We start from the raw sequence: 139,357 nt of genomic DNA on the forward strand, positions 1-139,357 counted from the left end.
CACGTGCCAACCGTCTTACTGCTTCGTTCTTCCTCCATCTTTGCTCGTATCTCATCCTGTACTAGTTGACGCTTCTCATTTCCTTAGGTTCATATCTGGAGAAACTGACTGATTTTTTTTCCTAGAGCCTCCACTGTTGTCATTGGTACATTGTACACTATGAGAAGCCAAAGTAGTCTTGGCAGGACTGTGTTGATCAAATCATGCTTTGAACTTTCCTGGAGGCCTCAACTTGTCAGAAGAAGTCAGCCAGGTGCATAGGTCATGCTTGGCTTGCAGGAGTGTGGCCGTGTCTCTCAAAGAACAGTCAAAAAACATGCCTAGGCTCTTGACCAGTTTTTCTTTCAATGTCAGAATCAAAGACTCTCCCAGGGTAAAGTGGAACTGGTTGGCCACTCTTCCCTTCTTTCGGACCAGAGACCTGGACTTGGCTGGCTTAAAACTCATTCTTGTCCATGAGATGAGCTTTCCCAGGCTTTCAAAGGAGTTATTTGCACCTGGAAACAGACATGGCTGTCATCATTAGGTCATACATGAATGTTCTTGTACCAGATCTAGACCTCCACATTCCATCTCTGCTGACTCGACTATCAAGTTAGTGACCTTGAAGTGACTCTCAACCTGAAGTCTCTGTAATAATCCAGGATCATGTTTCTGACTGTCTCTGGAACATGATACCTTGTCATTTGCCCTCCTAAGATGCCCCTTAGCACGCCTAAGTGTAATCAGCCTCCTCCTTGTGTCTTTTAGGTATGAAAGGGCAGTTTTCTCCTCCTTCATTACAGCCAACTTGAATTGACACTTCAGGAATCTAAATTCTTTTCTCAACTGAATATGAAGGAATTTTTTTACAAATTTTTCACAGATGTTTTCTGTGTATTTTAATTAAGATTTACATTGCATTGTGCTTTAGGGTATGGAAATGTTTGCAAACTTAACTGATAATGTCATGGCAGTAAATTGCCAGTGCCTTTTCTGTTTTTTTTTTTTCTTAGTTCATTTTAGTTAATGTAAGAATGGTGTAAAATGAGAAGAGTTTTTGCAAACTCTCAACTAGCTGTGTAAGTTCATAGAGTAGACAAAGAAATATGTATTTTGTCCATTTCCAAAGAATGTTTAAAGTATTAACATTACTTACCTGTATTTGTGATCTTGTGAACACACAGGCAGACACAAACAATAGTGATGCATTGTGGCTAAAATGCTTATGTTATGACCTAAAATCAATAAATGTCTGATATTATAAATCTACTACTGTGGAAAAACACAGTAAAATGAACATAAACAACAAAAACAAACAAAAAAATGTTACAAGAAATTATGAAAAAAATTTTTTTTATATATATATATATATATATATATATATATATATATATATATATATATATATATATGTAAGGGATAATCAACGGTTTGCCGTCAGGGGCGGAGCCAGAGGGGTGCCTTGGGGTGGCCCACGCCACCCCTGAGAATTGATTGGCCACCCCAGGTGCCACCCCAAAATCCTACTCTACGATTGGCCATTAACGTGCTCAAAGGCGGAACCGTTGTTGGCGCAGGGGCTTGGACAGTCAAGACACCAGAACTCAGAAATGTAAGTAGCAAATGTTTGATGTAAGCTAACCAACAATACATGGCTTACTGTTTTTTAGCATGTGAGTTTACAGCACTACTACTTGTGCTAGCACGCAAAGATATCTATTTACCTGTCACATCTGCCTTGATATCTAATCGCACACACAGCCCAGTATTAAGTCTGTTGAATCACGTCATGTATGCTAGGCTAATTTATCTACTGTACCTGCCTTTTTTCTGCTTTTCTGCCTACTCAGTCGACATTTGCTAGGTCATTAACTGTTAACTGTAGGCTACTTTTGTAAAAAGGATTTAACGATTTATCATTAGCAGATTAGCAGACGCAATTTTATGCAAAAAAACGTAGCCTACATTATATTTTAACCAAGGAACCAAATAAAACACGCCAGCAAGGTAACGTTAGCTCGCCGGCCCCTACCTTCAGTAAGTTAGGTTTAGGCTATATTCCCAGATAAATTCCACGCACGGTTTCGTTTTTGTTTGTTCTAACGTTATATATACAGTCAATGTTTTCAAGCCCTGTGTTGCTAACATACCTAGGCTGTGAAATTAAGGTCTAGCCTACTGGTGGGTTTAATTGAATTTGAGCAATAGGAAACCAATTTACATCTGGAGATAGTTCTTTGTGCTCGCCAAAATCATAGAAATTATCATTACAAGACACTTACAGTAGCTCCTGTAATCCAAGACAGATTTCTTTGAGTTGTTAGGCTTTAGAGTATTTAGTTTAACAAATGACATGGAAACAAACATAATTCATTTCATCCACATATCCTTATGCACAATGCACAACAGTTTAGCTTAAACCGTGAGAGTCAAGCAAACCTTACGGCCTTCAGCAGGGCCTTAAAGTGACAGGCACTGAATTCGACTTGCACATCACCAATGCAATAATGACATGAAAGAGTAGTCTATATAGTTTAAACTTTATAAATACTAATAGTTTAGCTCACAGGACAGATGTGGCCTTTGATTAAGCTTTAATTTTGTGTAATTAATTGTAAATAATACGTTCTTTGTTGTTCATTGTGCCATTTCTTGTTCGTTTCATTTCAATTTCTAATAATAATGTAAGTAATAATTACTAATAATGTAAATGGAAGGAAATCTGACTTCATTGCACTGCAGTATGATAAGTTTGTTTATTTATATTTGATTTTATTCAAATAAAAAGAAATTTGATGTAAGAGTACGGTCTTTGTCCTTCAATTTATGAGTATGGTGTTTGATGCATGATTTTATGATGGCACCCTTGAATTAATCAGTGCTCCACTAAGGCCACCCCTGTTAAAAAAGTCTAGAATCGACACTGTTTGCCGTGCATTAAAGGATTTTAAATGCACGACGTGGAGGCTAATAACCGTCGACGCGAAGCGGAGGGTGGTTGCCTCCGCGAAGTGCATTTTAAATCCTTTAATGCACGGCAAGCCGTTGATTATCCCGCTTATTCCATGGTCATTTGCCAAGTTATAGACAAGTTAAAACTTGAATTGATATTTGCAGCACAATATTTGACCGAATAGGTAAAAAAGACGGTTATTTTCGTCAGTTATGACACGCAGCTCTAGCATTCTGCCCGCTTCAAATCAGACACAGAGATGAAATAGTGCGGTAAGATCACATTTATTTGAATGAATTATAGCATTTATTTCAGTAAATTATCGATCGACCGAGAGAGAGCGAGAAGGCGAGGTAGAGATGACAGTTTTGTGTGTGTGTGTGTGTGTGTGTGTGTGTGTGTGTGTGTGTGTGTGTGTGTACCTGGTATTCACCACGTTGTGGGGACCAAATGTCCCCACAAGGATAGGAATACCAGTAAAATTTGACCTTGTGGGGACATTTCTCAGGTCCCCATGAGGAAACAGGCTTATAAATCATGCACAATGAGTTTTTTTGAGGAAGTAAAAGTTTGCACAATCTCCTGTGAGGGCTAGGTTTAGGTGTAGGGTAGGGTTAGGGCGATAGAAAATACGGTTTGTACAGTATAAAAACCATTACGCCTATGGAATGTCCCCATAAAACATGTAAACCAGTGTGTGTGTGTGTGTGTGTGTGTGTGTGTGTGTGTGTGTGTGTGTGTGTGTGTGTGTGTGTGTGTGTGTGTGTGTGTGTGTGTGTGTGTGTGTGTGTGTGTGTGTGTGTGTTTGTGTTTGTGTGTTTATATGTGCGTACCTGCCTGCATTGCTGTGCGTCTGCGCGTCTCTCTCTACAAACAACGAATTCATTCAAAAACAGCAGTTTTACCACTTCGCTGATGAGGAATATAATGTAGCGATCTAGTATCTAGGATATTTTACCAATAAAAATCGCGGGGAAGTGCTGACAAGAAGTTTATGTATGTGCGCAGCACAATCCGATCTCCGACCTCTCTCTCTCTCTCTCTCTCTCTGCCTTTGCGTGCATCAATTAAAGCAGCGCATTAATATAGAACGGTGATTAAACTGACTTGGAACTACCTGTGCATTAAACGGTTTTACTGCACACCTGCCAGCCAATCAGAATCCAGTATCCAGACATTCCATGGAATATATATATATATATATATATATACACATTATACAAAATAGTTTTAATACTGAAGGATTGTTGTACTTTCTCAAGGAATGAACGTAACTTCATGCTTCGTGCTATGAAAAAAAAAACAAAAAAACAATGACAGTGAATAGAACATCCTGAAAACATCATACGTTCCAGTGAGTCTTACGTCACAGACAGAGAAATCAACAAAATACAAAAACATGACATAACATTGAATGCATCATTTAAACTTATATAAATCCACTGTAAGCATTAGAGAAATTAGAACACGTTAGAACACGTCTGGCGTTGTTCGCTCTAATTATGTACATAATTTATAATTTATTTTCACTTTTCATATTCTTTTCACTATGCAGTAAAGGAACATCAGTTACAACGAAAAATACATAATATAAGCAAAAAGACAATGAGGGTTATACAATAATCCAAAGCATATTATATTAGCTTATAAAATTTACACCATGAAAGAGTCTTACAAGCAATGGAATTTTTAGAGTTCTTAAAGACTTCACATAAACATCAAAATCTTTCCTGAAAATATGTAAAAAAAAAATTATGTTCTTTTATTTATTTATTTATTTATTTATTTTTTATTATTATGCAAACGTTTAACATATGTACATAAATTCGCGTTGAGTTGCTCATTGACACTACACTACACTCACAGGAACAATTCGAGCAATTTGATTGGCTGATGAATCTGTCAATCTGAAACGAGAGCTCTGAAGGATGCTTGGAGATCGCAGTCAAGCTTTACTTCAATAACTTTTTGGCGTTATTTGCTTACACTAAGCATGCACAGCATCTGTATCATTGCAAATCAAATGAGTACATATACAAATACATATAAGTAAATGAGAATAAGGAAAATATATATTTTTAGACTCCTGTTAAGCCAGCAGGTGGATTCCTCACAAATTTCACACCATAGAAAACGTGTTTTGAAACGACAGGCCTACCTGCCATGCATGTGCTTCGATATCTCTGTATAGGCCTCTTCTATATCTTGGAGATGAGGCTGCAGTCATATTACATCCGCAGTATAAAAGGAATTCAGAAATAAGGTAAAAGTAATTTCTTGTTTTTCTCCAGTGTTCTGATGTTAGCTTTTTTTTTTTTTTTTTTTTTTTTTAGATTTGTAGAGTTCACAGATGACCAATATTATGAATAGTAAAATCGTGATAATTGTATGAGTAAATTGCATTTGTTTGCTAACGTTTGTTGTCTGTTGTAACGTTTGGAAAAAAAATGACCTTGGATTTGTAAAATATGCAGGTTTATTAATAACGAAAATCTAGCAAATTTGTTGCAATCAATGGAGAACACTTAAGTAGTTTTGTCAGTATGTTTTTTTAATTAAATGTGTTAGATGAAATATTTTGAGAAATTGCATATTTGATTAATAAAAAGTCTCTTTGGATTTAAATTGTCATTGAGACCGAATTAGGTACAAAAAGAAAAAGACATGCAGCAGTAAATAAAAAATACAGAAACTGTACAGTATAAAGCAGACTTCATGTTTGGTTATTTACAGAAATGAATAGCCACTCGTACAATATACTGTTAAATTCTTTTAGATGGAAAATTAAAAACATGTATGTAGATATCACAAATCATGCATCGTCATTTTATATTTAATGTACATTATGCAAAATGACTTTGTAAATTATGTCTTACATTTCTACTGAGAGTATACAAATGAATTTGTGGCATGCGCTCTAAGACTAATCATCTGATTTTGAATACACTCAAGTGTAAAGACAGTAAATAGAGTTAAACATACAGATAATCATCTGTGGTTGGATTTTTGTTCTTTATGGATGGCCATATGTACATGCAACCAACTATATCTAAAACTCAAATAACATGTTGAAAATTAAATTGCATATTACAGAGTATATCAAAAACACCATTGAACATTAATCACTGCAAATCTCATTGTTACAATGCAGTACTGAAAATGTAAGCATGTTTTATTCCATAAACGTATGCAGCATTTAGCCTTGAACTGAGAATTGTTTTTATATGACCTTTAGCGTTTTTTAGTATACATGCTGTATGTTACAAGAGAGAGTTCTTCAGTAATCTTTACTTTGAGTTCATTTGCGGTGAAAGAACTTTTTGCTGCGTAACTCAGAATGTCTTCACCCTACAATAATGAGGAAAAGGAAACAAAGATCAGGGAATATTTAAAATTAATGTAAAGTTGAGTCTTAAGAAAACACATCAGCATAATCATTTGCACTTAAGACTGACCGTATAATTCTAATGAATAATTATTAGATTTGAACCTTTTGAAATTGCAAACATAAAAGTAAGAACTTACTTGACTCTCTTGAGATTTGTGGACTGTGGGTGAATAAAGAAATGTCATTAAAAATCAAATAAGTATAGTGTTTGTAGTAGCAATTGTTGCATTTCTATAAACAAGTATATAAAGATAGTATGTAGTATATAAATGTAATTATATTAATACATTATTATCAGTATGTGTGGTAAAAAGAAACCTTACTTTTATTTGGATCCTGACATAGTTTTAAGGCCAGAAATACAGCTAAAGTCAAAAACATGATGTTTGAAACTCCAAGAACAAGCAGGATTGGATTCACATTCTCTGAAATGACCAACAATTCAAGACATTATTCAGAATGCTAATATTACTTAATTGGCATTATTTTCCCCTGATATTTGAACCAAATTGTCCTCCTGTGTGAAAACACCAAATATTTTTCCAACAACTTTACCTCTTAAATGTAGTTCTGTTCCTTTTCCAAACAGTATCTCTCCACATGCAGCCACAGCGCAGTAGTACATCCCAGCATCGGACTGACTGATGTTGCTCTTGAAGAGATTGTAGACACAGCTCTGCATTTTAGACTCAGTTGTGTTCTCACACTGACCATCTCTCTGTCCTTTGGTGTAAATGATTCCTTGAGATTCTTCTGAGCTTTGCCTGAACCAGTAGACACTGTGTTCTCCTGCACAACTCTCACTGAAGATACTGCACTGCAAACTCACAGAATCCCCTGGATGAAGCGTGTCTATCAAAGACTGCTGAAGAGTTGTACGTCTATCTATGGCTCCATCTTGAAAAGGGACATAAGAGGCACATAGTAGAAATAGTAAAGGGAAAAAAAATCAATTGCCTCAAACCAAACAGTAAAACATACCTCTGACAAGTAATGTAGTGCCTGCACCCATTTCAATGGTGTAGTATGATGAGACCACACAGTAATATGTTGCTGAGTCTGAAGGCTTTGTCTTTAAAATGGTCAGATTAAAATGATCATCTCCAATGATAACATTAAAACGATTTGTTTTCTTAAAGTTCTCATTCCATGTGGGTTGTTGATTTAAATATAAGGATACAATTTGTAAGGATTTTTCTTCATTTGTCTGTTTAAACCATGCTGTTGTTGATTGCAGAAGCCTTGAAAAAGTGCAAGTAAGGTTCACATCCTCTTCAGCTCTAACTATTTTTACTTTATCCTCCTGAACAACATTAACATCAGAGGAGCAGACTGCAAAATGAAACAAACAACAGATACATTTTGAGTTGAATGTGTTATGTAGTGTTAAGTATATTGTAAGTGAAAAGAGTTTAATATTTGAAAATATATTTAGATACATTTACCTATTGTTGAGGAGAGCAAAACAATGAAGTAATATCTCATGATCAGTTGTCTCAGAAAATGATTCTTGTGCTTTGAATTCCCCTGAAAAAGAGAACGAATGAGCACACTATCAATCCATTAACACATGCTAAAGAACATTGTGGCTAACCGTGACTTACCATGTGTCCATCAAGCGCTGCTTCAGACGACTGACGCACATATACACTTTCACCTTAACTTTTATGCTTTCACACCCCTTGCCACATCAAAATGGTAGAAAAAAATTCTTACCCAACCATTTTTCCATCGCTCCAAACAACCTCTCATTTATTAAGACACATTGTAAAAAGTACTGTTTAGTTACCAGTTTATAGTTAACAAAAGCTGGCTCCTCTTAAAACTGTCTTGTTAATATGTTGTTTCATTGCTACTTAAAATACATCATGTGGTTTGACAGAGGAAAAAAGCAGGAAATAAGATGTTCCTAAGCATGCAACCAGAAAACAAACCCTTAAAGGGCCCCATATAAAAATTTATTTCTATAGTAGTAGCGATGATGAGCATCCAATATATAACCAAGTTTAACTATTCTGTGATTCTGTTGATGAATGCATAGTTTATTCATGCATTCCAAATTTACACACTCTTAAAAAAAGTCTATAGTGTATAGACATACATCTTGAGATGTTACTTGGACAAATATTCGGTCATGAAGTCTGGTTCATAGGGTGACCCTCACACAGGTGAGCCAGCTGCGAGTGATCAGACTCGTTTAGAAGTAGCACACTAGGCCCAGATCCCCTCTATGGATCCACAGCCATCTTGAGGCCTTCTCAGCAGCCTTCTGGTTTTTCTTGATCGTTTTTTTTTTTCACTGCAGTCCATTCAAACCAAGGCTCTCCATTCATTGTTCCAGCAATCTGTGATGATTGGCTTCCTCAATTCTGTCTTCCCAGGGGAAAGTCAGTTCTAGCAAGATCACTTGTTTTGAAGTCTCTGATGTTGACATCATGTCTGGGTGAAGCAGTGTTTGTTATGTTTTCGGGGAACTTGAGCTGCCTTCCTTCACACCAATAGTGTGCTTTTTCCCCAGCTCTAATGAAAGAAATGTATTTTTTGGGGGGCATGCTGCTTCCTGCTCTTCTGGATTGCTGTGCTGATAGTGTCCCCCAAACACATTCAGAACTTGATCATGGCACCAGTGATATCTCCCTTCCTCCAATGCCTTTGAACAGCAACTAAAGATATGCTCCAAGGTGCCCTTCTTCTGGCACAGTTGACATGCAGGTGTGTCCACCACTGATTGAATGAGAAGACCTCTGACCAGGTAAGCTTGAGAGGTTCTGCATGCTGCCATCTAGTCCAGGCTTCTTGTTTGCACGTGCCAACTGTCTTACTGCATCATTCTTCCTCCATCTTTGCTCGTATCTCATCCTGTACTAGTTGACGCTTCTCATTTCCTTAGGTTTTATCTTAGCATGATTTGGAAAAACTGCCTAGTCCTGCCCACCCAATGCCCACCAAGATCCTGTGCTGCAGCCATGCCTCCACTCTATTGTCAGCTTCCTGGTCTTGCCACTTCCTTCCGGTCTTTACGAGGATTCCTGTGGTTGTAACTTTAAAGTCAGAGGGGTCATGCTATCATAACCTCCCTGGCTCAAGTGACTTTGAACTCCTCCACTTGGCAACTGATGAGGTGCTACAGCTTGGTGGAGTTCCCATACAGAACAATGCTGCTCAAAGACTAAAGGGGCCCCAACCACCTCCAGAGAAACTGACTGATTTTTTTTCCTAGAGCCTCCACTGTTGTCATTGGTACATTGTACACTATGAGAAGCCAAAGTAGTCTTGGCAGGACTGTGTTTATCAAATCATGCTTTGAACTTTCCTGGAGGCCTCAACTTGTCAGAAGAAGTCAACCAGGTGCATAGGTCATGCTTGGCTTGCAGGAGTGTGGCCGTGTCTCTCAAAGAACTGTCAAAAACATGCCTAGGCTTTTGACCAGTTTTTCTTTCAACGTCAGAATCAAAGCCTCTACAAGGGTAAAGTGGAACTGGTAGGCCCTCTTCCCTTCTTTCGGACCAGAGACTTGGACTTGGCTGGCTTAAAAGTCATTCTTGTCCATGAGATGAGCTTTCCCAGCCTTCGGAGGAGTTATTTGCACCTGGAAACAGACATGGCTGTCACCATTAGGTCATACATGAATGCTCTTGTACCAGATCTAGACCTCCACATTCCATCTCTGCTGACTCGACTATCATGTCTTGGCCAACAAGCAGAGTGGCACCAAGATGCTAGGCAAAAGTTAGTGACCTTGAAGTGACTCTCAACCTGAAGTCTCTTTAATAATCCAGGATCATGTTTCTGACTGTCTCTGGAACATGATACCTTGTCAGTTGCCCTTCCTTAGATGCCCCTTAGCACGCCTAAGTGTAATCAGCCTCCTCCTTGTGTCTTTTAGGTATGAAAGGGCAGTTTTTCTCCTCCTTCATTACAGCCAACTTGAATTGACACTTCAGGAATCTAAATTCTTTTCTCAGCTGAATATGAAGGATTTTTTTCACAAATTTTTCACAGATGTTTTCTGTGTATGTTAATTAAGATTTACATTGCATTGTGCTTTAGGGTATGGAAATGTTTGCAAACTTAACTGATAATGTCATGGCAGAAAATTGCCAGTGCCTTTTCTGTTATTTTTTTTTTTTTGTTACAGATTTTCTTAGTTCATTTTAGTTAATGTTAGAATGGTGTAAAATGAGAAGAGTTTTTGCAAACTCTCAACTAGCTGTGTAATTTCATAGAGTAGACAAAGAAATTTTGTCCATTTCCAAAGAATGTTTAAAGTATTAACATTACTTACCTGTATTTGTGATCCATTTGTTTTTAAACACACAGGCAGACACAAACAACAGTGATGCATTGTGGCTAAAATGCTTATGACCTAAATCCAATAAATGTCTGATATTATAAATCTACTACTGTGAAAAAACACGGTAAAATGAACATAAACAACAAAAACAAACAAAAAAATGTTACAAGAAATTATGAAAAAATATATATATATACATTATACAAAATAGTTTTAATACTGAATGATTGTTGTACTTTCTCAAGGAATGAACATAACTTCATGCTTCATGCTATGGAAAAAAAAACAAAAAAACAATGACAGTGAATAGAACATCCTGAAAACATCAAACGTTCCAGTGCGTCTTACGTCACAGACAAAGAAATCAACAAAATACAAAAACATGACATAACATTGAATGCATCATTTAAACCTATATAAATCCACTCTAAGCATTAGAGAAATTAGAACACGTTAGAACACGTCAGGCATTGTTCGCTCTAATTATGTATGTTAATTTTTTTCACTATGCAGTAAAGGAACATCAGTTACAATGAAAAATACATAATATGAGCAAAAAGGCATGAGGGTTACATACAAAAATCCAAAGCATATTATATTAGCTTATAAAATTTACACCAAGAAAGAGTCTTACAAGCAATTGAATTATTAGAGTTCTTAAAGACTTCACATAAACATCAAAATCTTTCCTGAAAATATGTAAATTTTTAATGTTCTTTTATTTTTGTATTATGCAAACGTTTAACATATGTACATAAATTTGCGTTGAGTTGCTCATTGACACTACACTACACTCACAGGAACAATTCGAGCAATTTGATTGGCTGATGAATCTGTCAATCTGAAACGAGAGCTCTGAAGGATGCGTGGAGATCACAGTCAAGCTTTACTTCAATAACTTTTTGGCGTTATTTGCTTACACCAAGCATGCACAGCATCTGTATCATTGAAAATCAAATGATTACATATACAAATACATATAAGTAAATGAGAATAAGGAAAATATATATATATTTTTAGACTCCTGTTAAGCCAGCAGGTGGCAATTTCCTCACAAATTTCACACCATAGACAACTCGATAGGCCTCTTCTATATCTTGGAGATGAGGCTGCAGTCATATTACATCCACAGTATAAAAGGAATTCAGGAATAAGGTAAAAGTAATTTCTTTTTTTTCTCCAGTGTTCTGATTATTTGTTAGCGTTTTTTTTTTAAATTTATTTATTTATTTATTTTTTTAAGATTTGTAGAGTTCACAGATGACCAATATTATGTATAGTAAAATCGTGATAATTGTATGAGTAAATTGCATTTGTTTACTAACGTTTGTTGTCTGTTGTAACATTTGGGAAAAAAATAACCTTGGATTTGTAAAATATGCAAGTTTATTAATAACGAAAATCTAGCAAATTTGTTGCAATCAATAGAGAATGCTTAAGTAGTTTTTTTTAATTAAATGTATTAGATGAAATATTTTGAGTGAAATTGCATATTTGATTAATAAAAAGTCTCTTTGGATTTAAATTGTCATTGAGACCGAATATGTATTAGGTACAAAAAGAAAAAGACATGCAGCAGTAAATAAAAAATACAGAAACTGTACAGTATAAAGCAGACTTCATGTTTGGTTATTTACAGAAATGAATAGCCACTCGTACAATATACTGTTAAATTCTTTTAGATGGAAAATTAAAAACATGTATGTAGATATCACAAATCATGCATCATCATTTTATATGTAATGTACATTATGCAAAATGACTTTGTAAATTATGTCTTACATTTCTACTGAGAGTATACAAATGAATTTGTGGCATGCACTCTAAGACTAATCATCTGATTTTGAATACACTCAAGTGTAAAGACAGTAAATAGAGTTAAACATACAGATAATCATCTGTGGTTGGATTTCTGTTCTTTATGGATGGCCATATGTACATGCAACCAACTATATCTAAAACTCAAATAACATGTTGAAAATTAAATTGCATATTACAGAGTATATCAAAAAGACCATTGAACATTAATCACTGCAAATCTCATTGTTACAATGCAGTACTGAAAATGTAAGCATGTTTTATTCCATAAACTTATGCAGCATTTAGCCTTGAACTGAGAATTGTTTTTATATGACCTTTAGCGTTTTTTAGTATACATGCTGTATGTTACAAGAGAGAGTTCTTCGGTAATCTTTACTTTGAGTTAATTTGCGATGAAAGAACTTTTTGCTGCGTAACTCAGAATGTCTTCACCCTACAATAATAAGGAAAAAGAAACAAAGATCAGAGAATATTTAAAATTAATGTAAAGTTGAGTCTTAAAACACATCAGCATAATCATTTGCACTTAAGACTGACCGTATAATTCTAATGAATAATTATTAGATTTGAACCTATTGAAATTGCAAACATAAAAGTAAGAACTTACTTGACTCTCTTGAGATTTGTGGACTGTGGGTGAATAAAGAAATGTCATTAAAAATCAAACAAGTATAGTATTTGTAGTAGCAATTGTTGCATTTCTATAAACAAGTATGTAAAGATAGTATGTATATAAATGTGATTATATTAATACATTATTATCAGTATGTGTGGTAAAAAGAAACCTTACTTTTATTTGGATCCTGACATAATTTTAAGGCCAGAAAAACAGCTAAAGTCAAAAACATTATGTTTGAAACTCCAAGAACGAGCAGGATTGGATTCACATGGACATTCTCTGAAATGACCAAAAATTCAAGACGTAATTCAGAATGCTAATATTAGTTCATTGGTATTATTTCCCCTGTTATTTGAATCAAATTGTCCTCCTTTGTGAAAACAACCAAATATTTTTCCACCAACCTTACCTGTAAGATGTAGTTCCGTTCCAAATAATATCTCTCCACATGTGGCCACAGCACAGTAGTAAATCCCAGCTTCGGACTGACTGATGTTGCTCTTGAAGAGATTGTAGACACAGCTCTGCGTTTGAGACTTAGTGCTGTTCTCACACTGACCATTTCTCTCTCCATTTGTGTAAAGGACTCCTTGAGATTCTCCTGAGGTTTGCCTGAACCAGTAGACACAGTGTTCTCCTGCACAACTCTCAGTGAAGATGCTGCACTGCAAACTTACAGTTTAGAGTCCCCTGGATAATGCATGTCTATCAAAGACTGCTGAAGAGTTTTGTGTTTGTCCACGGCTGCATCTTGAATGAGTTACAGAAATGGAAAGGTCACGAAAAAATCAGACACTTCAAACCAAACAGAGCTACAATAACAAGATGTAAAAATTACCTCTGACAAGTAATGTAGTGCCTGCACCCATTTCAATGGTGTAGTATGATGAGACCACACAGTAATATGTTGCTATGAGTCTGAAGGCTTTGTCTTTAAAATGGTCAGATTAAAATGATCATCTCCATTAATAACATTAAAACGGTTTGTTTTCGTAAAGTCCTCATTCCACTTGGGTTGTTGATTTAAATATAAAGACACAATTTGTATGGATTTGTCTTCATTTGCCTGTTTAAACCATGCTGTTGTTGATTGCAGAAGCCTTGGAAAAGTGCAAGTGAAGTTCACATCCTCTTCAGCTTGAACTATTTTTACATTATCCTCCTGAACATCGTTCAGATCAGAGGAGCAGACTGCAAAATTAAAAAGGTACATTTAGTGTTATGTTGTGAGATGTTGAAAGTTGATAGACAGTTAAAAAGTATAAAAAATTACTTTTACCTATTGTTGAGCAGAACAATATAATTAAATATCTTCTGATCATTGCTCTTCCAAGATTGCCCTGAATAAATAAGTGAATAAATCATTTAATCATGAATGGGGAAAACAAAACAAAACCTTTTACACCAGATAGCTAATAGAGGTACATCAGTAGACTGTCCATACCATGTGTCTTCAAACAAGTGACACATGCACATTTTTGTCTTATTCATTCAGTCCTTTAAGAGCTGATTGGTCACTTCTGCTGGGGTTTGCACTGAGCCGAAACCACTTGTGTGATAGCAGCCAATCAGCTGATGTCATGAAAGTTGCAATGTTGCACTTTTGTTTCTTTAAAAAGTCAATTAAAATAAATGACGAAAAAAGAATATTTTAATTAAAATATTAACAGTAATTTATTTGTTTTGCTATTTGTTTTTACAAGGTAAACAATTGTTCCTGATACATACTTTGTTTTAAATCAGATTTACTGAAAATCACAGACCGAAGGTATACTGTAACTAAATACCATAAATGCTATTTTTAAAAATGTCCACTTTTTGAATTTAAGGGAAATATGATATTGCTGTTGTAGTTGCATTATAAAGTTGTCGGATGAGTTTATGTCAGTGTGTTGTTTTCACCGAGACTGGTTCTGTTTTCACACCTCTTGCTGCATCAAAAGCACTATACCAGAAAAATAAGCGTTATTTACTATACACAGCTGACATCTGATAAACAGCCTATTTCAAAACTTAAGGTATACATAACACTGTTTGGCATCTGTACATATGTGGTTAATGCTTTATTATTTGGTTTGTATAAGAACAAAAAATTAAGAAAGAAATTAGTCTATTCTATGTAGTGACAACAACAACAAAACTGCACAGCATTGGCCTGATGTAGCAGATCATTTCTGTGGGTGCAGTAGCAGTGAACGTGATACGTTTTTATTAATTTTAAAATTCTTATTAAAAAAAATGTCTCTCTTGTCTTCATACATTTCATACAATAATTTATTAACCATGAGAACCAGTGTTGTGTTCTTTTGTTTAGGCCTTAAAGTCATTAAAGTTGGACGTTTATAAGACAAAGATTTGTAATTTCAGCACCAGGGACAGAGACATAATGAAAAATTTTACACTGCAATACAACAAAATCTTTTCATTTTCAATCAGAAATCATAGGTGGACACTGGACATGCAATTTCTGTGCAAGCATAATTTTGACTGTAAGAAATGGCTGAAAATTCTTTCAGAAGTGCAGCACTTTAAAAAACATGCAAACTAATTGAACAAATCTTCCATAAAGCAGTGAACCAGGAAAGCTATGAAACGCATTTAATGTTTCACAAACATTTTATATGCCACTTTTGAAAAGATATACTTCCATTGTACATTTTCTCAATCGGCTCATTTTAGGAGCATAAACTATATCTTGTGTTTAGATATTACTTAAATCTAAGTTGCAAAGTTAATGTTTTGATCAGTGGCATACAGTAAGTTTTGCTTTCTAACTAATCTAATATGAGGAGGACATCTGAGTTGAATTTAACCACAAAAGTACTCAAATCATCACAACATAAAAGACACACACCCTAGTTACCAGGTCAAAGAGATAAAAGCACCTCAGTTATACTGTGTTCACAAACATAATGTTTTCCTACTCACTGACAGTCTCATGATTTGGTTTATTCACAAAACAGATGAATCTTTGGCCTTGTTTATGCCACTAACAAAGCTTAAACCACAGACTCAGACTCTGTCCATATGTGGAGAGGATGTGATTGTGGCTGTCACTGAAGTCAGACAGCAAAGACGAGATGCATTATTTCCTGTTTAATGAAAGGCAGGAAGAAACTGCTCATTACAGAGTGAGAGGTGCTGAGGGTGAATGTCAGCAGATACACTTTCAGCTTTCGAAGTGTCGCAGCATATTATTTTAATTGATGTATCTAAAGTTGCTTCATTTAGGCCAGGGGTGCCCAAACTCGGCCATGGAGGGACGGTTTCCTGCAGAGTTTAGCTCCAACCCTAATTAAACACACCTTAATGTATGTAACAATTACTTTCAAAAGAGATAAAAAAAAAGTTGTTAAATTCACAGCCAAATCCAATTGATAAATATTCTGATTCATGAAGGTCATTGTATGTTTCTATTTGCATGCACATGTATGCCTGACGCGCACATGGCTGAGGCCACTTCCTACCCACAAGACAGGCCTCTGGTTTTTTTATTTTTTTTTGCACCACATTTTGAATTTAACCCACTGAAACAACTTTCAAACGCTTACCTACAGCACTTTGCTTTCCATTCAGTTGTTTTCAACTGCCTTAGAAAAAAAATATGGTTTAGGTATAACAAAATAATGAGGTAAAATATACAGTCTTAGAAATTGAAATATTTATCCATTAAATATGTAAAGAATAATTGATAACAGGCCAATCAATTCTTAGAAAATAATGCACAATTGCTAATAATTCAACAGACAGGAGTCAATTATTCTACGTATACTATGGTTACCATACCTTAGGAAATTTAGATGTTGTATTTCAAGACATTTATCAGAGATTTTGCATTTCAATTACCTCAGTGATTCTATGCATCTCTCAACAGTGTTCGGCAGCAGCATTTCTTCTGAAAGCAAAACTGTTGCTTCATCGATTTTAAGAACAGTGCCATTACCTTGCTGGTGGGGAAACGTTCTGTAGTTTTTAAGTTGCTAAATCAATTTTTGTTAGAGCAACACTGCAAAGTCTTTTTGTGCGGGTGTGTCTGTTTTTAAGGGAGAGACAGCAGGAGAAGGAGAGTTTGTGCTTTCCATAGATAATAAAACATAATTCTGTGGCAAAAACTGTGAAATAATTAGTAATTTTTATCATATTGTTTACTGTATTTATTTGCTTGGTCAGTGTCATTCTGGGTTTGGTTCTTTTGCCATTGTTAGCTGTTCTTTACAGTTAAGATTAGAAATGTGTAGTAGAACAAATAAAGAAGACAAAAGAAAGCTCAGGAAATAAAGAGTAACAAAAGAAAGTCTGAGAATATTGCTGGGCCCATGGCAGATTTTGTTCCAGACTTTGTTGGAATACTTAAGTGTACTGTTTGACCATTCTGAAAAATGACACTACATGCCTTTGGTTAGGAATAGACAAGTTCAGCCCTAGAGAGTTGCTGTCCTGCGGAATTCAGCTCCAACTCTAATCAAACACACCAGAACAAGCTAATCAATGTCTTAAGGATTAATAAGGTTATTGGCAGTTGAGTTTTGAGACTTAGAGCTAAACATGAGTGTTTAATTAAATTACAAAAATCACATAATTAGCTTAAGACAAAAAGCTGAATTTTTTATTTATAAACAAAAAACAAATATTTAATTTTAAAAAGTTATAAGTCATCCACATTGGCATGTTTGTTTTTGTCAAGTCAAGATTATTTATGCAGCGCTTTTTACAATACAAGTTGTGTCAAAGCAACCTTACACTATTAAAATATTAAAATAGGACAATAGTGTGTCAATAATGCAAAAGTTGTGTGTTGCATCAAAGTCAAATTGCAGAGGGCTCATCTGGTTGCCATGGCCTTGCGCTAGCAGCCGTTTAGGTTAGTTCTTTACTGATGATCTGTCTCTGGGGCTCATCTAGTTGACCTGTTATCATAGTATCGTATTTTTGTAAGAGAAATCATTTGAAAGCAATATTTTAGGTTTTATAAAAAGGAGCGGATGTATACTGTGACCAAGTATGGTGTTCCATACTCGGAATTTGTGCTCTGCATTTAACCCATCCAAGTGCACACACAGCAGTGTGTGTGTGTGTGTGTGTGTGTGTGTGTGTGTGTGTGTGTGTGTGTGTGTGTGTGTGTGTGTGTGTGTGTGTGTGTGTGTGTGTGTGTGTGTGTGTGTGTGTGTGTGTGTGTGTGTGTGTGTGTGTGTTTGTTCACAACCCACACAGGTTTGTTTTTGTGAATTGTGGGGACTTCCCATAGACTTCTATTGATTTTATACTGTACAAACCATATTTGCTATCACCCTACACTGACCCTACACCTAAACCTAGCCCTCACAGGAGACTGTGCATATCTTTACATTCTCAAAAAAAAACTTATTCTGTATGATTTATAAGCCTTTTGAAAAGTGGGGACATGGGGCAATGTCCTCATAAGTCACCCTCTCCTTGTAATACCTATGTTACACCCATGTCATTACACAAATTTGTGTCCTGATATGTCTCACACACACACACACACACACACACACACACACACACACACACACACACACACACACACACACACACGGAGCTGTGGGTAGCCATTTATGCTGCGGCAAACGGGGAGCAGTTGGGGGTTCGGTGCCTTGCTCAAGGGTCTCACCTCAGTTGTGGTATTGAGGGTGGAGAAAACGCTGCTTATTCACTCTCCCCGCCCACAATCTGGACCTGAGACTCGGACCTACAACCTTTGGGTTACAAGTCTGTGACTCTTAACCATTAGGCCATGACTGCCCCTCAAAGTACAGTACACAGTACAGCTTAAGAATCTCAACGGCATTTATAGCCTGATGTTGATTTCCATTGTATATTAATTATTATAAATTGACATGTCCATTATTTTGTAAATGTAAAATAAGACGTATTGAAATTAAATGTGGTAATTAATGTGGTAATCTTTGGCATTTAAAATAATAATTAAAAAAAGCTTGTTAAAAAAATAATAGTAAACTTCTAGTACTAAAATGCTAGTCAAAGGAGCACGCACAGGATTTTAACACCAGATCAATGAGGTCCAAGTCAGACTTCTTTGGTTTCACTTGTCATGCCAGTTCAATTCTTTCAGCTTTCTGAAGGTTGAAGACTTTTGTGGGACGTTGTATAATTCAGTGTAGTAGTAACGTCAGTCTGAAACAGAACCACAGTATATAATGATAAATCAAAATTAGAATTAAACTTAATTATATAAATAATAAATATTGACATAAAGCACACTCAACTTTAAACTGAGTCTGAAAGCAAGCAAATAAGGTAAAGCAAAAGTAGGTCTTACCATTGATTGATTGAGCACAATATAGGGGATCCCATCTTAATAAATGATAAGAATTTATGTATTACAACTACACTGAAAATAATAATTGTTAATTTGAATTCTATGATTCTATGACTTGGATACAGCATGTAAATGTTACCCTTTTGTCTGTGTTTGTACAGCAGTGCACCCAGAAGTATGATCACAATCACAGATATATAGTTTAAAGTTATTAAAACCAGGGTAATTGTGCTCCATGGCGTACCTGCAGATACGAAAAAAACATCATCATTTTTCAAAAATATTAGTGATGGAACAACACCGTGAGTGATTTCCCCTTCAGATTCAGTGCACACCTGACCCTGGCAAATACATTTTTGCATCTCCAAACAGTATCTCTCCACACTTTCATCTTTTGCTACAAAAAAAGCGATTATGTTTGTCAAAGTCTTTTTCAAATATGACATATAAACCTTGATATGATGAAGCGATTGGAAGGGGTTTCTCTCCAGATTTTTTTTGACCAAGACAGCAATGGTTCTTCACTCTACTGGAAAAATACAGGCAAAGTTAACACTGTCACCAGCTTCAACGATCTTCAGATGATTCCGAGACACAACGTCTGCATTATCTGATCTGCCTAAAAATAGAAAGAAGTAACAGAACAGTTAGTGTTTCCTGCTGTACATTAGATTTTCTCTGTAAATGTATGATGTCTTTCTTTCTTTCTTTCTTTCTTTCTTTCTTTCTTTCTTTCTTTCTTTCTTTCTTTCTTTCTTTCTTTCTTTCTTTCTTTCTTTTTCTAAGTGCAGGTCTGAGTTTAACAGAATACAAAATAGTAACTTACACTTTAAAATGCAAAGCAAGAACATAAAAAAAGGCTTTCACATTTTGTCGCATCCACTCCAAACAGGTTAAATCATCTAGAGGGAAAATAATAATATATAACAATATTTATTAATATTATTTTTATTATTTTTTTATTATTATATTATATGCATCATTATAAAATTGTACAATAATTCTCTGTCACATAACACTTAGAAAAAACATACGGCTGAACTTTAGTATTTGTGATCATCCTAAAAAAAAATTTGTCTTAAAAAGCTGTTTCACAAAATAAAGCTTTCATTAATTACAGTTCTCACTGTTGTGTCATGTAGTCTTCTTCTTTCTACTGGTTAATTCACTTGAGTTACCTTTCACCTATATATAGGTGAAAGTATACAGAGCTGTTAATAGAATTACTTGATTACAGTGAAAAAAAATGATTTTCAGAGATATTAAAAAAAAAAAAAAAAGAAAGAAAAAACAACCTTCCTAATATGTACCTAAACTAAACCTGCAGGGTTAGAGAATAGTTTTTTTTTTGTTTGTTTTTTTAAGAAACTGACCTACTCAAAAGATTGACGCCAAGATTGGTTTTATATTACCCTGGATTGAATTTCTAATACATCTCCATCAGGGGTAGTGACCTTTTCATAGTTTTTGAAATATGTCAACTTGGTTGAGACAGTAAGCACAAACTTGCAGTGTTAAAAATGCAGATGTATTTTTACTGTGTTCAAAATGGCAAGTGGTTAAAGTGGTAGAGGCCCCAACAAGTATTTTTGCAGTGGGGCCCAAACAACCATAGTTTTGCACTGAAATGCTCTGGGCTTTAATCTATTGATACCACAAAGCACATACTCCTCCACAAAGTTAGCATATGTTCATGTAAGAACACGTGATGTCAAGAGCACCAGTCAGAAGAGAAAAACAGTGTGCATCATTTCCTGTAGAGTGACTGACAGGAAGAAGCTGCTCAGTACAGACTGAGAACTGCTGTGGTGAACATCAGCGGAGAAAAATTGAACTTTCCACATGACTGTCAACACTGAATACACTGCAATTCTAAACCATTCTAAATTAAAAGTTACTTTATATAATATATTCATAGATAGCGTATGTATAATATTTTAAACACTGCATGTATTTTTTTCAAATGTTTAAGATTAACATAAAGATTTTGATCTGTCAATCGGAATTCTCCACATATGTAGATGGCACACTAACTATTTTACATGCAAGAATTTGCCTGTTTATTAAATAACCCACTACTTTGAGATGTTTCGTTTGTGTGCTCAGATGTTTTTGTGCACCTTCGTGCTTCTGTATCTGTACGTTTGCATGCATGATTGTGCACAGTGTGGTTTGAGCTTTTTCCAACCACAGGACTGACCCACTGGTGTGTTTCACGCCTCTCTCTGAATCAAAAACCACAGATGCTCCTTTCTCAAACAGGTGTTACTTTACCTTGCATTAGTAAAAAAATAAATGCCATATTGATTATTTATTCTGGGTGACAAAAACATCTTATAAATAGTAACAGTTTATTTTAAAGCCTTACTTGCTCAGCTGAGCTGACAAGTTACAATGCGTGCATTTCATAAGACACAAATTCGTTTTTGTTTTTTTATTAAAGGAACTTGCTTTATTAACCTTAAAATACAAAGAATTAAAAGTAGGAAAATGGAAGCAATAAAAATAAGTATACAGTAAAATTAAAGAGTAAATTGAAATAGCAGTAACCTTAAACATTTCAGTTTTTAGTTGTGGTCAAAAACACTTTCTTCAACCTTACAGTAAGTATAGAATTTTAGCATGAAGTTAGGATTTTAACATTAGGATTTAACATTTTAGCATAAATGTAGGATTTTCAAATACCTTTAGATTATTGTAGTACAGGCCTCACAGCCTTATATTTTTATGGTCTGATGAGTTTTGCCACATGTTTCCACTAGAGGGTTCTCATGAGCTATTTATCAATAATACTGGACAGCAGCACTTTTTGTAACTCTCTTTAAAAACATGATGCAGACTAATGCTAGCCCAGATATGATTTATTGAGTCTTTATTTCTTTTATTTATCATTAAGTTGAAACATTATCTATTTAGTATTTGATTGATGGACCACAAGGGTCCAATGTATCACTATTGGTCAATAATTATATTTCTGCAACATTCTCTTTAATGCTCAAGTGAAAATATTGCTTACACTACATTCTAGGCACATGAAAAGTATATTGATTTATTAATTAATGTAGCTTTCTTGAGTAAATGTTAACAGTATGTGTTAGTACAGTAGTACAATTTAATCTAAATACCTTATTAAAGCAGCAGCGAGCATGACTAGAAAATAATGCAAAAATGGTCAGAGTTGACACATTTCAGTACCACGGACAGGGATCTCAACGTATCTTGCTCTTCTCAACTTTAAACATTTTCAAGAAATCAGTCAATCTTACAATAATATGCTGTATGTTTAGGCAGAAATCCAACAAACTGGTCACTCGAAATTATATTAAATGTAAATCAGTTCAATTTATTCAACAGAATAATTTAACATTTTTCACAATTAGTTACAAAGAAACAGCAAGTAACACTGAAATAAATGTGAAATTTTAGAGTAGAAATCCTATTGTAGTCTAATAGTACTTCAATAATCTGTCTTATTTACAAAATTTCAAAAAAATATATTTTTGTCACAGTGCAAGTCAATTAGTTGAATGTAATTAAGATGTTAAAATGTCTTTTGTTTTTTGTACAACAGAGATATTTTTTCACAAAATGTATTGATTTCTCATGTCCATATATTGCATTATCTTGAATGTTTTTCTCTGGGTCTTCTAGGAGTGCTGGATCTTTGTTGAAATCTCAAAGCAGCATAATTCAAAGCAGTTCTGTCTTCGTCCTATATCAGCACATATAATACAGTCAGTTAAATATTTTGCCTGTAAAGACTGGACATTAATATTAAATTACATAAGCAACATATGGTATAAAAGCACATGGAATATTAAACTACTTACCATTAAGTGACTAGTCTGAATGTTTTGAGTCCCATCTTGAAAAACAATAAGAATTGTGCATGACTGCACTGTCCTTGAAACATATTGATTTGCTTACACAATGCAGAAATATGTTACGCAACAGTTCCTACCTTTTTTTCGCTGCATGCACAACTGTGTGCCCAGAAATATAATCACGAACACTGATAAACAGTTTAAAGTTCCTAAAACCAGGGCGATTATATTCCAAGGAATCTGAAAACCTTAATTAAAAATGAAAGTAATTAAGAAAAAGTTAGCAATAAATCTGTGAACAGACAAAATTGTGTAACTTAAATGGGCACCTGGCATGTCAGGGTTTCTTGCATCTCCAAACAGTATCTCTCCACATGCGACCACAGCACAGTAGTAAATCCCATCATGAGAGTGAATGAGGTTTCTCTTGGGCAGGTTGTAAATACATTTGTGTGCAGTAGAGTTCACATCAGAGCTCCTCTCACATTGAGCGTTCCTGCGCTCCTGAGTGAAAATAATTCCTGGAGGAGTTTCTCTAGATTCATGTCTGAACCAGTAGACGTTGTGTTCTCCTGCACAACTCTGACTGAGGATAGTGCACTGCCGAGCCACTGCAGAGTTTTCTGGGTCTTCTGGGTATTCTGGGTCCTCTAGATCCATCATATCTCTATCATTGTCAGACTGCATGTTCTGTTGTTTGCCTGAAAAGAAAACAACATGATGATAATTTGACCAGACACAATGTACTACATGTACCACAGTAAAATGTAAGTGAACATTCTGCTTACCTTTTACAATAAGATCAGTGCCTTCCCCAAATTTGAACTGATATACATATTGGACACAATAATATGTTGCAGTGTCTGATTCTTCTGTATTTGTAATGCTTAGATTAAAACTACCATCAGCTTTTGCTACAAAAAAACGATTATGTTTGTCAAAGTCAATTTCAAACCTGACAGCTAAAGCTTGATATGATGACGCGATTAAAAGGGGTTTCTCTCCAGCTTTTTGTTTGACCCAAGCAACGGTGGTTCTTGACTCTTTTAGAAAACCACAAGTGAAGTTAACACTGTCTCCAGCTTGAACAATCTTTAGATGATTTTGGGCCACAGCGTCTGCATTATGTAAGCAAAATAAAATGTCATGGATGAGAAAATGGTTATTATTGCTTGCTGTAGAATTGCTTTATTATGCAGTACAAAAAAAATAATACTTACATTTTGAAAAGTAAAGCAAAAGGATAAAATGTTGATAAATCATTTTTTAGGAGATTCTAAACCAGTTGATTCAGAACCTCTTCGGTGAATCATCTAGAAAAATAAAAATATACACAAGGTAGCTTTATACTTTAAAACTTATTTAAAACATATTTACTCATGTTACAAGTTCTTAGGTTACCTACAAGACAAGTTTACATTGTGTGCATTAGAAACATTTTTTTAAATTACATTTTAATGCAGGACAACATTTATGGATATGTGGTCAAAATTTTGCTTTGGAAAGCCGTTTCAAAAAACGGAAAATAAATATCCAAAAGTTAATAATAACTAAAATTATGAATTCAAAAACAGGCTTTGGTTAAAAGAAAATCTGTACTTACAGACTTCATTAAAGATCAAAGTTGTTTTTTATGTAGAGTCTATGACAGGTTTATCTTCCTTCTCAAGACAGTCCAAAAGAGGAAGACACACAGAGACTCACCTTTATATACTGTACCTCCCTGTACAAAAGAAAAGCACCTTTGCGTGATTCTATTGGCTGATTTACCATATTGTTTATCTTAATGGCATGTTCATGGTGATAGTAACATCAAATCTAAAGTTTTCTAGCAGACTGACACATTTACACCTAAATGCAGTATAAATAAAACTATTAATTGTACTATTAATAGTACAAATATTTATTGACGCAAATAAATTAACACTCAAAGTAGTTAGGTTGATGTAAACATGCATGCCTCTATTATCACCAAACAATATTGGAAAGAGATGTTTGTTTGCTGCTTTTCAGAAGAGGCTGTATCTGTAACAAGCACTGTAATTCATGTGGAAACTTTTTGTTTTAACAGCAGTTGGCTGAGAACACAACTGATGTGTATGTTTTCTTCCTTTCTGCTTTCACGCTTTGACCACAGCTAGAGGATCCTGCACCACTATTATGCAACAATAGAAATTCATGGGCCGGTACCACTGAAATGCCTTAACCTTGAAGCCCTAAAAGTGGTTTGTCTGTGCTTGCCTATGTTTAGCATTATAATTTCATGCATAGAATTATATTTAATAAAGCTAAATTAAGTAGCTGGACCATGAGTCCGCTTAATTATGGAGCAAATAATAAGATGATATAAATGGATAATTACATTTTACATTATTTCCGCCTTTCAGTTAATTATTGTTACTCAAATCTGTTCATATAATATATTATAGATATATTCATATCAGTTAGTTAATATGACTCACAGAAGCATCTTCTAAATATAAAATGTAAGTGCTATTGAAAAAATCTATTTTGTGGCAATTGTTGAACTGTGTCAGAAAAGGAAAAAACATTGCATGTAATGGAAAAGAGCAGTGAAAACCATTTCCGCTCAGAATGGTGTTTGTGGGCTGTGAATGAGTGTGGGAGGTAAATGAAAAAAGATCATGGTGACTAAGAGTACTAAAAATATATAGGTCACATGGCCTACCTGTTAAATAAATCATATCGATTTATACACTGTAATTATGCAATTCAGTAATTATTCTGCCTTTTCTAAGCAGTTAAATTGTTAGTAGTTTACACTGTTGTGGAATAATGTGATTTATTCCTCTGATCCAAAGCAACATTAGCAAAGGAAAACGGCAGTAATAAGACTGGGGATATTTTATGTTGTCCTGAAGCCATTTAGACTGGATTTGTTTTTGCTGAAGTTTGTCTTAGCAAGTCAAAAAGTACATTTAAGATGTGTTGTTTCTTCTTCTTCTTTTTTCTGTGTTCTTGTATTTTGTAGTTGGATAAAACATGTACCACAGTGTATATTGAGGTGTCTCAATGTGAGAAAATTAAAGGAATGGGGGACAAAGGGCCTGTCCACACGGAGACGCGTTTCGCTATATACGCAGTGGCGGTTCTAGACAAATTTGACTAGGGGGGCCAAGAAGGGGCCAGTGTTTAACCAGAGGGGCACATTAAAAAATGACAACAAGTGATATTTAAAGATTATAAACTTTATTTTACTTTAAAATCATACAAACATTTTAGGGATGCTCATATTGACCGTTCACTGTTAATCGACAGTAAGAAGTACTATAAGTTAAACGGTTTAATTATTTTTTACGTTTGCTGCATGGTGAAAGAACTTTCTTTGTTTTAATGAGAGAGTTCTCAGAGGTGTAGAGTTTCAGCAGAACTAAACCGGCACTTGATCATGAACAGGGTGTCTACAGGTTTGACCAAGTTAAATTTAAGACATTTTAAGACTTTTTAATACCATTTTCAAACAAAATTTAAGACAAAATTGAAAGTCCCGCAAAAGTCTAGCACAAAACTATGAATATATTTTAAATTATTATTTTATTTAACTGATTATTCTTGGGAATATTCAACAGAAAACACTATTCCAGAAGAAGAAATTATTTTCTATCCCATGACAAAGTCAAGGCTCTCACACACTTTGAAGCCAATGTAACAGTGTAACAAACACGGATTTTGAGTCATGGATCGGATCATTTTTCGGATCAGCAAAAAAAAAAAAAAAAAAAAAGTTTGTTTTTTCCTAATTACTGAATGCTTACTTTAGGTAGGCTACTTCTCATCCACAGCAAAAACTACTATCTGAACTAAAGTTCAGTAACAAAACAAGAACAATTACACAAATGACAAGTGTAAATGAATACAACATAAAGTTAGTAATAAAATCAATAACACTAGTATTCAGGAGGGGAAATTTAATAATTAATTGTAAAATAACTAGTGTTTCTCACTGCAGGTATTTATAGGACGCTGTCTCTTTAAGGCCAAATGCCCAAACCGAATACTGGCACGCATCTCTTTCTCAGCTGTTTCGGTTCACTGAAGACATAAACGACTGTTAAACAGAATACCAAAACGGGTATCAAGACATGACTTGGTATGTACGTTTCCGTTCAAATAGCAGTTAAAGAGGAATCAATCTGTGTGAATCGCGCCGCGCGCCTCTCTCTCCTCTCTCTCTCTCTAAGCGTGCTCGCGCCAGTTGTGTGCGGCAACGTAAAAACATGTGCTAATTATAAACTTTTACTCTATTATGGTTAAATTTAACTGCTAATCTGCGATTCAAATGCGTGTAGTTGGGCGGAAACCCGCTAAATCTGGCAACGCTGAGGCGTTGTCAAGCAAGCGCGTGTCTAGCAACAGAACAGATTTAGAACCTGCGCAGGAGATTCTCCTCAAAACGATAAACTTTTCCTTTTCAAAGTGTAAAAAAATTAAGACCCTTGGATTTAGATTTAAGACAAATTAAGACATTTAAAGGCCTTATTTTAGGACAACGGAATTTAAGACTTTTTAAGGATCCGCGGCCACCCTGAACAATGAACAGCTGTATATTTTTATTAACTAACGTTAACAAAGATTTTACAAAGCCATTTACAAACTTGATTTAATTATCAGTGTGAAAAACAAAAGTAACACGGTTATGTGCAAGAACAAGTCACTCACGAAATGAAATTGTTTTGCTTACTTTCGACTCTTGCAACAGGAGAAATAAATCGTAGCTCCTCTATCCAAGAGTAGTTCTAATTGTTGCTGCAGTGTTTGTGTGCTCCGCTCTAATTTACCCATTTAAGTAGAACGATGCGTCGCATTAGTTCCGCTTTTGGCGCTCGTGTGTAAAACCATAATTAATTTATTTTATTTTATTTGGTCAGTACGGGGGGCCACAGGGGTGGCCAAGGACACGTCTACAGGGGCACGGGCCTCCCTTGGCCTCCGTGTAGAACCGCCACTGTATATACGTATACATTTTTTATCGTATTGGCGTTTCATCCACGCGGATCCGGCGTTTTAGGAGACTGAAACCGCTATTTTTTGAAACCGGGTCCCAAAGTGGATAAATCTGAAAACGACACCCTCGCGGTTTCGTGTGTAACGTTACAGCCAATCCGTATATTTTGCGAAATGATGATGTCATCACATCACGTGGCGGCTGCGTCACACGTAACAGCTACAACAATATTGGCGGACTACATGATTGCGTTCGTGTTGCTACTAAGCCTGCTAGCTTTATTACAGCAAAATCTATTGCTTCTATGCAACTGTTATGAGCAACAAGCGATAATGTTCTCATCTTTGTCTTCTTCTTCTTAGTTCGTATACAGCGCGCAAGGTTATGCGCATGCTCAAAGTCTTCTTCTCCGTGTATAGTGTACCTCTATGGCAGAATTACAGCACCCCATACTGGTCTGGCATATATACTACACCGTTTTCAGTGGTTTCGTGTGTTCGGAACTTTTTTTAGAACGAGGGGGAAAAAAATGATCGGATAGGGAACGCACCGGCTTCGTGTGGACGGAGCCAAAAAATCAGGGCTCGAGCATATGGTTCTTGGACAGCAGGCCTTATAGGTTATTTTGATGGCCTCAGGATAGTTTTACCCAATTTTTCCACCAGAGGGAGTTTATCTGCAACCTTTGTCCATCATATACTATATCTATGTTCTCCTGTTTTATTTTCTATAGATTTAAGAAATGTAAGTGTTCTAACAAATTTTTGGACCAAGTGTCTCTCACAGATAATCATTGTGTACCATTTAAGATTTGTTGCTACTTATCAAGGCCTTAACGCCTACTGTCATAAATATGCGACAACCCGTTTGACTCAATCAACCAGCCGAGATAGCGTCTGCATTCCCCCAATGCCGGCTAGTGCATATTCGCTACGGACCTAGGAACCTTCGACAAGCACTTGTTTCTATTGGGACCGCAAAGTGACGGACTTGGTCGCGAAGTTATGGAAATGGGTCGGGGAAGTTTGATCCTTATGACCTACTGTCGCTAATATGCTACAAACCTAATTACAATAACTTCAAAAATACTTGTCACACATATTTCACCTCATTATTGTCGAGTGTATAAGCACACAATAAGCAGATAAATATTTGTATCTTAGCACAACTTAACTTATATGAATAAAGAAGTCAAAAAAGGGTGAATAAATAAAACATTGTTTTTTGTCATTATGCCTGTTGTCGCAAATTTGCAACATACCAAAATTTCTATCTATTTGTTGTGCAAAAGTTAAATTGATAATCTCAACATTATTTACCATCTACTTAAAGGCAAAAACACACATAAAACATTTTTTTATATATATAAATTCAGGCATTAAGGGGTTAAGCCAACAGGCAAATACAGCAAAATACATACAGCATAATTATTGCTATTTAATAGTTAGGATATAGAAAGTTACCATTTCGAACAATCTGAGCAAAAACATACATTTTTCAAACATTATTTACTGCAAGAGTTAATTGTATATTAACTATTAACTGTACATATACAATAAACTCAGTCCTCATCTATTAATTGCAGGTAAAAAGACAGACAATATAGTTTTTAAAATTGCAAACAACAAAAAAACATAATTGCTGTAATTTAGTTATCTACAGTGTGTAAAAAAGAAAAGAAAAAAGAGAAGGTTATTTTGAACCACTTGGACAAGGGTCAAAGGTCAAGATAAGCTATTAGTACAGTCTATTACTGAATTAATAAATATATTGCACATGGGTAATGCACATGCTTGTGTCACTCTAAATACATGAACAGTTTATTTAATTTAATGTGCTTAGTCATATATTTAAAAAACAAAACAACAACAACATGTCATCAGTTTCTGTATAGATTCAGTATCTAATGACGTCATGCTACTTCATTAAAAAAGCAAAAATACTCAATGTTATTTCAGCACCACGGACAGGGATTTAACACAATTTTAGCACATTTTACTGATATAATGTGTCACTTGCATAACAGCTTCTAAACTTTAAACCATTACAATAAGACAGAAATGATTGTATCAATATATACCACATGATTTTATATACATATTTATTTATACGTATGCAGCACTTAAAGTAATGGTCAAACATCCACTAAAAGCAAGCACTGATGTTCAAACTTAAATCATGATTTTATTAAATGTATCACAGGTGTTAACCTTATTATAGTCTAATAATAGAGACTTAACAGACTTAACAAAGTAACTGGATTTGTGTCATATTTTACCTCTGAATGGTACACTAATGAAAACCAAACACTGCATTCACTAACGCAATTGTCGGCTGAAAAAAACATTTTGTAATACATTTTGGGCTAAAAGCGAATTAAAACATATTTCAGTTGAACCCAATATTTCATGCACATTTATGGTCAGCTTTATCAAGCGAATATGGCTAACTTAGTAGAGTATAATTTAATTAATTTCTGACAGCTTCTAAAATTTTATGGCTTCTAAATAGAAACCTCTGAATAACTTTTCAAGTTGATTAAACTTTATTGATATCTCACATGTGTATATATTGTATTATCTTGTGAGTTTCTTTCTCTGGGTCTTCTAGATGTGGAGGGGTTTTGTTGAAAGCTCAAAGCTGCGTAATTCAAAGCATCCACGTCACCAACCTGACATAGAACAGTAATTATGAGACATTAAATGTAATATATTGTTAAAAACATAACATTTAGTGTAATCTTTAGATTGATAGCAGTGGTTAAATCCATTGACAAGATATTTGTAGTGCATAGAATAAGGCATTTAGCTTACCATCAATTGACTCTGTTGAGTGTTTTGCATCACACCTTAAAGGAACAATGTGAAATTGCACATATTACATCTGTGCTAACATTGAACATCATATTAAAACTTAAAATTGGCATGTCAACATAAATTGATGCCTACCTTTTTGTCGGTACTTGTACAACTGTGCACCCATAATGGTGATCACAATCACAGATAAAGTAATTGTAATTAATGCTGCTGTAATCCAATGTGTCTGAAAGCATTTGTCTATAGTAATGCAAATAAAAACAAAACACGTTTTTAAAAATATATTACAGCAGTTTCAGGAAATTATTTTTATTGGAACCTAAATGGGCACCTGGTAATTCAACTTTTCTTGCATCTCCAAGCAGTATCTCTCCACATGCGGCCACAGCACAGTAGTAAATCCCAGTATCAGAGTGACTGAGGTTCCTTTTGGGCAGGTTGTAGATACATTTGTGTTCAGTAGAGTTCTCATCAGAGCTCCTCTCACATTGACCGTTCCTGCGCTCCTGAGTGAATATAATTCCTGGAGGAGATTCTCCAGATTCACCTCTGAACCAGTAGATGTTGTGTTCTCCTGCACAGCTCTGAGTGAGAACGGTGCACTGCAGCGCTACTGCAGAGGCTTCTGTATCCTCTGGATCCCTCAGAGTTCTCTCATGGTCAGTCTGCATGTTAAGTTGTGCATCTAAAAAGAAAACAGATAAATAAAATTCAGGTATTAAACAGAATGTACCATATGTAATAAAGCTTGTAAGTGTTCATCTCACCTTTTACAATAAGATCAGTTCCATCCCCAATTGTAAACTTAAAAAAATGTTTAACACAGTAGTATGTTGCAGTGTCCAATTTTTCTGTGTTTGTGATGCTCAAATTAAAAGTGATATCATCTTTTACAATAAAAAAGCGCTTATGTTGGTCAAATTCTTTTTCAAATTTGCCAGCTAAACCTTGATAAGATGAAGCAATTGGAATTGGTTTCTCTCCAACTCTTTGTTTTACCCAAACACTACTGGTTCTTGGCTCTTTTGGAAAAACACAGGTGAAGTTAACACTGTCTCCAGCTTGAACAATCTTTAGACTATTCTGAGCCACAACGTCTGCGTTATCTGAATAGGAAAATCAGAACAGGAATAGGTGAGAGGACACTACATTTTGCTTGCTTTTAAAAACAACAGTTAAGCAAAGTAAAAACAATTATGAATTTAGTCTAAGTGCAATAAAAACTGTTACTTACACTTTGAAACGTTTAGCATTAGGATGAAAAAATGAAGTATTATGCAGAGCTGGCTACAAACAGGTTGAAATAAAAATCTCTAGCATGAGAAAGTGGAGAGAAAGACACACATCCAGATGTATAATAAATACTAATACCAATAATAATAACAAAAATGCTAAATCAATTTGACCAAACATCCCAAAGCTCTACGTTATAGGACTGTTATCAAACTTACTAAAACAACCATTACTGTGATTCATTACTGTGGTTAATAAGCTTTACATTCTAAAAAGTTACTTTACTTAATAAACAAATATGTTTTAAAACTCTATACTTACAAGTGCCATTAAGGATTATAGGGTTGTGGCATGTAAACCATCAGATATGTTTTATGTCCCTCCTTGATAGCGAGACTGAAAGAGAGAAACACAAAGAGGTTTGCCTTTATATAGGCCTACACTTCCCTATGTTCACATACACCTACAAAAGACATACATACATTAGTTCATATATAATTAAAGGGAGTAGTACAGCTGATGGCCATAGAAGTTTTGCGCTAAATTTACAAAAACACATAAAATAAAATCATTTTGCAATGAAATTAAGAGTTTTGTTTTCTTCTGGTAATGCTTATGCTAAATACAAAATGAAATGATCAAATATTAGTTCAACATCCATTGTTAGATCGTTTTCCACTTTTAATGTCTGTTCAATGTCTTGATCATCTGGCACATTAATGTCTTTGAATTACCTTCATTTGGGGGATTTATTTGCTAAACACTCACATGCGATTTATATTTGTCGTCACTTCTAAGTATGTGGATCACATGGTTCCTTCAGAAACAAATAAAAATAGAAACGAATACTAAATAAAACCTTTTTAGAAAGCCTAGATGTCTCTTTGAGTAGCAACCTTCTGTGTAGCACAGCTAGCAGACGGAAAAGAAAAGAAAAAACACCTAGGTGATGGAAAGAGCTGTGAAGATGGTCGCTTGAAAATGGGTCTTGGGTGAAAAGTTTGGGTATGATCAAAGAGTAAGAAGGGAGGTCAAATGTTGTGGTTGGAAAGACTGCTTATTGGTGTACACAATGTATGTTGTTCTGGGAAAGTCACCTTAAGAAGTTAAAAAGGTACCAATGTCAGGCTACTGAGCATGCTTAGTTATATCACTGATGCCAGGTGTGTTTTGTGTACTGTAGGGAAAAATATTTGGATGCCGGGAATGTTAATGTATTGAATAACAGTCAGATTTTGAGACACAAAAGAAAGGTTAAATAATATCTGCTAAATTAATTTTAGGTTTAAAGAAACTTTAAGGTCAGTTTCACAATTGCTGCTATTATTTTTCCATGTTAAGCAATGGGACCCCAGGAGTAACGAATGTACAAAACAAAAAATGTCATTTTACCACATCAGAGGTCTCTGCTAACTGACTGAACTTTCAATCTAAAATTAAAAGGCCATTTGAGCCACATGTTCACCACAAACGTCCACAAGTGATTGCAACATCACAACATCAAAGTGATAAAAGAATAATGATAACAAAATGACAAAACGCTTGTCTGGGCTGATAAGGAATGTGGGCTATGACTGATAAAGACTGTGGTACCCAGTACTATCACAAATCACAGAGTCATGTTTAAACCGAATCATCTTTTGTCCATATAAGGAGAAGATGTGATGCTAAACAGAGTTCCAGTCAGAGGCCACAGTGTACGACGACATTTCCTGTTGAGTGACTGACAGGAAGAAGCTGCTCAGTACACACCGAGAACTGCTGTGGTGAACATCAGCGGAGAAACATTTAACTTCGGCACTGACATAATCTGAATAAAATAAAACTGCATTAACCATATTTTTGTAGGATCAGTATGAGGCATTTTACCTACACAAGAAATAATTTTCCAAATTACAAAGTGCTTATTTTCTTAATCCACCTGTAGTAAGAGTGAGTGTGTATCTATGTGTGTGTGTGTGTGTGTATATATATATATATATATATATATATACACACACACACACACACACACACACACACACACACACACACACACACACACACACACACACACACACACACACACACACACACAATTTGTGCAGGTTATAAATGAGTACACAAGAGTGTTTGTTTGCACCTCTACTTTTGCAAGCATGATTTGCACACATTACTGTTTGATCATTTTCCAACCACAGGACTGACCCACTGGCGTGTTTCACACCTCGCTGAATCAAAACCACACAAGCACCATTCTCAGACTAAAAAAATGACTTGTCTCTGTTATGGAGGTTAAAAATAACCCTTCCATGTGTACATTTTTTTTGCAACTTATTCCTTAGCTTTAACAAACAGCATCTTCTCAATGATTCACAACAATGAAGTGTGAAACTGAAAGGGTTATTTTTTCTCATGGTCATATAGACTTTAGTAATTAGTGGAAAACAATACTGCTAAAATACTTATCAGGCTTAACTTTTACACCTTGAGAGCCCCCTTTACACCTTAAGAGCTGGGGCCAGCCCTGCTGATGCACTTGAGAACATGTGTGGCTCTTATACTGCAACCATCCGTCAGATACACATAATGAACTTGACAAAAGGGAATTTAATTTAGAGATAAATTAGAGATGCGTTTTAATAAGAACATACTACATTTAATGTTACATGCGTCTAAAAAACATGAATTCTGAAACATGAGAAATGAAAAAACAGTGACAGTCGGTCGGGAAAAAAATAGCATAGTTTCTAAGAATTATGAAAACAACATAAATGGACTAGAAGTATGTAACTGAAACAAATATTTAAATAGTATGATCACAAACTTTATTTGAAGCAACTAAAATGTATAAAATAATTAGAACCATGTTATTATACTGTATGTTACATATTCAAAGATTTGGAAATGTGTATTTAAAATTTTTGTAGTTTGCTTATTTATAAAATATTTATACGGCAGAAAGGACACTGAGCCTCTCCATTTGCAATAACATGTGTTTGACCAGCAGATGTCCTTGGTGTGCACCTTTTAAATCAGTTCGAATTATTTTGAATGACTTTGAATAAAATAATTGACTACTTTAAGTGATCAATCAGTTATTGGAATTAATAAAAAGCTTGATGCTACCATCACACCAAGAAACTCATGAAAATTGAGACGGGTGAACAGGTGACTGAGGCTTCCCTGTTCCTGACCACAATTGGACAGTCCTTTTCTTTCAAAGACATGACTGATCTATCCACCTTTTTCTTCCAGTAAGTACAGTAACGGCCATTTGTACATTTTATTGGTTGAGCTTCCTGTCTAATCTGTGTCCAGCTATTTTTAGCTCTACAACACAGCTTGTTTTGCTGTTTATTATTGTAAATTGGTATGTCTTACCATATTATTTTAATGTTTTATCTGATTTATTATATGAATTATGAACATGCTGGTTTAAAGTCTAAACAGTTTTACCTTTTTCTGCATGCTGTTATTCTTCTCATAATTTCCCTATCGTGGATAACGAGCTGGAAGTGTCGCCCATAGGCTTACTTCCGCGTTGCAGAAAAAGGTGGATAACAGAGAAGATTATATAGATCAGTGAAAGACATGCTGGTATTCATATAAAAACCTCACAAAACAAAAACTTAACAACTAATAAGCAGATTATTCTAAATTTATACAAAAAAAAAAAACAATATAATAATGTATCAATGATTAATGAGTGGAGAGCCATCATGAATGAAGTGAAAATATAATAATTTTATGTAATGTAGCTATGCTTATTTCATGAGAAATTATATTTTAAGTAATAAAATTTTTTATTTCTGAATATTTGAAAAAGTGGTAGTTGTGATGTGTTTCTGTGTAAGTTTAAGGGGGTGGGTTACAGGAGTGCACAAAGAGGTCAGGTGCAGGAGTGGCAGTTAGAGGTGAAATATTTGAATTTTATTTTATTTGGATTTTTTCAAAAGTACTTTTCAATTTATTTTTATTTTGACTTAATTTTTAATAAATTTTAGATTTTGACTTTGACCCAACAGACAGATTTTCTCACGACGGGAGAAGGATTTCTTTCTCACGTTTTTGGTCGAGTCTTAAGTTTTGTTGTCAGGCCGAATATTAGTGGAATGGATGTCTGGAGAATTAATTTCCACTGTGTTTGAACCCAGATTAAATATTCCTAGATATGTTGTAGGTGTTAAATTAGCATCCTACTGTCATTGTCCCTTGGAATTAGATCCAGTTCACTGTATCAGTCTATACACTTCTACCCAGCCAGCAATGACATGTGGGGCCCAGATGAGGGCTTCATGGGCGGCAAATGTGGGCCCCATTATGGGCTTGCACCCGGGATTTACATAGGGGCCAGCCGTGGAAGCCCAGACTTACTAAGTGGGACCTGTAAGGGTACTGCATGGGTCTTAATTGGGCAATTCATGCCAAACCCATTTGGGCCCCAACTGCCCAAAGAGTGGGTTTGCACCCGGGATCCACATGGGGGCCAGCCGTGGATGCCCAGATGGGTTTTAAGTGGGATCTGTAAGGGTCTTATGTGGATCTTAACTGGGCAATCCATGTCAGACCCATTTGGGGCCCACCAGTCTGTAGGGGTTTAAAGTGGGCTTGCACCCAGGATCCACATGGGGGCAAGCCATGGATGCCCAGATGGGTTTTAAGTGGGATCTGTAAGGGTCTTATGTGGGTCTTAACTGGGCAATACATGTCAGACCCATTTGGGGCCCACCAGTCTGTAGGGGTTTAAAGTGGGCTTGCACCCGGGATCCACATGGGGGCCAGCCATGGATGCCCAGATGGGTTTTAAGTGGGATCTGTAAGGGTCTTATGTGGGTCTTAACTGGGCAATACATGTCAGACCCATTTGGGGCCCACCAGTCTGTAGGGGTTTAAAGTGGGCTTGCACCCGGGATCCACATGGGGGCCAGCCGTGGATGCCCAGATGGGTTTTAAGTGGGATCTGTAAGGGTCTTATGTGGGTCTTAACTGGGCAATACATGTCAGACCCATTTGGGGCCCACCAGTCTGTAGGGGTTTAAAGTGGGCTTGCACCCGGGATCCACATGGGGGCCAGCCTTGGATGCCCAGATGGGTTTTAAGTGGGATCTGTAAGGGTCTTATGTGGGTCTTAATTGGGCAATTCATGACAGACCCATTTGGTCCCCACCTGCCCAAAGGGGTTTGCACCCGGGATCCACATGGGGGCCAGCCAACGCCCAGGAGGTCCAGGCCACCCCAGACGCCCCCCCGGGATGTGCCGGAATCCGCCCCCTCGCCCTAGCCACACACCCGGACGCTCCGGCAGCACCCCCCCAAAATAATTACAATAAAAAACCTTCAATAAAGTGTCAAAGCATGCTCAAGGTGGACAATTAACATTTTTATTTAAAAGACAAAAAACAGTCTGCAATACAAAGTCTGTGCAAATGCCATATAAAATTTACAGTTTACATTTCAGCTATTTTAAGAAATACAGCACAATTAAATTAAAAGAACATGGGACAGTTTCATTAAAACATTTAATTAAATATATGTTTACCTTAAAACCATTAGAAAATATTTCCTGATAATTCACTCACCCCCATGTAATCCAAGATGTTCATATCTTTCTTTCTTTAAGTCAAAAAGAAAGTAAAGTTTTTGAGGAGTAGATTTCAGGATTTTTCTCAATATAGTGGACTTCAGTGGGATTAAGGTCAAGGATAAAGGTTTCAAAATTTCAATACAGCTTTCAAAGGGCTTTACAAGTTCCCAGTGAACCTTATTCCTTGGCTGGGATGATGTAGAGCCCTTTGAAGCTGCATTGACAATTAAATTTGGACCTTCAACCCCTTGGCTCCCATTTAAATATGGAGAAAAATCCTGGAATGTTTTCCTCAAAAACCTTTTTGACAGAAAAAGAGACAGACACAAGCATCTTGAATGACACAGGGGTGAGTAAATTATCAGCAGGAAATATTTGTGTCAGAATTGAACTAGTCCTTTAAAACTGAATAAATACAAAACCAATACATCTACAAAATTGTCAAGATTAACAATTTTATTAGTTTCAGATGTAAATTTAGATTATTGAATTTTTCATTACCAGTTATTCTGAGCTCCGAGGTGAAATTTAACTGAAAATGCATTTCTATTTCATCCACATCATTTTATTTTAATCCACAATATTCTACTGACTCCCATGGGCTCCAAATACAGTGGTGTCCAAAATTATTAGAACACTAGTGTTTTTACCAGCTAAAAATGATTTTAATTCAGTCATGTCTATCTTTTGCTGTAGTGTTTCAAGGGGTAATTTATTTTATATTTCTAAACATTAATTTTGCCATTAAATGTAATAATCCAGTAAGATTTTTGTTTGACAACAGCCAGTGCTCCAGAGATCTGATCTTATCATCATCCATTCTGCACAGAATGGCATGAAGAAACAGAACAAACTGAGACAGATTAAATCTAGAAAAACAGTGGCAACGTCTCCAAGATGCTTCAAGAGACCCACCTGCAAACCTGAAAAACTATCCGCAAGTGCACCAAGTGCAAAAGCTAATTTAAACACAAGATGATGGTCACACCAAATGTTGAATTTAGTTAAAAGAAGTTAATTGATAAAGAAAACATTTATGACATTTTTATCAACATTCTCATTTTACAGAATTTGTACACAAGTGCTTAAAACTTTTAACAGTACTGGGGTCCGTTCTTCGTACCTCGCTAACTAAGTTAGCTGGATTTGATTGTTGACGATTTTGCGTGATCTTGGATCGTTCGGTTCTTCGAAGCTCATCCGCGACTTGCTGTCATAGTAACAGGTCCGTAAATTTAAACCTGCTCGGGAGCAGGTTTATCTCATGTAAACAGGATTTAGGCTGCGCTCCTGACAGATTATGATTGGTTGAAGTGGTGAGGTTACATCTGATTGGTTAAAGAGCACGACTGACACGGACTGACTCACGTGGGAAAAGAAAAGTATTTTGCAAGAAAGTGTAGAAAATAATTACGACGATTCACACACGAATGATGACCACAGCTACACACACACACACACACACACACACACACACACACTATATATATATATATATATATATATATACTACCATTCAAAAGTTTGGGGTCAGTACTTCTTTTTTTTTTAAGAAATTAATACTTTTATTCACCAAGGATGTATTAGGTTAATAATAAAAAAATATTAAAAGTTAATAATAAATAATTTACATTGTTATAAAAAATATGTATTTTGAATAAACACTGTACTTTTTAAACTTGAAACCAGAAAAAAAAAAATCATAGGTTCCAAAAAATATTTGCAGCACAACTGTTGATAATATCCAACATTGATCACTCTAATAATAAATCAGCATATTAGAATGATTTCTGAAGGATCATGTGACACTGAAGACTGGAGTAACAGCTGATGAAAATTCAGTTTTTCATCACAGGAATAAATTCTATTTTAAAGTATGTTAATATATATATATATATATAAAAAACATTATTTTATATTGTAAAAACAATTTGCAATATTAATGTTTTTTCTGTATTTTTAATCAAATAAATGCAGTCTTGATGAGTCGAAGAGACTTCTTTGAAGTCTTTCTGACCCCAAACATTTGAACGGTAGTGGATAAAATAAAAATATAAATAAAATAACATACCAAGGAAAAAACATGTATCATGGGCAGCATTAAAGCATTTAATTTGTTCACTACTTTTTGCCAGCCCTCTCTCCTTGCTTTTCCAGCCTTTGCAGTTTTCCCTTGCGTTTTAATTAAACTCTGAAACTCCTGAAATCCCTCAATCAAGAGTTCTTGCTCTGCTGCAGAAAAATACTGAGCGCGCTTCTTCGTCATGTTCACCGACCAATCACAGAGTTGCCAATCAATGTTTCTACTATCGATACGTAGCCCCTTTTAAGCCACGCAATGATCTCAGATCACTTCATCCAGCTATACTAATCATCAACAACAGGTGCGTTCGGAGAACCGAAATAGCGAGCTCATAGTTAGCGCGATGATTTGATCTTGGATGTGTCATTTGATCTTGGATGTAGTAAGCGAGGTACGAAGAACGGACCCCTGCTTTGCTGGTAGGTTTCTTTAAGCATCTTGGAGATGTTGCCACAGTTCTTCTGGATTTAGATGACGAGATTAGACCTCTGTGTGAAGCGCTGTTTGTTTTCATACTCCTTGTGTCACTGATTATTATAATTAATGGCAAAATGAACGCTTGGAAATGTAAACTGATATTTCATACTGACACACTATAGCAAATGAAATAAGTTTAAACCATTAGTTAAGGTAGTTTAAATACTAGTGTTCTAATAATTTTGGGCACCACTGTAGCTCTGATAATTAATGTAGTGTGAGAATAAGTGAAACCAAAACATACAACAAAAGGTCCATGACTCTGCACCAGAAGTGACAGACACACCAGATGAAGAGCAGTCCTCCTCCAAATGGCCAGGAATCAGCTGAATCAGCTGGGGGTAAAAAACAAAACAAAAACAAATTTAAAACAAAAACTGAAGAAAAATACTACGAACTTTCCTTTAAAAATAAATTTATGTTAGTGTGTCTTAATGTAAAATGAATACTTACTTCCTCTGAAGATTAGAAGATTTTCATTCCCAAAACTTCTGGATCATAAGGGGAAACACACACACAAGCAATTAATTAAATTAAAATTAATTTGTTTGACATTATCTACTTACTGACAGACATGGGCTTGCGAAAATGTGTACTCACCGGCTCCATACCAAATCTGCACAGCTGATCCAAAATCCTGGTTTACATAGTATTCTTCTCCATGGAGTCCAATGATCATGCTTTCACTCAGGTCCTCTCTCTGTCAGATGAGTTCACATAACAGTGTTCTCAGGTTACTCATTTTGAAGTTCTGTCACATTTTATGAGTTTAATCTTAAAAACTAGCATGGGTGCACGATATGACCATATTATTTCACAATAGTAATATATCACAGTAGTTATTAATATTGTATTTCATTCAACATACGATCAAAGTATTTACAAACAATAGGAACGTTAAGTACATTTAATGATTTTCTCTTTAGTATTTTGTTGTTTAATTGATTATAATTAAGACCGACTGTAGGCTTAATTATACTGCTGTAACTTTAAGAACAAAATGTACACATCCAGTAACTGACACCTAACCTGGTTTGTTAATCTTGAATCAAAACATTAGTGACTGTATTTAGGTCAATTCCATCTTAAGTAAACTGTCTGTATTTGACTATTCAAGTGAGCTGCAGATTTCTTTCACTACATATATTCGGCAAGACATAAATATAACGTTAGCGCCTAGCTGCAGCTAACAGTATTAGTTAATACTAACAACACACAGTAACACACACTGGTAGGACACTAAGATATGTAATCGCGATTAGTATATCCTTTCAGTACCTTAATGTAACTAGCCTAACAGTCTATAGAACTTTATATAATAGTAAAAGGTATAACGTTACTTACCTTTTGCAGTTTGCATGATCTTTAGCTGCTGGTAAAAGTCCATATTCACGTTTGTTTGTTCTCAATCTTCATCCCACAACCAAAACTCGCTCAAAATATGAATTAAACAGTCAGACGTAAAATAATCCACGTGAATGCAGTTGCTAGAGAAATGACCGAAACAGACTGCAACAGAAGCCGATCAGCATATTCAAATTTAACCGGGAAACGGCTCCCTACTAGTCATTGGCCAGAATAATCAAAGGCAGCGATAATCAAACGCTCATTGGCTGTCGCCAGTACAGTCATAGATTGCAATTTGCCGTGTTTCACTTTCAGCCGGTAATGCGTGATTTAAATAAGAAAGCGCGTCATTAGCTTTTTCAGCATTTAACAACTTGAATTATGCACTGCTTCCCACACTAAAATATCATCCTACTGTATATTCCACCAGAGAGGACTGCAAACGTATTGTCATTTGGACTACTGTGGTATTGCTTTTTGACACGACTAATGCAAATAAATTATACACTCACTCTTTATTGGTTAATTTTTTCTTTATAAAAATAAAAAAAAATGTAATGCAATACATTTTTATTGCATGGTTACATGATTTGCGGATTTTAAGACTGATTTTCTATTTTATACATATTCTACTTTTTTAGAATTACAGAGTTTTAATGTAAAATACACCTAAATAAAAACTAATAAGATTTACTTTCAAATTACACCGTGTTTCAAATTATTATGCAAATGATATCTTTCTCCGATTTTCAAAATTAGTCAATGCAAATGACAGTCAGTATAATTTTTTAAGTTATCAACCATAGGGTATCATTTGAATTTTATTGAACAAACCTCCTGATGATAACAGTATTTATTTCAAAAATTAAAAAAAAAAAAACTGAAAATGCACTGTTCCAAATTATTATTCACAACAGAGTTAAAACATTTTATAGGTTGTAAAGAACTGAAAATTGGCATTTTCTGAATTTGCAGCATTAGGTGGTCATATTTACTGAAATCAAAAGCTATTTCAATCAAAAACAAGTTACAACTTAACATAGGACCCCTTCTTTGATATCACTATCACAATTCTTGCATCCATTGAACTTGTGAGTTTTTGGAGAGTTTCTGATGGAATATGTTTGCAGGATGTCAGAATAGCCTCCCAGAGCTGCTGTTTTGATGTGAACTGCTTCCCAACCTAATAGATCTTTTGCTTGAGGATGCTCCAAAGGTTCTCAATCTGGTTGAGGTCAGGGGAGGATGGTGGCCACACAATGAGTTTCTCATTTTCATACTTTGCCGAGGTCATTTTCACACCTTCAGGGACCCTAAAGTGGCCGAATAGTAGGTTTATGCTCAACTGCAAGCCTCTGAAGGATCCTACACCTTGATGTTCGCGGGACTCCAGAGGCACCAGCAGCTTCAAATACCTGTTTTCTACTTTGTAATGGCATTTTAGCAGCCTGTCTCTTAATCTGATGAATTTGTCTGGCAGAAACCGTCCTCATTCTGCGTTTTCCTGAACAAACCAGTCTGTGCTCTGAATCAGCCACAAATCTGCACAGTACAATGATCACACTTAAGTTTTTGTGAAATATCTAATGTTTTCATAGCTTGTCCAAGGCATTGTACTATTTGACACTTTTCGGCAGCAGAGAGATCTTTTTTCTTTCCCATATTGCTTGAAACCTGTGGCCTGCTTAATAATGTGGAACATCCTTTCATAAGTAATTTTCCTTTAAATATGTCATGCAGGACCCATATATGTATTCCCATTTCAAACCCATGCCCACTTGGCCCATAAATATGTCATGCAGGACCCATATATGCGTTCCCAGATCAAACCCATGCCCACTTGGCCCATAAATATGCCATTCAAGACCCATATGTGACCCTGGACCACAAAACCAGTCTTAAGTCGCTGGGGTATATTTGTAGCAATAGCCAAAAAAACATTGTATGGGTCAAAATTATTGATTTTTCTTTTATGCCAAAAATCATTAGGAAATTAAGTAAAGATCATGTTACATTAAGATTTTTTGTAAAATTCCTACTGTAAACATATCAAAATGTAATTTTTGATTAGTAATATGCATTGTTAAGAACTTAATTTGGACAACTTTAAAGGTGATTTTCTCAGTATTTTGATTTTTTTGCACCCTCAGATTCCAGATTTTCAAATAGTTGTATCTTGGCCAAATATTGTCCTATCCTAGCAAACTATACATCAATAGAAAGCTTATTTATTGAGCTTTCATATGATGTATATATCTCAGTTTTGTAAAATTTAACCTTATGACTGGTTTTGTGGTCCAGAGTCACATATATGCATTCCCAGATCAAACCCATGCCCACTTGGCCCATAAATATGTCATGCAGGGCCCATATATGTATTCCCAGATCAAACCCATGCCCACTTGGCCCATAAATAGGTCATGAAGGACCCATATTTGTGTTCCCAGTTCAAACCCATGCCCACTTGGCCTATAAAAATTCTATGCAGGACCCATATGTGCATTCCCAGTTCAAACCCATGCCCACTTGGCCCATAAATATGTCATGAAGGACCCATATTTGTGTTCCCAGTTCAAACCCATGCCCACTTGGCCTATAAAAATTCTATGCAGGACCCATATGTGCATTCCCAGTTCAAACCCATGCCCACTTGGCCCATAAATATGTCATGAAGGACCCATATATGTGTTCCCAGTTCAAACCCATGCCCACTTGGCCCATAAATATTCCATGTAGGACCCATATATGCATTCCCAGATCAAACCCATGCCCACTTGGCCTATAAAAATTCTATGCAGGACCCATATGTGCATTCCCAGTTCAAACCCATGCCCACTTGGCCCATAAATATGTCATGAAGGACCCATATTTGTGTTCCCAGTTCAAACCCATGCCCACTTGGCCCATAAATATGCCATGCAAGACCCATATATGCATTCCCAGTTCAAATCCATGCCCACTTGGCCCATAAATATGTCATGCAGGACCCATATATGTATTCCCAGATCAAACCCATGCCCACTTGGCCCATAAATATGTCATGCAGGACCCATATATGCGTTCCCAGATCAAACCCATGCCCACTTGGCCCATAAATATGCCATTCAAGACCCATATGTGACCCTGGACCACAAAACCAGTCTTAAGTCGCTGGGGTATATTTGTAGCAATAGCCAAAAAAACATTGTATGGGTCAGAATTATTGATTTTTCTTTTATGCCAAAAATCATTAGGAAATTAAGTAAAGATCATGTTACATTAAGATTTTTTGTAAAATTCCTACTGTAAACCTATCAAATGTAATTTTTGAGTAGTAATATGCATTGTTAAGAACTTAATTTGGACAACTTTAAAGGTGATTTTCTCAGTATTTTGATTTTTTTGCACCCTCAGATTCCAGATTTTCAAATAGTTGTAACTTGGCCAAATATTGTCCTATCCTAGCAAACTATACATCAATAGAAAGCTTATTTATTGAGCTTTCATATGATGTATATATCTCAGTTTTGTAAAATTTAACCTTATGACTGATTTTGTGGTCCAGAGTCACATATATGCATTCCCAGATCAAACCCATGCCCACTTGGCCCATAAATATGTCATGCAGGGCCCATATATGTATTCCCAGATCAAACCCATGCCCACTTGGCCCATAAATAGGTCATGAAGGACCCATATTTGTGTTCCCAGTTCAAACCCATGCCCACTTGGCCTATAAAAATTCTATGCAGGACCCATATGTGCATTCCCAGTTCAAACCCATGCCCACTTGGCCCATAAATATGTCATGAAGGACCCATATTTGTGTTCCCAGTTCAAACCCATGCCCACTTGGCCTATAAAAATTCTATGCAGGACCCATATGTGCATTCCCAGTTCAAACCCATGCCCACTTGGCCCATAAATATGTCATGAAGGACCCATATATGTGTTCCCAGTTCAAACCCATGCCCACTTGGCCCATAAATATTCCATGTAGGACCCATATATGCATTCCCAGATCAAACCCATGCCCACTTGGCCTATAAAAATTCTATGCAGGACCCATATGTGCATTCCCAGTTCAAACCCATGCCCACTTGGCCCATAAATATGTCATGAAGGACCCATATTTGTGTTCCCAGTTCAAACCCATGCCCACTTGGCCCATAAATATGCCATGCAGGACCCATATATGCATTCCCAGTTCAAATCCATGCCCACTTGGCCCATAAATATGTCATGCAGGACCCATATATGCATTCCCAGTTCAGACCCATACCCACTTGGCCCATAAATATGTCATGCAGGACCCATATTTGTGTTCCCATTTCAAACCCATGCCCACTTGGCCTATAAAAATTCTATGCAGGACCCATATGTGCATTCCCAGTTCAAACCCATTCCCACTTGGCCCATAAATATGCCATCCAAGACCCATATATGCGTTCCCAGATCAAACCCATGCCCACTTGGCCCATAAATATGTCATGCAGGACCCATATATGTATTCCCAGATCAAACCCATGCCCACTTGGCCCATAAATATGTCATGCAGGACCCATATTTGTGTTCCCAGTTCAAACCCATGCCCACTTGGCCTATAAAAATTCTATGCAGGACCCATATATGCATTCCCAGTTCAAACCCATGCCCACTTGGCCCATAAATATGCCATGCAGGACCCATATATGCATTCCCAGATAAAACCCATGCCCACTTGGCCCATAAATATGTCATGCAAGACCCATATATGTGTTCCCAGACCAAACCCATGCCCACTTGGCCCATGCCTGTCCCTTATGTGACCCATGTAATCAGCTCATATGGGCTTCCTATGTGGGACTCATACTACAAAACCTACATGGGACCCGCTGATTTCACCCAGCCAAAGCCCATGCCCACACAGTTCCCATGGAACCCGTAGTTAACCCAGCTGGGCCCCACAAGTCATTGCTGGCTGGGTACTACTCAGCCGGTATGCCCATTTTGAAGTTATTGGCCATTTAGAAGTGGTTCTTTAGCTTACATTAATGGTACTCATCTATGGCTGTATTCATTGTGTTTTGAGATGCTGTTGTGTGGGATAATAAACTACTCTCTCTCTGCATTGAGGCCCAAATTTTCAATCTTGTACCAAATCCTCGAATTTTCCTCAAAATTAGACCAGCTCAGCTCTAAGGAAGGTGTGGATGTGCTTATTTCAGACTATTGTTGATCCTTTTTTCCTTTGTGATATTTTTGAATAATTCTAATAGTATTTAGAACTGTATTTGAAACTGGATAATACAAAACTAGCTATTTTAAACCATATAAAACTTAAAATTATGCTAATGAGTCACACTGAACACACTAAGTGGAGCTAATTGGCAGGTGACATCATTTAGGAATGTGTTTCTAATGTCTTCGTCATACTGGTCTGTAAAGAGACTATTAAGACAATTTCGTTCTGCCCCTTTTTAAAGCAACCAGTTAAACTTCAAAGTGTGAGTGTTTGATCTTTGAACACTACCCTGTATATAAGAGGAAGCAGCCTAATATGAGACCTGCTACCATATTCACACTTTCATCCACATGCAGGACACTATAAATAAATATTGATTTGTATTGCATGATGGTAATCTGAGCTGAATATACTGGATCTGTTTTACTTCCATGAGCCTCAATCATCGTTAAAGGACTAGAATATCAAATTAACATCTTTCTGTTAAGTTTGTAAGTAATCCCTTTAAATCTTCAAGAACTTTACCAAATTAATCATATATACATATTATTCTTACTGTGATGTATTCTTGTATTAACAAAACTAATTAGTTATTTTTTCTAAGATCAAGGGTCAGTATGTTTAAATTGTTAGTATTCTAAAAGTAGTTGATTTTTGTACATTAAATACATTTGCATGTTCAAGATGTTTGCTTATTTCTCTTTTAGATTGAGTACAGGTGCTACAAAATGAAGTTCAGAGTTTTGTCTACCCTTTTCCTCCTCACATTTGCAAGTATGTTTAAAAATGTTATTTTAATTGAGCATTTTGTTTCACATTTCTCTTTGTTACCATGTTGCTTTTTTGTTTTTAGATGGAACATCTGACAATAGTTTTGTTCACCAACATCCTTTGCTAGTTGCTGAACTTGGAAGCAGTGTGACTATACCCTGCTCTCACTCGGATGACTTTATAAACACAGTTTCATGGTTCAAACATTCTGTTGGCAAAAAAACACTTCTCATAGCATATTCAGAACATGGCTCTGGAAGTGTTACATATAAAAATGACTTTAATAAGAAAAATCGATTCTTTATCAGAACTGGGACTGACTCTTTTAATTTGACCATCATACACTTGGAAGAATATGACTTTGCAACCTACTATTGTGTTGTAAGTTTCATGAATCTTGTTAAAGTTGGAGAAGGAACGATTCTTCTACATAAAGGTGAGTTTATGAAAATATGCTGAGCTTCAATCTGACTGCACACGTGTGTGTTGTATTAATGCATTTACAGAATGTTACATTTCTTTCAGACAGTGACAGCATAAGCAAGACCAAAGTTCTCCAGCAGCCTGTATCTGACAGACTTCATCCAGGAGATTCAGTGACTCTGCAGTGTTCAGTCATCAGTCAGATCTGTGCAGGAGAATACAGCGTCTACTGGTTCAGACATTCATCTGGATATTCTCATCCAGGAATCATTTACACCCATGATAACAGGAGTGATCAGTGTATGGAGAGATCAGAGAACGGCTCTTCTACTCAGAGTTGCATCTACAGTCTCCCTCAGACTGAACTCAGGCCATCTGATACTGGGATTTATTACTGTGCTGTTGCCACATGTGGGAAGATACACTTGGGAAATGGAACTAAGTTGATTATTGAAGGTACAGATATATTGGGTTTTTTTTATCCACAACTTATAGTACCACACATGATTAATTATGTATTTGATTTTTTGTTGGTACATTAACTCATAAATATAACTTACTCTTTCATCATATTCAACTTTGACTGTTTGGACTTACAATTATTTTTTTAGTACGGCAATGTCTTTAGTCACAAGAAGTTAAATGTTTGTTTTTTTTGGGTTGTTGTTGTAGCACATGAATTCTCAAATTTATGTGACTTTTTCAGATTTACAGTTCATCTGGAATCCAATTACTTTAGTCCTGGCAACACTGAACATTATGACCATGATTGTGATTATAATTCTGCTGATAGTGATTCAAAAGATTCATATTAAAGGTAGGATTGTGTACTTATTCTATACATATACTGTATATCAACTTTATCTTTTTAGCTCCATCACACAGTTTATCATATTTCTAACCATATATTTTGATTTGTACTTTTAAAGAAACCTTGAATCATCCCAGAAATCAATGGAAGCGGGTAATTACTTTTTCTTCTTTACTCACAATGTAAAATACAAAATGTGATTAAAATGCAAATATGACGTCTCTATTGTAAATGCAATTAGTTTTTATTTTAGAATTAGCTATGCAATACTTACATAACTCTGTTTAGTACTTCAGCTATGCAGAGAACCCGTGTAAGCTTGGGTTTAAGATATGATTGCATTTAGATATCAAGTTCTGGTACAAAGACTGTTAGTGAATAATTTTGCCAGAATTAATATTGCTTGAAGTGACAGAGCTAACTCTACACAAACTCTACACAGACTTTGCATAGATTATGCAGTAGATATGTAGCAGACAAACAACTAAATTTATTTCCCATTTTTGCATTTTCCCTGGGCAGTCCGAGGATATCGATACCCTAAACCAAGAGGAGACACAAATCATTTATACCCAGTTTTTAATGCGCTAGCTAACAGTAATGATGTCTGAAATCATTATTATACTCTTGCATTATATGGTTGTTGTGACTGATGATTATGTTGATGAATAAGTTTGTAATTTGTTTACAAATTCACATTTGTTGATTTGCTTTGATAACGGCATCTGCTAAATGAATTATTGAAAATATAATTTCACTGGCTAAGTGTTATCTGTTATTGTACTTTTGCTTTTAAAGAATTTATTGATTTGTGCAATTATGCTATGCTATTTTTGCCTCATTATTTTTATAATTTCATGACAGCTTTATTTTCTCTTTTTTTGCCTAAGTTAAGTGGCATGTTTTGTTGTTATTGTTTTTATTGTGTGTTTGATAAAAAGTAGGAATTTTTTTCCCCATAGTATTGGCAAGCTACTTTCTGTAAGTGTTTTTGAAGTGATAAAATGGGACGTATTTTTAGTTTTTAATACAAATTACCTATAAAATAAGCATTATCATATTATGTCATATACAGTATGGAGCTATTTCAGCTAGGCATGCATTAGACTGACACGTTTATGTCAAAGAGAAGAATTACTTCTGTGGAATAACTTTTACTGTCCTTTCTGCATTTTAGCCCCTCTTATCTCTCCCCCCCCCCCCCCCAGGCTTAGGTTAATTCCATATAAATGGTCTGGTATGTTAATTAATTGATTCCTCGATTTGAATTAGTATAATTTTAGGTCTTATTGTAATTGTGTACAATCATCACATTCTCTCAGCAGAAGAGATCATAATAAAGTTTTGAAAACCACACTTATGTTGGCATGGTGTTTTTTTTTTTTTTAATGGGCTTTTTAGAGATCTGAATAAAGTGTGATCCTTGGATCAAAAAGCACAGTTGTGTACCCAGAACACTCACACTACTGTGTGTCTTTCTGTGATCAGGTATGCAGGACACAGTCACCTTACAAATCATTAAAATACATTAATCATGAAGACAACATCAATCTATTTATTTATTTATTTTTAATTAACCAGTGCTTTTGACATGGTTATCCAAGGCATAACACCTAGCTACTGGGGTGTCTCAGGGCTCAGTTCTTGGACCACTTATCTCTACAAGGCATCACTAGGTTCTATTATTCAGAAACATGGCTTTTTATATCACCATTATGCTAAATAATACTCAACTCTATCTTTCATTCCATCATGATAATCCAACAATAGCTGCTCACATCTCAGAACCTTCAAGGCTGCAATATTAGTATTTAACCCTCTGGGGTCTGATGTGATTTTGGGGTTCTTTAGATGTTTTGACATGCCCTGATATTGCAACATTTGTGCTTATTTCAGCTACCTATAACATACTATTGGGCAACAAGTATTTTTTTTTTGTACTTAGCACAAGCTGTGCTACAATATGTGAGCAAGATGGATATGTTTGAATTTTTTAGAAAAAAAAAATATTGAAGAGGTTAGTAATTTTTGGGAAAATAAATGGAGCTAAAATCAGCCCACACTGAACAAGGCCTTTGAGTAATCAGTCTTGTGGGATAGAATATTTCCTTCAAAATGATGTGAAAATCATTCTACATATTTTTTTTTTCTCTCAGAAAACAATATGCTGATATAACTTTTCTAAGACATGTTTTGTGATCGAGCCAAAAAGAGCACACATCACACCTATGCTCATCAGTTTGCACTGGCTACCAATGGCTGCTTGCATAAAATGCCTTAAGACCTGAATGTATCATCACGAGACGTAGGGTTTAATTTGGTTTTGTCTGAGTATGTTTTTTTTGACACTCAAAGCCGGGGGTCCCATTGACTGCCATTATATGACTGACAGACTGCAGTGGTTTGAGTTAAAAATCTTTGTTTGTGTTTTACACTGGGAGTAAGCAAATAAACATCACATTTTCATTTTTGGGTAAACTATATGATTTATGTGCCCTCTAGAAGCTTGCATTCTGCAAGTGAACAGTGCATTGTATTGCCATCCCAAAGAGGCACAAAATGACTTACACAGACTTTTATCTTAACTTTCCCTGCTGGTTGAAAACCTGCCCAACTCAATCTGAGTTTTTTTTTTTTTTTCATTTTTATTATTATTATTTTTTTAAGTATATATTATTGCTCTTTTGTTGGTTTCGACTGCTTCTGTTGTCTTCATTTGTAAGTTGCTTCGGATAGAAGCGTCTGCTAAATGACTAAATGTAAAATAAATAAATAAATAACAATCAGGAAACCTTTATCCACTCTACTTGGACCATCACTGGGCTTGAGGGTGGTCCTTATACAGTGTAGTTTAATATTCCTTACTTTCTTTTTACAGGCCCTCCCCTCCCTTTACAGGCCTTCCCCTTCCTCCCAACAATATAATATAAATACAGTATTTACTATATATGAAAATCATGTTTGTTTCATCTTGCATACAATAGCTCTTGCATTTTCAGTGTTTATATATACATTGCTGCACAAATAAGTTTGGGATCAGTAAGAATTTTAATGGTTTTTAATGACGTTTCTTATGCTCATCAAGGCTGCATTTATTTGATCAAAAATACAGAAAAAATTTATATTGTGAAATATTGTTTAAATTTAAAATAACAGTTTTTTTTTATGTGAATATATTTTAAACTGTGACGTACTCCAGTCCTTAGTTTCACATGATCCTTCAGAAATTATTCTAATATGCTGATTTATTATCAATGTTGAAAACAGTTATGCTGGTTAATATTTTTTTGGAACCTGTGATTCTTCTTTTTCAGGATTCTTTGATCAGTAAAAGGTTAAAAAGAACAGTATTCATTAAAAATAGAAAGGTCTTCTAATATACACTACTGTTCAAACATTTGGGGTCAGTACATTTTTATTCTTTCTTTCTTTTTTCTTGAAAGAAATTAATACTTTTATTCACCAAGGATGTGTTAAATTAACAAAAAGTAATAAGATAGATTTACATTGTTAGAAAAGATTTATATTTTGAATAAATGTTCTTTTAAAATTTTTATGTGAAAAGAATCTTGAAAAAAATAATCACAGGTTCCAAAAATTGTTTTTGGCAGCACAACTGTTTCCAACTCATTCAATAAATCAGCTATTAGAATGATTTCTGAAGGATCATGTGACACTTAAAACTGGAGTAACAGCTGATAAATGTATATTAAAATAAAAAAACATTATTTTATATTGTAAAAAAATTTCTTTAAAAAACATTAGTTTAACTGATCCTAAACTTTTGTACGGTGCCCGCCAGGGGACACCTTCGGTTCACTTATGTTTGTCGTGGCCACGAGATATTAATTCGTGGGAACATGATATTATGTTGTGGCCACGAGATATTAATTCGTGGGAATGTCATATTAACTCGTGGGAACGTGATATTATGTCGTGGCCACGAGATCATTTTGTCGAGGTAACGACATCCTTATGTCGTGGCCACAAGATGCGATGATGAGGGAACGAGATCCATTTCTCGTGGCCACGACTTCTTATGTTGAGGAAACAACATGCATTTCTCGTGGGCACGAGTTTTAATGCATAAACAAACCTGCGTGACCATAGTAACCCTGGATTAGCCTATCAGAGATAGGTTTATTAATATTTAATTTTTAATTAAGAAATTATTATATTAATTGTTACAGAAATTAATACAATATTAAATTATTATTAACAATGGGCGATGCTGTATATGCGAATGCTGATGCTGTCTGTGCGCGATGTAGACATGTATGCATCCCACAGTCTTATTATCTCCTCTTTCCGTAATATTTGTAGGCTATTATTAGTTTATATTCGTTATTTTCCCCTTCATTTCGATCTCTTTACTTATACGTTCTGAATGTAGGTTCTATACCTGGAATTTTTACTGGAATGCAGTTCAAAGGCTGAATTGAACATATATTGTATTTTATTTAGTCTAATTAATAGACAAATATATTTTATTTAGTCTAATTAATAGACAAATATAGTGTTTCAGTGAGAGTAAATTATTCACGTAGTTTCATCTGGAAATCATTTATCGTCACACCGTAAAATAGGCCTACATGACATTTCTATTAACTGATCGTCTTTTTTCCGTATTTGTATTATTATTATCGTCATCATTATTATAATAATAATTATTATTGTATATATTTTTATTTTCATTTATATTCGTTTCACTACGTGAATGATTCATTCGTCAGTGAACAGTATAGTATTATATAGTCTAGTATAGACGAAACAAAATAAAAATATGTTCAATTCAACCTTTAAACTACATTCCAGTCAAAATCAGTCATGTCATTTCCATATACGTTAAGTAAAGAGATGAAAATGAAGGGGGAAACGAATATAAACGAAAATAAATAAATATATAGGCCTACAATAATGGGCTAATTATAATAATTAATAATAATAGAAATTATTAAAAATAAAAATAAAATAAAATAGGCCTATTTTACGGTGTGACGATAAATGATTTCCAAATGAAACTACGTGAATAATTCACTCTTCACTGAAACACTATATTTGTCTATTAATTAGACTAAATAAAATACAATATATGTTAAATTCAGCCTTTGAACTGAAAAAATCCCAGTCATAGAACCTACATTCAGAACGTTAAGGAGATCGAAATGAAGGGGGAAATAACGAATATAAACGAATAATAAAAATATTACGGAAAGAGGAGGATCAGTTAATGGACAAGACTGTGGGATAAAATGTTTCCTGTAGGGCTATTTTATTTGATGTACTTTATGTAATATTTATTCATGATAAACTTTTGAATATACTGTCTACATCGCACACAGACAGCATTGGCATATAGCCTACAGCATCGCCCATTGTTAATATAATAATTTAATATTGTATTAATTTCTGTAACAATTAATATAATAATTTCATAATTAAAAATAAAATATAAATAAACCTATCTCTGATAGGCTAATCCAGGGTTACTATGGTCACGCAGGTTTGTTTATGCATTAAAACTCGTGCCCACGAGAAATGCATGTTGTTTCCTCAACATAAGAAGTCGTGGCCAGGAGAAATGGATCTCGTTCCCTCATCATCACATCTTGTGGCCACGACATAAGGATGTCGTTACCTCGACAAAATGATCTCGTGGCCACGACATAATATCACGTTCCCACGAGTTAATATGACGTTCCCACGAATTAATATCTCGTGGCCACAACATAATATCATGTTCCCACGAGTTTATATGTCGTGGCCACGACAAACATAAGTGAACCGAAGGTGTCCCCTGGCGGGCACCGTACATACAATATATTGTTGGCTATAGCTACAAATATACCCATGCTACTTAGGATTGCCTTTGAACCCAAACTGCTCACTATAATTGTTCAGTGTCTTGTTAATCTCGTGTTACTTGTCCACCTGGCTTTTTAGGCAGGTTTGACAACCTCCTGAACATTGTTCAAGTAATGACACCAGGCCAGACTGTAAATGGGACACCTAAGCATATCTAAAGCTCATGTCTCCACTAGAAGCAACATAACTTTTCATGTTCATCCATGATCAGATTCCTGCATCTGTCATCCCTGATAACCTGCATCGAACAGATCTGAGGTCAGCGTTTCATCTTTATCAGTCTGACCACCCTGAGCGTGTCTGATTGTTGATTTCCACCTTCACGTGGACACTAGTTGACTTTGTGCTTTCCTCACATATGTTTTGTCCTAATCAGCTTACCCTTGTTCTTCACCAGCCAGGAAGGTGCATTACCAGTATGTTTCTGTCCTCGCTTTGCACGCCTGATAAGCCCGATTTGGATCCTAAGAGCCAGGGATCCATGCTGAGCTACTTACCCAGGTGCCAAGGCCTGCTGGCTGGGAGTGTTGCCTCCTCTGGGTGTCTCTTCCAGGGTCTGTACTGGAGAGTCCAGTCCACCAGATGTTCTGGGTTATTTTTGAAAGAGGTCTTTGAGTAGTACAGAATGTGGGTCGGTCCAGAGAGCAAACGTTAAATCGGTAGTTAAGGATGAGAGAGTTGTGTCAAGGGCAAAGATTTAATCTCAGCAGGCTAAAGGTGGGATCTGTCATTTCTGCTGCAGTGCTTTTCAAAAACAAGACTGAAGATTAAAACGTTGTTGGAAAGTGTTTTTTGTTGCACTGCCAGTCATTTCTTGCCAAGGTGCAGTTTTGGGAGTGTATTGTAGGGGTCAACTGATAAGGGCTTTTTTTTAGATGTCGATTTTAAAGTATTGCAGTATTGCAAACGCTCACTTGAGGTGGTTTTTGACTTGTGCTAAAAGGGTTCATGTGAATAATGAGAGATGGAAATGCATTTTCCAAATAAATTCCTCTATGCACATCAAAAAAATCATGTTGCACGATGGGATGGGATAACTTGACTACCAACAAACTGATCTTGTTGACAACAATGAACGCATTTATTGTGTTGCATCTGCTCACTCGAGGCGCAAGTCATTTATTATATATGAAAATTGTTATATTTAGCAGCTTCTTCTACTCTTCTTAGTGATATATAGTGTCAGTTTATCAGGGAGTGACGATTTTGTTCTCTTTGAAATTCGCAAATTTGGACGGACACCCATCAGCTGCAGTCAAAAGTTGCAGTCAAAAGTTTACATACACCTTGCAGAATCTGCAAAATAAGAGGGATAATGCAAAATGCATGTTCAAGTTTTTTTAGTACTGACCTGAAAATGATATTTCACATAAAAGACATTTACATATACAGTAGTCAACATTCGAAGTGGATCAAAAAAGTTAATCAAAAGTTGTCCTAAGATAAGAATGGGTATTCTTTTTGGTTTTAGGACAAATTTGATGAAAGGTTTTGATCCACTTCGAATGTTGACTACTGTAGTCCACTAAAGAAAATAATAGTTAAATTTATAAAAATGACCCTGTTCAAAAGTTTACATACACTTGAATCTTAATACTGTGTTGTTACCTGAATGATCCACAGCTGTTTTGTTCAGTAATATTTGTTCATGAGTTCATTGTTTGTCCTGAACAGTTAAATTGCCGGCTGTTCTTTAGAAAAATTCTTAAGGTCCCATAAATTCTTTGGTTTTTCAGCATTTTTGCGTATTTGAACACTTTCCAACTATGACTGTATGATTCTGAGATCCATCTTTTCACACTGAGGACAACTGAGGGACTAATGATGCAAGACTCAGGGGTGTAAACTTTTGAACAGAAAAAAGATGTTTTTTTTATTTTGCCTAATATCATATTTTTTCATGTAGTACCACCCTTCAGCAGCTAAAGAAGATACTCTGTTAAAATAATGTGTCTTTAGCATTGAAAACTCTATTTAAAAATATTTTCTATTGTTTTTCTAATTTAAAAAGTCATTTAAGTGTTTTTGTAGTTTAGTTTTTAAGGTATAGCTCATTAGGTCACACAAGAATTCTGTCACAAGAGAAGAAATTGTTTAATAAAGTTGTTATTTTGTTTTTTTGCGAACAAATGTCCTTACTACCTTTCTGGGCCTTGAATGTGTCAGTTGTGTTGCTGTCTAATATGCAAGGTCAAAAAGCTCTCAGATTTGATCAAAAATGTCTTAATTTGTGTTCCAAAGATGAACAAAGGTCTTACGGGTTTGGAACGACCTAGAATTTAAATTTTTGGGTGAACTATCCATTTAAGCACATAGCAGAGAATTTGAACAACAGCCAATTGATCATTTGCCATACCATGACAGTAATTACTGACTTATTGCTTTGTGCAAGAAGAACTTTGCTATCTCTGCATCCATAGTAGTATCTGTTTTTTGAGCATAATTGACTAATGCAGATCATTTTAAAATGGTGAAATATTAGGCCATTAATTGTTCTTTTATTAGTGTATGGAAACATGAAAACATAACTTTTTATCATCAGTTCCTCTAGAAAGTCACGACGCCTGTTCTGCATTAAAGCCACCATTGTAACCTTTTAACCTTCACCTCAGCCACACTGAGCAAATCTTTGACCTTTGATTTTTGTCCTTTGCAGGTGATGTGTCTCCCATCAGCATGTCTCCCATCAGCCAATCCCAGTTCATCCCACTGGGAGAAATCCTGTGCCTGGCCATTTCTGCCATGAACTCCGCCCGTAAGACTGTCACGCAAGAGACTCTCATCGAACACCTAGCAACATGCTTCCCAGGTAACGTCCTTCAATGACTTCGCAGAAAATCTGTGAAGAAAATGCACATAAATGCCTTTAAAATAATATCACAATACAAAAAAAAATGCTACACTTAGTGTTTATCTTCTTTGGGCTCCGAACATCTGTAAGTTTTACATGCTGAATCTGTTTTATAATGGTTCAGTGATTTTGGTTTTTTCAGTTTTTGCCAATAACACCAATTGTAACCATATACACAGCTATTTGCACATGATAATAGCCATATCCTGGAACGTCTGGGTCTGGGTCTCATATTTGGAGAGTTGTGGTCACAGCAGTGATACGGAAAGTTTAACATCCATTGTTATATGCAATTTTGCAGAAACACAGAACAGGATAATGATGTTTTGCTGAAAGTAGTGGCTGGATTATGGGGGAAAATGTGTTTTAATATTTTCTCAGAGGATGTGGTTGTAACAATGTTAACAGTACACACATATATAGTGAATGAATGGACTTAAAGTGACACACAAGTAAAATATTACACTTTTTACCCAATTTTTTTTTTAATGCTGGTTTTAGTAGTTTGAGAATAATAATGTAGCATTAATTGACATGTAAACTATGCAAATGCACACTATGGTATTCTTAGTGGATGGATGAATAAATGTGTAGATAGAAGTCCCAGATGTCCCCAGTATGTGTCTGTGAGGTTTCAGCTCAAAAACCCCCACAGATCATGTATGATATCATTTAGAAAATCCCTGTTTTGAGTGAAAGCACAAATACTATGGGTGTGACGAGACAGTTATCCCACGAGATGAGACCTGAGACTGGGTTCACGAGAATGAGACAAGATTTTTAAACTTTTTTTTTCAAATAAATCCTCAATGATGAAATATATAGGGAAAAATAGTATTTTGTTCAACTGAAAAACACAAAATGCATGCGGATTTTGATATGAACTTGAAATTTAAACTTCTATTTTAATGAACTATATGCTGTAATAAACATGTAAACTAAAGCTGCTTGATTGTGGATAAATTGAAAATCTAAATTTTTTTAAATAAACTGGAGATCTCGATTCTCTCATGATTCTGAAGAAAGAAGACTAAAAATCTAAACAAAATAACACAATTTACTAGTGATTCTGACAAAATGCTCATTGCTTTAAGTCTTTTAAAAAATATATTCAAACTAAATAAAAAAATGAAGGAACTTCAGTTAATAAAGACTTGTTTTACTATTGAAATCTCCTGAATAAATGTTTCAATGATAAATACAGTCGTGGCCAAAAGTTTTGAGAATTACATAAATATTGGAATTTGGAAAAGTTTCTGCTTAAGTTTTTATAATAGCAATTTGCATATACTCCAGAATGTTATGAAGAGTGATCAGATGAATTGCATAGTCCTTCTTTGCCATGAAAATTAACTTAATCCTGAAAACTTTCCACTGCATTGTTAAGAAGGCTTCAGGGCTTCCAAGAAAGTCCAGCAAGCGCCAGGATCGTCTCCTAAAGAGAATTCAGCTGTGGGATCGGAGTGCCACCAGTGCAGAGCTTGCTCAGGAATGGCAGCAGGCAGGTGTGAGCGCATCTGCACGCACAGTGAGGCCAAGACTTTTGGAAGATGGCCTGGTGTCAAGAAGGGCAGCAAAGAAGCCACTTCTCTCCAAAAAAACATCAGGGACAGATTGATCTTCTGCAAAAAGTATGGCGAATGGACTGCTGAGGACTGGGGCAAAGTCATATTCTCTGATGAAGCCTCTTTCCGATTGTTTGGGGCATCTGGAAAAAGGCTTGTCTGGAGAAGAAAAGGTGAGCGCTACCATCAGTCCTGTGTCATGCCAACAGTAAAGCATCCTGAGACCATTCATGTGTGGGGTTGCTTCTCATCCAAGGGAGTGGGCTCACTCACAATTTTGCCCAATAACACAGCCATGAATAAAGAATGGTACCAAAACACCCTCCAACAGCAACTTCTTCCAACAATCCAACAACAGTTTGGTGAAGAACAATGCATTTTCCAGCATGATGGAGCACCGTGCCATAAGGCAAAAGTGATAACTAAGTGGCTCGGGGACGAAAACGTTGAAATTGTGGGTCCATGGCCTGGAAACTCCCCAGAACTTAATCCCATTAAGAACTTGTGGTCAATCCTCAAGAGGCGGGTGGACAAATAAAAACCCACTAATTCTGACAAACTCCAAGAAGTGATTATGAAAGAATGGGTTGCTATCCGTCAGGATTTGGCCCAGAAGTTGATTGAGAGCATGCCCAGTCGAATTGCAGAGGTCCTGAAAAAGAAGGGCCAACACTGCAAATACTGACTCTTTGCATAAATGTCATGTAATTGTCGATAAAAGCCTTTGAAACGTATGAAGTGCTTGTAATTATATTTCAGTACATCACAGAAACAACTGAAACAAAGATCTAAACGCAGTTTAGCAGCAAACTTTGTGAAAACTAATATTTGTGTCATTCTCAAAACTTTTGGCCACGACTGTACATTTATAAACGTGCAGTTGTCGCCACCTCCTGGCAGAAGAGGATAAGCGTTACAATACGTACAAGTGTTAAGATACTTTTGTTTTGATCACTACTGCAGACAATAAGTGTTTATAACCAAAATATAAACTTTTATCCTAGTACTTCTGTTATTAAATGTAACAAATAATTATCAATATGTGGTTGAAAAGACTGTTTGTGTTGCTCTTTCTGGATCAACAGCAGCATGAATGCAGATTTTAATGTCTTTAACACCTGTTTCACAACATAAGCATCAGTGGAGTGTGAGCAGCACAGTGTGAATCGTTGTCATTCAGGAATAAGATCGCGTGGGTGTTTGAATGGAGATTGTGATATTTTAATGATGAATCGAGCAGCTATAGTGTAAACACTGCAAAATGTTTTGAGAGGATATCGTCACATTCTCGCGAGACCAGTCAGATATCACGAGACACGTCAGATCTCATGCCATGAGGTCTCGTCACATCCCTAACAAATATGCTTTTTTCGTGCATGTCTCTTTAAATGCAATTGAGCTGCTGCTCCACGCCACTTTTCCAGAATAGGGTTGTGCCTTTACAGCTTGTACCTTAGATATTCTGCTAAAAAAAAACACCTATTTGGTTTTGATTATCATGTCTATCTCGCTAAAATTATGTGTTTTAAAGCCATATTAGTTTAAACTTCTGATATCGGGTTTTCTGAGCGCACACATCCGAAACACACGCACAGAAAGCAGCTGTCACATGGCATGTGAGTACTAAACGAAATTCTCTTTCATGTCTTATTGCGCTTGAACTGGCAAATACACACAAGTTTAAAACTATATAAAACTAAAATAGACAGTAATAAATCAATAAATCCACTGCTCTGTTGTCTCATTTGATGCTGGGACTCTAAATAGTGTTTTGTTCTTGTTTGTGCAGTCAAAAACAGAACAGTAAACATGCTTTGCTTGAACTTTTGCCATGGCGTTAGAACACTGTTGTTGCTTGTGAAAACACAATGGCGGCTTGTTTTTTTCACATGCTTGTGAAAGAGGCTAACCAAAACAAAGTTACAGGGTTGTTTGTTTTTACATTTTTGGGTTGACAGATGCACTGGGGACCCGATTATAGCACTTAAACATGGACAAAGTCAGATTTTCATGATATGTCACCTATAATTTAACATCATAGCGGATATATTGTGGTTTATTCAATATATTGCCTAGCCCAAAATGTATTGGCACAGTCTTAATTGTTTCATTACATGTCAGTTGTGTTTTTTGTGCCAAACTGATTTGTCAAGTTCAGCATCTTAGTGGTGTGATGCTGATTATATCATGTGAGACTGAGCTAAAGAGATGCAGCAGATGCTGAGTCATAATGAGCTCTGTGTCCCTTATGTTGTGAGGCAGTGAGGTTGCTATAGAATCAGTAGTGAATGCTGAGGTTGCTATAGAATCATGACCTCATCCTTTCAGCTCATGCTCTGAACACAAAGTTTGCACACCTGGATCGTAACCTCTCAATTTGGACGAGCATCAAGAAGGCAGGTCAGAGTCTGTGTGTGTGAATATGGTATTTAAGTTGAGTTGATTTGATTTGATTAGGTTTGCAAGGTTACCTTGAACTATTGTATGTCACTGTAGATAAAAGCATCTGCCAAAGTAATCCATGTACATGTAGTTATGCATTCCAGAGTCTTAAAGTCATATGGGGATAGTTTTGTTCTGTTAGACAGATAAACGTCTGTTGGAGAGAGATCATATAGAGCACGTTGACTGTAAAAATAAAGTATACAGGCATTATTGAAATGTAATATGCCATTCCACAGAGTGCATTTTCATATGACTCATGTAGCAGTTCATCTTACTGCAAGTATTGCAGGATAGAAAATTCCCCCCATGACGTTTCTGCTTTGGCTCAGGTGCAAATTCATCGGTGTTTATTTTGAAGAAAGATCCTAAGGATGTTGCATGGATCCTGTTGTAAAAATAAGTCTATATTTTAGTGAGGCACACAGCATCGCATTTCCAGTTGAGGTCAAAGTCTGTTTGTTTGGAGAAAAAACACACCCTTTTTTCATCTAAAAGTAGACATTGAGATTGAACACGGCAACAGACTTTTTCTGTGGTGTTTTTTTCTGTGTAATCTAAAAGGGAGAAAACAAAATAGTTGTTTAGTTGAGTTAAAGTTGTTATCCTTTTTTTGTAGGAATGTGTCATTATACTTAATGAAAGAAAAATGGTCAGTGGTTAGTTAATGGAGATTCTGGGATTAGACCGGTGTTTTTAGGTTAGATTTAGCCACAATCACTGGATGCTGCTAGTGATGAATTGTTGTTTTTATAAAACTCTCTGAACTGTTTCCCAGGGTTGGGTTAGAAAGAATGGACATTGGTTTGTGTTGATGCATCTTGAGACGCCTAAGTCCAGCCAGGGTCATGTTCTCATCCCATTTAATACTTCCATTTGTCTTATTTCATGTTTTTGAAAACCATTTTAAAAAAAGAGTAGGTACACTACCATTTAAATTTTTTTTTATGTTTTTTAAAGAAGTTTCTTCTGCTTACCAAGCCTGCATTTATTTGATCCAAAGTACAGCAAAACCAGTAAAAATGTGAAATATTTTTACTATTTAAAAATGCTTTCAATTTGAATACATTTAAAAATGTAATTTATTCCTGCTAAATGTTTGCATCATTACTCCAGTCACACGATCCTTCAGAAATCATTCTACTATTGATTTGCTGCTCAAAAAACTCTTTTTATTACTATTGTTGAAAACAGCTGAGTAGAATTTTTTTTTAGGTTTCTTTGATGAATAGAAAGTTCAGAAGAACAGCATTTATCTGAAATAGAAATATTTTGTAACATTATAAATGTCTTTATCATCACTTTTGAACAATTTAAACCTGCCTTGATAAATAAAAGTATACATTTCTATAATTTCATTTAAAACGTTTTGATATATCAAACATTTCAACATTTTAAAATATATTCAAATAGCAAGCAGCTATTTTAAATAGCAAAAATATTTCACAATATCACTGCTTTTGCTGTATTTAGATCAAATAAATCCAGGCTCTGTGAGCAGAAGAGGCTTCTTTAAAAAACATTAAAAATCTTACTGTTCAAAAACTTTTGACTGGTAATGTGTGTCCAAACTTGCAAACATACATAATAGTTGTATAAAATTAACACTTCTGTCAAGATGTTGAGAAGTATGTCTCAACTCAACAGCTGTAGATCTTTAGTACCAAAGTGAATTTCTGCAGGAATTGAAAGTCTGTTGTTCTCGATTGGATTAGACAGTCATTTAAGTGTGTGCGTGTGCATGTGTGTTTGTAAGGTTGAATTAGGATTGCACCTCATTGACAGGGAAACTAAGCAGCAACTATGATGTAAGTACAGGCAACCCTTCTCCACCTCAGCGTCTACTTATAGCAGTGCTCTGGACTACAAATGTAAATGACAAAGCTGAAGCAATACAGCGATCAAACAACTCTTTAACGCTATATTTTGACACATGTTAAGGTTGTACTGTTTGAAAAGAGTTCTGGAGTGGACAAAAATGCTGACCGTGTTTCCCTGTGACATCACAATTTCACTTACCTCTCTAATATCTCTATTTGGTGGACCACAGAGGTTTATATCACAGACATGGACATACACTGTAGAATCTCCCCCCCAAAACATGAAGGTCTGAATGGGGTGTTGCCTGCTGCATTTTAGCTGCAGTGGGGGGGAGGGAGGTGTATTGCGTCACACTAGGCTGGCTTTAAGAACTCCATGATGTAATGGGGAGTAATGCCAACAGAGGAGCAAAGCTGTGAAACCAGTCAACCAGGCAGGGAGGGCAGCCACCACTATGGCGTGTCTATATGCTGTGTTAAACACACCCATACGTATAGTATGAAACTGGACTGTGAATGTGGGAATTGAATAAAAGTCTATTTTTATGCTCACAGCTTACTGTATATGCAGATATAAAAACTCTGATGTGGTATATTGGTCAATGTGAGCGGATGACATGAAAGGCAACCAATGAATAATGCACAGTAAATGTTATAAATGGATGAATTGTAAGTCCTTGATTTAAGAAGTTACAGCATGTAGTTTATAATACCATTTTAAGGATAGTTTGCCCAAAAATGAAAATTCCGTCATTAATTACTCACCCTCATGTCGCTCCAAACCCGTAAGACCTTTGTTCATCCAAGAATTTTCTGACCCTACATAGACAGCAACGGAAGTGACTTGTTCAAAACCCAGAAAGGTAGTAAGGATATCATTAAAATAGTCCATGTGACATCAGTGGTTGAACTGTAATTTTATCAAGCTATGAGAATACTTTTTGTAGTTCTGCTCTCAACTAAAGATTTTTCTGGTCGACTATTAGTCATTCAGTTTTAGTCGACTATTAGTCGCCGTAATTTTATCAAGCTACGAGAATACTTTGTGTGCACAAAAAAACTAAAACACGACTCTTGTATCTTCTTGTAGCTTCGTAACATTATGGTTGAACCACTGATGCCACATGGACTAGTTTATCTGTGTCGTTACTATGTTTCTGGGCCTTTGAATGTGGTAATTGCGTTGCTGTCTATGTCGTGTCAGAAAGTTCTCAGATTTCATCAAAAATACTTTAATTTGTGTTCTGAAGACGAATGAAGGTCTTATGGGTTTGGAACAACATGAGGATGAGTAATTAATGACAGAATTTTCCTTACTGGGTGAACTATCCCTTTAATATTGGTCATCATGTACAATCATGGTATCATATTGTTGAAGTTAAGATATTTGTTTTGAAGCATTGGACCTGACTGTCTTTTCTCTCTTTTTGTATCTGGTAGGCGTCCCCACTCCAAGTATGGAGATCCTGCGGCACACGCTCAACATGCTGGTCCGAGAGCGGAAGATCTACCCCACCCCAGAGGGTTATTTCATTGTCACCCAGCAGACATACTTCATCACGCCTTCCCTCATTAGGACTAACAGCAAGTGGTACCACTTGGACGAGAGGATACCGGAGCGGATGCAGCAGCAGCAACAGCAGCCATGTACCTCTCCTCACTCAAGTACCATGACCCCCTCCACATCCGGATGTGTCCGGGAAAGACCTCACCACAAGAACCACAGTGACTCCTACAACAACAGCTACCGGGAGGACATCCCTAGTGCGCATACCTCAACCATACAGAGAAGGTCTAAGGAGCATAAAGAGTCTTCTCCTGTGTCTCCGCCCCCTCAGCAGCCATCAGAGAGTAAGAGCAAGAGTTCGCTTAGTTTTCCATTTAAAACGGAGACAAACAGTAAACACAAAGACGGAAGCAGCAGCAGTGGGGAGAAGCAGTCGAAGAAGTTCGGCCTGAAGCTGTTCAGGTTGAGCTTCAAAAAGGACAAGACGAAACATCTAGCCACATTTTCAGCCCAGTTCCCACCTGAGGAGTGGCCACTGCGGGACGAGGAGACACCCAGTACTGTTCCTAGAGAGGTGGAGATGGAGATCATCCGTCGGATCAACCCAGATCTCACGGTGGAGAACCTGGCTCGCCACACAGCCGTAATGAAGCGGTTGGAGGAGGAAAAGGCGCAGCGCAACAAGGCGAACTCCTCGGCTCAGCAGAGCGCCCGCAGCAAGAGGAGTCGTAGCCATCGAAAGGCCCAGCAGGGCAAGGCCTCACGTTCCCATAGCAAAACACGTGCATCCAGGGGGGATCCTTCTGAAGGATCCAATCTGGACATAACCTATGATCGGGATTACAGATTCTACAGCTCCTCATTAGTACGTTCTCCACGCGAAACCATGATGTCCATGGAGCGGAATAGGGGAAAGTATATGGTTCACAGCAACCCCAATATTGTGGAGTCTCACTTTACCACCGCTCCCGAGTGGGATGTTTCTGGGGAACTGGCAAAGCGGCGGACAGAAATGCCATTCCCAGAACCTTCTAGGGCACAGTCACATTCCAAAGTCCATCGAAGTCATAGTCATACACAAGAGAGAAAGTCACGGAATGAGAGGTCGGACAAGGCCAAAGAAAGGTCGCGGTCCATGGACAACTCCAAGGGACCACTTGGTGGTCCATACTTAGGTGGCCCAGAGGACTTTGAGTGTAGTCCCGATGACAGGAGTCGGTACTACACTGACGACGGTACTTTGAGGGCATCTGCGCAGGCGACCCACTACTCCCGCATCATGCTCTCTGCTGCTAGATTACACTCTGACGTTTGTGTGCCTGATGTTGGAAGAGGTTCCTCGGAGGATGCTGTGCTTTACCGGACGCTGGAGAAGAGTAAAAGCAGGGATAGTCTTCCCGCTTACAACGACCTGAAGTCTTGCTCTCCCAAAATGCCAGTAGACGACTATTTCCAGTGCACTGCAGCAAATGAAGTCTCTCTCTCTGCGCCGCCTTCTCTTGCAAAACCCAGCCATGACTTTACAGATAGCGTCTGGAAGGGGATCTCCTCGGACCGACTGACCCCTCATCTTACGCCACCTCACCCTATAGAATATAAAGAGGAGACAGCAAAGGGACAAAGTAGTATTTCTATTGCGTCAACGAGCCAAACTCCCGAGCATCTCCCCAATGGACGATTGTTGCACCAACTCAATCCCGACTCAGGTGACTTGGACAAAATGCCAGAGGTTTACAGCCAAGAGACTCTGTTCAAACCTCCCGACTATGTGGAGAGCAGTTTCTCAAGGCCAGGTACGATAGGTAAGTCCCCTCACACCAAGTCGACAGAGGTCCTGGAGACTCAGGAGCATTTCGATAAACCTCTACCACTGACCGTGCCACCGTCCTCGGCTCAGGAGCAGGCTTCGTGTGCAGAAACCACCTTCGACTATTACAACGTGTCGGATGACGACTCTGAGGAGACTAGTCATAAGAACCGGGTGGAGGGGAAAGTTCTAGAAGAAGGAGGGACAATGCAATGGCTGCTGGAACGAGAGAAAGAGCGGGATTTGCAGCGCAAGTTTGAGAAGAACCTTACCTTTCTAAGTCCCAAGGAAGGTGAGAGCAACAACAGCCAAAAATCAGTCCATTCTACCCGATTGGACAGTATGGACTCCAGCAGTGTGACTGTGGACAGTGGATTTAATTCCCCACGGTAAGGCACTCAGGGCCACTTTAAGGGTTTGTTTCATTTGTTGTGTTGGCAATAGGGTGTGTCTGAAATGAGGGGTATGCTATTCTATGAATAGACATACGTTATTATCCTTGTTTTTAACTCAGTGTTAACTTGCAGGAACATTTAGGGTTTTATGCTTTTATAGACATGACAGGATTCTGTAGAGCCTTAGTTTAATCCCAATTCATGCAAACCTTACATTTTCTTATTTTAAGCAGTAGTAACCACCTCTGTGAATGACATTAAGGCCAAAAACATACTCTATGCAAGAACACCAGTGCTTAGCCAACCCATTGTAGGCCTTAGTGGTCTGTACTATAGCTATAAACTCATCAACAGTTTAAGTTTAACTTGCTTGGTTGTCAAAATGGTTGTTCTGCTATGACAGTAGTTGACTTGAAATATACCTTACCACTATAGTAGCCCTTGCAGAAGCGATGAGTATGCATTTTACACATTGCATTTCATGCATTTTGCTTAGAGTATGTTTGTGGCTTAATACTACTGTACTATGGCTCATCTTTTCACTAAAATGGGAGAGGCCCTAACTTGTGAGAGGTACTGAATACACCTTAATGTAGGTCAACCACTACCAGTTCTACAACTGCAGTCTCTAAAAGGGTTTACACTATTGGTTTTGTCTTTAACTGAATTTTTGTTTAAATAACATGTTGTATTTTTGTCTAAATGAACGTCATGTTTGTATTGTAAGTGCTGCATTGTTGCATTCTGTGTTCTCATCCAAAATCCATTGGGTTAATTGACATTGTTCTCAAAATTCTCACAATACAAAATGGATTAGCACATGTCTGTCACTTTATCTATTGATATGTTTGTGGCCTTACTTAAAGAACGAATTGCTTTGAGCACATGATGCAACTTGTGCAACTTTACGTCCTACCGTTACCCTCATCCTCCCCTTCAACCTGCAACCTTTTGATCTTGTCTTCCAAATGTCTGAAACCTCTCATACTGCAAACTTCCAGTAGGCGTTTTCATGCTCAGACATTGCAGTGCAATAATAGTGACTCAGAAAACACTTTAAAGTTGGATACTAAGTCTGTTTTGCAGGCAAAAATCCAACATTAAAAAGGCTTGGTGTCATCCAGAGTGATATAAAGAAGTGTGACATATAATTTGTGTTTTAAAAATCTTAGACTTCTTGAATGGATGAAGTGGATATTTTCTGACTGTGTTTAGAAAAATGTGATTGGATGAAGAAAAACAAGCACTGTGCTAATACTCAGGTCACCCTATGAGGCAGAGCGGGTTAAAAACGCTTCACTACAGTGATGGCGACCCCGCTCAGTGCCAAAAGCCTGATGAGACATTTCAAACATTTGAGGAACAAAATGTGCCCCCATATTTTTAATTTTTTGTGTTTTCTTTAATTGTGTTTTTTGTTTGTTTGTTTTTCCAAATTAAAGTATGTTGTTTTTCATACAGTGGTTCAGTTGCAGTTTTTACCCTCTTTGTATGTGTGTTAGTTTTGTGCAATTCCTTCTTGTGTTTTCATTCTCCTATTTTGCACGTGCACTTTCCCCTCATAGAAGAGGGAAATTCAAGCTAAAATTGTGTGATATGTCAAACGTCTTTTAAACACGTGTTATTGTTTAATGCATTATAAAAAAGTTGTACATTATTGTATAACCCTTTCATGGAATCTCCCAGAATATTTTTTTTATTTAAAATATTGTAGTTTCTTGGCCCAATTATAACATTTTATTTTCAAATATCCAACAAGTTTTTTTAAGCCTCTATCAAATACAGTTGAAGTCAAAAGTTTACATACACCTTGCAGAATCTGCAAAATGTTAATTATTTTACCAAAACAGAAGGGATCATACAAAATGTGTGTTATTTTTTATTTAGTACTGACCTGAATAAGATATTTCAAATAAAAGTTGTTTACATATAGCCCAAAGAATAGTTGCATTTATAAAAATTACACTGATCAAAAGTTTACACACACTTGATTCTTAATACTGTGTTGTTACCTGAATGATCTACAGCTGTGTTTTTGTTTTGTTTATTTGTTTGTTTAGCGATAGTTGTTCGTGAGTCCCTTGTTTGTCCCGAACAGTTAAACTGCCTGCTGTTCTTTAGAAAAATCCTTCAGGTCCCACAGATTCTTAGGTTTTTCTGCATTTTTGTGTATATGAACCTTTTCCAACGAAGATGATTTTGAGATCCATCTTTTCACACTGAGGAACTGAGGGACTCATATGCAACTATTACAGAAGGTTCAAACGCACACTGATGCTCCAGAAGGAAACACAGTGCATTTAGAGCCCTTTTTGATTTTGAAAAACAGGGTAAATGTAGCTTATTTTGTATTTTGTGAAACATGTATCTTCTGACAGGCAGTACTAAATGAAAAAAGTATGATATTTAGGCAAAATAATAAAAAATACACAATATTAATTTAGTTCAAAGGTTTACACCCCTGGCTCTTTATGCATTGTATTTCCTTCTGGAGCATCAGTGAGCATTTGAACCTTTTGAGTCTCTCAGTTGTCCTAAACTCATTATTTTCTTATGTGGACTATATGTAAACATCTTTTATGTGAAATACCTTATTCAGGTCAGTACTAAATAAAAAATAACATGAATTTTGTATGATCCCTTTTGTCTTGGTAGAATAATTAACATTTAGCAGATTCTGCAAGGTGTATGTAAACTTTTGAGTTCAACTGTACATGTCGTAATGGTTAATAAAATGCTGATTTTTAAAGTTATGTATTTGGAAGGGTTGAAATTTGATCAAGACACTGATACTTAATATATGTACTAGTAAGTACTGCTCGGTTAAAGCTAAATTAACTAGTAAGAGTTGGAGCTGGGCCGTATGTCACCTGAATAGATTCCACTTGTCATTTGATTTTAATAAATGTAGATCTCTCCTTTCAAATTTGGACAGTCATATTTAAAATGGGCCAAATACTGTGATATTTCCCTATTATTATAACTAATCCTAAATCTTACACTGGGCAGGTTTGGGCTTTTGAGAGTAGCATCTATTGACACACGGCTTTTAGAGTCAACATATAAATTAATGCATCACCACCCTAAACCTTTATAGATGTTCTGTTCCCTCAGGTTTGTATTCCCCATTTTGTCATAGTCTTAAATGTTAAAGGAATAGTTCACCCAAAAATGAAAATTACCCCATGATTTACTCACCCTCAAGCCGTCCTAGGTGTATATAACTTTCTACAATCTGAGTTCAATTAAAAAATGTCCTGGCTCTTCCAAGCTTTATAACGGCAGTGAATGGATGTTGAGATTTTGAAGTAGGGCTGGACGATAAATCGAACGATATTGTGAGGCGCGTTTAGTCAATGAAGCCGGTACTTTGATTAGTAGTAAATCTCCATCACGTGCGTTCCGCTCAGGTTCCACTGGAGCGGCAATTAATACACAGAGACGTAAATCTCTGACAAGCTACGCCAAATCGCGCTCAAAATCGAATGCGAATCAAATGCGATTTTGAGCGTGATTTGGCGTAGCTTGTCAGAGATTTACGTCTCTGTGTATTAATTGCCGTTTGATTTAGCGTGCAGCCCTATTTTGAAGCCCAAAAAAGTACATCCATCCATCATAAGAAAATACTCCACATAGCTCCAGGGGTTTAAAAAATGTATTCTGAAGTAAATCGATGCATTTGTGTAAGAAAAATATCCATATTTAAAAATTAATAAACCCTAATCTCTAGCTTCCGCTAACTTTAGTACATGCATTCATGAGAGAGTGGCGTTCCAGCGGATGCCGTAGTGCAGAGGAGAAATCAATACAACACCAGTCACGAATTTGTAGTGCAAAAAAAGGATTTATGAAGGAATTCCAATATAAGCAAATAGGAGACTGATTTTTCTTTTGCTGTAAACAAAACTTGTCTCTCATGACACTAGCATATTCTCACTGGAGCAAAGCCTACATCCTGCGTCATCTGCTGGAATGCCACTTTCTCGTAAATGCGCATGCAACAGTGGAAGCTAGAAATTACGGTTTATTATAAAAATTCTACGTTTTAAATATGGATATTTTTCTTACACAAACACATTGATTCTTCTCAGAAGGCCTTTATTAACCCCCCAGAGCCACGTGGAGAACGTGCTTTTTTATGATGGATGGATGCAGTTTTTTGGAATTTAAAATCTCAGCACCCATTCACTGCCATTATAAAGCTTGGAAGAGCCAGGACATTTTTAATATAACTCTGATTGTATTCTTCTGAAAGAAAAAGTCATATAGGATGGCTTGAGGGAAAGTAAATCATGGGATAACTTTAATTTTTAGGTGAACTATTTTGCTCCTGTCCTTTCTCTTCTCTGTTGTCCTACTTACTTTTTTCCTGTTTTAGTATCAGATTTGGGCAAAATTCTGAATTCTGAAGTGAACAGGCAACATGGCACAGGATGTTGAATTGGATTGACAGGAAGAGGAATTAAATACAGATACTCTGCAAGAATTTCTTTAGTCCAATACAGTATTTGTGATAAAACAGTAATAATTACATAATTTTGACAAATCTAGACCCTGTAATTTATTATTATTATTATATATATTTTTAATATATTTATTTATTTTTAAATAATCTTTGTTTTTTATAATATAATGTTTAGTTTTTGCAAAACCCAAAACTAGTTGTAGACACACAATTTTAATTCTTCTTTATAATCCAATTCAAATCCACATCCTGTTTGCAAATTTGATTAGAATTCAGAAGGTTATTTGGAAATTGAACTGCATTCTTAGTTCTGAATGGTGCACAACCCTGATCAGCATTAAAGGGTTAGTTCACCCAAAAATGAAAATTAGCCCAGTTGTATATGACTTCCTTCATGCAATCAGAGTTATATTAAAAATTATCCTGGCTTTTTTTAAAGCTTTAGAATGGCATAGGCGGGGGTTTCTCTTCATCAGTCCAAAACAAGTCAAATGCAGTGCATCCATCCATAATAAAAAGTTCCTCTCACGGCTCCGGGGGGTGCATAAAGGCCTCCTGTAGCTTATCAATATGTTTTTGTAAGAAAAATATCCATATTGTAAACGTAGTAATAACTTCAATCTAGCTTGTGCCAACTGGTCTTACACAGAAGCCCTTCTGGGCGGATGACGTATGACGCCGGCGTTGCGCATGCACCAGTGAGTCTCACACAAACTAACGTTTGTTTACAGGAGCAAAGGAAGCACAGTTTTCTTTACAAATCCTCATGTTGAACTTCTAATTCGTGACATATGCTGTGTTTGCCTCTCTCCACGGCACATTTGCGTTTGTCACTTCCGATGTACAACCAGCTGGGGCAAGCTAGATTAAAGTCACTTACATTTTAAATATGGATATTTTTCTTTCAACAAAGCATTGATTCGCTACAGGAGGCCTTTATTCACCCCCCGGAGCCATGTAAGCCTCTTTTTTTTATGGATGGATGCACTTTATTGGACTTGTTTTGGACTGATGAAGAAAAACACCCATCTATTCCATTATAAATCTTGGAAGTGCCAGAATAATTTGTAATAAAACTTTGTTTTAAAACTTTGTCTGAAAGTAGGAAGTCATATACATCTAGGACGCCTGGAGGGTGAGTAAATGATGAGCTAATTTTCATTTTTGGGTAAACTAACCCTTTAATAACAAGACTGTGATTGTTAACCTTGACTAACCACATCTTTGTTTCTTCTTCAGCCTGTTACTAATCAATTTTCCATTTCTGCTTTCTTCATAACACTTTCATTCTCTTTCCCTTTCTGTCCTTCTGTACTGCTTCAGCACGCGGGAAAGCCTCGCTTCGAACACCTCGAGTAATGTGGAAAATAGCAGGCGCCAGAATATGGCTTTGAGTCCAGGACACATTGGCACCAAAAGACCCCCGCCGCCCTACCAGCCCCCCAGCTTCCGTACCATCCGTGAGCCACCCGCCAACCGCACGGAGAAACAGGCCTCCATCACCAGCGTGTAGTGATGGGGACCGCCGTCAAACCCAACTTCACCAGGACTGTTAAAAATCGTACAGACAGGACCTTCTGAGCTCGCGTTCCTGCTGTTTTCAAATGTAGACGTGTTTCAAAAAACACACTTCATCATGATTCACTGGAGGTATCTTTTGCTTTTTTTGATATTTGTAACAAATACTGCTGCAGACAAACAAGTCATTAGGACTAAATTTACGCCGATCTACGATCTGTTTGGGATAAAATCCTCGATCAAACTCATTTGTAGGTGTCCTTTATAGCTTAATGTATCCACTACGGGTCTTAACTGTCTTCTGATCCAAACTTGGCTGCGTTGCCTCTGCCTATTCATTCATCGCTGTGTCTAGTGTTTCATTCTGTACGCTCAGGTCCCTCTGAACTCTACTGACTTAGTGTCTCACATTTGCTGGCCAAAATTTGAAGGCCACGATAATCTCCCTGGAAATCCCAAGAAGCTCATCTGTTTCTGCTGGAATCGTTTTACCGCATCCTTGTGTATCGTCCGCCGTCCTGGGATTTCTCTGGGGCGTTTATGTAGAATCTTAACGAAACATACCACCATTATGGCATTATTTGTTTATAAAAATACCAATTTAAATATTACTGGTGCTTTCTCATTGAATGGACCGTTATTCTTTAAAAAAAAAAGAACAAAAAAAGTTGGAATCCATGTTTTTCCAGATTTTCTCTTTTAACCAGGTGCTCAACTACTAGACGACACAGAATACACACATTGCTACCTCCACTATTTGTACAGTCGTAGAGGGAGACATGAGAGACGTCCACCCCCACCTTAGGCCCGCTGTATTAGACAAACCACTATCAGCTTGCAAACTGTGAATGTACTGCTAGTGCTTTTCAATCACATCTCCATCATCAAGCGTTAGTAACCTACTGTTCTCATACTAATAGAGCCAAATCTCATTGTACTAGAGAGGAGACTTGTGTAGAGTTTGGAATCATATAGGACCCATATAGAGTGGATAATTTAGAACTTCATATCTCTGATATGTCCAGCCATGTTCAATTATTTATTCTTATTATGATTATCATTATTATTATTATGATTACAATTAGTTTTTTTTTTTTTTTTTTTCAGTTACTTTTAGTACACAAATTCATGGTAAGCATAAGAACAATATTTCACTGATTCTTGAGTTATGGGGCAAAACCAAAAAAAAATCAAAGTTTGTATTGTTTTTAACACTGAGTAATGGCATTTTTAAATATATTTAAATAGAAAATGTGCTATTTTAAATAGTAATAATATTTCACAAGTTTATTATTACAGTTTATATATACATATATTTATTCCCTTTCCATTATTTGCCACCTCTACCATAAAGACTGCAATAAAAATGTTTTGGATTGTTAGATAATTTCCTATCCACTTTGTCTATGGGTGAGACTTTCCTGTTCATTAGCCACTATAGAGACACAACGAGAAAAATAACAATACGCGGTAAACGGTAAAACTTCATAATTGTTCATAATTAAGAAAATACATTACAATAATATGGTAAGACACACCAATTTACAATATCAAGCAGCTAAACTAGCTGTTTTGTACAACTAAAAATAGTGTTTTCACGACATCTTTAATCGGCCATATTGGCGGCACTGAATGTAAAAAAATGACTCTAAACTGAATGAAACTCACATATTTTGCTGATTATTGCTGCTCAAAATGGTCAATTATTGTCATGTTTTGGGCTGTACTAATCGGTTGGACCAGGAAAACATTTGGAGTAGGCTACTATAGACTGCCAAAAGTTCAAACAAATCAAGGAGAATAGTGCAAAAAACAACAACTGAGGAACAAACCAAGGGTGTTTATGGTTGGCTAAACTGAACTAGGATTTCCAGAGTAAGAATCATGACAACATTCGTGTTTGTTCTTATAATTTTCGGTCAGGTAGGTGAAATATTAGGCTGATATCTTAATTAATACGGCTTGTACGTATGTTTATCACCTATTAACTTTAGTTTGTCAAATATTGCACCCTTTCCTGCTTACTAAGTACTTCTCTGTAAGATTTAGCAGCTTCCACACATTGTTTTTTTTTTAGTGGTTTATACAGCATAAATAGCAGAACAACGTATTCAGTAGTATAGACGTTTTTCCTGAACACGGAAGTAAGTCCGACTCTTAACTGAAAGAATGCTTTGCATTTCCGGTCTGCATTGTTTCTAGTCAAATTAGGGTATATTCCGAGCTAATAAACTAATGTTAAACCTATTAAAATGTTTTTAAAAAGCACATGGCTCCATAGCGCCATCACTTGGCAATGTCGCAATGACCGTCATTTGTCAGTGCTTCACTTTAATGAGTGTGTAGATGACATGAAGCAGCGGACGTTAGCTACATTAAAAACAGATGGACGCTATTTGAATGGGTTCCTATGGAGACCGGAACAGAAAAGCATTCAATCTGACGTTAGAATTCGTAATGGCGGCGCTCATCGTTTACTCAGGAAAAAGGTCTATATTAACCGAGTAGTCCATGCTGTTCTTTACATCCGAGTATCGCCTATATGGCTGCGCATTCGAGTAAGGTTAACTGACCAAACCACGACGTAAGTGCAAACACTCGATAGAAACCGTCACAGAATTATATTGGTTTTAATGGAAACTGTAATGGTCCCAGTGGGTCTTATAAAGTGGATTAGAATAGCCTACTTTTAGCAACACCAGAGAAACAAAGTGGCTATACTCAGTTAATATTCATATGGTTATGATGATAGTGTCATATTTTATTCATTCTTAAAGTTGAAGGCTAAATTTATCAGTATTTATGATAAATATTTGAGATGACTCATGTCGTTGACAAATGTAGCAAATTATGTCACATGACAGTAGACATTTTGTAGCTATCTTACAGTCCTATTTAAGTGGTTTATGAATAGCAACGATGGAAAACAAGGATTTATCCACCAGGAAACAAGTTTACCCACCTTATTTTTCAATGCGCAGGCGTTTTCTGTTAATTTTGAAGTTCTGCGACTTCCGGTTCTTTAGCCGCTTTTGAGAAATAGTGCAGTTAACGCTAAAACTGCACTACAGTGTGCTCAAAATTAAGATAAAACATTAAAATAACATGGTAAGAGCCACCAGTTTGCGATATCAAGCAGCAAAATCAGCTGTTTTGTACAGCTAATACTAACTTGAAACGGATGACCCGGGAAGACTCCAACATCAAATTTACAAACGGCCGCGCCCGCTCTTACAGGAAAAAATAAGGTGTGTACTAAATAATTCTTTGTATTTATGTTCGTCGTCCGGTTCTGCCCCAGGATATAAGAATCAGTGATTTATGTTTTTAAATAAGTTATAAATTATAAGTCTGAAAGAATAGCTTTTTTCTTTTGTGAAACGATGTTCACTGCTCCATTTAGTGAACATCTGTCATATTCATCTGAGTACGAGTCCCCTCATGAGTTCTAGAGGACTGTAAAATGTCACGCTCTCCAATAAATGGATAAACTGCAGCCAGGACTACCTTGTTATACCATTTTTGCACTAATGCCTGTTCTCTGGTGACTGTAAAAAGAAAAAGGAAAAAAAAATCATCCGAATGGATGTTCTGTTTATAATGAACATATTTCATACGAAATACTGATAGTCCATGAAATGTCTTCCCTAAACATGATGGATTTCTTATGGTTCTCAATAACATTGTTCCTTATTGTGACATTACGTCATTCTGTAAGAGATGGCCTATCTGTCGAGCTGAGTATAAAAACCTACAAGGGGGATTTTTTGGTAAAGTCTATAATATTTAAAAAAGAAATTCCCCGTTTGTGTAGTTGTGCTGTTAAATGTTTTAGTGTACTAAATCCCTCCCTTGGGGATTGTGTAACTTTTTAAGACAATAAAATAACATGACATGTTTAATTTAACTGTGTGATCTGATCTCTGTTGAGGTCAATGCCATGTCAATGGCCTTCGGTGTCGTGGAAATTGCAAAGCTAGTCAGACATTGAGGTAAACTACCACAAATAACCACTAGAGAGCGCTCCAAAAACTCTTCCAATCAATTACCTTGAATAAAAAGCATTTTCCCTTTCACCAAGACATACATTTTAGCAGTAAACAAAAGTTTAATAATTTCTTTATTTTACATATATTTTTCATGATTTTGCTCAATTTAAAACATCTAAAACACCAAAACCACCCAAAACCTCAAACCACCCAAACAACAATTGAAGTTCCACTTTTAACTTTGGCAAAACCAGTGTGTCAAAACAAACCTCAGAGGTTTACCATAGTTCTCTTGCTACATTTACTGTTGTGGTTGCTTTCATCCTTGGTTTTATGCAGTTTAAAATGGCTCAAATTTGAGACTAAATGAATATTGTTCAACTTACAAAAACAAGCATAAAGCATGACTGAGACATTTGGGAGTTTATTCAGCAATACAGCTTTGATAATGCATTAGAGATACAGCTGGTTTGAACAGTAAAAGCACAGCAACTGAGAAATTCATCTTTTGACACAAACACAAACCTCAAACAAATCTTCAACTGTGGATTTGGAAGAATCAGCATCAGCGACTTTTTCCCATGCAGCAAAATGTGCCCAAAAATGAGGAAGATGTGTGGGTAAAAAGAGCCACACATACATTAACGGAATGAACACAGTATAATGTGGAAATTCATAATGTGCAAAATCTAGTTTCCAGCAGCTTAAAACACTCAGTAAAATGCACTTGGAAAAAATACACTAGAATCTGTTCAGTAGGGTTAAAAGCAAATGACACAGACTCATTGTTTTGGAATTAAATTAAGAATTAGATAAAACACAGAATAACAAAACTAATTAGAGTAAAACACAAAGTCTAAAATCACAACATGTATGTAATGTTTGTGTCTGTACCATGGTAAACTGGTAAACTTGTAGCTATTTGCTATTTGGTAATCTGCTGTCTAACATCACTGCACATGTGGATCTGAGGTAATGTACATCAAATTCAGCTATTCTGAATAGAATGGGGTTTTAGCTTTTTAGCATGTATGTTACAGCAAAAGGACTGGTAACTAAAGTACATGACCTTGAGTAATACTTCACGTCTGAGCTACGGAGAATTATGTGCTTACATTGATGAAAATTTGTGCAGAATGAGTGTTTTACACTGTTGTGTCCACAGATCACATGATGACTGATCTCCGTACACAATCATCACATGTTCATGACTGAGCGGTTTTCAAATGTTTTGTATCCATGCTTGCTTGCTTTGTGTGTGTGTGTGTGTGTGTGTGTGTGTGTGTGTGTGTGTGTGTGTGTGTGTGTGTGTGTGTGTGTCTAATTCACAATTGCAGATGAGCACATCTTGTTGATTCCACATAGTTTGGAGCCTTTGTACAGGTAATAGTAACCCTATAAGAGAAGTACAGGAAACATTTCTGATTGGCAGAGGTAAGATTCATAGTCTACGAATAAAGATATCACAGTCTATATAAGTTAAATTCTTATATAGAGGCCATGTATTAATGATTTTAACATAAATAATGATTACTGCCATTTTCTTAATAATGCATGACCTGTGTGACTGAGAAACAAGCAGAAAATGTTGTATTTGTACATTGTTGAGGTGATTTTTTTCATACCTGCTCTCCATAGTCCTCTCCCCAGCTGTTTTTGATGGCCCAGAATGGAATGCCATTACCTGCACACAAAAGCAGAAAAATATACCCAACATCACTATGCAACTCTGTTGACTGATTCTACAGCCTTGCTGTTTAAACACCTGGGCCCATATTCACAAAACATCTTAAGGCTAAAAGTAGCTCATAACTTGCCGATTTAGGAGAAAATCTTAAAAATAATGGGCATGTCAATCCTAAATTTAGGACTCTTAAATTTTTGCTCTAAGAGTATTTCACAAAGCATTTCAACACTAAAACTTCACTATTAGTAGAGATTAACAGACACCATTACAGATACCATTAAAACCAATACAATTTCTATTTTAACCAGTAAAACCAAAAAATTTTGTAATGGTTTCTATTATTTTTTTTTTTGTTTTTTTTGTTTTTTAGCATGGCTAAAATGGCTGTTGCCAGCTATCTGCCTTGGAACATAAACATTTTAGGAACATGTTGCATTTATTGGCACACTTATGTTTTCCTACGCATCTTTTTTTGGTTTTGGAGGTTATCCATAATCCAAATTTTCCTTTGATTATATCCTTGTTTTCATTAACAGGTTGGGTAAGAAGCTGTTCTTGAGTCCAGTTCAGTTTTCTTTTACGTTTGCATGTCTTACTATCAGCCATGATTATTCTAGTCGGTCAATTAAAATGTCGTTTATATGCATATCTGCTAATTGTTTCTGAGAAGCACACATGTACGATGCTGACAATTAGCTGAACATATACTTGTTTAATTATTGACAACTAATGGACATTAGTGCCTACATTTTTATTTTTTAAACCTTTATTTGAATATGGCAACATAATATCGCCCTCTACAATATTTTATGAATAAATCTCTGACAGAGACCCCTCCCCTATCAGCCAATCACTTTGTGCAGAGTTAGTTAGCATGCTGACATCATCCATAGCAACAAGGTCAACCCTTCTCTCTATTCCTTAGTAAAAGTTTGTCTCAGCATCTTTGTGAATAGGTTTTAAGAGAAAACTCTTAGCTAAAAACTTTTACTGCTATTTAGGAGAACTCTTAGTGCTAAGATAAAATGTTTTGTGAATACGGGCCCAAAAGTTCACATTTGTATCAGTACAAACCACTGAAATATAACTCACGTTGTCCGTATCCCACAAGCAGCACAGCATGATCGATCATCCAGGGGTTGCAGAAGATCTTTAGGGGATGAGACACTCCCTTTCTGTAAAACTAAAGACAACAAAAAATTATGTTTAAAAAAAGCTACTTCAAGTTAGCAAGGTAAAGACAGTATTTTTGTAGGACCAGACATATAGTGCCTTGATTCTTTCACGTTTTGTTATTTTGCAGCCTTATGTGAAACTGCTTTAAATAATCAAACTTCACTCCATGAACCATGACAAAGCAAAAAAACTGAGGCAAATTTGTTTAAATTAAAAAACTGAAATAAATACATTGCATAAGTATTTATACCCCTAACGTGGTACTTAGTTGAAGCACCTTTACAGCCTCATGTCTTTTTGGAGATGATGTGACAAGCTTTGCACATCTGTATTCGGCAATTATCTACCATTCTTCGCCTCACCTCTTCATCTCTAAAGCTCTGTCAGCTTGGAAGGGGGCAGACGCACATTTTCAGATTTCTTCAGAAATGTTTGATTCGGTTTAAGCCCAGGCTCTGACTGGCCACTCAAGCACATTCACAGAGTTGTCTATAAGACACTCTTGCTGTGCTTAGGGTCATTGTCCTGTTGGAAGATGAACCTTTTGATCAGTCTGAGGTTCTCAATGTTCTGGACCTGGTTTTCATGATGGCTATATCTATATTTAAATGCATTGAGCCTTCCTTTCTACTTCTACTGACGGCTGAAAAACAGCCCCACAGCATGAGGCTGCTACCACCACACTTTACGTTTAGGATGGTACTTTGGACATAATGAGCAGTCCCTGGTTTCCTCCATACATTTTGCTTGGAATTGAGGTTCCTCAGACCAGAGAATCTTGTTTCTCAAAAAGTTCTTTAGGTGCTTTGTTTCCAAGCGTGTTTTCATGTGTCTTCACTAAGGAGAGGATTGAGCCTTGCCACACTGCCATAAAGCCCAGATTGGTGGAGTACTGCTGTGATGTTTGTCCTTCTGTGAGTGCATATATGATAATGGAGCTCAACTAGAGTGACCCTCAGCTTTTTGGTCACTGGTCTAACCAAGACCCTTCTCCATCAATTGCTCATCAATTGTTTGGCCAGGATGCCAGCTCTAGTCCTAGCTGTTCCAAACTTCTTCCATTATGAATAATGAAGACTTCATGCGTCTGTGAACCCTCAGTGCAGCAGATTTTTTTTTCTGAACTCTTCCCCAGATGTGTGGCATGATGAAATTCTGTCTCTAAGCTCTACAGGCAGCTGTTACAAACATGTTTTTTGCTTTGTCATTATGGTGTATGGAGTGTAACTTGATGTGGAAAAAAAAGTTATTTAAAACAGTTTAACATGAGGCTGCAACATTAAAAAAAACATGAAAAATGAAAGGGTTTGAATACTTTCGCAAGGCACTGTATACTTTTACCTAATACTGTTTTCTGATCAATTACATACATTATTATAAACTTTTACCCAAAACATTATAGGGCAATATATTTATGCATGCAAATGGTATATTTTTTTTAGTGAAGCTTGGTGTATTTGTGTTACCTGCATGGCGAAAGCATTGAGGGCAGCAGACACCGGACCATTCTCAGACAGCCAAGCAGCAATCGCTACAAGGCAGTAACAGATTTAGATTAAAAGAGACTGTAAACATATACCACCATTTAAAAGTTTGGGGTTTGTAATAATTTTATTTATTTATTTACTTATTTTGAGGAGAGGAATGCAAAGATGCATCAAACTGATTAAAAGTGAAAGTAAAAAGTGACAGATTTACTGTAACAAATTTCAAATAGACGCTGTTATTTTGAACTTTGCATTCAAAGAAAACATTAAATATTAAGCAGTAAAAATGTTTTCAATATTCAATAAAAAATTCTTGAACAGCAAATTAGCATATTACAATGATTTCTGAATAATTATGTGACACTGAAGACTGAAGTAATAGTAATTATGCTGAAAATTCAGCACTGCGTCACAGGAATAAATTAAATTTTAAAATATATTCAAAGAAAGAAAATGTTATTTTACATTGTAATAATATCTTGCATTATTACTGTTTTTACTGTAATTTTTGATCAAGGACTGTAAAAGCAGCCTCTGCGATTAACATTTAAAAAATCTTACCAACCCCAAATGAACGCAGTTGTATTTCCATTTAAAACGCAATGGGTGTTCTGTAATTGTCAATGGTATATTAACACTTAAGTAGGATTAGCTTGTAGCTCATATTTCAATCCAAATGTTCTGATAAAAATATTTGATATTTTTAATTTCCTGCTTTAATTTCCTCTAGAGCAGGTATTTCCATCAGTGTTATTTTAATATGTTTTAATTTAATTGCGTTTACTGACACATCTCTAGTTCCTCATCTCTGTCACTCACCGTTTTCATCATTGGGCAGCTCAACAGAGCTGTTAATGTAGGCGGCCACCTTCCCAGTAGAGAAATCACATCTCTGCTTTTGTCCTATGTAGTTGTAGTCCGTTTCTGTCTCAAGACCTCCTTTGCAGGTGAATAAAAAAACACATTTATATGCGAAATGTTTACTTTTACAGAATCCATATAGGTAGTCTGTTTAAAATTGCCTTCTGGGGAATATTATTTCTTACCAAGCTTCTCAATGGCTTCGTAAGCATTAGACGGCAGTCCACCTCCACATGCTTGGTCCAGTTTATCACAGTCCACCAATTCTGTGATTTAAAGAGAGATGCAATCAAACAAATGCAGCTTTTTACTGAATTTACATTTAGAATGAGTTAGAGCAATAATATCTCATGTTATTAATGGTGTTTGCTAAGGCGGGATATTTATCAGGGAGTCAGCAAGATTTTTTAATTTAGTATTTATTTTTTATTTATCAGTGTTAAAACAGTTGTGCTTCAGGATTCTTTGGTGAACAGAAGATTAAAAAAACATAATTTATTGGAAATAGAAATGTTTTTACTGTCATATTTGAGCAATTTAATGATCTTTGCTTACTAAAAGTTTCTTTTTTTTTTTTTTTTTTCTCCATCTTTTTATTAAATTTTTCTTGAATACATTTCAATAGCGAATGTCAGGGCACAGAAGAGTCACTTCAACATCAAGAAAAAGAAAAAACAAACAACCAAACAAAATAAATACAGTTGAAGATATCGAAATAAATACATATGAACATACAAAGTCACATCACACCAAAGTAATATAAGTTAAATAAACTAACCATGTGGGGGGGGTGAAATAAAACAAACTAAATAAATAAATAAATAATAATAATCCTAATTATAAAAAAAGGGGAGGGGGAACAAACACAAAAAAAATAAAAATAAAAAATAAAAAAAATAAATAAATAAATAAAATAAAAAATAAACACACAAGGAAAGACAACAAAGATAGGGAGAGGGGACAAGGGGTAGGGGTCCAGTTAAACCTTCAATCACTCTAAAAGTTTCTTTTAAAAAAAAATCTTACTGAACCCAAACTTATGATTGGTAGTCTAGTTTATATTTACCCTGCTCAGAGAGAGAAAGAAGCTGTCCGGTTTTCTTGAACCACTGTCCCTCAATGTTTCCAGTCACGGAAAATGCCCAACAGGAGCCACACATGCCCTTCAACAGACAGACAGTTAAACTGTTTGACTAATTAAATAATTATAATAAACCTGTTCATTTAAAGTTTAATTCTGTAGACATACTCTAAGCATTATTATGTTACTGATTCACTCTCTATTAAGCTAATCTGTGCCACACCTGATTCTTCACAGGACTGACCGCCCCATGCTCCCTCCAGTCCCAGCTGTCAGGAGCAGCCTTACTAGCTGGAGTCGCTGGTTTCATCTCCTTCTTCAAGCTCCACTGACTCAGCATTGGGTTCAGGTACATCATTCTGAACTCATCCTCTAAATACACAGAGGATTAATACATATTAGACTGGTTTCAAGTGATACAAACTTGGTTACAGCGTCTTTGAATTCTGCAACTATTATTACTGTAACTAAAACTCTAATCAAAAGCATTAATAATGCTCTTTTTGGTTTGGGTTGTTACTTTTGACCACTGAGTCATCACTAATTATATTTTTGCGCTTTTTACTCACTGAGTGATCAACGATAATTAACAAATTCACATAAACATACCTGTAAGGTCACTGAACTTGGTAACTCCGTACTCAGCTGACCCTTGTTCGAGGGATTGTAGTGTTTGTGCCGTTTTCATATTCTCCTGGAAAATGTGCAAACGCTTCTCTGCCTCTGTGGAGTTTAAAAGATCAGTGCTTAAAGGGAGTTTTAATGTGCATACAGTGGTGCCCAAAATTATTAGAACACTAGTATTTTCACCAGCTAAAAAAGTCAGTTATTTCCATCTTTTGCTGTAGTGTGTCAGTAGGAAATATTAGTTTGCATTTCCAAACAATCATTTTACAATTAATTGTTATAATCCAGTGAGTTTGTGTTATGTATGCTTTTACAATTTCACAAGATTACAAACTGATTGCTTGTGTTTTAGTATTACTGTTTCTAGGTACCTGAGAAATTACACTGTAAAATTTAGAATAATGTAAAGAAATATAGTAAAGTGTGTTATGTGTTTTACCTTCTTGGGAGTTGTATGTTCGATTGTATGTGATCATGAAGTTTTTAAACTGAGTCAAAAGCTCCACAGTCTCCTAAAAATAGCCAAAAAATAAAATAAAATCATAAATGCATGACAAAAACCTCACAAATATTTAACACTCTAAAGCCTGAGTTGAAATAATGGTTTATACTAATAATGAGATGACAATGACAAATAGCATGTAGTAGATTTTGTACAACAGGTTTTTAAGTAAAGTTAAGATACAGTTACAGCTTTATAGGGTTAATCGCATATATGTGACCCTGGACCACAAAACCAGTCATATATTCAATATTTCTGAAAGTTGAATAAATAAACTTTCCATTGATGTATGGTTTGTTAGGATAGGACATATTTGGCTGAGATACAACTATTTGCAAAAAAAACCTCAATATTTAGAAAATTGCCTTTAAAGTTGTCCAAATGAAGTTCTTAGCAATGCATATTACTAATCAAAAATTAAGTTTTGATATTTTTATGGTAGAAAATTAAAATATTTTTATGAAACATGATCTTTACTTACTATCCTAATGATTTTTGGCATAAAAGTAAAATTGATCATTTTGACCCATACAATGTATTTTTGTCTGTTGCTATAAATATAGGCTACCTGTGCTACTTAAGACTTGGTTTTGTGGTCACATATTTTCGGTGTAAACTGCACACTTATCCATACCTTCATTGGTTTGCTGTGGGTTAGGGGCACAGCCGCAACCTTTTTGAGCTCCTTGGAAACTAAAGAGTGAACAATATTAGGGTAACTACACATGCATGTTGGATAAAAAAAATACAATTAAAAGTATATGTATGATCAAAATCACTTTATATCCTGTCCTAAAAACATTAGGATGAGTATGCATGTCTCTGTGTTTTACAGCAAAGCAGTATATCATGTGATAAAGATGCTTTGAACTACATGAGGCTGACAGATCTGCCATCTGTCCCAGGCTACTGACCCGCAGGCTGGCATTTTTGTTTAAGTAGGGTGGATTTATTTTCCCAGGGAATGTCCCAAACCTCAAACAAACAAACCTCCGTCTGTGGAGAGACAGAGAATGGGGTGATTAGGAGAGAGAATGTGCACTGTAAATTTACAAAAACAGCATTTCTTTGCAGCAGATGGGCAACTTCTGCCAAGCTTCTGTTTTGCTGATTGTTTTTTATTTAAATGAATAAAAACGTACTGAAACATGAAATCAAAATCAAAACTACGAACATGCTAATAATGGACAAAATGAAATTCCGCTGTTTATTAATTGTTACAGAATCATCAAAATTTGCCATTACAAGACACTGAGTAGTGAGTTTTATATGCTTATATGCAGTGTTGGGCGTAACGCGTTACTGTAATAATATTACTTTTTTTAGTAACTAGTAGTGTAAGGCATTACTCGTCTGAAAATGGTAATATTATTACAGTTTTCCCGAGCTAGTTACTTGCGTTACATTTGCCAGTAGCACCTTCATCACACACAAGTCACACAACAGAGAACAGAAGGGAAGGGGAGGGGGCGTGAATGAAACAGTGATTGGTCTGGGTTTGGCACGAGGTATCATTAAATTACCATCACCGATTGGTCGACACCCGTCAGCCGGCAGCAGAGCGGCACTCGCAAATAGAGACCTGCAATCCCGCGGGAGTACCGCGGGGCCCAACGCAACAGAGTGCGGCGCGGGGCAAAACTTGATGGACAAGTGCGTGTGCTGGTGCGGGCGGGTAGAGACTCGTGTGTGTGCGGGATGCGGGAAAATAAAATGATTCGCGGGACTCCCGCAAAATAGAAATATCTAAACATAAAATATCCAAAAAAACAAAAAAATGTTCTTCATCTATTGCACAAAAGCAGCAAGAACAACATAAATATGATTAGTAAGCGCAAGAATAGGCAAGTTTCGATTTAAAACTTGTTTGCAGCATGAGCAATGTAGCCATCTGCTGATTTTTGGAATGCATCGCCAGTCAGTGGTGTTTAAGATAGAATTCACTCACTGCTCAAAAGTTTTGAACAGTGCTGAATATTGCGTGCTTACGAATCACAACACACAAAGTGTAGACATTTATGAAAGATTAATTGTGCATAATATCCATTGTGCTATAAGAGCTAAATATGAGATCGCGTATGCACTGAGATGTCAGCTTTAAAGGAGCTTTGTTTGTTTGCATTCTGCCGTGGATGCACGGAGTAGCTCATGTTTGTTTTTTGTTAAGAATAACAGTGTTTTGTGTAAGAAAAACATGTAACTAGTAATATAACTAGTTACTTTTTCCAGGGAGTAATAAATTAAAGTAAGGCATTACTATTTTTGAGAGTAATATGTAATATGTAATATATTACTTTTTTGAGTAACTAGCCCCAACACTGCTTATATGGTTTTATATGGATTAGTGTTTGCTCACCTTCTGTTTGTGAGGCTCTGGGAAAAAGACACAGGTGTCCACAGTGCTCAGCTTGAGGGATTTCTTACACTGAGTGTTTCCAATCTCAGTCATAATACTGTACCGAACACCTTTTACCAGCTGTGGAAGACAGAACAGAAATTAAAGACACAAATCACTCTTTTTGAATGTAGGCATAATTACAGCTGTGTAATATAAAACTTCTATAAGGAATCTTAATATATTTTTAATAACAGACTGATATATTTAATAGATGAAGATCACTTTCAGTTAATTTAAACTACCAGTCAGAAGTTTTTGAACAGTAAGATTTTTAGTGTTTTTTTGAAGAATGCTCTTCTGCTCACCAAGCCTGCATTTATTTGATCCAAAATATTTTAAATAGAAAAAATATTTCAAAATTGTACTGTTTTTGCTGTACTTTAGATTTCTGAAAAAACATTGTCTTACTGTTCAAATACTTTTGACTGGCAGTGTATATAAGTAAATACACACATTTGTTAAACATTTATATCCGCACGAATTTGCGGTATTTATACAACAGTAGGTTTTTTAACGCTCCTTTTATTTTGTTATTGTATTTGATTTTAATCGTTGTATCCCCCACTTGTTCTTGTTTAATTCCCTAATGTTCACTGTCTTTGTAATGTTGGCTTAAAAATAAAAAAAAAATAGACTGTCCCTAAAACATCCATAAATGCTCCAAAGTGCGCAGCTTTCTTTTAAACTACTGTAATACACAACTGCGCAAAATGCGCGCAGTGTGGTGGTGCTTAAATCAGCTCGGCACTATTATGTATTTGAGGCCTCTGCGCACGCTCTGCCCTTGTTTACGTCTAATCACATGAATGCGGTAAAAATAACTCCTTATAATAAACTTATTGTCCAATATCAGAATCGAGTAAATTAATAAGCCATCATAAATAAGACATAAACAATAATATACATCAACAATAATATAAACAATAATTTTATATATACAGTTTTGTACCCCTTAATAACATTTTAACGGATTGTTTATAATTCTTATTTAACGTTACCTGTTTGCTGGCCGAAAGAATTTTGCTAACACGGCGGACATGCATCGCGTTGGAGCCCATATTATATCGTTCTTCTGCAAATTTGACTGCTTTCATAACGCCCGGGTCTGACTCCGACAGACGGACCGGAGATCCCGGAGCTCCGATAACCGGACGATCCGGGCCATCTTCTAAACCCAGAACCAACCCGACCAGGACGCAGCAGGCAATGACGGTGTAACCGCGGTTTAAGTACATGTTGTCGAGCTTTCGGAACAGAGATCAGCGACGTAAGATCAAGACAAGTCTTTGTTTTTAGATCGTAAGCTCGCAGTGTTTTGTTGATCCACACGGTACAGTGTCAGTCTGCGAGACGCCCCGCACAAAGATGGACGACTGAAAGCCTCAGTGATGCCCCGCACAAAGATGGACGATTGATGCAATTCTGTGTGGGGATGAGACATATATATTTTTTTAATAATAATAATGTGGGGATGAGACATATTTTGTTTTTAATAATAATACTAATAATTCATAAAATAAAACATATTTTATTTATTTTAATTTATGTTTTATTTTAATTTATTGATATGTTCTATTAGTTATCTATAGAGTTTACACCTCTTTAAAAAAAAACATAAATCAGTGTATTTATCACCGCTAGATGGTGTAAAATCTTTTAGAAAATGTAAAACAAAGTCTTTCCTGCCCTCTGCTGGTCGATGGCTGCTTATTAAGCTCTCTTTCACTGTTTTGTCTGTTTCGGTTGACACGTGAATTTCAGAAACGGAAGCATTTAGAAATGGAGTTTGAATGTACAGTATTCGCATAGATGAATAATCCAACTTAATTGGCTGTTAGTTGTTTAGGTGTGAAGAATTACACAAATCTAACTGCAGTAGGCCGTATATCTGAGCTGTGTTGGTTAACGATACAATCACGACGAGTATCATAAATGGATTGTCAGCCTCGAGGAAGAGGTAGAAGAGAAAGAGGAGGGCGAGGAAACCGAAAAGAAGAGGTGGGAGAAACAATGACTACGTTTACATGGACACCAGTAATCTAATTAATGACCTTATTCTGAATAAGACAATAATATGATTAAGCTGTTTACATGAGTTGCTTTTAGAATATTCCTTTCATGTTCCCGTTTTACATGTTATAGTGCATAGATCGATTAATGACACACATCATTTCGTCCACACGCGACGCTATCAGTTCATCTTCGTTATAGACTTTTGGATGTTTGGGTTTTAATTTTACAAAAGCTTGAAGTGGCTCTGGACATATGCAACATTTTTTAGAATGTGTGAGTTAAAATTTGCCGTGGTCGCATTTGTGCGAGTGCGTGCTGTGCTGCTCCAAAGCGTTTCAGAGCCAGTCAGTTTTTAAGAAAAAAAAAAAAAACACACACGCAAGCACCGTCACCGAAAGTCAGTTTAGTTTTACTTTTTTTGTTTGTTTTCATTTTGAAAACCCTGTTATCTTTGCCGTTTACCTCACATTACGCTTCGGAGGCTTTCTTTTATTATTATTATTTTTTAATTATTTTGATTGCTCAGTGTTTGCGCGCCTTGTAATAAATTGTTTAGTCGGCATATAACAGCATGTGATGGAGTCCATGCCTCCTCTTATTAGTTTTTGTTAATAAATGCTATATAAGCTAGTTTTAATTTATTTTTATTATGCTGTTTAATTAAAAATAACAAATCCATCTTTTAAGAATTTGTTTTAATCTTAAAATTGATAGGTGTAGCCTTATATATGCAAGCAAAACCAAGATCATGAATTCGAAAGTAAAAGTAAAAAGCATCCTAAGACATTCCAATAGCGGAAATCCCGTTCACAAAATTAAAATAAATACGTTTCCATAAAACTAAAAAATATGATAACAAACTAGGCTATTTATCAGCAATGAGCATTGATTAAGCCCATGTTGTAGCAAAAAATAAATAAATAAAAATGAAACCAAAGCGCGACCAACTGAGAGCGTTATGCCGCGTTCCAGACAACCCGTTACCCGTGTTTTTCCAAACTTCTACCCGTAAAAGTGCACTGGAACGGCACTCAAACCCGTGAATTCCCACCCGTGAACTCGTACTAGATCGACGACGTACTCCCAGTTCCGAGTTCTGACGTGACATAGCCCGAGAAACAACAATAAAGCCTCTAGGGGTGCGGTTTTTAGTGCCACACGGTGATAGAGTTTAGGACAATATAACGTTGCAATCATACGGAGCCCCTTACGTCACCTGTAGAAGAAAAATAATTAATCCGTGGGGACGGTTTTGCAATTCGTTCCCTCAGTTTATAAACCGTACCCACGAATTCTTAAACTGTTCCCTCGGTTTAATAAATCGTGCCCACGGATTAACAAACCGTACCCACGAATTTCCAATCCGTGCGCTCAGATTTTGTAAACCGTACCCTCGGATTTTGAATCCGTACCGACAAATTCATAATCCGTGCGCACGCTTTAGCAATCCGTTCCCACGGGTTTTAAACTGTACTCACGGATTTGTGGCCCCGATCAGTAGAAACAGTATAAGCTGTTTACGTCATAATACTTAAAATAGTAATTATTATTTTAATTTATGGGCTAAATAAATGAGTGCACAAATGTGTTTGTTCATTCTTAACATGCAGACTCATTTTGGTGATTTTATGATAATCTTTTTACTCAGAGTTAGATGCATGCTTCACTGTTAATGTAATTATTAAATATGAAATATATTAGGCTACATTACTTTTTACCTTCTCCTCTCCAAAACTCGTTTTTTTTTTTAATTCAGGTAATTTTATATTTTGAAAAATATTATATAAAACAAAGCCGTTTGAACAGCGCTCTTCACTTATTATTTTATTTTGGTACCATGACCGCACTTACAAAACAGGCTTCTTTTTATCGTTTATTTTACATTATAACCAATAGGTTAAAACACATGATGTTTTGGCAGCTAATCTATTGGTGATTAATATAAAATAAAGCTAAAAACTCTGTTTTGTCAGTGTTGCATGGTCTCATATAGCCTACTGAGAAATAAAGTTTAATAAATGCAAAACAATGCATCCAGCATATAAACAGGTGTCCTGGTTGAATTTGGGGGCGGGGCCACAAATCCGTGAGAGCAGTTTACAAACTGTGGGAACGGATTGCGAAAGCGTGCGCACGGATTATGAATTTGTGGGTACGGATTCAAAATCCGAGGGTACGGTTTACAAAATCTGAGCGCACGGTTTGTTAATCCGTGGGCACGAATTGTTAAACTGAGGGAACAGTTTAAGAATTCGTGAGAACGGTTTATAAACTGAGGGAACGAATTGCAAAACCGTCCCCACGGATTAATTATTTTTCTTCTACAGGTGACGTAAGGGGCTCCGTACTACCAAATTATTAATACTATAAAAATAATAAATGCTTGGCGTGACTTGCCTGGAACGCTACAAAGTCCTGAGTCGTGGTTTGAACACGTGATTTACGAGCTCAAAAACCTGCCTGGAACGCAGCATTAGTGTGTATCCTGTCACAAAATGTGGCGAAAAGTCCTACACAAGGGGAATAGTCTGATTAAGGTGTGTACATGTCTTCCATAATGCGACTAAAATAGGAATACTCCACCTGTCTTAATTCGATTTGTGTTTACTCAGATTATGACTTTAGTCGGATTAAATTAATCAAAAATATAAGTTTACATGGTTGCTTCTTAATCAGAGTATTGACTTAATCGCGTTAAAATCGGAACATCGTTGTCCATGTAAACGTACTCAATGATACAATGAACAATTTACTACTTTTACACAAACATTTACTATGGTAATCACAATTTTTACCATCGTTATATAGGTTCTTATTTAACAGGTGTAAGTTTTTGTCTTTTTTTTCGTCTTATATTTTGATCTGTGCATTGTTATTAAAAATTTTATATTTCTATTTTGTGTCTTTCAGAGCAGAGATGTGCGTCTGTCTAAATCTCTGACTTATGCTTTACGCCACGGAGCCAGTAAGATGGGTCTGCAGATGAGCTCAGGTGAGAGATGATATCCATAAAGTATAGAGGGTTTGCACTTCACATCACGGTTTGGTCAGTTACCCGGATGCACAGCCATATTAGCCATACTCGGTTGTAAACAACAGCATTGATTGCATGATTAATGTACTACTAAATAGGTTTTTCTGCTGATTTTAACTGTCTAAACCATGGAAAGAACTTGTGGAAGTTTTTAAATTATAGAGAAGGACTTAGTAAGCAGGAAAGGGCGCAATATTTTGACAAACTACAGTTAATAGGTGGTAAAGACACATACAATAGTAATTAAGATACTAATCTAATATTTCACCTACCTGACTGGAAATAAGAACAAACACAGATGTTGTCAAGATTCTTGCCCTGGAAATCCTGGTTCAGTTTGGCCAACCACAAACAGCTATATTCTTCCTTTGATTTGTTACACCTTTTGTCAGTCTATAGTACTCCAAATGTTTTTACTGACCAATTAGTACAGACCAAAACATGACATTGACCATTTTCAGAAGCAATAAACAGTAAAATAGGCAAGTTCCGTTCAGTTCAGTGGCATTGTTTATATTCAGTGCTGCCAATATGGCCGATTGATGACACATTGTGAAAACACTCTATATGAATGATGATGATTATTGTACACCCACATGCTTACAAAATTCTTATGTAGGTATTTTGTGTAAGTTCTTGTGAGCAGAGGATTATTATTGTTGTTGTTGGACAAGAAAACAAATAGTTCATGAATATGTTATAATTCCTTTGGATTCAGTTTTTATCATCCCTGTTGTCTGTCTGCAATTATGTCACCTTGTCCGCAGATGGCTTTATATTTGTGGAGGAAATTCTCAGTCATCAGCAGTTCCGCTCGTTTTCACTGGAGGATGTGGAGCGAGTGGTGGCCACTAATGACAAACAGCGATTTAAGCTTTGCACCCACCCTGAGGATGGTCGTTTTCAAATACGCGCCAACCAGGGTCACTCAGTGCAGGTCAGTTTGGTTCAGAGGTCATGCAAAGTCTGCAATGTGTTTTAGAAAAATAGGTTTAAAAATTGGACATGGTCACTGGAGCATTTGCTTGACACAAGTTTGCATATACTTTGAAAAATGTTGTTACATAATGTGTCTCATTCAGGTAACAGATCTGGAGTTGAGAGCAGTAGCACTTGATGATCCAGACTATCCAAAAGAAGCTGTTCATGGCTCATATATGAAAAACTGGCCCTCTATACACAGTCAGGGCATTAGCAGAATGAACAGAACTCACATACACCTGGCACCTGGGCTTTCTGGAGAGGGCGGAGTCATCAGTGGTGAGTGACATGCAGATTAGATTCATTATATGTGACCCTGGATCACAAAAACAGTCATAAGGGTCATTTTTTTGAAATTGACATTTATACAACTGAACGTTCAATAAATAAGCTTTCCATTGATGTATGGTTTGTTAGGGTAGGAGATACAATGATTTGAAAATCTGGAATTTGAGGGTGCAAAAAAATCAAAATACTGAGAAAATCGCTTTTAAAGTTGTCTAAATGAAGTTCTTCAGTAATGCATATTACTAATCAAAAATTACATTTTTTATTTATTTACGGTAGGAAATTTACAAAATATATTCATGGAACATGATCTTTACTTAATATCCTAATGATTTCAATTAAAAGTCAAAACTTTTTGACCCATACAATGTATTTTTTGCTATTGCTACAAATATACCTACTCAATAATATGTGGTCCAGGATCACATATTTAAATATTTAATGGTAAACTTAGGACAGCAGTGTACAAACTTGTGTACAAAATAAGTGAATGTTATTTTTAAATGTAATTTAAATACCTCATTTGGTTTTTTACAGTTATAACTGGTCTCTTTTCTGTTTTTAGGAATGAGACAGAGTTGCGATCTGGCTGTGTATATTGATGTTGCGAAAGCTATGTCAGGTATTAAGAAAACATTTTTAAAAACAATTTCAAGTTGAATAGGTGTAACATTGTTAAAGCTTAAATTCTAATGATCTCTCTCCCCTCTGGTTGGTGTTCAGATGGGATTCAGTTCTTCTGGTCAGAAAATGGCGTACTTTTGACCCCTGGAGATGCTGCTGGGATGTTAGCACCATGCTATTTCTCCAGAGCACAAAGACTGAAACCCTCTCGTGAGTCACTTTCACAGTCAGCTCATCAAGATTTACTGATAAAATAATATTTGTTCCTTTTCCATGTACTGTAGTTATGTAAAAATGTAAAAGACTTCCAATCATTTTACAATATTATATTATATTTACTCCTTTGTATGCATTTGATATTGTAAAATGCAGATTGATGATAATTAGATTCTAAGAAATCATCAAGTAATAATGTTTTTATTTAATTTTTTTCAGTTTGTGAAATTGAACTACGTTGGAGAGGATCTCCTTCTGACTTAACAAAAACTGATGATTGAACTTTTGAAAGCATTAAAGTGGAATATCTGTGGCGGGAAAAAAAATCTTCTAAATATCTTTCATTAGCACAATTAGGCTACATCATTTATTAACAGGGTTGATTATACTCTAACATCAAAAGATAAAAATGTAAGTAATTGAGGTAAACTGAACACCCACAGGTGACTTTGGAAAGGATTAATGGGAAGACAATGACTGACGGTCTTTTTTTGTACCTTTAACCTCATATAAAACTACTGTGCAGTTGGACAGTTGTCCTTTGCTTTGTTAGTCATGATATTAACCAGGAAATTACCGAGGGTATAGTGGCAGTGCAGCATTAATTACATTTTATTTAAATTAAAGGATTAGTTCACTCCTGAATTAAACATTTCCTGATAATTTATTCACCCCTATGTTTTCCAAGATGTTAATTTCTTTCTTTCTTCAGCTGGAGAGAAATTAAGGTTTTGGGGGGAAAAAAAACATTTTTTTTTTCAACAGTTGAAGCTATGCAGCTTTAAAGGGCTCTACATGATCCCAGGCAAAGAATAAGGATCTTGTCTAGCAAAACGATTGGTCATTTTCTTTTGGTCACTTTTTTAAAGTGATATTTTTTGATGCCTTTAATGGACTAGACAGTAGAGAGATGACAAGAAATCAATGGACAGAGAGAGGGGAGCTGGATTGGCAAAGGACCTCGAGGCAGGAATCGAACTCGGGTCGCCGTGAGCACAGTTGCACTATATGTCGGCGCACTAACCACAAGGCTATCGCCGCTGACCAATTGGTCATTTTCGAAAAAAAGAAACACTTTTTAACCACAAATGCTCTGTGGTTTCACGCATTGCGTAAAAGTCCTTCGTCTGTGTACTTTGCCCCAAAAAGTAGGGTAGGCCAAAAAAACTCCATCTCATTTTCTATTCCAACTTCACAATTAGCCAACATTGCTGTTTTACCTTTTTCTGTAAATGCCGTTTGACTCCCTTGAGTCTTTGTACGTTGGTGTAGAGCCCTTTGAAGCGGCATTGAAACTGCAATTTGGACCTTCAACCTGCTGATCCCCATTGAAGTTCACTATATTGAAAAAAGTTTTCTTCAAAATCCTTCATTTTGTTTTAGACTGAAGAAAGAATGACATGAACATCTTAAATGACATGGGGGTGAGTAAATTATCTGGAAATATTAATTATGGAATGAACTAATCTTTTATTACATTAAAATGCACTTTTTACTACGCAATTATTTTTTCACTTAGACAGTCTGTTATCTCCAAACAAGGACAAATTTTCCTGCACTACATATTTTTAATAAATTATGAAGTCAGCATCTAAAAGTTTATGTGGTGTTTTGTATACAAATTGTCAGGTGACCTCCTAAGCCTGTTTTATTTGTGGGCCAGTTTCTGCCCTCTGCATATTTGTCAAAAAATAGAATATCTAAATACACTGAGCTCAAGATAGAAATGTGTCATGTTTCTGCAGGGGGATTTCTGCAAGCATATTTATGTACAGTGTGCTAGATACAAATAACACACATAGGTGTTTTTATTTGATGTTTTCAGCGGGCTTCTGTGCAATTAATCCTGTTTCGGTCAAAGGTATTAAATATCAGGTGGCTCCACGAGAATGCATGTCTCCAGCTTTAATTCATGGTCATTCAGAATTCTGTTTTGACTGTCCATGAGCTGATCAAAGACCTATTCTTGGTATTGTCAAGCTGCTCTGCTTTTGGATTTCTGTCAGTAGTGTGGTGTGAACCCTAAATCCCTGGATCACAAAAGCGCTCAGCATTCTTTCCTTATAAGATGATAGTCTAGTTTGTAACCACATGAAATAAAAATACTTTGATGCACTGAACAAAAGGTAATAAAATGTAGAAAGAAGATAGCTTATGTCAAGTTCAAGTGGTCATTAGGTTAAATCAAATATGTTTTTAATGCATTTTTTAACTTATTTAAATCAGTCAGCTTTTTTAAACTTAAAGCAAATAATTATTTTCTCAAATTATTGCAGCTCTTCAGGATGAATTACTTATGCTGTAGTCCTCATTCATAGACTCTTTAGGTATAAAGAAGAGATTCCAAGAGCTGGATGTTGCAATCTAATACTAAAGTTCAGTTGGTGTGTGCTTTGTAAAGCTGCCATTTTGTGTCCTCTATCGTCTCTAGGCAGCCTCTCAAAGCAAAGTTTCCCCTGATAGAAGGTCTAAAATTAGTGAGCCCCTATGACTGTCTTGGCCTAGTGTGTCAGATTCCATTCACAGACTCCGTCTATCCTATCGCAGCACCTGTTCCTAGCTGTAACACCCTATTAAGCTTGGCAGAGACATGCACCTATGTCCAAGTATGATTAAAAAAGCTTCAGGTCAGGTTCATCCAGTCCTTTTTTTGAGCATGCTTTTGTCTCTTTTTTTAAAAAGTGGTGTCAATTAATGTTTGAAATAGCCGGGCTCTGTGATCTCAGACAGGGCTAACGATACAGGAGTCGTAGCATTTTTTTGGACTTAGCTTGAGGGGCTGGACATATCTGTGCACTGAGTGGCCTGTTTCGATGAAGGGTCAGTTTGGCACTCACAAGAAACCTGGACCCCCCAGTTGGAGCCTCATTTACAGCTCATGGTACAGTGTATAACTGTCCCCTGTGAATGTTCTCTGGAGGGGATGTTTCATTCAAACTGGCCACATGGAAAACAGCAGAAAAAGGCAAGTATCTTCCTAGATGACTTTAATGTGAACTTCTGCTTATATGTTGTAACATGTTTCACACCGGCAAAGTTACTGTATATATTTTTGCATCAGTAAGTTTGCATTGAGTTACGTCAGTCAGTAGTCAAAAGACGAGGATAAGTAATCCTCTAATCTTATAAGTAGTCCTGTTTAGTATTATTTTTAGTATAGTTTTGTACTTTACTGTACTTTATATGGAAGACACATTTGTTTAAAGTACCTGTAATTTCTGATAGACTGTTGCTTTTAGAATTTGTACAAATCTACAAGAAAACATTTTCTATAGAAATCTAAAACAGTAACCAATTTTCATGATTGTTTCTTTTGATGTTTCAGCTGATGAATGACCAGTTCAGGCATTTATGAAAAGCACAAGTGTAACTCAATGTCTATGGTATCTGAAGTGAAGAAATGGAGCGCTGGGTTCTAGAGGGCGACAGCTACTCATTTCTTCGCAGTGCTCCACACACGTTCAACCTGCAGAGTCGTGAAGGGCCAAATCATGTGGAGATCTTTGACATCACTTCGATCCCCAGCCATCATAATGCCATATCTGAAACAACCAGCCTGTGTGACATTTTTGGGGATGACGGCGAATCCCCGTCACTTTCCAGTAGCCCGGCCTCTGCCACGTTTATCAGGAGGGAAGTGGATCAGTGTTTTCCAGCAGATGATGCCAATGACTCTTTAGGATCTTATCACACTGCCAATGGATCTGACATAAGCGACAACGCTGAAATCACTTACAACACACCTTCTCCAGAAAATCTACAAGATTTTTCCACATCTGAGACTAGGGAATCACGTTCACCACCAGCTGAATCAACCTTCTTGTCTGATTCCAAAAATGGACTTAACCCACTAGACCGTGAACCACCTGCATCAAAAGTCAATGATAATGACCTTTCACATACAGATAACTGGGAAGAACCCCAAGTGTCACTAAACACTACCCCAGTGAATAGAACGGGAACCACAAATGCATCTGAACCACAGTATGTGAATTCAACACCAGCTACGACTGTGATTAATCCGGCAAAGGAACCTTCTGATCCTACATTCTGCCCTTTGGAGGAGAAAGAACCTGTTGTTTTTGAGCAAGAAGGAATTATTACAAGACCTCAGCATACAAATACAAGTCCATTTTTAGATAAACAAGTATTTGATTCAGACTGTGAATCCTTGGCAGCATCTTCACTTGAACAAAATAATGTGATGTCTTCTGAGAACAAGGAAAGTGTAAACTATCGTAATGCACAAGAGCAAAACGGGATGGGTAACAGTGGCTCTGCATCTGAACTGTCAAACTCTTCTCCAACAGATTGCAGCTCTATGCAGGAAATGTCTACTTCAGCTTCATACAGAGAAATTAATTTTCTACCCAAGCCCAGTGTCATGCCAGAGCCCAGATTAACCTCCACCTCCCTTGTAAGCAGGGAAACTACCTCTACACCCGCATCCATGGGTAGATCTTCACCTGAGCTGCTAAATTTGTGTCCAACTCAAGTTAGGAACACATCGGAGACTCCAGACTTGGAGGACACTTATGGTGCTACTTTATCTGTATCTACACTTCCTACCAGTGATAATGTGATAATAGATTCCCTAACTGTGTCTGCTATTTCTACTGAAACAGGGCTGGTATATTCATCCATAGATGGTAGAGAAGGACTGGAGTTACCTGAGGTCAATGAAACCTGCTCTTCTAATCACTCACCAGAACCAGTACTGATTTACTCCCCTGTGGGTTACACCATCAGCCCATCACCTACATATGAGAAAATACCTTCTTCAGTTGAACCTGAAGATGCACCATTCTCCCCTGTTTCACCTGAGATTAATGAAACCTGCTCTTCTCCTGATTGCTCAGCACCTGCTCACTCACAAGAACCAGTACTGATTTACTCCCCTGTGGGTTACACCATCAGCCCATCACCTACATATGAGAAAATACCATCTTCAGTTGAACCTGAAGATGCACCATTCTCCCCTGTTTCACCTGAGATTAATGAAACCTGCTCTTCTCCTGATTGCTCAGCACCTGGTCACTCACAAGAACCAGTACTGATTTACTCCCCTATGGGTTACACCATCAGCCCATCACCTACATATGAGAAAATACCATCTTCAGTTAAACCTGAAGATGCACCATTCTCCCTTGTTTCTCCTGAGATCAATGAAACCTGCTCTTCTCCTGATCACTCAGCACCTGTTCATTTACAAGAACCAGTACTGATTTACTCCCATGTGGGTTACACCATCAGCCCATCACCTACAAATCAGAGAATAGTTTCTACAGTTGAACCTGAAGACTCACCATCCTCCCCTGTATCACCTGAGATCAATGAAACCTGCTCTTCTCCTGATGGCTCAGCACCTGCTCACTTACAAGAACCAGTACTGATTTACTCCCCTGTGGGTTACACCATCAGCCCATCACCTACAAATCAGAGAATAGTTTCTACAGTTGAACCTGAAGATGCAACATCCTCCCCTGTATCACCTGAGATCAATGAAACCTGCTCTTCTCCTCATCACTCAGCATCTGCTCACTCACCAGAACAAGTACTGATTCAATCCCCTGTGGGTTACAACATTCGCCCATCACCTACAAATGAGAGAATAATTACTTCAACTGAACCTAAAGACTTACCATCCTTTCCTGTAGTCACAAGGACTGATTACAGTGATATCTGCTCCTCTCCTGATAACTCGGAACTAGTAATCATTCACTCATCTCCATGTTACAACATCATCAGCCCATCACCTACAAAAGAGAGAAGGGTTTATTCAACTGAACCTGAAGCCTCAACTTCTTCCCCCTACGGTCACAGTGATATCCACTCATTGTCTGATCAGTCCTTTGCAGCTTACTCACCCGAACCTGAAATAATGCACTTACCGATGGGTTCTACCACCCCATCACCTACAAATAGGAGAATGGTGTTTTCACTGAAATCTGATGACCTACCATCCTCCCCTGGCATCACAGGAACTGATTACACTGTAACACCAACATTCAGTAGAGATTCCACACCTGCGTTAAGGAGCATTACCTCCACTCCAAACAGCAGAGAAAATTACCTTACGCCAGAGCCTAATTCCCCAGCCCCTTCACTGGAATTGAGATCAGTAAACTACTTACCTGAAATCAAAACATTATCATATAGTGTTCTGCCACAAAATACAAAATCCCCTGGCATCACATATAATGTTACACCAACCGAAGGTTTAGAACAATCACCTACAGTAGAGACAAATGTCTGTGGCAGCTCTTCTGAAACTTCCAGCTATATTTTTGGAAATGATACCTCTGTCTCAGCTAGCTCAAGGAACTTTTTGTCAACACCAGAGAACAGATCAAGACCTTCTTCAGCTGCATCAGGCCATACCAAACACACGGCACTATCCCCTGATCTCCAACCTGAGCCTTCCATCACTCTTGGAAAGGCAGAAAATCAGACTTTATCCACAATCTGTGATGAAGTTAGTCATAATTTCTGTAACCCAGTGGACCATTTTGATGACCATGCTGACACAAAGACCCCCAAAAGCATTTCATCTGTCCCGGATGAATGTAAAAGCAGTAGACCACCAGTTTTTAGCCAAATGCATATCCTGCAAGATTCAACCTCTAACCCCTCAGATTCTGCATCGTCCACAGTAAAAAATAAGAAAAATCAAGAAATTGTCACTGACAACACAACAGATTTAACTATCTGTGGAACACCAACCTCCCTGAGTCTATGGGCCGCATCTGTAGAGAAGAAACAATGCCATGTTGAGGTTTTTGATAGCAACAAGGGAACAGAAATGTTGGAAAATGGTTTCCCAAACAGTGACAAGAGGCTTAGTCAAGTGCCTGTAGCATTAAGAGAAAGCCCAGGGGTTATCAGTAGGGACAATGGTGGTAAATTTGACAGGCAGCCATGCAGGGTAAAGGAGGAGAGTGGAAAGAAGGAGGGAGAGGGGGAGGAGACTATGGAAGAGAGTAGTTACAGAGGGGAACAGGTTGAGCTGTCATTCAGTGCCAGGAATAGAAAAGGGCCTGCAGGCCACAGCCCAGCTCTCTCAAGTCGAGACCCAAAGTCGGGAATTCCAGCTCGCTGTTATTTTGAGTCGCACCCAACAACTCTGCAGCAACAGAGTCAGTTCAGAGCTCAGGGCTCACAACAAGAGAAGAAGGGTGGCGCCAGGAGGCTCCAGTCAGCTGCCCAGGGTAAATACAGCAGCGCAGGCTTTCTTCCTCCTGAATGTACTGGTGAGACCTCCAGCATGGGAAGTGAATTTGATGAAGCAGACAATGAAGTGAAGTGGTTTACAGACCAGGCCTTCAGAAGCCTATCTAGTCCTCAGGTGGATTATTTGGATGTGTACAATTCAAGCCACAGGTCATCTACAAATGTTTCACAGCCATCAACTGTAGACAGTCCTGGTGCTGTTGCATGGATGACCTACGCAGACTTGCGTGGCTCAGCGTTACATGAAAATGATGCTTCGTCTTTTATACCCCGTGACGGCCTGGACACAAACAAACGCTTTGAAATGGGGAGTTTTGAGTGTGTGGACGTTGCATTGGAGACTAAGGAAGAGTCCAGTAGGGGAAAGAGGACAGTACCTAAAAGGCAGATCCAGCTATTAAGGCGGAACACAGATGAATCAAAACATAAAGGAAACACTGAAAATATTTTGAATTCACCCTCCATACATAGGCGCTCAAAAGACACACTTCTTCGTCAACATAGCACACCAGCTTTTGTGCAAGAGGAAGTTTTCAAGGAGGTGCCAGATTCACCACAAAATGACAGGAGAAAGTCCTTGCAGAAGTCTGTGTCTTTAGATGATGGCTCCCCTAAGACGCAAATGGCATCTTGCATTATCAAGAGTGTGCTGTCGAAGAAAATGCAGGATGTGCAGAAAGAGACACCAAAAAGGACAGGCCCAAGTCCATCTGGAGATAAAAACAAACATCCTGATGCCAGCCACAGCTCTTTTGATGGTGTACCAAGTACCGTGGAGAAGCATAGTTTAAGCTCTAGTCAGGATTCTGAAGATTTTGCAGTCGGAGAGGAGAGAATTTCACATCGTCAACTGAAGAAGTGTGCTCCAAAAGTTCCTCCAAAACCATTCTTAAGACCTGCATTTTTTAACACTAGTGAAGCTCGGGTAGCTGGCAACATTACAAGGGAAGAAACAAAGCCTATAGTGGCCCCTCCACAAGTTGATGACAAAATACAAAACAGCAAGAGTGATGGGAAAGAGGGAGGAGGTAGCAACCTTGAAGCGAAGTACAATAGTGACTCAGCAAATGCCAGAATCAGTAACACAAGTCCTGCTGTTGCTACACCAACAACAAGCATGCAGAGCAGAATGACAAACAGAGACATTAAAAAGCAGCAGATGACACCGGAAAACCAGGAACAGCTAGCTGGAAAGAGTGTATTTATGTCCAAAACTCCAGAAATAACTTTGAAACATTCTATCAAAGGAAAAAAGACATCATCTCTGAAAGTGTCTCTGTCCCCTGACTTGGAACAGTCCAGAGAAGTATCTGAATCTCAGACAATGGAGAAAGCTGCAGAAGATATAAGCACAAAATCTACTAAAGTCACAGAGACAGAAGACGATGATGACAGCAACAAAAAATCTGTTATACATAAGGTCAGGGATGTGAGGAAATTAGTGAAAAACACTTACAACCTGTCTTTCAAAGCATCAAATTCAAGCTCTACTACAGAAGACACGGTCATTCAAGAGAAAAGAGAGAAGCCGCCACAAACTCCTCCAGCCTTGCAGATTGAATGCAAAGCTATCAGTTGGAAGGACAAACAAACATCCGGCAGCAAAGCAATCCACTGTCATGGTGAAAAACAGCCTGTTGACATATCAAAAATATCTCAACCATGGGTGTGCGCAGAGACAAGAAGAGATCCTGACATCACTGAAATAACATCCAAAGACTCTTCGCCAAAGACTGAGTCACAACAAAAAGCATCATATTCCCACTCTACAACCACAGATGGATTAGCTGAATTGGAAAGTATCACTAAGAGATCTTATGTTCACTCTGATCAGAGTTCAAAGATGCCCCCTAGACCCCCCAGTAAGGAGCGAGAAGTTTCTGCATTGGTGGTCCTACCAGATTGCACATCCAAGACTGTCGCCCCTACAATCCTTGACTCTACTCAAATGAAAGCTGCAAGCGGCAGCCACTCTGTATCCATGCTACTGAAAGAAAAAGGGATGCAGGCTGACATTGGAGTGTGTGATGTTCTTACTGAAGGTGCAAGTGCTACAGCTAAACATGTCAACAGGCTTGAGGTACCTGTACAGGCCTGTTTATCCGAAAGCATTTCAAGTGTATCACAAGTAAAGACAGAAAATAAAACATCATTGCCTTGCAATCCAACATCTCTTGTCAACAATTCATCAAGAATGTCTCAACCACTGGAAAGTCCCAAGGGGACACTAACAGAAGAATCTTTAACAAAGGAACAAGAAAACAAGAAAATAACTGCCACCACAAATATGACACAAATTCCAACTTATTTAGCAACATCCAGCAAGCCGGAGGTGAGGTCTTTTTTAAGTAGTACAAAGAATAATGCCACAACAGTGAATGCATCAAAAGAGATTGAGTTACCCATACAAGTGAGGTCAATATCAACTGATAGACTAAAGCCATTTGTACCACCAAAACCCAGCTATAAACAGTCATTTGCAGAAATTAAGCCAAGTGACTCATCAAAAGCTGATACCCAAGCATCATCTGTTATCAAACAGCAAACCATGTTAAGCAGTGAATCAAAGAAAAATGAAACACCAACAGTGATACACAAGGATCAACCAAACGAGACTTCATCAAGAGATACAAGAAGACTGGCTGTATCAGCTGTATCAAGCTACAAACCACCTTCCAACCCAGTCACAACAACTCCAAGTGTTGTGCAAAAATCCACCACAAAGACACTGACCAGTCTGGATCAACAGCAATCTTCTGCTTTCATGCAAACAACCAGCACTTGCCAGCAGCAGACACCATCATTCAGTCAAGACCAGTCAATGCTAGATAGTTCCCTTGCTTCTAACACATCAGGACCACAAACCCTTGGCCACACACCATCTGTGACAAGAGCATCATCCAATAATCGTTTTCACACAGATGACTATCTTTTCTACGCTTCAGATGATCCTCCCAGCTATGATGAGCGAGAGAGTTTCAGCCCACTACGACTCTCAGACTTAACCCCACAGACGTCATGCAGGTTGCATCCAACCACCAAGCAATCTTCTTGTTCCTGCACACCAAGTTCTCATTCACACCCAGGACATCCCCACCAGAGTCCACAGGAACGGGTACCAACAGCCTCTCGCTCTCCAGGCCAAGTTCTTACCTGTCCTGGGGCTCCTCCACAAGCTCAAGTTCGTCCTCATCAGTGCAGACCAGATGGTTTACCAGTCTCCAGTACCACAGTAGCCCATGCCTCAGCAATGATTCAGCCTCTACACAACCCACGAACTTGCCCTACTTCAACCTCACAATCCTATGGTGATGATCAAGCACTAGCTTCTGGGCTGCACACTGATAGACGCCCAGCCAATCACCCTTCACCTCAAGCAGCAGCTCCTGCTCCCTATCATGACTATTCTCATTCAGCTTTGGATCCAAGGCCTCAGTTGTTTAATCCCCAAGATTTGCCACCATCTTTTGGCCATGATTACGCAAATGAAGGTCCAGGGGGAGCAGGTGTATTGTATTCAGAAAATGCAAGTGGACTCAGCTGTGGCCAAGGTCCTCGTCGTGTCCTTCTCGATCCTGAGACTGGTAAATACTTCTACATTGAGGTACCAATGCAACCACTCCGAAAAATGCTGTTCGATCCTGAATTGGGCCAGTATGTGGAAGTTCTCATCCCGCAGCAGGCAATGTCCCATTCAGGGCTGTATCCACCAGCTGCACCACCCTACTCCTCTTTGCATAATCCTGGGTTGTATGCACCACAGTACCTACCTTATGCAGTGCCATCTTACCCAGCGATTTCAGGCAGTGCCCAGCAGGTTCGCCATCCAGAGCCACCTCCTGTTCCCACCACACTTCACCAGCCATCCCTAAGGTATGGAAGCCCTGCAAGCCAGATGCCAAAAAATGAACCAAAAGGCCATTCATCCCTGGATCAAAGCTATCTAGAGAGCATGTATTACATACCCACTGGGATGAACACAAGCCCAAATTCAACACATTCAGACTGCTACCACAAGCCATCAAGCATGCCTCCTTCCGGGGGAAGAAGAGCATGAACAGCAGTGGATATAGGTGGTCTGTTTACATTTGAAATCTGTTCTAGTCGGCAACATTTTTCATTTTAATTGTCTAGTCAAGAGTTGTAGTTTCTCAGTTGTAAGACAAAGATTAAAACAATAATGTTTCTGCTCATTTCATTTAAACATTTACTGTGAAAGACAATGCTCAGAAAGACCCAAACCAGCTTTGCTTTCCTATTTCTGTTTTTCTGACATTTGATATATCATGGTTAACATTGTCTGATATATATTTGTACAAATCCTTACCTTTCCTGGTATAGTCCAAGCTTATGCAATGGTAGGCCTTATCTTGTAATAGCTGTCAGGGCTTAATAAACTTTGTCTTCCTTTAACACCCTTAATACTTATGTTTCTGAAAGGATTTATTTTGCTGCAATAACGTGTTGCCATTTTCACTTCTAATATATAATATGACGTATTTGCTTTGTGCAACGCCTTTGATGTGCATTGGGAAGTTTACATTTACATTTGGGTAAATGAAAAGAATGTGGATGAGCAAGATCCACCAGTTCATGGGTATTAAAATCACATATTTTCTATCATAAGATTGCCATTTGCTATTTTTTACACATATATACACCCCATTAAAGATAACTGTCTACAAAATACAAGTCTCAGTGTTTTTATTTCCTTCGGCATAACTTATTTCAGCAAACGTAAAGCTAAAAACTGTAGCTACCTTCTTCAATTACTGCTATAATTATATGATCACATATTAGACTATGATGCCCACTACATATCTTTGTCACATTTTGTGTGACATTATTAAGCCTAGAGGTAAAAGAAGAGTTTCCATTTTGGTAAATCACATGGCATCCAGTTTAGGAGAACCACATTTGCTAGCCACAACATAATACAAGATGACCCACTTAGAGTTTAGGGCCACTGCTGGGCTGTTGTTTTATCTCAGGACGACACCTAGTGGACAAGATTTGTCCAATGCTTTCTTTTAAGGATGTGATAGGTATAATGTGATGTGCTTTTTGAAAGAGAAAGACACAAATCCTTTTCTCAGCAGATAATATGGCCATTTTTTGTTCATTTCCATCAACTCCATGATTATTCTGTTAGCTGAATGATGCAAGCGGCACATGTTTTGACTGGTGTGAACTATTCAGGGTGTTTCTTTTATTTGGGTGTTCAACTTGGCTGATGTGACATAATGGACCACCATGGTCTTAGCTGTGACGTTTTGTGGAAATGTTTCCACTTATTCAGGCAAATAGTTAAGTCTTCTCCCTACTCCCAAACTGCAGCCGCACCCATAAATGACTGAATTTGATTTCCTGACCTGTCTGATCATACTGTAATTAAAGGCTGATGGAAGTGTCTGTGTGTGGGCAGACAGCTTTGTAGGGGAGAGGGCCTTGACTCTGTTTGTGGGGTGTTTGACCGAAAACACAAAGATATTCAAACTTACCCATGACTTCATTTAGGATCCTCTGAGCAGACAGCCAAGGGGAGTAGAGTGGAAATTAAAACAAGAATGTCTTGAGTCAAGTATGATCTTTACCATAAACGTGTGTCTTTACATGCTGTTCCATGATGAGTCAGATACCTTATAGACACAACATATACCATTTCATGTTATGCAAGAGCTAATGTTGAACATCTTTCTGAAGGATCGTGTGTCATAATGACTGTCTGACTGTAAATCAGGATCAGGAAAAATCTGGAATTGAAGAATGCAATGAAAACTTTTGGAATTTGAAGATCAGGGTAAATTTTACTTATTTTGCCTACTGACAAGTAATGACATTTAGGCAAAATAAGACAAATGTACACATCTTCATTCTGTTTAAAAGTTTTTACCCACGGCTCTTAATGCATTGTTTTTCCTTCTGAAGCATCAGTGACTGTTTGAACCTTCTGTAATAGTTGAGTCCCTCAATTGTCCTCAGTGTGAACAGATGGATCTCAAAATCATACAGTCATTGTTGGAAAGGGTTCAAATACACAATGCTGTGGGACCTAAAGAACAGCAGACAGTTTAACTGTTCAGGACAAACAAACAAACAGTTGTGGATCATTCAGGTAACAATGCAGCATTAAGAATTAACTATATGTAAACTTTTGAACAGGGTCATTTTTATAAATTCAACTATTACTTTTTTTTCTTGTGGACTATATATAAATGCCATTTACATGAAATATCTTATTCTGGTCAGTACTAAATAAAAAATAACATGCATTAAACTTTTGACTTTAACTGTATACTGAGTAAAAAAAAAAACATTAAAAAGTAACACCATACATCAAACATTTAGAAAGAAGCAACATCACACTGAATTAAAATTGAAATTTTGTAATACTACTAAGTTTTTTTTTGTAAAGTGTACTCCGATTTATTCACAACTAATATTTTCTTTACTGTATAATCACGTGGTACTGTATAATCTAAGTAGGAAATATTTATTTAATTTCCCAAATATAAAAACTAAATTAAATTAAGTTCTGACAGAGATGAAGATCTAAATCCCACCCTGCTGGTCAAATTAAAGGGATAGTTCTCACCCTTATGTGGTTCCAGACTCGTGAGACCTTTGTTCATCTTCAGAACACAAATTAAGATATTTGTTATAAAGCACACTGTTATAAAGCTACAAGAATACTTTTTTGTGCGCAAAGAAAACAAAAATAATCTTCCGTGTCAGTCTTTGACGCACATTCTTTGATGTATAATTTGTGTTCCAAAGATGAACAAAGGTCTCACAGGTTTGGAACGAATTGAAAGAATTTTCATTTTTGGGGTAACTATCCCTTTAAGGAATAACCCTTATCAAAACCTGACCCCTTCAGCATGGCACTTATCCTCAGGTTGCTGCAGGCTTACATTTTTGTAGTGTTAGTAGCTTTGTCGGGTTTTTTTTTTTTCCAGACAAAATATCCATAAGGAAGCAGCACCGTAGAGGGGTTTAGTTGTCCTTGAGAGGTGAGTAAATGCTATTGCTACATAATAGCTCATTACTCCCATACTCATACACAGAGCAGAATTGTTAACTTTGTCATGTACCTTTTTCTGCTTTGAAGGACGGACCATATATGGGCTCATTCCGGGGATGACATCAGCAAGAAGCGCAGGCATGAATGAACTTGTCGGCAGGATGAATGAACTGTGTGTACCTGCAGGATGATGGATCAGGTACGCAGGCCAGATTAGGAAACGTATTTCCGCAGCCCTTCCGGACGAGTCATGTCACATATAGCAACGACTGAAGCAAACAATGCTTCCGTCTGCGGGCCGAACCTTAAGAAAAGGCGGAGAAGAGACTGTTTGCTAAGGTACCAGCAGGTGGTGCAGTCACACCCACAAACATACACAACCTACAGAAGTTCCCAGCCGTCACCTGCTTATATTTCACTCAGGAGCTATTTTATTGCGTCAGGCATTTTTGAAATTCCTGTTTGCAGACTGTGACTTATTAACTAGAGTCACATACGAAGCGGCCACAAAAAGTGTTTGAATATGTAAGTCACACCTAAAAAAAAGTCTTAATTGAATTGAATTTGCATTTCAGTTTACTTTTCTGAGGTACTTTTTTAAAATAGTTTGTGAATGTATGAAATCAGTTCGCATTGAAGGAATAGTTCACCCAAAAATGAAAATTCTGTCATCATTTATTCACCCTCATGTTGTTTCAAACCTGTAAGACCTTCGTTCATCTTCAAAACACAAGTTCAGATTTTTTTTTTTATGAAATCCGCCAGCTACCATTCTGGGTCTTAAACGTGTCAGTTGCCTTGCTGTCTATGCAGGGTCAGAAAGCTCTGGGATTTCCTAAAAAATATCTTAATTTGTGTTCTGAAGATGAACAAAGGTCTTACGGGTTAATGACAGAATTTTCATTTTTGTGTGAACTATCCCTTTAAGTTCATACAGGTATAGTTCATATTAACATGATCCACAAAATCCAAGATAAAAGTTTTAGTTTAAACAATATATGTGTGTGTACTGTGTATATTTAATATGTATATATAAATACACACACATGCATGGATATCTTTTAAAAAATATATATATGTTATGTTTATATATTAAATATATTTATATATAATATTAATTATCTAAATAAAAATATATACACATGTAAATATTTTCAAAATATATACTGTATGTGTGTCTTTATATATACATAATAAATATAATGTACACACACATATATAATATAAACGAAAACTTTTATTTTAGATGTGATTAATCGCGATTAATTGGTTGATAGCACTATTTATAACAACCTTGTTATAACCTTATACTTTTATTTATTTATTTATTTTGGTCATATAATACAAATACAACTGTGGTATGTTTGTGTCCAAGTAAACTTTTTTAAGCCACTATATTTCTTTAAATACATGAAAAAGAAATTAAAAATTAAATAAAAAATTAAACTACCACTTTTTTGTTATATAATACATTTGTATCTGTTAAATATCTTTTTAAAAAGTCAAATAAAAAAAGGGAAAAAAATACATTAAACAGTATAAGTACTTAAAGCTCATTTGCTCTAAACAGATTTACTTTCTCTTTCCTAGAGAACATACGGAACATATTTTGAATGTTACTTGATGATGCAAGCACTCAAGCACTTCTTTCGGCATGTCTTTTCCGCAAGACGCTGAACTCTCAATGAGGCCTGAGACTTGAAGGATGGAAGGAATTCGCTGTGAGACATCGCCCCTAGGGAGCCTCTCTGTGTGTGTTGAGAATAAAACCACCAAACTATCAACAATTGCAGGACATAGGTGAGGGGAAATTAAACTACTGTATGTGTGTGTCATGGCAACTCGATAGAGAGGCAAATATTTCCCTTAATTTCCTTGTAAAACTCAAATAAAATTGAAAGGGGAAATGGCTTATGAAGCAGGAGGTTTAATCATTCAGTGTTTGTAACATACACATGTGAAAAGCGAAACCCTGTTTCCAGTGACACGCTTCAGACGAGGGGATTCCCCTTTCCCGGCACGGCTGAGGGATCCAATCTGGATCTCACATTATTGGATTCTGTTATATATTAAATGAAAACACAAGGTCAGGCTGACATTATAGTTCCAGATTGCAGAACAGCAGACTGGACACAAAAAATAGCGGAGTGTGTCACACTAACGGTGACCTATGGGTAAAAATATGTCTGCCTTTTACTTCTGGATCAGTGTATCCAAAATACTGACTTCATCTATGATATCACCCTTTCTCAAGAGCTCTGATGTGTCACATCCCCTGTTGTATGTTTTACAAATACAAATCAGGGTGTCTGGATTTTTAATACCAAGTTTGTTTTAGTGTCTGATCATGACCATATGTCGGTGAGCATATGCAGTGCTTCAGAATCGCCGTAGTTGTGATTTCATTGCTTTATGGTGACACGTTTCAGCGCTAGTTATTCTTAGAGACACCCATGGTTGGTTTCTACTACAAAACCCTTATCAGAAAGGAGTCGACAATCTCGGAAAGCATGACAGAGGCATTTCTTTTTGGTATCTCTTGCTACCTCCTGCAATAATAAACTGCTTTTTGTTGATGCCCACTCCCTCACTTTGATGTCAGTATGGCCCCAAGGAATGCTGGGGAAGGCTTTGAGATTCTGCGGTGACACCATAAAACACAAAGGCATGTGAGAAATTTAAAGTCAGATGCTTGAGCTGAAAGACTAGGGGATGACTTCACGTGACTAATTTTGAGGATGCATTCAGATGAGACAGACTGATATAGAAAGTGATCAATACATAAACTTTCGACTTTAGGAAACAGAAAAAGAGTGATGATAGTCAATCAGCGTAGGCGATGCTTTTGGAGTGATGACACAACACTGAGGATTCCTGAGACTTGACTGCATTTACAGTGAGATCAACACAGTTTGAACATATCAGAGAAATTCGCCTTTTGTTTTCTTTTCCTGTTTCTATTCTTTGTCTCTCAAGTCTTCCTTCTTTCTCTCTCTCCTTATCATGTCCACACATATGTTGACCTTACAAATCACTTTATTATCTCCTTAAAACACTTTCTAATTTCCGCAGATATTGCACCGCTTACTCAGTTAGTCAGTATGACGCCATTAGTGATGAAAGTCCAAGTGGTTTGTTAAACAACCACAAAATTAATGAAATTTATCACCTGACCAGAGAAGCATGACATCATATTAATCACGCCACATCCTGGTTTGCATCTGTTGAGAAATTAGTAAAGAATTTGATTTACGTTTTTGAGATTTCGATTTTTCTTTCATAGTTCAGGAGTCCCATACTGTAAACTCTAATGTTTACAGAAAAATGCTACAGTAAATATGTTAGTTGGTTAACTGTAGTTTACCTTGCCATATGTGACCCCTGACCACAAAACCAGTCATAAGGGGCATTTTTTAAAATTAAGATTCACTTTCAGGATGCTGAATAATAGGATAGGAAGCTAAATAAATAAGCTTTCCAATAAATAAGCTTTTTTGATGTATGGTTTGTTAGGATAGGACGACATTTGTTCGAGATACAAAGTTTAAAGTTGTAAAAAAGTTGTCCTTTAAAGTTGTCCAAATAAAGTTCTTAGCAATGCATATTACTAATCAAAAATGAAGTTTTGATATATTTACAGTAGGAAACTTACAATATATCTTCATGGAACATGATCTTTACGTAATATCCTAATGATTTTTGGCATGAAAATCGATAATTTTGACCCATACAATGTATTTTTGTGCTACTTAAGACTGGTTTTGTGGTCTAGGGTCACATATATGGTGAAAAACTGTAAATGTTTAAAGATTGCATTATATTTAATGTTATTTTTTAAAATACTATGCTTTTTGGGAATCACACACTTTGACTTACCAAGTAATTAATGGCGAAAAATAGTAAATGGGCATTCCCAGAAGTTCCTGTGTGACACATCATGATGATTATATTTCATTCATTTAAATAGTTTCGTTTCTGATTATTTTTCTTATGAGTAATGTACATTAAGGTGTTTTATGTTACACGTTCATTGCATTATTTTAATGTTAGGTGTGTTACCCAGATGGCGGTTTGTGTTTATGACGCTGTGCATCATCTGTACAGAGTATTTGCCATGTTTTATGAATAGGCAACTTGTGATGACCTCATCTTGTGGTTTTATTATTATGGTGGTTTGAGTACATTTTAAGATACAAAGGAGATTTTGGTAGTGAATTGGTATATTAAAGGAGAAGTTCACTTCCAGAATATTTTTTTTTTTTTTTTGAAAATTTACTCACCCTCATGTCATCCAAGATGTTCATGTCTTTCTTTCTTCAGTTGAAAAGAAATGAGGGTTATTGAGGAAAACATTCCAGAATGTTTCTCCATGTAGTGGACTTCAATGGGGATCAATGGGTTGAAGGTCCAATTTGCAGCTTCAAAGAACTCTACACTATCCCAGCCGAGGAATAAAGGTCTTATCTAGTGAAACAATGGGTTATTTTCTTTAAAAAAAAAATTAAATCTATATACTTTTTAACCACAAATGCTTGTCTACAACTTTGTGCATTATGTAATCATGTTGGAAAGGTCATGCACAGTTAGTTTTTCGTCTGTGTACTTCGGTTCAAAAAGATAGGGTAGGGCATTTTCTCCTCCAACTTCAAAATCATCCGCCATTGTTCTTGTACCATTTTTATTTCAAGGCCGTTTGACTTTCTTCTTACGTCACGTGTAAACTTTCCAACATCATTACGTATTGCGCAAGATGAGCATCTGTGGTTGAAAAATTTAAGTTATTTAAGTTTTAAGAAAATGTTTTTTTTTTGCTAGATTGTTTTGCTAGACAAGTCCCCTATTCATCTTCTGGGATTGTGTAGAGCCCTTTGAAGCTGCATTGAAACTGCAATTTGGACCTTCAAACCGTTGGCCACCATTGAAGTCCACTATATAGAAAAAAATCTTGGAATGTTTTCCTCAAAACCCTTAATTTATTTTCGACTGAAGAAAGAAAGACGTAACATCTTGGATGACATAAGGTGAATAAATTATCAGTAATTTTTTAATAATCTTCATGATTCAGTGAGAGCAGGGAAATCCACACCACAGCTATGATAGTGACACAGAGGAACGATATCACGGGAATTGCTTTAAAAAAAAGAATTTAATTGATGAATGGTAAAAACATTGACAGCCAATTAGAATCCACTGTGCTTTAAAGAGCTTGAGCATTTAAAGAGTCAAGCAGCAAAAAGACCACACTTACAATAAACAGAACCATTGGTGTGGATGCTACTATACTAACGTAATACTCATGTCATTCTAAACCTTTATGATTTCTTTAGTGATGTTTTGAATGGCGTTGGAGTCCAAACATCATTGGACTGCATTGACTTTTATTGTATAGCAAAAAAAAAAAAAAAAAAAAACACAATATACAGTGGTGGCCAAAATTATTAAAACACTAGTATTTTCACCAGCTAAAAAATAGTTTTAAGTCTGTTATTTCTGCCTTTTGTTGTAGTGTCAGTAGGAAATATCAGTTTACATTTCCAAACATTCATTTTGCCATTAATTATAGTAATCCAGTGAGATTTGTGTTTGCACAAGGAGTCTGACAACAGCCAGTGCTCCACACAGAAATCTGATCTCATCATCATCCAGTCTGTCTGGAATGACATGAAGAAACAGAACAAACTGAGACAGACTAAATCCAGAAGAACTGTGGCAACGTCTCCAAGACGCTTCAAGAAACCTACCTGCAAAGCTACCTAAAAAATACACAAGTGCCTAATACTTTTAACAGTACTGTAGCTTTGCAGGTAGGTTTCTTGAAGCATCTTGGAGATGTCACCACAGTTCTTCTGGATTTAGTCTGTCTCAGTTTGTTCTGTTTCTTTATTTGATTCCAGACAGACTGGATGATGAGATCAGGGGCCTCATTTATAAAGACTTGCGTAGAAACCATCCTTGATTTTATCTAAGAACTTTTCTGATTTGATCGTAAGAGCGATTCAGAGAAAACGAAAGTACCACGAAATCCATGCGTACGCCAGTCATTCGGTTATAAATCACAAATGATCGTGGAATTGTGTGCAGCTGAATGTTCCGCCGTCGAAACGCCCCTGCTTAATTAATTAACATATAAAATGAGCTCATTCCTAAAGCAAAAACTCTGTGACAATGGCAAGAAAAAAGGAGCGCAAGAAATCAAATTATAGTGAGGCTGAACTATCTGCAATACCAGGCATTACCACAAGGAAACGGTCGTACGCCAAGCTGGAATCTGACGTGGAGATAAGTACTTTTCCACATCAAAGACGGTTTTTATAAATCTGTACTTTGACGTGGATTTGATCGTACGAACACTCTAAGATCAAATCAGTGCGTAAGAAAGTTTTATAAATGAGGCCCCAGATCTCTCTGTAGAGCACTGGCTGTTGTCAGACTCCTTGTGCAAACAAAAATCTCACTGCATTATTACAATTAACCCTTCTGTTATCCTTGGGGTCAATTTGACCCCATTCAATGTTTAACGTATGTACATATATAATTGACTTTTTTTTTTTTTGCTTCAGATTGAATGACTTTTCCTAAATTAATGGGGAAAACTTGGTAAACATAAAACTAACATGATATTATTTGTTCAATGCCCTCTACACATTTTTGTTACATCGGTGTTCTTTGGGGTCAATTTGACCCCAGGTTCTTTTAGCTGTATAAAACATAAGAAATATAAAAAATTTACACACATTTGTTTTGGGTGATATTGAGGTCACTATAACATGCTATGATTTTATAATATGCACTATAATTTTATATGTTAAGTATAATAAAAATAAAAAATAAAACTAACACAACCATACCTGTAGTATTGCGAGAACCACTGTCAGTTGAATTGCTCTCTCAATCGAAAATGGCCTCTACGCAAAGGTTTTCTGTCAGTGAGATTTTGTCACAGGTTTTTGACAGTGAAAGTTGGGGGGTGTTTCAGAGTGTTGTTAAGTAGTCAACAAAGACATCAATTACCTGACACTAACCTTTTAGCAAAAAAATATCATATTCTAGAGGTTTTAAATTTGGGGTCAAATTGACCCCAGTGGGAAAAAGGTGTTAGCGGATTTTAGGGTAACAGGAGGGTTAATGGCAGAATGAATGTTTGGAAATGTAAACTGATATTTCTAACTCACACACTACAGCAAAAGATAAAAATAACTGACTTAAATCTATTTTTAGCTGGTGAAAATACTAGTGTTCTAATAATTTTGGCCACCACTGCATCTGAAGTCTTACAAGTTTGGAACCACATGAGGGTAAGTGAAATTGTCATTTTAGAGTCTTCTTACGCACTCATTGTTGTTATTTGTAGTTTTTCTTTCCTGTGGTTTCATTGTTCACACAAAACACCTCTTCATGACTCCTGCATCAGTTTCCTGTGGTCACTGTTGTGTACAACCTGCCCGCCCCCTGACGAAACCCCTTCCTTCTTCCTTCTGAGAATTCTCAAGACTGGGCAAACCAACAGCGTGAGTCAGTGCTTCAATCAGCACAATGTGGCGAAAACAGTCTGCGAGCAACAGCCTTCCAACATCATATTTAGTTCTCACTCACTGTCCTCTTACGCAAAACACGCGACCACATCGTTTTTGTTTCCAGCAGGATTTGAGTCCAGGCTTTCGCAGTTGGCCGCTCACACAGTCTGCGAGTGTTTATGCGGCTTGTATATCGAGCCCATGACGGCTGGCTAATGCTATTCCAGCCATGATAATAAGGAGGGAGCGGGCTATATTTATCAAGCGGGGGAGTGTCCATCACTACAGCAGAGCTTAACGCAGGTTGTGGCCGCAGAGGGGTTCGTACCAACATGGGCCTCAGAGCAAGTCCTAGCGTTTGTGTTGTTTCCCCACTAGACGTTATTCAAGTAATTAAAGTCTGAGGTTTACACGTCTAATTATTTTAAGTCTTTGATTGTTAGTGGGTGTTAGGAGGAATGTTTACAGTAAATTCTCATTGTGGGTTTATATATGTGTGGAAGTGGTGGCAGATTTATGCTATGCAGGATGTGTGTGTTATTTAGGCCTGTACTGTGCTAATTGGCTGGTGGTATTTTGAAAACAACAAACTTTTTCTGTACTCCCAAGATTGCCAGTCTGCTGTCAGGCAGTAAATTCTGTGTTTTTTATGCCATCTGCACAGAGCGGAAATATATACTGTATATATGCACACTGCCAGCCAGGATTTTTAATGTTTTTTAAAGTCTCACCAAGCCTGCGTTTGTTTGATCCAGAGTACAGCAAAAATAATACAATTTTGACATATTCGTACTATTTAAAAGAACTGTTTTCTATTTTAATATGTTTTAAAATGTAATTTATTCCTGTGATTTCAAAGCAGAATTTTAGCATTAATAATTCCGGTCACATGATCCTTAAGGAATCATTCTAATATTAGAATTTGCAGCTCAAAAAACATTATTATTATTATTATTATTATTATTATTATTATTATGCTGAAAACAGCTGAGTAGAATTTGCCCAGGTTTCTTTGACAAATAGAAAGTTCAGAAGAACAGCATTTATCTGAAATAGAAATCTTTTGTAACATATATAATGTCTTTATCATTACTTTTGATCAATTTAAGGCATTCTTGTTAAACACAAGTATTAATTTCTATCATTTCATAAAATTATATATATATATGGCATTCTAGTTTGGCTCTTCCTCCTTCTCCGTGACTCGGCTGAAAATTTAGCTTTGATCACAGGAATAAATTACATTTTAAAATATATTAAAATAGAAAACAGTTATTTTAAATAGTAAAAATATTTCAGAATTGTACTGTTTCTTAGTTGTATTTTGGATCAAATAAATGCAAGCTGGGTGAGCAGAAGAGACTTAAAAAATTCAAAATCTTACTTTTCAAAAACTTTTGACTGGTAGTGTATATATAATTTTGCAGTTTTTGGAGTATCTGTGTGGTTGCTTAAAACAAAAATAAATAAATGAATATACTTACATTTATAGGCCAATTCAGTGATGTTAATTAATGTTGTTAATAATTATTTAATATTTATGGCATTCCAGTTTTGCTCTTCCTCCTTCACTGTGACTCAGCGGAAAATTTTGCTTTGATCACAAGAATAAATTACATTTTAAAATATATTCAAATAGAAAACAGTTATTTTAAATAGTAAAAATATTGCTGTATTTTGGGACAAATAAATGCAAGCAGGGTGAGCAGAAGAGACTTTAAAAACATTAAAAATCGTAAAAAACCTTTGACTGGTAGTGTATATATAATTGTACAGTTTTAATCTGTGTGGTTGCTTAACACAAAAAATAAATAAATAAATATTCAAAAATTAAATAATATATTTATTCAGTCATGGTAATTAATGTTGTTAATAATTATTTAATATATATTGCTTTCTAGTTTGGCTCTTCCTTCTTTACTGTGAATATTACTTTTTTCCCTTGCAACATTCAAACATTTATTTGACTACTACAAATTAGTTTTCTTTGCAATTGTAGTAAGTATTTTATTTTATTTTATTTTTATTTTTTGCAAATCACTCAAGAAAGCTGCATTAAAGCATTTTAAGATTTAAAGTAGAAAATCAGGCATTGTGTGAAACATTAAAATATTCCTGAATTTTTTTAAGTGAATCTCTTTGAACTCCAGGAGTCTTTGAATTCTCAATAAATCCCTCTCACAACATCAACAGGGGTCCCATTAATAATACAAATGTCACTCCTTCTGCAACCACAAGCCCACTAGCAGTGACCACAAATACTCTGCCTTTACAAACGCTGAGAGCTGGGGGGTTTGCACCCATCTGACAGGTGTTGAAACTAGATGTCATCACCCGTCACAGCCCACAGACACCCTGACTGCCAGCACAATCAGGTCATAGTGGCACCTCAGCAGACAGAGTGCCCCAATTTACCTTCGAGACTTGGACCGACTCGTCCATCATCTGTCCAAACCATAAACAAATTTGCAATGAACTACTATAAAGAATGTATTTGGATGCAGTTATGCCCAAAGATTTAATCATATAGCATTTATTATTGATCTTTCTTTACTCATAAACTGAACTATGGCTCTACCCACGGCGTGAGTTTGGGACGGAAACATCTGTTTACTCCACCAATGACACATGAAACCTGTTTGTAAGAATCATTATGTCTGCAATTCCGTTTGGTGCCACTAGAGGTGCAGAAAACACACACTTAAACTTTAAAATCTGCTTTAAACAACAAGATGATCTCAATGATCAAGCTCGCTGGTGTTTGAATTATAAAACACCAAGAAGAAACATTCTGTCCAGTGCATTTCGGTAGCAACACGTCTCCAAAAAGTATAGCCGTATTTATATCACAACACATTTTAGGTGGGGGTATGAAGGAATGGTTGCGTGGCTTTCAGATCTGGAATGACATGATGGGACGTGATTGATGGTGTAAGTCACACATGAATCTCCTTCCTCGGGCCAAAGTAAACTCCTGGGAGTCATTACAATGATGAGAGTATGAAACCCTCTGTCACTCTGCCAGGCAGTTGCTGCTAAATCCAGTTTTGGATGGAACAAGGCTTTCGTTTTGCTGAGTTACAGACAGGCAAGCATCACTAATATTATTACTCAAGTGTAATATTTAATACTTGGTTTGTTTTGAATCCCTAACCATAGCAAATAACAGTGGTAGAAAACAGCAAAAGAATGTTCTCAATTGCATGTCTGACAAACCACAATCTAACCAATCAAATATTTACTTGATGTATTTTCTTATTTTTTTTATACTTGGCACAGTGTGTTCTTTGGTTAGTGCTTCTATTTGTTTCTGAATAAAACATCCCCGCCTGCCACAGTATTGTCGAATCACGATTTGATCACAGAGCACTTATCTAAAACTTGGTGGAGTCACATCCAAGGTGCCGTATTTTCCACAACAGCATTGCGCTAGCTTAATCATTTCAGGAACTGTTTCTTGAGAAAATCCTACATGCAACTGAAAATAATAGCTGTATAAGAAACCAGCCTCATTTTGGGCTTTGTGGAAATTTTGGACAGCATTCCAGAGTTGTGAGAGCGTTGCGAAGCTCAGGGAGCACCCAGCGTGCCTAGGCAGATCCTTAACCTCCACCCAAACCATCATGATGAACAGTGAGCTCCTTCATACCAGTTCCCTTAACAACTGACGCTAACAGGTGGGATTGTAAAAACAAAAATGCGCTCTTTCAGATTTTCAGATCTAGACGAGCATAAATTTGGGTGGTCGGCAAAGAGGTTGAAGTTAAAGTTGTGTCCCACAGGTTGTAGGTTCAAACCCTAGAAGTTGATGAGCTAGTATCATTGTGTTACTAAGCAATGCACTTGAATGGATAGTAGGACCAAAAATATCTTAAGGGTGTGTTCACACTTGTAGTTTGTTTCACTTTGTTCTTTTAAAATTATTTAATCCTGGTTTGCTTAGCATTCGCACTGTCATTTTCAAAACTCACCTTCATGTCCTTCCAAACCCAAAAGACCTGTTCATCTTTGGAACAGCTTTCTGAACCTGCATAGACAGTGCACTGATGAGCACAGAACACTATTTAGAGTCCCAGCTTTAGAGAAGACAAGAGAGCGGTGGATTTATTGATTTATTTACTGTATATTACGCTGCTGCCAAAAAGATCATATATAAACGTGATTTTTTTCCCAGCTGTTTACCTTCACAGACATAGCCGACTGTTTTTGTATCTTGTGTGTTTTTAACATAAACTTGTGAGTATTTGACCTTTTAAGCGCAATAAGACATGAAAGAGAACTTAGTTTAAAACTCACATGCCGTGTGACAGTTACTTTTTGTGCTCATGCTTTCGAATATATATACCCTATATCAGAAGTTTAAACTAATATGGTTTAAATGGTTTTTGGCAGAACATCTAAGGTACAAGCTATAAAGGCACAACTCTATTCTCTTCTATTAAAGAGCCATGAAAACAGTCTGTTTCTGCTTCCACTTAAAATAGGCATTTTCAAAATTATATAATAAATGACCTGTGGGATATTTTGAGCTGGAACTTCACAAACCCATTCTGAGACTTATATTACATATTAACAACTTGCAACTTGACAGCCATGTCCACTGTAAACTGTCATTTTATATAAAAGGAAAAGGATTAACGTTGTTTATAATTTCTCTTTTTGCATTTTACAGAAAGCCTTGAATGACACGAGGGTGAGTAACAGAAGGATGACAGCTTTTTATTTTGGGCGAAGAATGCCTTTAAGATTATGCTTGTTACTTCGGATAAAAATAAACGCTTGCTAAATAAAGAATAATAGTGTAATGTCATACGTGATGTAACCTCAGATCTGCATTTGACATTAACACACATTTCATTTACTTGTCTGTAGTTGAAACTAAGCTTGTCAGCAATGGAAAAAAATAGACTGTCAAGGGACATGTTGTATTGTGTGTTTTGGCTCTCAATAACCATTTTTAAGAAAGTTTCAAATGCAGCACTTGCTAAGGGGACCATGCTGTATCCCCTGATATGGTGTTATGGGATTTCACAGGCGGTATTGTGTGAAGGTCAGGAAACTCTGCGAAACATTGATACAGTACACGGGCCTGGCTTTCCTCTGTATGGACAGCTCCTCTTGATGACAAGATGGCAGGGGTAAGCCACACTGAGGCTTTTACTTTGGGTTGTGGCCTTTTTTTTTGATTTATGCAACATGCACGCTGTGTAAACTTACAGCACGTTATAATAAATTTAGGATTGTCATCTGCCGGCAGCAAATGGAAAGTCGAGAGGGAGGTTAAAGTCCAGTTGTGCTGGGAAACTAAGAGCAACAGAAACAACATGCCCAAACAAAACCGTATGTTTTGCTATCAGTCATTACAGTGTCATCACGATAAAACAGAAGGAAACCTCTTTTATGACAGAAACCTGATGACAAGTTTACCTAGACAGATGTTACGGCAGTCGGAAGATGTGGGTGGATCCTATAAAATCATGTCCAAGTTACATTCATGCCAAAATCTGAAAAAAACTTGGAAATGAAACCTGTTTTAAGACTTTAAAGGAACACTCCACTTTTTTTGGAAATAGGCTCATTCTCCAACTCCCCCCGAGTTAATAAGTTGAGTTTTACCATTTTGAAATCCATTCAGCCGTTCTCCTGTTCTGGTGATATCACTTGTAGCATAGCTTAGCATAGATCATTGAATCCTATTAGACCAATAGCATCACGTTCAAAAATGACCAACGAGTTTCCATATTTGATGTATTTAAAACTTGACTCTTCTGTAGTTATATCGTGTACTAAGACCGGTGGAAATGCAAAGCTGCGAGTTTCTAGGCTGATAAGATTAGAAACTACACTTCCATTCCGGCGTAATAGTCAAGGAAGTTTGCTGCCGTAATAAGGCTGAAGCAGGAGCAGTAATACCACGCAGCACATGTGCAAATGCTAAACTAGCTGGGAACTCATTTCTGATAATACTCCGCCTGCTGCGTACATATTACGGCAGCAAACTTCCTTGACTATTACGCCGGAATGGGAGTGTAGTTCCTAATCTTATCAGCCTAGAAAATCGCAGCTTTGCATTTCCACCGGTCTTAGTACACGATATAACTACAGAAGAGTCAAGTTTTAAATAGGACAAATATCGAAACTCGTTGGTCATTTTTGAACACGATGCTATTGGTCTAATAGGATTCAATGATCTATGGTAAGCTATGCTAAAAGTGATATCGCCAGAACAGGAGAACGGCTGAATGGATTTCAAAACGGTAAAAATCAACTTATTAACTCGGGGGGAGTTGGAGAATGAGCCTATTTCCAAAAAAAGTGGAGTGTTCTTTTAAGATTGCACTATAGCATTATACTCACCCTAATGTTGTTTCAAAGCTGTAAGACCTTCGTTCATCTACGGGACACAAATTAAGATATTTCTGATGAAATCCAAGAGCTTTTTGACCCTGTATAGACGGCAATGCAACACATTCAAGGCCCAGAAAGGTAGTAAGGACATTGTTAAAATAGTCCATGTGACATCAGTGGTCCAACTGTAATTTTATGAAGCTACGAGAATACTTTTTGTGCGCAAAGAAAACAAAAATAATGACTTTGCGTTGTGTTATTCTCGTGAACGCGCGACGAAGAATGACACATAGAAACTGTTAAATATGCAGGGTCAAAAAGCTGTCAGAATTAATGAAAAATGTCTTAATTTGTGTTCCAAAGTATGGAGAATTAATGACAAAATTTTCATTTTTGGGTGAACTGTCCCTTTAAGAATATTTCCAATCAATTCTGGTAACACTAGTGCCATTTGTAATTAAAATAATAATAATTATTAGAAAGATATTTGAATAGGAAATTTTCTTGACAAGTTTTCTAAAATTAATTCTTAGATAGCCACACAAACACTCCCAGACTTCCTAATAAAGATTAACTTCCTAAACGAAAGCTCCTGAAGCGCAAGTTCACCTTTGTACACTGATAAACATGAGCAAACCTCGAGAGTGACCTTCATTCTTTAAGTGTTGCAAATCCCTGACAACTAGTGAAAGAACACAGTTCACCAACTGTAGGTTTTGTGTTATAGTAAAGAACAATTGACCCCGTCATGACAAGCATCCAGTGAGGCCAGAGAGGGCCTCAGTCAACAAAGGAAATGTGATAAGTGTGCTGTGGGTGTTCAGGGAGTTCCTGGGCTTCTTTTGCTTGAACGCCCCTGATATAAAAGCCCTCCATTGACGCTACTAGCATTTAGAGTCACAGCATTTTAGTCATGGCTCAGCTTTGTAATAATATCTCACCGGAAGGTTTCACGTCTGATAAAGATCTGATAAAGAATGTAGCCCGTGGCAACAGATTACAAACTACTGTCTTAGCTTGTAGTTGGCATTCTTGAGCGCTCATCAGGTATGACCCGCAGGGAATCCGAATGCGTCATATAAAGAGTTTTCCATTCAAAACAACAACAGCTATGGCTTCTATTTGTTTGGTTTTCAACCAGTTCATTTACTCATTCAGATTTTTTCAAAAGCACTGATTAAAGCATTGTAAACACTGTCAGTGTTTGGGACTGACAGCTGCATTAACAGGTTTGAGTTTTGAAATGCCCTGTTCACACAGAAACGATAGCGGCTCAAATACTGCAACGGACGTCAAGCCCAAAATTTGTTTGTGACTGTGACCATAGCAACAGTGGCTTAAGTAATATGCAGACGTCCATAAAACTGGAAAGTCTTATCATATGTGAAACAACAAAAGTCCAGTCGAGGCGAGAGTTTATCCGCCAGGTATAAATTAACGACAGCAGTGTTTATAGTTTCGGGCGTAAGAATGTTTGGGTTATGCGCAGACAACAAAACTGACGGCAGCAGCTTGGATGGAAGACAAACAGAATTTATAGGACTGACAACCGCATAACCAAACTCACTTCCGTAAATTCTCAGATCTCACAACTGTATTTTGACATGTGAACATAACCATACTATAAACTGGACATCTCAAGACTCACACCTATAATTAAAGGGACAGTTCATCCAAAAATTAACATTCTGTCATCAATTACTCACCCTCATGTTGTTACAAACTCGTGAGACCTTCGTTCATCCTCAGAACACAAATGAATATATTTTTGATGAAATCCAAGAGCGTTCTGAACCTGCATATACACAAGGTGCTTTAAAAGGTTCTTCACAGTGATGCCATAGAAGAACCATTTTGGTTCCACAAAGAACCATTCAGTCAAAGGTTCTTTAAAGAACCATCTCTTTCATATGTTTGTATAATCTGAAGAACCTTTTGTGAAACAGAAAGGTTCTTCAGATGTTAAAGGTTCTTTATGGAACCGTTTAGACAAAAAAGGTTCTTCTATGGCATCGTGAAGCACCTTTATTTTTAAAGATGTAGACAGCAACTGACATGTTCAAGGCCTGGAAAGGTAGTCTGGACATTGTTAAAATAGTGCTTCAACCGTAATGTTATGAAGCTACAAGAATACTTTTTGTGCACAAAGAAAACAAAATAATGACTTTTTTCAACAATTTCTTCTCCTCCGTGTCAGTCTCCGCCACCATTCATCTTAAAAATAAAGGTTCTTTATTGCTATTGGTTCCATGAAGAACCTTGAACATCCATGGAAACTTTCAAATGCAGAAAGGTTCTTTATCGTTGATAAAGGTTCTTTAGATTTTTAAAATGTTCTTTGAAATGGTTCTTTTAAGAACTGTTTACTGAAAGGGTCATTGAGGAACCAAAAGTTCTTCTATTGTATCACTGCAAAAACACCCTTTTGGAACCTTTATTTTTAAGAATGTGCAACTGAACCACTGACGTCATATGTCACATGGGCTTTTTTTTTAATTCCTTTAAAGGGCTAGTTTACCCAAAAATGAAAGTTCTTTATTTTATTTATTTTTTCTCACAAAGGCTACCGGAAACTGTTTGGTTACAAAGATTTTTTTAAATATCTTTTGTGTTCAACAAAAGAAAGGAACTCATAACGCTTTTCATTTTTGGGTGAACTATCCTTTTAAATACAGTTTTAAATCCCAAAATCTGATGGTGAGGACATATGGTTCACTCATTCATAAAGACAGTCACATCGTTTGTTCTTGAATAACAGTGTTTTGAACAAATCAGTTGAATTATTGATTTAATGACTTGCTCATAAGTACAGTCACTAGTTTTGTTCCTGATAGAATCAGAGTTTTGAACAAATCAGTTAAATGAACAATTCAATGACTCACTCATGGTGTATGGATGTAACCTGTAGAAAGTAAACACGATAATATAGAAATATAGCCTACTGTGTGATGACCGCAGTAACGATAACTGACAGCAATAATAGCTGACATCTGAAAGTGACAGAAATTTTAAAATGCAGTTATTATAAAAGAGGGAAACATCAGGTCTTTTTGTGTTTAAGGGGGAACATTGCAGGCAAAGCACTATTTTTTCATGCAGCTGTCAAGTTTTAGATTTGGGGATTTTTGGTTTTTCATAAAGTATTTTTTCAGAATAGTGGAAAGAAAACATCCAAAAGACACTGTTAAGTGTTTTTGTATAGCGCTTTATATGTGTCAATACATTTAAATGTCCCAAAATGAGTTTTTACTCCTACACTGAGCCATAAATCTCCCCTTCAATAGCACTTACACACACCAAACTTTAATTTTTTATTCCTATCTATATCCTGAAGTATTTTCTTAATTATGGAGTGACGAAAATGAGATACCCAAAATTCCCTCTGTCAAAACTTTTGACTCTAATATGTCAGAAAAAATAATAATAAACAAGAATTTTGAAACTGAAGTCATCTAGTGTTTAAATTTAGTACTAGAAATCTATGCAAATAAGTGCATATTTCATTAAAAAATGCCTCATCTGCATATTTAAAACCTAACATTTTAGAAATCTTGTTATACAAAAAATGTTTTCAAGTATCAATGTAATCAATCAACTGGGTAAATACGGTGATAACTATTAGTTCAAGATCAAGAACTGCCTTTTTAATTATTTTGTACTGTTCTCTGAGGCCCACTTATAATGCCCCCGTCATCAGAACGCTCTGTTTGAATAGGCATGTTTTGAATAGCATGTGCTATTGGCTAATAGTTGTGTATGTTTGAAAGCCTACTGTACATGCTTCACAGATTTGCTGTGATTTAGGTTAAAAACACATAAATACTCTGTAATGATCTGTAATCAATCTAAGCAATAGTGACCACGTAATAAAAACAGTTAGTCAGTTAGTGTGTTGCAACATTACTGTCGGATCCAATATAGCCAGCACAGCATTGTCTTCTACAGTTTTAATCTTTATGAAAATTCTGTGTGGAATTGTGCCTTGATTATCAACGAATCTGAGGTAAAACTAAAAAAAAAACACAAGACCAGGTGCTTACTGACTCATGCATCCAATATAAGCTGTTTTTAGACTAACGAGACAGTTTTAAGGTTCTGAAACTTTCAGGATGTTTTTAGGGTACAGTGACTCTTGATGTCAAAAGATCAAGGGAATTTTGGTTTCTCAGTTTTCTTTAGCAAAACGTAAGATTTGCTGTTTAGTTGGAAACTTTCCCTTACTACTGCAACAGATAGAGTATTGTATCCTATAATGAAACTAATGTCGCAAGAGAGTTTTGGTTCTGCTGTTCTCTTTGTCTTTGCCTCATTTCCTTCTTTTTAACTTGTGAATAAAAATGACTGACACAGTATGTAATGCTCAAGCTACTGTAACATTTAACATTCCTCTTCTTATGCATGAACTTGCATTAATGATTTAATTCAGTCTTCTAATCCATTAAGTATTGAACAAGTGTCTGCCAGGACACATCTTATCTCAGTTTGGCCTTTGAATGCTCTTACAATTTTCAGCATGTTTTTTTCTAAAGCTATTTTTAGAAAACCCAGAAGTGGAAGAACCCTGCCTCAAAAGAAAACACCCAAGAATAGATCTCACAAGGAGAAGAAAGATAGCACAAACTACTGCTGAATGGAAATGGGAAACAATTGCTCTCATTCCTAAAAAAAGGTTGATTTTATAGGCTGCACTTCGTCAGAGCTACTTGTTGACAGTGTTTGCTGAATGGTGAAAGGAGACGTCAAAGTTTGTGTGACTGTAGAACAGCTTTGTGTTTTTTTGTGCCAAGATTTGAGCCATAATTTAGATTTCAATGACTGTTTTGAACCCTCTCTCCTGACCCTTATGAAATGATCCGTTTTCTTCTGCTGTGCCTTTTAGACTTCTCCAAAAATGGCCTCTTTACATGTTAAAATGAGCAGCAAGACTTTGCAGGTTTGTTGTCATATCCAATATACAGGTGCTGGTCATATAATTAGAATATCTTCAAAAACTTGATTTATTTCACTAATTCCATTCAAGCAGTGAAACGTACGGTGGCCGAGAGAGCTCAACGCGCTGCAACTTAAGAAAACACATGCGCTGCAAATCCTCGCAACGCAAACACAAATCAGAAACGCGCTGCAAACACACAAAAACGCTGCAAACACAGGAACGCGCTGCAAATAGCACGGACCACAATGGAAATGTTTCAAAAAGTGACGAACCCATCTGGGACCTGATGCTTCATAAATTATTTATCAATCGTAATTCAACGCTGACTTTTAAGCATGCATTTGACTAAATTGTCTGCTTTTGTCTTTATTTCCGATTACGTAAGTCTCTTATACTTTATACTTATACTTTTATAATGGCTAATATTGTTCATTAAATCTGACATTTAACAAAAAAGGCAGAGTTGTGCTTGTCATGTTTCATTTTATTATACATTGAGTAAAGATGTATTATACACAGTGCACATATAGCTTAAGTCGCATATTAATATGTTTTATTATTTTTAAAATGAGTACAAAAAGAGAGTTGTGGTTTATATTTCGAAGAAAACAAAGAGGCAGTGGTGTTTGATATCACTTCCTTTTATTGTAATTATTGTTTTGTAACGCGTTGCATGAACCACATTTTTGTCGCTATTAATATGTTTAACGTTAAATGAAACGGAAAAGAGGCAATGCTGTTTGATATAATATTTCGTTTCACTGTTGTACATTCCCTGAACTACGTTTTTGCAGCTATTAATATGTTTAAATGAAAACGAAAAGAGGCAGAGGTGGTTGATATCATATTTCGTCTTATTGTAAATACATACAGTGAAGATAACCGGAGTAGAAAAGGTGAGCTGACTGACGTTATCAAGTACACTGCTGTTCCATTTGCAGAATTACAGGACTTGCATCCTCATGTCCTCGGGAGTTAGTACTCCCAAGTCAAACTTCCAAGTCCGAACTACGAAGGACGCAAGTCCGAACTTTGCGTACTTGGTATTGAGAAACGGTTTATTTGTTCAGTGGCTGTTGGTCAGAGCAGAGGTGTTGTCGGTGAACTATCACCTTTTAGTTCACGAACAACACCTCTGCTCTGACCAACAGCCACTGAACAAATAATCAGGTCCCAGAGGGGTTCGTCACTTTTTGAGGTCCCCCTGAAACATTTCCGTTGTGGTCTGTGCTATTTGCAGCGCGTTTGTGTGTTTGCAGCATGTTCTTGTGTTTGCAGCACGTTTCCATATTTGTGTTTGCGTTGCAAGGATTTGCAGTGCCTGTGTTGTCAAACTGATGAAGATGTTTTCTTAATTTGTTGTCATTTTTTTCTGTTTGCATGTGTTTTCTTAAGTTGCAGCGCGTTGAGCTCTCTCTGCCACCGTAGAAACTTGTATAATCTATACATTCATTCCACACAGACTGATATATTTCAAGTGTTTATTTCTTTTAATTTTGATGATTATAACTGACAACTAATGAAAACCCCACTTCAGTATCTCAGAAAATTAGAATATTACTTAAGACCAATACAAAGAAAGGATTTTTAGAAATCTTGGCCAACTGAAAAGTATGAGCATATACAGCACTCAATACTTAGTTGGGGCTCCTTTTGCCTGGATTACTGCAGCAATGCGGCGTGGCAAGGAGTCGATCAGTCTGTGGCACTGCTCAGGTGTTATGAGAACCCAGGTTGCTCTGATAGTGGCCTTCAGCTCTTCTGCATTGTTGGGTCTGGCATATCGCATCTTCCTCTTCACAATACCCATAGATTTTCTATGAGGTTAAGGTCAGGCGAGTTTGCTGGCCAATTAAGAACAGGGATACCATGGTCCTTAAACCAGGTACTGGTAGCTTTGGCACTGTGTGCAGGTGTCAAGTCCTGTTGGAAAATGAAATCTGCCTCTCCATAAAGTTGGTCAGCAGCAGAAAGCATGAAGTGCTCTAAAATGTCCTGGTATACAGCTGCGTTGACCTTGGACCTCAGAAAACACAGTGGCCCAACACCAGCAGATGACATGGCACCCCAAACCATCACTGACTGTGGAAACTTTACACTGGACCTTAAGCAACATGGATTCTGTGCCTCTCCTCTCTTCCTCCAGACTCTGGGACCCTGATTTCCAAAGGAAATGCAAAATTTTCTTTCATCAGAGAACATAACTTTGGACCACTCAGCAGCAGTCCAGTCCTTTTTGTCTTTAGCCCAGGCGAGACGCTTCTGACGCTGTCTGTTGTTCAAGAGTGGCTTGACACAAGGAATGCGACAGCTGAAACCCATGTCTTGCATACATCTGTGCGGAGTGGCTCTTGAAGCACTGACTCCAGCAGCAGTCCACTCTTTGTGAATCTCCCCCACATTTTTGAATGGGTTTTGTTTCACAATTCTCTCCAGGGTGCGGTTATCCCTATTGCTTGTACACTTTTTTTCTACCACATCTTTTCCTTCCCTTCACCTCTCTGTTAATGTGCTCTGTGAACAGCCAGCCTCTTTTGCAATGACATTTTGTGTCTTGCCCTCCTTGTGCAAGGTGTCAATGGTCGTCTTTTGGACAACTGTCAAATCAGCAGTCTTCCCTATGATTGTGTAGCCTACAGAACTAGACTGAGAGACCATTTAAAGGCCTTTGCGGGTGTTTTGAGTTAATTAGCTGATTAGAGTGTGGCACCAGGTGTCCTCAATACTGAACCTTTTCATAATATTCTAATTTTCTGAGATACTGAATTGGAGTTTTCATTAGATGTCAGTTATAATCATCAAAATTAAAAGAAATAAACACTTGAAATATATCAGTCTGTGTGGAATGAATGTATACATTATACAAGTTTCACTTCTTGAATGGAATTCGTGAAATAAATCAACTTTTTGAAGATATTCTAATTATATGACCAGCACCTGTACAGTAGTCATTTGAAGTGGATCAAAACCTCTCATGAAAGTCCTAAAACCCAAAAAAATACCCGTTCTCTTTCTTAGGACAACTCTGATTAACTTTTTTGATCCACTTTATTGATTGATTGATAGATTTATTGATTGCAAATTCTGCATTACATTTGACCGAAATTCAAACTAATAAATTCATACTGAAATGATCTGGAATCCTGTTAAAAATAATGTTAGTTTCAACATTTTGGGGGACTTTCCAATGTGGCTTTAAGGTTAATAGTATCTATTCAGCCTTTTTTTTTATTTCCTCACTGTGACTAGGCGAGGCCATGTTTCTGAATACTGAAGAGGCATTGTTGGTGTGTAAATGTTATTTTTTTATGTTTATATCTGACATCTATAATCCAATAATTTGAGTGTGAGACATTCTGTATCTTAGTTTCAATAAATATCTGTTGTAGAATGGGAAATTCTGAGTTGTTGTAATAGTTTTATCTTAAAAGATTAAGGACTTTTTTGTTTTAATGATCTGACACCTTTAATCTGACACTGAAAAAAAAGAGAAGTGAAACAAAAAAGGCCAAATATGCAGTTTATTGGTCAATATATAGAAATACACTTCTGTTCAAAAGTTTGAGATTGGCAAGATTTTTAATGTTTAGAAAGAAGCAGCATTTATTTATAAAAACTGTTTAAAATAAGTTTTTTTTATTTTGTTAATATTTTTTCAAATGCAATTTATTCCTGTGTTGCAAAGCTGAATTTTCAGCATCATTACTCCAGTCTTAAGTGTCACATGATCCTTCAGAAATCATTCTAATATGATCATTTGCTGCTCAAGAAACATTTCATATTTTATCGATGCTGAAAACAGTTGTGCCGCTTACATTTTTTTAATAGAAAGGTCAAAAGAACAGTGTTTATTGTAATATAAACATGGTCATTACGAGTCTTTTCTAAATATATCTATTAATTTCTTTCCACTGAGAACGGTTTGACTGCAGATTGTGTCAGTTGACCAATCAGAATCAAATATGCCATAGAATGTTTCATAACATTTCATATTACAATATCAAGGAAGGGCATTTACACGGGATCCACCTTGTATTCTTGTTACAGGCCACTTGGTATGAGAAGCAGAACAAAACAAAAGCCTCTTCTTAGTTTCTGTCACCATCCCATAATATCAGTCCAGCCTACACAAGGAATGCAGGGGAATGACCCGGAATGTTACCAGGGAACAGACTCATTCCTTTAATCTCCACTGGGTTTCTTTATGAGCCAGAGAGTAAGTGAGACTCAACATTAACCTCAGCAGATGTGTGATTTATGCCCACAGATCCACCTGCACACCGTTTAATCACCAGCTATAATGACTAGCTGTAAAAGTCTGTCTTTGTTTTCTGTTCCATGTACTCGTTCCTGCTTTCAGTACAGCTTTATTAGTAGGGGAATATTGATTTTACAGCAAGCCCCTCCTTCTGCAGGTGGTCTGGAAACTGTCCTCAATGTTGCAGTAGCTTTTGTTCATATATCGAATCAAACTGACCCTATTTACTTTTTAATGCACATTCTTGGTCTTATAGACTAATTAATTCCCAGCCTGTATTGTGTCCTGCATTTGTTTTCTAATTTAAATGGATAGTTAATCAAAAAATGAAAATTACAGCATGATTTACTCACCCTCAAGCCATTCTAGGTGTATATGACTGTCTGTCTTCTGGCTCTTCCTTCCTTTCTAATGGCAGTGAATGGGTGTTGAGATTTTGAAGTCCAGTAAAGTGCATCCATCCATCATAAAAAGTGCTCCACATGGCTCCGAAACAGTGTTGTTTTTGACAACCATCTTAGATTTAGTCTTAGTCTTAGTCTTTTGGACTAAAATGCTTCTTAGTTTTAGTCAAATTTTAGTCACTTCTATATGTGATAGTTTTAGTCCAATTTTAGTCGACGAAAAGTCAAAAAGGTTTTAGTCTAGTTTTAGTCGATGAAAAGTCAAAAAGGTTTTAGTCTAGTTTTAGTCAAAAAAAAGGGAAAAAATTAGTCTTTTAACAAATTAATGTAGGTCAGTAAGTATTTTGCTGTTGGGTAGTGTCACTTATAAGTTCTGAAAATAGCAGATCTATAGTTCAACACAATGTGAGCTTCGGGATCGACTATTTTCACCAATAATTACAATAATGAAGGAATGTTTTAGAACATAAAAGACAAACAAGGATGGAATGCTAAAACAGCTTGCCATACTAGTATAGCAAAGAGTATTTAATGCTAAAACGGCTTGCCATAGCGTCAGATACTTTTTAAGTTTTAATTGGCATGCACAATAAGCGGAAATGTCATGCATTTTAAACGTCTGACGGACCACCCACTAACCTTTTCGTCTATTCTCGTCTCGTCAACGAAAACTCACACACGTCTCGTCATGTTTTAGTCATCAACGAGCCATTTTTATCTCGTCATCGTCTCGTTATCGTCATGAAAAAAAGTGCCGTCAACGAAATGATTTCGTCATCGTCATTGTTGACGAAAACAACACTGCTCCGAAAGTTAATAAAAGTCTTCTGAAGAGAATCAATGCATTTGTGTAAGAAAAATATCCATATTTAAAAGTTTATAAACCGTAATCTCTAGCTTCCGCTAACTGTCGTACATATGCTCACGAGAGAGTGGCGTTCCAGCAGATGATGTAGGATGTAGGCGTAGTGTAAGCTCTGGTGAGAACATGCTAGTCTTGCGAGAACCATGTTTTGTTTTACAGCACAGTAAAACCAGTCTCCTCTTGGCTCATATCGAAATCCTCCAACATTTTTCTTTACAGTTTATACGGTTTATAAAGTTCAAAATATAGATGTTTTTCTTACACAAACGCATTGATTCACTTCAGAAGGCTTTTATTAACCAGGAACTGTGTGAAGAACTTTTTATGATGGATGGAGGCAGTTTTTTGGGTTTAAAAATCTCAACACCCAATCACTCCCATTATAAAGCTTAGAAGAGCCAGGACATTTTTAAATATAACTCTGATTGTATTTGTCTCAAAGAAGAAAGTCTTATACACCTAGGATGGGTTGAGGGTGAGTAAATCATGGGGCAATTTTAATTTTTTGCTGAGCTATCCCTTTAATATCCCATTTAAGTATTAAACACTTTATACAATGTAAATTAAATAGGTTGTGAAAAATTACTTCTTCAGATTTGTATGGAAGCCTGTTTCTGCCACAGATTTATAAAAGTTTATATCTTACAACTCAGAATGTTTATCTGACAAGCTTTACTTTTTCCCCTCAGAATTGCAAGAAAAAAGGTCAGAATTGTGAAAAGTAAACTTGCATTTCTTAGACAAAAAGTCTGAATTGTGAGCTAAAAAAAAATCACAATTAACTTTTACTTTTTTTTATTCTGTTGCAGAAACCGAAAAAACAAACAAATTGAATTGCAAGATATAAACTCCAAAGGAAAACCAGACAAAACTGCAATGTAACAATTTTAAATTGTGAGATGTAAACTAGAATTTGTGAGATATAAATTCAGAATTCTGTTTTTTCCCCCACAAAGTCTTAATAATGATATGATGTAAATTAAATTGGTCATGAAAGTCTTCAGATTTGTATGGAAGCTTGGTTCTACCACGAAATAAAAAAATCATTTTATCAAAAAAAACTTTGAAATCTCATAAATGTGAAGTTGTATCTTGCAATTCTGAAATTTTCTCTCATAATTCTCACTTTTTTTAGGATTGCATGAAAAAGGTCAGAATTGTGAGATAATAAACTTGCATTTCTGAGAAAAAACAGAAATAAACTCTAAGAAGAAAAAATACAAGATTGCAATTCTGACTTTTTATCTCAGAATTGTTAGAAATTCCAAATTGTGAAATAAAAAGTAGCAATTACCTTTATTAACTATTTTCTGTGGCAAAAACTGGAAAAAAAAAACTGAATTGCACGATATAAACTCTGATGTACAAAACTGCGATGTAACAATTTTAAATTGTGAGATGCAAACTAGAAATTGGGGGGGGGGGGGGCAAAATTTTGAATTTATATCTCGCAATTCTGACTTTTGTCTCAGAATTGTTCGGAAAAAAAAAATCCAAATTGTGAAATAAAAAGTATCAATTACCTTTTTTTTATTCCATGGTGGAAACAGGTTTCCATAGATTTGCGTAGAACATGAATTAGACCCCAGAAACACAGTCACAGACGCAAGTAGATATTTATGTGGGTCAAGCGATCCCTTTAATATCCTACTGAAGTCTAAAACACATTATACAATGTAAATTAAATGTGTCATGAAAAGTCACGTCTTCAGATTTGTATGGAAGCTTGTACACGAAATAAAAAAATCATTGCAAGGTAAAAAGACAAGATTGCAAGGTAAAAATTCTAAATTGTGGGGAAAAAACAGCAATCTCACAATTCAGATTTTTTTGTCTCAAACAAAATTCCAAATTGTGAAATAAAAAGTATCAATTACCTTTATTTTTATTTCATGGTGGAAACATGCTTCCACAGGTTTGCGTAGAACATGAATTAGACCCTAGAATCAGTCACAGACACAAGCAGATATTTCTGTGGGTCAAGCTGTCGGATAACACACATGGGTCCAATATCTGAATATAAACCATGGCACATTCACAGGTCTATGTTTAGAGCTTTTATGATGTGTGGATCATAACTGCAGATCCACATTTAGAAAAGACGGAGCCTCAACATTTATCTAGTAATGTAGTCAGTGTCAATATTGCCGCTCTATCCAAATTTATTTAGTATTTGCAGAGTCAACTGCAGCTTGATTGTTTGTAGCTGTGATTCAGTCGTGTGTTTCAAATTCACTGAATGATATTGTCCATTGACTCACAGAACGTACAAAGTCATCAGCTCAACATTTGCCTGATGCCGTATTTTGTGGTGAGCGTTTGATCCGAGTCCATTGATGACGGGCCAGAGCCGTATAAGCCTACATCATCTCATTGTCCCCGGGGCCACTCATCTGCCAGTCAACCCCGGAAAACACAACAGGGGGGCACTGAGAGGAAGAGGTTTCACATGGAGACACAAAGGCTGGCTGCTGTGACTCACGCTTACACATTCACCGAGGGAAATGGCTGAGTAATCAGCGCTCACCGCAAAGAGGTTTAATGATCTATCAGGTCTAAGTGACTGTAGCAATAAACCGTTTTTCATATTTTTATCCAGTCAGCTTTTGGAAGAGTCAAAAATGTGGAGCACACAGAAAAACGACTTTTAAGAGCTCTGAGCCAGGCTTTGTTCATGCCTGGAAGAAACACCAAAACCCTGCGCTGTGACATTAGAGTCGATGACTCTGGGAATTGGGTTTGTGGTCAAATTACGGCTTCCGTTTCTTGCAAAGGTCGAAAGTTGAGGGTTTTGGGACTAGAAGGGGCATTTTGCTTACTGTAAAAGTTTAATGTTGTAAACTGTGTTAGGATTTATAGGTTTTAATGAAGTTTTACTGCAAAACGTGACAAAAACTGATAAAGCAAAAAATGCATTGCTGTAAAAGAAAAACACATGTCTGTGCCGGTCTTTTGAAGAGGGTTGGGTGCAGATTGCTTGCACATTATTTGAATACTACAGGAATGGATCACACAAAAACTCCTTATAAAGCATGTTGATGATTCTTGCCAATACTACATCAGTCTTTGTTGTAAAGCAAAGTTTTTTACAGGAGAGCAGTGAGCTCACCATATGAAAAATCCCCTCTTAACATTCCTCTGGCCCTGACTACAGCTCCCACCTCTCTGTGGCTCGCTCTTCAGAAACCAGACAACACGCAAATTAGAGACCGAGACTCGTCTTTTTACCACCTGATTCAGGCTTCTTAAAGGAATAGTCTAGGTTAAATGCAAGTTAGCCTTCATCAGCAGTGTTTGTGTCAAGATAACAATTACCACTGAAAACAGCCAGAACTTTTTTTATTTGACTTTTTTTTTTTTACTTTCTATTTACAGTTTCCAAAAATACAACAGCGTTTTTGTGCCAAATTAAACAATAAAAAAATCTAAAATTATGTGATTAAAGCAGTAATGTTTTGAGAATAAAGGCGAAATTTCGAAAATAAAGGCAAATGTTTTAAAAAATAAAGTCAAAATGTTTTGAGAGAGAATAAAGTCAAAATGTTGAGAATAAAGCCAAAATTTTGACAATAAAGTCAAAATTACGAGAATAAAGTCGAAATGTTTTGAAAAAGTCGAAATGTTTCAGAAAAATTATGCAATGTTATGTTAAAGGTGAAATTATTAGAATAAAGTCGAAATGTTTCGATAATAAAGGCAAAATATTTTAAGAATAAAGTCGAAATGTTTCGAGAATAAAGGCAAAATATTTTAAGAATAAAGTCGAAATGTTTCGAGAATAAAGGCAAAATATTTCAAGAATAAAGGCAAAATTTCGGGAATAAAGTTGAAATGTTTTGAGAATAAACTAGAAATGTTTTAAGAATTAAGTTGAAATTACGAGAATAAAGTTGAAGTGTATTAAGAATAAACTCAAAATGTTTTGAGAATAAAGCCAAAATTTCAAGAATAAATGCAAAATTTTGTGAATAAAGTCGAAATTACAAGAATAAAGGCAAAATGTTTCAAGAATAAAGTCGAAATGACGAGGATAAAGTCTAAATATTTCGAGATAAAAAGTCGAAAAATGTTTCAAGAACAAAGTCAAAATTACAAGAAAAAAGGTTAAGTTTTTCGAGAATGAAGTCGAAATTACGAAAATAAAGTTGAAGTGTTTTAAGAATAAAGTTGAAATGTTTTGAGAATAAAGTAGAAATGTTTCAAGAATGAAGCTGAAATTACGAGAATAAAGTTGAAGTGTTTCAAAAATAAACTCAAAATGTTTTGAGAATAAATCCAAAATTTCAAGAATAAAGGCAAAATTTTGAGAATAAAGTCGAAATCACAAGAATAAAGTTGAAGTATATTAAGAATAAAGTTGAAATTTCAAGAATAAAGCCAAAAATTTTGAGAATAAAGTCGAAATCACAAGAATAAAGTTGAAGTATATTAAGAATAAAGTTGAAATTACAAGAATAAAGGCAAAATTTCAGGAATAAAGTCGAAATGTTTTGAGAATAAAGTAGAAATGTTTCAAGAATAAAAATTGAAATTACGAGAATAAAGTTGAAGTGTTTCAAGAATAAAACATTTGTTTTATCTGTATTTTTGATTAAATAAATGCAGCCTTGGTGACCATGAGAGATAAAAGACAAAATATATTCATGAATATATTCAATTTTTTCACATTTTGTTATGTTGCTGCCTTATGTTAAACTACTTTAAATTACTTTTTTCAATCTACACTCCCTACTCCATAATGGCAAAGCAAAAAATAGGTTTTTAACATTTGTGCAAATATATTAAAAATAAAAAACTGAAAATATCCCGTTGAATAAGTATTCATACCCTTTTCTGGGACACTCAAAATTTAGCTCAGGAGCATTCATATTGCTTCTAGATGTTACTACACTTCGAGTGGAGTTAAACTGTGGCAAATTCATTTGAATGAGTATGATTTAGAAAGGCACACCTCTCAGAAAAGGTCTAACAGCTGAAAATGCATATCAGAGCAAAAACCAAGTCCTGAGGTCAAGATAACTGCCTGTAGAGCTCAGTGACAGACTTGCGTTAAGGCAATGATCTAGGGAAGAGTTCAGAAAAAAATCTGCTGCATTGAAGGTTCACAGAAGCATTATCCATAATGGAAGACGATTGGAACAACTAGGACTCTAGAAAATGTCTGCCAGCCCCCATCCAAGCTGACAGAGCTTGAGAGGTGAAAAGTTGAGGCAAAGAATGGCAGATAATTGCCAAATGCAGATGTGCAAAGCTTGTCACATCATACCCAAAAAGACTTGAGGCTGTAAAGGTGCTTCAACTATGTACTGAGTTAAGGGTATAAATACTTATGCAATGTACTTATTTCAGTGTTTTATTTTTAACAAATTTGTAAAATTTGCAAATCTGGTTTTTGCTTTGTCATTATTATGGTGTATGGAGTGTAAATTGACGTGGGGAAAAACTAATTTAAAGCAGTTTAACATAATGCTGCAACAAAACAAAATGTGAAAATAATGAAGGGGTATAAATACTTTTGCAAGGCACTGTATATATATATATACAATGTATTTATTCATTAATTAATGGGGGCATATAATGTTGCTAAAAAGAGCATTACTTTGAGTATTTGTTGTAATGCAATGTGTTCATGCAGTTTGAGGTAAAAAAAAAAAAAAAACCATTATATTCCACATTCTGTACATTATTGTTGCTCCTCTCTGCCCTGCCTTTCTGAAACGCTTCGATTTTTACAAAACTCATCGTTGATGGAAACCGAGGTGTTCTCTGATTGGCCAGCTATCCAGAGCACTGTGATTGGCCGAATACCTCAAGCGTGTGACGGAAACGTTACACACCTTGCCATGCCGTTTCTCGGCGCGACGAGTTCAAAACACCTCAAAGGACCTTTAATGTTGTTTAACTTGTTTTCTAATATTTTTTTGCTGCCTGGTCATTCTTACCAAGAGGTTTTTATGCATTGAAATCTCACACGGTCTAAATTCTCAAAACAGTTGAGCAGTATTTCATCACAATCACATGCATCTTATTAATTCCCTCCAGTCAGTGTTTTACATGGTTTAAAAAGGCAGATCATTTTGACTCATACTTCGATTTGTACAAATGAACAACATATGTTGACATTCATAGTGTCTCTTTTTTTTTTCATTCAACCATAATTGAGTCCTAATGTGACATTTTGAGAAAGATGTAACCTGGTTAACTATTTAAAACTAGCATGCTCTGCAAAACAGTTGCTCATGGAAGAGTCATTCTGGCAGAAAGGCATGCACGCTTTAGCCTAATCCTGCCCAACCGCATTCGGAGGTAATGGGAGGCAGTGAGGGGGGTGGAGGCTCTTGTTTAAAAATGTGAGTCAAGTGCAAGACATCCCTCCCTTCTGACTGAATTCTGCAATGTGGTAAAAAAGGCAAAGCCACAGCCCTGGAACACCATCAGATTCCCAGCGTTTATTGATAGCATCCACTGAAAAAGCAACTGAATTTGTTTGTGCAGGAGTCTGAGCAAAAAAGAGATGGCTTCTTAGTCAGTTTGTCCCCTCTCTGCTCCACTCCTCCCTGCGTTATCATATCCTCTCCTCACATTTGACATCTAATCCTGCTCGGACCCTCCAGGGGATCTAAATAGACGGGTGAGAATTTAATAACGCGATAAAGATACACAAGTGTCTGTCCAGCACCATGAGGTCAGGGTGAAAGAATCTG

At 36.5% G+C, this 139,357-nt stretch overlaps 8 protein-coding genes and 1 pseudogene across 8 annotated transcripts; 4 read left to right on the plus strand and 5 right to left on the minus strand.

Annotated features, from left to right (window-relative positions):
- Positions 1-5,799: 5,799 nt before the first annotated feature.
- LOC141331364 (uncharacterized) lies at positions 5,800-7,808 on the minus strand. The gene is made up of 5 exons (XM_073836396.1): positions 7,769-7,808; positions 7,305-7,655; positions 6,879-7,220; positions 6,642-6,748; positions 5,800-6,283 (listed from the first exon to the last, which is right to left on the minus strand). Exons 1-5 carry the CDS (start codon positions 7,806-7,808, stop codon positions 6,167-6,169), a joined length of 957 nt encoding a protein of 318 aa, XP_073692497.1. The 3' UTR covers positions 5,800-6,166.
- Positions 7,809-13,069: 5,261 nt separating this feature from the next.
- LOC141331365 (uncharacterized) lies at positions 13,070-14,379 on the minus strand (annotated as a pseudogene).
- Positions 14,380-22,905: 8,526 nt separating this feature from the next.
- On the minus strand, positions 22,906-24,483 carry LOC141331359 (uncharacterized). The gene is made up of 6 exons (XM_073836392.1): positions 24,403-24,483; positions 23,971-24,300; positions 23,512-23,883; positions 23,320-23,430; positions 23,189-23,223; positions 22,906-23,070 (listed from the first exon to the last, which is right to left on the minus strand). The coding sequence occupies exons 1-6, from the start codon at positions 24,443-24,445 to the stop codon at positions 22,978-22,980; spliced, it is 984 nt and encodes a 327-aa protein (XP_073692493.1). The 5' UTR covers positions 24,446-24,483; the 3' UTR covers positions 22,906-22,977.
- Positions 24,484-30,811: 6,328 nt separating this feature from the next.
- Positions 30,812-47,319, minus strand: LOC141331646 (uncharacterized). Its single transcript, XM_073836687.1, has 5 exons — positions 47,301-47,319; positions 31,732-32,070; positions 31,296-31,649; positions 31,097-31,204; positions 30,812-30,819 (listed from the first exon to the last, which is right to left on the minus strand). The coding sequence occupies exons 1-5, from the start codon at positions 47,317-47,319 to the stop codon at positions 30,812-30,814; spliced, it is 828 nt and encodes a 275-aa protein (XP_073692788.1).
- Positions 47,320-47,601: 282 nt separating this feature from the next.
- On the plus strand, positions 47,602-55,047 carry LOC141331648 (uncharacterized). The gene is made up of 7 exons (XM_073836688.1): positions 47,602-47,647; positions 47,727-47,854; positions 47,933-48,080; positions 48,170-48,523; positions 48,774-48,884; positions 54,822-54,853; positions 54,955-55,047. The coding sequence occupies exons 1-7, from the start codon at positions 47,602-47,604 to the stop codon at positions 55,045-55,047; spliced, it is 912 nt and encodes a 303-aa protein (XP_073692789.1).
- Positions 55,048-55,161: 114 nt separating this feature from the next.
- LOC141331649 (storkhead-box protein 2-like) lies at positions 55,162-74,133 on the plus strand. Its single transcript, XM_073836689.1, has 4 exons — positions 55,162-55,297; positions 57,400-57,552; positions 64,862-67,124; positions 72,919-74,133. The coding sequence occupies exons 1-4, from the start codon at positions 55,162-55,164 to the stop codon at positions 73,106-73,108; spliced, it is 2,742 nt and encodes a 913-aa protein (XP_073692790.1). The 3' UTR covers positions 73,109-74,133.
- Positions 74,134-78,089: 3,956 nt separating this feature from the next.
- Positions 78,090-88,293, minus strand: ctsf (cathepsin F). The gene is made up of 15 exons (XM_073836388.1): positions 87,920-88,293; positions 86,880-86,999; positions 85,438-85,519; positions 85,158-85,216; positions 84,461-84,533; positions 84,004-84,117; positions 83,618-83,766; positions 83,380-83,476; positions 82,499-82,579; positions 82,272-82,391; positions 81,432-81,496; positions 79,882-79,972; positions 78,728-78,786; positions 78,390-78,497; positions 78,090-78,355 (listed from the first exon to the last, which is right to left on the minus strand). Exons 1-14 carry the CDS (start codon positions 88,154-88,156, stop codon positions 78,423-78,425), a joined length of 1,422 nt encoding a protein of 473 aa, XP_073692489.1. The 5' UTR covers positions 88,157-88,293; the 3' UTR covers positions 78,090-78,355; positions 78,390-78,422.
- An 84-nt stretch (positions 88,294-88,377) lies between these two features.
- On the plus strand, positions 88,378-94,648 carry trpt1 (tRNA phosphotransferase 1). The gene is made up of 7 exons (XM_073836398.1): positions 88,378-88,919; positions 91,845-91,926; positions 92,736-92,905; positions 93,051-93,228; positions 93,803-93,859; positions 93,961-94,071; positions 94,297-94,648. Exons 1-7 carry the CDS (start codon positions 88,854-88,856, stop codon positions 94,356-94,358), a joined length of 726 nt encoding a protein of 241 aa, XP_073692499.1. The 5' UTR covers positions 88,378-88,853; the 3' UTR covers positions 94,359-94,648.
- A 2,829-nt stretch (positions 94,649-97,477) lies between these two features.
- LOC141331369 (uncharacterized) lies at positions 97,478-105,463 on the plus strand. The gene is made up of 2 exons (XM_073836400.1): positions 97,478-98,752; positions 99,575-105,463. Exons 1-2 carry the CDS (start codon positions 97,478-97,480, stop codon positions 105,362-105,364), a joined length of 7,065 nt encoding a protein of 2,354 aa, XP_073692501.1. The 3' UTR covers positions 105,365-105,463.
- Positions 105,464-139,357: the final 33,894 nt, after the last annotated feature.

The sequence above is a fragment of the Garra rufa genome, chromosome 3, assembly GCF_049309525.1.
Source record: "Garra rufa chromosome 3, GarRuf1.0, whole genome shotgun sequence".
NCBI lineage: Eukaryota > Metazoa > Chordata > Actinopteri > Cypriniformes > Cyprinidae > Garra > Garra rufa.

Coding starts and splice junctions, on each gene's coding strand:
- LOC141331364 (XM_073836396.1), bottom strand. CDS start 7,808: ATGAGATATTACTTCATTGTTTTGCTCTCCTCAACAATAG. Junction 7,221..7,304: donor CACTACATTACTTGTCAGAG/GTATGTTTTACT, acceptor TCCCTTTTCAAG/ATGGAGCCATAGATAGACGT. Junction 6,749..6,878: donor AACAGAACTACATTTAAGAG/GTAAAGTTGTTG, acceptor TGGTCATTTCAG/AGAATGTGAATCCAATCCTG.
- LOC141331359 (XM_073836392.1), bottom strand. CDS start 24,445: ATGATTTATCAACATTTTATCCTTTTGCTTTACTTTTCAAAAT. Junction 23,431..23,511: donor AAGAAACCCTGACATGCCAG/GTGCCCATTTAA, acceptor TTTTTAATTAAG/GTTTTCAGATTCCTTGGAAT. Junction 23,071..23,188: donor TTCAGACTAGTCACTTAATG/GTAAGTAGTTTA, acceptor GTGCTGATATAG/GACGAAGACAGAACTGCTTT.
- LOC141331646 (XM_073836687.1), bottom strand. Junction 31,650..31,731: donor AACTGATCTTATTGTAAAAG/GTGAGATGAACA, acceptor TTTTCTTTTTAG/ATGCACAACTTAACATGCAG. Junction 31,205..31,295: donor AAGAAAAGTTGAATTACCAG/GTGCCCATTTAG, acceptor GCATTACTATAG/ACAAATGCTTTCAGACACAT.
- LOC141331648 (XM_073836688.1), top strand. CDS start 47,602: ATGAAGTTCAGAGTTTTGTCTACCCTTTTCCTCCTCACATTTGCAA. Junction 48,081..48,169: donor AACGATTCTTCTACATAAAG/GTGAGTTTATGA, acceptor CATTTCTTTCAG/ACAGTGACAGCATAAGCAAG. Junction 48,524..48,773: donor AACTAAGTTGATTATTGAAG/GTACAGATATAT, acceptor TGACTTTTTCAG/ATTTACAGTTCATCTGGAAT.
- LOC141331649 (XM_073836689.1), top strand. CDS start 55,162: ATGTTTCTGTCCTCGCTTTGCACGCCTGATAAGCCCGATTTGGATCCT. Junction 55,298..57,399: donor CTCTGGGTGTCTCTTCCAGG/GTCTGTACTGGA, acceptor TGTCCTTTGCAG/GTGATGTGTCTCCCATCAGC. Junction 67,125..72,918: donor AGTGGATTTAATTCCCCACG/GTAAGGCACTCA, acceptor GTACTGCTTCAG/CACGCGGGAAAGCCTCGCTT.
- ctsf (XM_073836388.1), bottom strand. CDS start 88,156: ATGTACTTAAACCGCGGTTACACCGTCATTGCCTGCTGCGTCCTGGTC. Junction 82,392..82,498: donor CGAAGCCATTGAGAAGCTTG/GTAAGAAATAAT, acceptor TCACCTGCAAAG/GAGGTCTTGAGACAGAAACG. Junction 81,497..82,271: donor GCTGCCCAATGATGAAAACG/GTGAGTGACAGA, acceptor ACTGCCTTGTAG/CGATTGCTGCTTGGCTGTCT.
- trpt1 (XM_073836398.1), top strand. CDS start 88,854: ATGGATTGTCAGCCTCGAGGAAGAGGTAGAAGAGAAAGAGGAGGGCGA. Junction 91,927..92,735: donor GGGTCTGCAGATGAGCTCAG/GTGAGAGATGAT, acceptor CCTTGTCCGCAG/ATGGCTTTATATTTGTGGAG. Junction 92,906..93,050: donor ACCAGGGTCACTCAGTGCAG/GTCAGTTTGGTT, acceptor TGTCTCATTCAG/GTAACAGATCTGGAGTTGAG.
- LOC141331369 (XM_073836400.1), top strand. CDS start 97,478: ATGGAGCGCTGGGTTCTAGAGGGCGACAGCTACTCATTTCTTCGCAGT. Junction 98,753..99,574: donor AAGGACTGGAGTTACCTGAG/GTCAATGAAACC, acceptor GTATCACCTGAG/ATCAATGAAACCTGCTCTTC.